The following is a 137,545-nucleotide window of genomic DNA, read 5'->3' on the forward strand; positions in this document are numbered from 1 at the left end:
GTCTGTCATCGAGTGGAAATGCAATTTTATCGTGTAGAAGCAAATATTAACCCAGTGGAAGTAAAAATAAACAATGGCCAGCTCTTCGGTGCAAGGCCTGCACTCTTGATGTATTCCCGGTCGTATAGCTGACCCAGTGCTCACAGTGAAACAGAAAAGACACGTCCTTTCTACAGCGCTCTCCATTTCAGACAACCTCAACCAGGACGAAGCTGGACTACCAGCATCTCACAGAACTGGGGCAAAATGGAATTTTTCTTGATGGCCAAGCGTTAGGGACACAGAGTAGAATCTAGATCACAGAGTATCAGCCAAGGACAGCTGATTTCTCATCACAAGTGTTAAATAAAAGGACAAGAATTATTTTTATTCACATCCAATCTCGTGGCTGAAAGCAAAGCCTTCTTTGGATGTGGAGAGCCTGGTGCTGTGAGGAGTCCAGCTATGAGGCCCGCTGGTCATCAGGCTCCACCAGCGACTGAAGCCCAGTTCTCGGCTTCTGCTTGCTTACCTCCTACGGAGATAAGCAACTGAAAACCTTTTGTTGTTGTTTTTAAAATTAAAAACAGAGTAATGTGTATTAGAAAAGCTAGCACAGAAAAACTGTGGCTTCAGCTCAGTCTGACCAGGTCCGAGTCATGGGTGGCATTAGAATTCATCTGGCTGGCAGGCTTGTGGCCAGGACAGTCTTTCCCTTCCTTACTTCCCCACTCCAGGGCACGGCATGAAGGCAGTGGGCAGAGTCCTGGGGCTGTCCTTTCAGTGGAGTGCGTACAGCAGCAACAGAACGGTACAGACGCCGATGACCGCTCCAAGGATGAGCGAGTCACGTCGTTTCCTAAGGTTGATCCTTTGTATCAGGCTGTTCACGGCAGGAAAACGGTCTTTGAGAAATGTGGTTAAGGTCATACTTGAGAAGTCTCTTTAATGAAAAGTCACAGGAATCCCAAACAGCAAATGATCCCAAACAACAAATGTCGAGAAAGCATGGGAAAGAGAAGAGCAACCTGCATTCCCAAACTGGGGAGAACTCAATCCACCCGGGCTGCAGAGTGCACCAGCAAGATGAACGGGAAGAAGAGAACCAGTGGAGAAATAAGACAGCGCAGAGTCCGCCAGGGCTTCTGGGCCGCCTCTGCAGTTCCCTTTTCTGTCCTGTGCCCTCCCCTCAGAGACAGGGGTTCTGAAGAAAACCCGACCCTTTCTGCCCCAGGAAGGAATCCTTCTTGGACTCAGGCAATTGGGCACTAGTGAATTATTCAAAATTTTAGGTTTACTTTGCAGCACTCTGTAATAGGAAAATGGACTAAATGCTCTAGCTGCTCTATTTGGGGAACATTTTTTAAAAAGAGAGAGAGAAAGAAATTAGGAAATTTTCAATATCGGGCTTAGATAACCATCCCAACCATATTTTAGTTAGTACTTCAAGTCATTATCATACTCCCTGCATGTGTAGACCAAAGCAGCTGCACTGCTCCAGTCTTCTGGCGACACACCCTCTTTGTTGGCAGAGACATTACACCAAGATCAGAAAGAGCAATGACCATCCTCTTCTTGAGAAATGTCAGTGTATTTCCCCCATGACTATTACAGGGACACATTTGCTTGTGTATGTACAGATCCTACATCTTGTATGATCATGACTCTAAAATGTCTTCAATGTCTAGAGTACATACTCCTGGCATTAGTGTATTTCTGAATGGGAAACAAAGTTAACTGATAGAGAAACAAGTTTAAGAATCAGGAACAGGACACACATATCAAAGTGACAAAACCTTTTACAAAGTAAAACCTTTTCACAGGGAAAAATCCTTCGCTTTTTCGTGTTCAATGCAGGGATAAGGGATTATCAGGGGCTGGAGAGATAGTCAGAGGTCAAGAGTGCTTGCTGCCTGGCCAGAAGACTCAAGTTCTGTTTCCACAGCCCACAACAGGCAGTTTACAGCCACCTGTACCTCCAGTTAAACCTTCCTTTGGCCTCTGCGTGAGCACACACACAGAGATTAAAAAAATAAAATAACATCAAATTGTAGTATCAGAAAACCTTGACTGTAGAGGAGACAATTTTCAGTTTAATCTCTGGGAACTATTCCTCTCTTTTCTTTCTTTCTTTCTTTTATCTTTTTTTTTGTTTCAGTTTTTCGAGACAGGGTTTTTTTTTGCAACAGTCCTGGCTGTCCTGGAGCTCCGTTTGTAGCCCAGGCTGTCCTCGAACTCAAGAGATCCACCTGCCTCTGCCTCCCAAGTGCTGGAATAAAAGGCGTGTGCCACCGCTCAGCTCCTCTCTTGTTTCTAATAATGCAGTTCAGGGTAAGGCTGAACTTAAGCTCTGCAGGCAGAAGCATCTGTACTCAGGTGGTAAAAGAGTCCTCCCCTCGGCCAGTGGCTTTGCTAGGAATGGGCACTGGGATAGGCTAGGGGATTTGGTGACAGCTGTTAGAAAGTTTGTTCTTTTCCTATGGCCCTCAAGCTGTGCTGTAACCATCTGTCATCATAAGGGGAGAGGCAGACTAACAGAGAAAAAAGGAGATCTGTGACGGGGAAGGGCGGAGACACTGGGAAATGACAGCCTCCAGCTACTGTCAAACCCAGGTCCTCAGGTTTTGCCTTTTTGTTTTGCTTTTTACCACTTAGCCATCTTCCGAGGCCCTGAGCACACACTCTTTTGGAATGATGAGTGTTTTATCTGTGGTAGGGAATAGGCCGGGCTCGGATACTGCTCCTTTAGTAAGACTTGGGGCTTAGAGGACATATACATTCAGAGAGAAGGCACAAAACACAGTGGTAACAGATTGGAATGGACAACTCAGTTTCAACCAGTATGTAAAATAACCCAACTATCCAGCTGCCACTTTAATTTTTTATTTTATTTTTTGAGAGAGGGTCTCACTGTGTAGCCCTGGCTAGCCTGGAACTTGCTTTGTAGACCAGGCTGGCCTTGAACTCAGAGATCTGCCTGCCTCTTTCTCCCAAATACTGGAATTAAAAAAAAAAAAAAAAAAAAAAAGAATTGTGCTACCACACCTAGTTTCTATTTTATTTTCAGTGGTTACACAAAATACAAATACCTTTACATTTATTAAGTTGGTTCTGCTCTTGCTAGTGACTAAGCTTATAGTTTATAATAAATATAGTATGCCGGACTGGAGAGATGGCTCAGAGGTTAAGAGCACCGATTGCTCTTCCAGAGGTCCTGAGTTCAATTCCCAGCACCCACATGGTGGCTTACAACCATCTGTAATGAGATCTGGCACCCTCTTCTGTATACATAATAAAGAAATAAATCTTAAATAAATAAATAAATAAATAAATAAATAAATAAATAAATAAATAAATAAATAAAGTATGCCAGCTTCTTCTGGGCTGAGGCAGAGCATCACCTGAGCATCTGGGTCTAGGAGATCTTACTAGGCTCTGTGTTGTTTAACAGTTTCCTGTGAGTCTAAAACATTCCATCCAGGGAGACTGAAAGCTTCCATGGAAGATCCTTAAGCCAGGAGGTAAACAACTCAAAAATAGCTTCAGGAAGTCCCTAAAACTGACCGATTCACTAGGCCCCTCCCTGGGAGACTAAGCAGAGCTGACATACAAAGACTCTTAAAACCAGATCAGCTACCTACAACAGATTTAGACCGAAGTCACTTGGAAAGGACACTCTCCAACCTGTTGAGCTGCCTGCAGCTTGTGCTGTGTGCTCCAGGTTCCCAGCTTTTGTGAGCTGTCACCATGCTGGGGTGGGCCTTGGAAATACAGCTGTCTATGAGTCACTTCTGCTCCTATAGTAACCCTGCATCCATATTCCTGTAAGCAGCAACAATAAAACTCAATGGTTCACCAAGCTGGACTTTGGTGGTATCTGTACTCTGGTCTACAGTGGTCCCCATATATGGGATGAGTAAATGAGTGTGTTGCATCACCCCAGAAATGACATGCATTGACCTTTTATATGAGTTCTGGAGACGCAAACTCACACTGGGGACAGAGCGACATCCCCTGAGGGGAGGGGCAGTATGGTAATGATTTGATTTCATGGAAATGCATGAAAACTGCACTGGGGGCTGGGGAGAGGACTCAGTGGACAGACGTGCTTGCTGTACAAACTTGAGGAACTGAGTTTGAATCCCCAGGACTCACATAAAATGTCAATGCATAGTGCAAGCATCTGTAATCCTGGTGCTCCTGTGGAGAGATGGGGAGGTAGAGACAGGAGAATCCCTAGTAGCTTAAGGGCCAGCTAGCCTGAGGCATATAGCTTCATACAAGAAACCTGACTCAAACTAGGTGGAAGATAAGGACAGGCATCTGAGGTCCTCAGATGCCACATGTGTGCTGCAGAAACATGCAATGGATGCATGCATATACACACACAAAGAAAGAAAATTCATGGGAATTTAAAATACAAATCTTCAAATACACACACACACACACACACACACACACACACACACACACACACACACCAGTGGATCTAGGCCAGGCCACTTTTCTGAGCCTAGTTCTTTATCTGCAAAGTAAATAATTTCCTGTTTTTTCCCTTTTATGGAAATGACAAAATGAGATATGAATAGTACTGTATAAACTGTACAGCACTATATGAACTATGAAGGACTTGGCATTGTGGTTTTTATACTAGACTAATAAGAAAATTGACAAGGGATTAGAAAATGCCAAGCAAGGCAAGGTATATCCTTTTTGAAGGAGAGGGGGATAGATTATAAGGATAAAAGTACCCTTATATTACTGTAGACCAGATGATACTCAACTTTGAGTGCCCCCCCCCCCGCCCCCCGCAATCCTGTTTTGACTTGGGAAGCTAAAATGTAAAACTAACAAGCAGAGACTCCTCTGACCTTAGGCGAGTGCGGTCGCCATGCTCTGCCTGAAGTTATGTGCACCACACACAGTGTCCCCTCCCTTCCAGGTACCTGTGACGGACTCCAAGGGGGCAGGTTAGAAACACAGTGTTGGGGAGGTTAAGAGTAACCCAGGCAGGGAGTACTAACTTGATCCAGAGTTCTTAAGGGCAAGAAAAATTTGTGACTAACTTTACAAATCTAAGTCTTTAGTATTAAATCTCTGGAGTGCTGTCCCCTAGAAACGGTGCTAAACCTAAGTTTACCACACACACAGTAGGAAGTCCTCACATGGTATAATTGCTTAGGAGCTCTATAGTTACTAACAGTGCTGGTGACCTGCACCCCTACCCCATAAAACATTAAAAAGAAAGCAAGAAAAAAAACCCTCACCCCACCAACAGATTTCAGAAAGGATACTGGCCAAAGTGTTCATTTTGCTGTGAATTGACTTGAGCATTCCTCTCTGGGAAGTCATGTTTTCTTTTGTTGCCATAGCAATGCTTCAAGAGAGGGCGAGAAGAGACAACTGAGTTGGCACTGGAGAATCACCTTGCTCAATTCATCACATCTCTAAAAGTACAGTGAGCAACCAATCCTGGAATGACCACGCAGGAAATGGGTGCCGAGCACCCAGCTACCTTCCCGCTGTCTTTTTTTGACTTAATGTTACCACTGTTACCCAATGCGGTCTTTGTTATGAGTCACCTCATGTTTTCTTCAGGTAACTAATGGAATCGGACACTAAGACCGAACTCACACCTTACAAAGTGCTTCTAATGGCTTGAAAAGGACCAACTACGCAAACACTCTTCATCAGGAAAAGCTGCTAAGAATCACAGCCATAAAACCAGCCCAAGCACGTCTCCACATTCAACCAGCTCTCCACAGAGACAAACGAGGTTTCAAGAGACTAGGCAGGCAGTAGGCAGATTTGGGGGTTCACTAAATCTAAGGGAAAATGTCCATTTTTCACAGAATGTAGCCTCTTCACGTGACCACTCCGACATCCTGTGGAGAATCTGAGATAGTACTCCTTTTGCTATCACTTCTATGATCATGTGTTTTCAAGTCTTCCTGCCCCAGATATTAGACTCCTAGAGGGCAGGGTCAGTATCCACTGTGACATGTGACCCATAGGGAGTGCTTTAGATGTGAACATTAAGAAAATTGAAAGGGGGAAGTTTTGGGTAGGTATGATCAAGAATCACTGTACATATTTGAATAGTCAAAGAATGAAAGACACTCTAAAATGTATTTTAGAAAGAGTCACAGAAATTGGGGGAAAATGGTAGCTAGAGACACTTTCCTGGTTTACCTTTGACCCATTTTCCTCCACGGAGTGACACCAGAACAAAAGTAGTCATGCTGAGGAAGGACCGTCTGAAGCCGTTCCCTTGTGTAAGGAAGAGAGCCAGCTAGAGGGACTCTATGTACCTTCCCAAGCGAGAGACCCGAAGAAACACAGGGAGCCTGACCGTAGGAACCGTAGGAACCTACGAACCGTGTGTCCTGAGGTTACAGCAATGGACTCAATGCCCCTTGGCACCTGTACCTGCAGAGACTTAGGGGCTACTAGTGAGATGCTCAGCTCCCGAAGGGGACAACCCATGGGGCCATCCTTGCTGGTAAGCTGCCGGTCTTCATGGGCAAAGACTCACAGAACCAACTACCAGGTGTTCTAATGAAGGGGGGTGCTAGAGGGATGACAAATTAATCAACACTTTAATTTTACGATGGAGACGACAAAGAACGTGTAAGGGGATACCTAAAAGGATATTTACTGAAGCATTTTAGAATAGTGGGGGAAAAGGCAACAAAAATAACAGAAACACCCCACAAAGCCAGTGACCTAACAGAACAGAATCGGAACGGCACAGGACGGGCTCAGAGTGGCACAGGCTCTTTGGAAAAACCAAGGAATAGCCGTTAGGAGATGGTTACTGAAACCAGGAAAGAAGTGAGAGCTACTGACAGACAAATAGGCGGTATGTAAAAGGAAGCAGAAGAGTGGGACCACCCTTTGCAGTGTGGCCAGGAAGGCCCGGAAAGCCAGCTGTGGGGCTCTGGCCAAGGAAGGCTCGGAGCAAGCTCTGTCTCTACAGCACACGAACTCTCCACTGCTGGTCTTGTAAATGGCCAGTTCCCTAGAGAGGCAGTGATGAAGGCCAGACAATGTCATGAAGCTCCTCGAATCCAGGCCATCAGCTGGGAGCTGAGGCCTCAGCTTCCTGAATGCTGGGATTACAGGCATGTGCCATTTGGCTCAGAGGATCGATCCTTTGAAAATATCGGGAAGAAAGGGAAGCAGCAAAGAAATGGACCCTGACCGAATTCCGCCTGACATGACAACAGGGCCGTGAACAAAGCACTCCTACTTTAAAGTAGCACTACGGTCTTACAGAAAGGACCAATTCAAACACAGGACCATCTGAGTAGTGAGGACCATCTGAAACATAGAGGCCTCTGTTTCTTAAAGGGGGACTACCATTATCTCATGTGCACTCTGACTCACAAGTGGATAGACATTAAAAAATAATTTCCACAAAGCACTTTGTATTCCTTGGAGAGTAGATATTACATTAAGTTATTACCTTGTTGAATATGCATGATTTCCAGTACCACATAAAGTCTATCTAGACATACTTTCCCATCTTATCCCATCATCTGGAGTTGAGCTGAGTGAAATGTAGGCTATTATTTCAAGTGTCAAATACTTAGAGATAAAATATAAGCTTCATATAATATATAATACTTTAAAAATGATAAATCATTTATATATTTACTGGAACTTCAGATTTCTTACCAGTATTATGAACTAAAAGCATAATTACCTATCTAAAAAAATTAATTTACCTTGTGTGTATATGTGTGTCTGCATGCATGCATGCGTGCATGTGCATGTTTCTGTGTGTGTCACATGTGCATGTCGAGGTCAGAGGATGATTGTCAGGAGTTGGTTCTCTTCTTCCACCAAGGAGGTCCCAAGGGTCCAGTCATCAGACTTGGTGGCAGACACCTGTATCCTTTGAGCATCTCACTGTCTCAGAGCAGTGGTTCAGTAGGAATGCTGAGCATCTCACTGTCTCAGAGCAGTGGAATGCTGAGCATCTCACTGTCTCAGAGCAGTGGGTCAGTAGGAATGCTGAGCATCTCACTGTCTCAGAGCAGTGGGTCAGTAGGAATGCTGAGCCCTCTCACTGTCTCAGAGCAGTGGTTCAGTAGGAATGCTGAGCATCTCACTGTCTCAGTGGTTTAGTAGAGATACTGCAGCTCTAGAGTTATAAGAGATTCTAATTTGGGGAGCTGAGTACTTATTAGTCATGTGACCACAACAAAGTCCTTAATTTCTTTTCATTTCAGAGACAGTATCTACTGATCAATGTTTATTTCATGAACCAGTTACTAAGAAGATTAAATGTCCCTTATAAAGGGAGGCCACAGTAGAAGTAATGCACTACCATCTAGTGAAATTCTCATCTCTTGAGGAGCATGACTGACCTTCCCTTTTGTGAACGGGTTGACTTGATCTGTTCACTGATCTGTGCAAACAAACAGCAATGAAGTAAAACAAAAACTATTCCTACCTTATTGTTTCTTCTATCAGACGGTCAGAGCTGAAAAAAGGAAAGAAAATTCACAGTTTGGAATTATTAAACACATACTTAAAAACATTTCTTATTTTTTCTATGTTTATAAACTTTACAGCCTTTTCTGTACATAGAATAATTAAGATTTTTTTAAGTGCATCTTGAGAAAATCCTGAACTCTGAAATTAATTCAGCCACATGTAAAGTAATTTACATTTTGCTTAACTTAATTTAAACCTTCTGGTTTTTTTGGTGACATTCCTTATTATTAAAGTCTGGCTAGTTTTAACGACAGTATCAAGAAGTAAAAGTTCTTCACTCTACATAACTCAAAGTTGTCACTACTATCCATTCAAAAGGTAAGAATTACAACCAGCTTGTTGAGACAAGGTAACAAACACAGTTCTGGTGCCTCTAAGTAGTAGTGTTCAAACCTCAAAGTTCCTTCCTTTTTGGGGAAATAGTTTTGTTCTGTTTGAAAACAAACAAACAAACACAACTACACCAAATCTCAGCTCCTGAAACTTGAGAATCCAAGAATGCGAACAAAGAACAACCATGCCCCCAACAGCTCACACCAAGTAAGAAACAGCCACTCCAGGAGGAACGTACAGAGATAAGCTTGGGACTTAGTGATGGGCCTTTACCAAGCTTAACATCAGAAAGCGCAGAAAGAAACAGATTTCCAGAATTCGGCATTTATCTGGCAGCTATAAAGCATGGAGTAGCATAGAAATAAATATTTGCATTTCCCCAGCCACTTTCTACCAAAAGAATTACTCTGTTCACTCTGTAAAACAAAACACTGAGGTTTCAATTTATCAGTGATATAAAGTTCAATAAAGATGAGCTCCATAAGAACGCCATAAATACCTTGCTTAAGTTCTACAATTAAAAATTTGAAAAAGTAACAAAGATAGTGTCCTGGAACTCACTACAAAAACCAGGCTGGCCTCAAACTCGAGATCCACCTGCCCTGCCTCCTGAGTGCTGCGATTACAGGCCTGCACCACCATGCCTGGCTTACTTCAAAGTATTTTGATCAAACATTTTAGTAGGTAAAATAAAGAATTTAAGCCAGGAAGCGGTTGTGCACGCCTTTAATCCCAGCACTTGGGAGGCAGAGCCAGGCGGATCTCTGTGAGTTCGAGGCCAGCCTGGTCTACAGAGTGAGATCCAAGGCAGGCTCCAAAGCTACACAGAGAAACCCTTTTAACTATAACAGAAATGAAATGCTTCGGAGTTTCCATTTATTTTCTGTTATATGAATGTTTTAAAAGGACTGGAGGGCTGGGAATGTAGCTAAGTTGGTAGGGTGTATAAACTAGGTGCAGTGGCACATGCCCATAACTCCAACACTTAGAAAGTAAAGGCAGGAGGATCGCAAGCTGAAGGTTATCCTCAGCTACAGAAAGAGCAAGGTCAAGTTGGCATACAAGAGACCTTGTCTCCAACAAACAAACAAATGAACAATCAATCAAACAAATGAATAGGACTGGAACTTTGAAAACCAGATGAATCACAACATTCTATAAAATAGCACTTTGTAATTGGTTTTGAATCCTCTTATATATGGAGTAAGAGCTAACCAGAAATACTTTTCTTTTTTCTTCAGCTCAACCTACATCATGGTCAAGGTTCAAGCGTGTGGCTATCTGAGCCCATCTCAGGGACTTTTCATACCATAAGGTTAAAGGAAATAACCTAAGGGAAAGCGGCTTGCAAAGGGCGTAACCTGTAAGTCCGCTTGCTCTAGATAGGCACTCTGATGTCTCTCAGCTGCTCTCTAGTCTAGGGTCTCCTTTCACAATTCTAAAGACTTAAAAATGTATGTGTAAGTGTGTGTTTGTGTGTACAGGTGCCTGTGGAGACCACCAACGGGCAGGCCATCGGATCTCTGGAGCTGGGAACCGAATGCAGGCCTCTGGAAGAGCAGCGAGAGCTCTATGTCCTGCAGCTGCCCTCCAACCCTCGTAGTTGTTACCGTAAACAACGTCCACATCTCAGTCTAACTCAAAAGCTGCCCTTATGAAGCTTCCCCTTATCTACCAGTGTATACAGGCAAAACCATTCTTCTTTACATTATGACAGTATGTCCTCACATCAGTTCACTCGAGAATATAATATGTAGTGTACTTCGGATATTATGCTACAGAGAAAGAAAAGGGAAGGCTTTGAAAATACACCATCTCAGAGGATATCCCACTTATTTGTTTACTACTTCTCTAAGCAGTGTGAGTTCCCAGGGGTAAAGACTGAGTCTGATGCATCTTTGATTCCCCAGAGTCTAGAACAGTACCTGGCACACAGGAGATACTCATTAAATGCTTAATAAATGAATGGATAAAACGAGTAACAGACACTTCTTGCATTAATAAAATATCAATCAAGATTAGCACTGAAATAATCCTTACAATCCTGTAAGTTTTCCACAGAAGGACACACACACACACACACACACACACACACACACACACATTTTTATAATCATAATTTTATAATTCCTCATTAGATATAGTTCCTCCATTTGAAGTCTTTTGTTTAAGAAAGGCATGTGCCAACTGAAAACAGATTTGATTTCACTACTGAACCAGCAAGTTCAAATTAAAGAAAAATGAGCTGTGTGTAATAGCTCATAACTATGATCCAGCTGTGGGGCAATTCTATAACCCTAGTTCTGAGGACATGGAGGCAGGAGGATCAGAAGTTCAAGGTCATCCTTGGCTAACCAGTCATTCTGCTTTGCCATTTATTTCAATATTTGAGGTAAATGGACCACTTGAGACAAATCTGTAACAGAGAACTTTGAAATAGCCCATGAACAGAATGAAAGACACACAATGGAACAAATGCCACCAGCTCAGATCAGCTGAAATTCCAATTCTCTACTACACAAATGAGCCCGGGTAGAGCTGAGAGATTCCTTAGGACTTCTTCAATGTGCTTCCCAGGTTTTCCCTTCAGAACACTGCTGTCTGAGGACTACTTAACTACCATCATGTCCTTCTTGTCACCTGGGCTGACAACTCTGAACTCAGGAGCCAAACCAAGTCTTTGATTCCCTTTAAGTTTCATCTAGCTGGTTGTGGTCATGGCAATGATAAACATTTTTTTTTTAATCAAATAATGCTTTGTAAACATTTTCTCTCTGCCTATGGTGTTCTCTCCTTGGAGTAACATTTCACACATGCATGCACAAAACCAGACTACGTATGCATGTACATAAATTATTTCCCTGTAGTTACATGTGGATAACAACAAGCAGCAACTAGGAACTTAGCACCAAGGCTGCTGTGTAAACCTGCTGTCCAGATGGGTGAGTGGGACTGTTAACCAGCCAGCCAGGCTTCCCTGCCAGCAACCCCACAGCATATAACATTCAGTAACACTCAATACTCAAGAAAGCCAAGGTCAAATCCTTAAATGCCAGGATTCTGTATTATTTCACTCACTGATGTTATATCTGACCATTATATAACTTAAATTCTATGATATTTATTAAACTACCTACAGTGCAACCATGTAGAAAACTTTTTAGAGACTTATTTTAAATTATGCTAATTATGTGTGCACGTGCATGTGCTGAATGCAGGTGCCTGTAAAGGCCAGATGCATTGGTTCTCTTGTAGTCAGTGTTACTGGTAGTTGTGAACTGCCTAATGTGGGTGATTGGGAAATGAAACTCCAGTCCTCTGCAAGAGCAGCACGTACTCTAAACTGCTAAGCCATCCCTCCAGCCCCATAAACACACACACACACACACACACACACACACACACACACCCAGCATATAAAAAGGGTTGTTGGTGTAGTCCCTTTCTCTTTCAGTATTTACTGTTCTTGTCTTTTTGGCTGTGATCCTAGCCTTCAATGGCTAAGCCATCTGTCAGACCTACTATTTACTTCTGTTGATCTTATATATGTACTATGTTCTTATGTACAGGACGGGCTGACAAAATCTTGGCATGCATTATCTCTGCAACCCTGGGCAGTCTTTGCCATCAGAACCACTTTGAGGAACAGCACAGAAACAAAAAATCGGAGGACCTGGGCTCAAATCTCTGTGAGTTCCAGACCAGCCAGTACTACACAGTGAGACCCTGTTTCAAAACAGAAAGAAAAAAAAAAAGTCCAGTGGTGATTAGCAGAGTGCTTGCCAAGTATGCATGAAGCTCTGAGTTCAAACCCCAGTACTACACAAGCTGGGCATGGAAGCACAAACCTGTAATTTCAGCACTTAGTATAGGCAGGAGGATCACAAATTCAAGATATTTGACTACGTAGTGGGTTCGAGGCTAGTCTGGGAAGACCCTGTCTCAAATAAAAAATTGAGCCTAACTAAAATATTTCTACAAAAAACTTTAGACTATACAAATTACATGGCTGGTAAAATTTAAAATTAAATTAAAAATACCAAAACCCTAAACATAATTGAATAATGTCATATGAAAATTAATTAATAGTTAAAAGGCAATAAAATAATTCTTTCCTCATTTATAGATATGGTTAGACCTAAGGTAACACAAATAGATATGTGTACATTCTCAATGTCTGCTAAGTGGTCAACAGAATGAAAACAAACAAGTTATCAACTACACATTGTATGATGTGCTTTGTACAATGGTTCTGTATCTGAAAGGTTACTGGGAATAAATTCTTTGAAATTTCAGAATGCTGTTAGCTTTATCAAGTGACTTAACTTTAATGGCATTCAACTTTATGTAACACAAGCTTGCATTCCACTTTAAACGTGAAAAAATGAGAGAAGCCAAGTAATGCGCTTTCAGAGTAACTGGTCTTTCAGTTCTCTATAAAATCAGGTCACGACAGTTCCTTGTTACAACAAATATAAAAATTTAAAGAAACAACCCACAGGAAGGCAGCGAGGCCTGGACAAATAGCAAACATTAGGAAAGGTGTGTTTAGTAAAAGCTATAGTATTAAACAGTTATGAGACCTCGACCTACATCCTCTCCGAGTCTTGTTTCTTCATCTGCACACAGAGGGATGCTTCTTAGAGACTTACTAAAGAATTTACATTTGCACACTTTTCTCTCTCTGTGCGTGTGGTATATGCACATATGTGTACAAGTGCATGTGTTAGTGGACATGCAAAGCCAGAGGAGGGTGTCAGGTGTTCACCTTTTTTCACTCTCTGCCCTAGTCCTTGGAGGTATGGTTTCTTTCCAAAACTGGGCTCATGTTTTCCAGCTAGCTGGTGGTCAGCAAGCTGCAGCATCCTGTCTCCATGCTTGGGTGCTGGTCCCAGGCACATGTGAGAGCACTTCGGAGTGCTAGGAGTTGACTCTAGGCCTTCATGGTTGTGCAGCAAGTGCTCTGAACCAGAAGCTATCTCTCCAGCCCCAGAATTTAAAATTTCAAAAGGAATCCACTTTACAAAGCAAAAGATAACTGGTTACATGAATAATTTCCTATAGTCCTTAAAATTAATTTCTTATTTGTGCATGTATATTAAGTATTCAATAAGTATTTGTAGTCTTCTACACTAGGGTATAATGTATACTCATATTTATGAAAACAAAATCGGCAGCTTTGCTTATAATCACTGATACATACAGCTAGGTGTTAAGTGTTATGGGCACAACTGGGGCTGGAGAACCAAACATGCTAACGGTAGACTAAGTTCTCCCCCATGAAATTTACACTCAAGGAGGGCCCGAGAGGGAAAGGACAGAAAGAACAAAGCGCCAGACACTGTCATAAGTGCTTTGCGGGAAACAAGACAGAGGCTTTGTTAGGCCATAGGACGGGTGGGCTGGCTGAGTTAATGTGTAGGGACGGCCTCCTTGAGGAGGGGCAGGTAAGCACAGAACCTGAACTTGTCAGTAGACAAGGTCTCTGGAAGAGCAAGCAAACAGTGGACAAAACAAAGCAAAGACACAAAGAGGATGACAGGGAAGGGCTTGGCCTCTGGGAAATGAAAAGATGTGGCAGGCAGCTAGCTGCAAAGGGATGAAGATGGAGTTAAGAGGGTTAGGTAAGATGACCCACATGGAGGGTGCTGCAGACCCTGGGGAAGCTAATTCAACGGAGGGAATGGGGAAGGAGGGGACTAATCAAAGTAGAACTTCTTTCAGGGAGTGGATGAGGTGAAGAGGCTCTGCTTCAGCACACTACGTCTGCTCAGTCTGTAGGCTAGCAGAAACAGAAAGCCCAAATGGATGCTAACGGCTGGCTAAAAACTTCACCAGAGCCCCGAGCATACCACATTCTCCCAGGCAGTTTTCCAACCCCTCTGGCAACAAGAATGATTTATGCCTCACGCTGAGCTGTTTACAGTGAGCCACCTACTGGCCAGGGATATTCAGACTTCTTGCCCTTTATCTAAGATATCCACACAACTTATAACTAGGAAACCTTCCCACAAAGGAAACCCTGAGCTGGATGGACTCACTGCTAAACCCTACATACGTAAGAAGGACACAACACTAAGCCTGCACAAACTCTTTCAGAAAACAGAAGGGGACACATCCCAAGTCACTTAAAAGGGACAGCATTACTCGTGATAAAAGCCACACAGGGACATTTCCATAATAGAAAACCAGATTATACTTCATAAGAATAATGCAAAATTCCTTAAAATAAGTCCAGCAGTTACAGAAAAGAAGTATTTCATAATCAATTGGGATTCCATAAACGCAATACTAGTTTAATGTTTGAAAATAATGTAATTTATCATATTACAGTAATTAAGGAGAAGCAACTGTTCTCCTCAATAGTTGGAGTTAATTAATTAATTAAAACACTGAACCCCATTCATGATAAAAACTACTAGCAAGGAGGAGCCTGGAAACAATGCCCTCAATGGCAACAAACAACAACAAACCCTCCTTTTGCCTAGATCTAAGTTCCTGAATAACACTTGCTAATAAAAGAAACTGAGGCTGCTTAGTAAAGTGGCTGAGCTGAGGGAGGAAAATGTAGCATGAGCCATGAATGTTTCATGCTACCAGATGTCAAATGACAGATGCTAACCCAAATGAGGCTCAATGATGTAAGGAACAAAGTAACCACAGACCCAGACAAAAGCACCTGAGTCTATGCTGAGGAACAGAATAAATATATGAAGAGACAGCTCTTCCTTACAGATCTAAAGTCAGTGGAAGAAGGACTGACGAAACACAACCACCAGGAGAAAGAACACTGCAGTAAGAGTGAGATCAGACAGGAAGGGTAAACGGAGTGAGAACATTTTGAGGAGAAACAGTATTGTGGAGTCTACAAGAATCTTCTTTTATATCTGTTTTTTTTTTTTTTTTTTTTTTTTTTTTAATTAGGGACTGGGGGTCAGGGGCTAGAGAGATGGCTCAGCGGTTAAAAGCATTGACAGCTCTTGCAGAAGTCCCGAGTTCAATTCCCAGCAACCACATGGTGGCTCACAGCCATCTATAATGGGTCTGATGCCCTCTTCTGGCATACAGATGTACATGCAGATAGAGCATCATACACATAAAATAAATAAATCTTTAAAAATATTTAAAAATAATAATAATTAGGGGATGGAGAGGGCTCAGCAGGTAAGAGCACTTGATGCTCTTACAGAGGACTTAAGTTCAGTTCCCAGTACCCACATGGTGGTTTACAACCTTTTACTACAATTCCACAGGTCTAACACCCTCTTCTGGCCTCTTCAGGCACCAGGAATGCATACAGGACACATATATGTAGGCAAAACACTCATACAAATAAAATTACATTTTAATTTATCCTGTGTGTGTGTGTGTGTGTGTGTGTGTGTGTGTGTGTGTGTGTGTGATGTCACAGCATACAAGCAGAGGTCAGAGGAAAACTTCTATGAGTTGATTCTTTCCTTCCACCATGCAGGTCTTTGGATTGATCGCAGGCTTGGCGGAAGTACCTTTACCCACTGAGCCATTTTTCTAGCCCTGATTCTTTTTTTGGGACAAAGTCTCAATATGTTGTTCAGTCTTGCCTCAAATTTATAATCCACACATTTCAACCTCCCATATAGATCTCATTATACTTATTATAACAGGAAATATATTTAGCACAGTGTATACACACACACAGAGTCATAGGGCTAGGGGTGTATTAAATGATAGCATGCTTGCCCAGCATGCAGAAGGACCTCTGTTCCATTTCTACTGGAAGAGAAAGAACACATTAATCATTTCCAGCTGTGAACTCTGCAAGTTACAGTAATGACTGGCCCAGCAAGACATGCCCACTTGTGCAACAGTGGCATGAACACTGTGGGACTAACCAACTACTTTTTGACTGGATTTAAGGCCCACTCCACCAGATGAAATCTATACCTGACACCATTATGAGGCTAAGCACCTATGACAAGATACGTCATAGGCTAAAGGAGAGAATTTACTACTGTTATTCTGATAAATAGGACTTAATATTAAACCATCACTATACCCATGGACTAAGGCACCTCTCAATCCTCAAAAATGAAGCTTCTGTTTGCAGTAGGTGATGATTAAAACAGATCTGAAACTGGGAAAGATGAAGAGAATAAGAGATGACAGAATTTTCATCCCTAAGGGATTATATACACCACACCCCCTCTTCAAGGCTCAGGATCATTGTGGAGGTCAGGGCAGAAAGTATGTAAGAGCCAGAGTTGGCCGATGACATGGTAACAGTGTTTCTCAAACAGCAGGGCAGGCACACATAGGAACTCACACCAGTTGTGACATATGCACAAGATTTGTGCAAGCCCAGACCAGACCAAATCCCAGCAGAGAGGGGTATTAGTGTGCTGTTAGCTGCTGGGAAAGAAAGGGTCAGTTTCCTCTAAGAGTGTAGCCCATGATAAATGAACCACGCTCCAGCAGAAGGACACACCTCCAAGAATATTTGGGCTGCACAAATTGGTTTCGATGGGGGCAAAAAAATGATACAAAGTTGGGTGGGAAAAGAAGTGGAGGTGTATCTGGAAGAGCTGAGGGAGGGAGAGGGAGGGAGGGAGGGAGGGAAAGACCAGAACTCACTTGGAAACTGTGTTCTGACACCGAGTAATGCCTAAATCCTCTAGCTCATATCAAGACCCTGCTCCACTACACTTCTACTTGCCTCTGTTTCTTTTCTCACAAGAATGTTGAAAGGAATACATATAAAGTACTTCGAAACAAAACCAAGATACATTCTATTTTCTCATCCTTTTTTATAACTTTAAACAAGTAGATTAGATACATGTACTTGAACTGCTTCACTTTTCCCTGTAAATAAACAATATCAAACTCCTACAAGATTTACTGTGAATAATCAAAATAAAAACACAACTTTCTGAAAAACTATTATAAAATATAGTGTAGGAAATATTCTGAAGTCTTGAAATAAAGGTATTAACATGAATTGTTATTTTGGTATACTCTTTTAGACATCAATAATTTACTTATTTTTGTGTGCACACGTGTATGATTGTGGGCATGCACATGTCACAACACACTGTGGAGATCAAAAGACAACTAGTAGGAATCAATTTTCTCCTTCTACTATGTGGGTCCTGGGGATCAAATTCAAGTTGTCATGCTTGGCAGCAAGAGCCTTAACCCTCTGAGCCATCTTGTTGGGTTTCAAATAATTTTTTTGTCTTATGTGTGTATATGTTTGTTATGAATGCATACGGTGTGTATGTGTGTGTGTATGTGTGAGTGAGTGCAGAGAGCAGAGGACACCCTCGGGTACCACTCCTCCTTACTCACCTTGTTTAGAAAGGGTCTCTTGTTGGCTGCTGTCTATGGCAGGCTAGCTGGCCCAGGAACTTCAGATCTCGCCTGTCTCCTCCTCCTCCCACCTCACTGTTGAGCACTGGGATTACAGACCCAGGCTACTGCATCTGGTCTGAACTCAGGTACTCACGCCTATGCAGGAAGCACTTTCCACATACCGAGCCAGCTCTCCAGCCCAAATCACTCCTGCTGAAGGAAACTACTGTATTTCTGATGTCTTCCTTACTTTCTTGAGAGACAGTCCCACTGCATAGGCTAAGCTGGCCTGGAATTCACTACGTAGCTCAGGCCAGCTTTAAACTAGTGAGCCTCAGCCTCCTAAATGCTGGGATATTTAAACAGGTCTTCCCATGCTCAGCTGACTGTCTTTTTTGAGGCAATAAATACAGAAACACTAATACAATCTGATTTTTTCTTTTGTATTACTTGAATATCATACCTTTTGAATTACTCTGTACTCTAGGACTATATTGATATAGTTCTGGATGCAATGCAAAATTCTTTCATGGTGGTCTTACCCAACACATGGACAACTCCCAAGGCTATAAGGCCTATAACTGTATACTCTAGAAGAGACTGCCCCTGTGGCAATCAATATGCAACAACTAAAAGAATTAGGGCCCCGTACAACGGCTCAGCGTGCTGCCAAGGCTAGGGACATGAGTTTGATCCCTACAGCCACATGGTGGAAGGAAAGAAGAGATCCCTAAACCTTGTTCTCTGACCTTCACGTGCACGCTGTGGCACAAACCCTGCAAACACAAAATACATTTTAAAACTGTAATTTAAGAAAAAGGAGCTGGAGAGATGTGCACTGGTTAGAGCGACTGCCATGCAAGCATGATGACCACAGTTCAGACCCCCAGAATCCATGGAAGTACCAGGCAGGTGTAGTGGCCCAGCTGGAACTCAAGCTTCCGCATGAGGAGACAAAGGGTCCTAAGAGCAAGGTGGCCAGAAAGACCAGCTATACTGGTGGGCTGCGAGCTTGGGAGACCCTGCCTTAATGAATAAGGTGGAAGAGTGGGAGAGGATTAGCCCTAGCCTCAGGCCTCTACAATCATATATCCACACATGTGCGCGCGCGCACACACGCACGCACGCACACACACACACACACACACACCCCACAAACACACAAAGATGGATAATAAAACCAAAAAACCAAAAACCAGTTCTAAAAACTAGAAGAATCACAGCTCCTAAAGAGATCTTAATTGGCCAAATGGTTAGTTCACAGGTGGAGCACTTGCCTAGCATGATTCAATCCTCAAAACCACATACAAGACTTGATATTACTCTGTGTGTGTGTACATGTACATGCATTTATACAACTGTGCTGAGATATGCTCTTACTGTTGCCCAGACTGGTCTTGAACTGGTGGGTCAAAGAAACCATTCTGACTCACTTTCCTAAGTAGCTGGGATTGTAGACATGCACCACCACACCCTGCTCTATATTTCATTTTATTTTTATGTGTATGTGTGTTTTGCCTACATGTGTGCCTGATGCCTGTGTAGGCCAGAAGAAGACATTAGATTCCCTGGGACTGAAGTTACAGACAGTTGTGAGCCATCATGTAGATGCTGGAAATTGAGCCCAGGTCCTTTGCAAGAGCAGCTGGTGTTCTTAACTACTGAGCTATTGCTCCAGTCCCTCGTGTCTTGATTTTAACAGCTTACATTTAAAGTGGTGGCCTTTTCAGGGAAATAAATTCAACAGTACCTTAAGCTTACCAGACATAACCAACTAATGACATTCAGTAACAAACAGCAGACGAACTCCTAACACTGACTATTATGAATACTCAAGAGCTGACAAGCTGAGTTCAGAGAAGACCATTTTGATCCTTAAGTTTTACCACAAAATACAAACAAGATAAAAAAAAATGGAGAAAACCAGATGACACAGGAGTAGAATGTGGGGACTTGTTTAAAACACATCTACACTTCATCCAATCGTCTGCTGAAATCTCGGGAAACAAGGTTTTTTTTTTTTTCATTTTTTTCTTTCTTTTTCTTTTTTGATATTTGGCCTTGTTCCCCTTTATAAAGCTTCATTAATAAGTAAGTGGTAAGAGACCATTCCAGCGTGAGTTATCAGTATTCTTATGGTACCATTAATAACTTGCAGAAGGGTAACAGCAGCACAGTAGCAGTCTGGTAAAGAGAAGACAGGCAAAGAGCGGAGTAAAATCCTCAAAGGGTATCTTTCAATTATGGCCGATGAGCTGGCATCCATTTCTACCATAAATTCTCACCAGCAAAACCCTTACTCTAATACAGGCAGCACTTACTTCCGAAGGTGGTCATGTTCTTTCAAAAACAGTTCTGTTCTCCTGTTGTTCACTCCAGACCCACTTTTATACGACCTAGAACAACGTCAAGAAAAGACAAGAACACTTTGAAGATGCTGCACCATCAGGTTAAGGGGCTAACCCTGAGACAGCAGAAGAGACCACAGTTTCCAATAAACAATCAGAACACAATGTGTTTCATTTCCCTTGAAAAACACTATTACAGACGTCAACATAAATGTTCCTCCAGATTAGATTTAGGGGTGTTCTGTTCTTCACCAGCCCAACCCCATCTTAAGAGAGGACCTTACTTTCCTTTGTGTACTACCTTCTGCATCATTTTCTCCAACAGAAGCAAAACTTTACACTAATTAGCACATGGCACACTGCGCAAGAAAGCTACTGAAACGATGTAACCCTTCACAGCAGTGTCAGCCTGAGGAACACTGAAACCCAACTGTTCCATCTTGGTTCACTTCAGGAGTTCCACGTTCATTGCCAGCACAATAAAGTTACCAAAGTGACATTTTACTTCTATCAATATTATTATTTTCCTGCTTTCCACTAGTAGTAAGAATCAAGAACACTTTGTTTCTTTTCTTGTTTGTCTCTTTCTTTCTTTTTTTTTTTCTTTTTTTTGAGGCAGGGTCTCTCTATGTAGCCCTAGCTGTCCTGGAAGTCATTATGTAGAACAGGCTGGCCTTGAACTTACAGAGATCTGTCTGCCTCTGCCTCTTGAATGCTGAGATTAAAGGTGTGTGCCACCACAACTGGCCTTTTAGAACGAATTTTTAAAAATTCTCAAACTGTACCAAGGCCTACAAAAACAGGATCTGGTGACGGTATGGAAGAAAAGAGCAAATCTCATGGACTGAGGTCATTGTAAAATGCTCAAAGTCCTTAGTTTCATATAAGGCTTTGATTTTGCATTAAACCTGGAAACTTCTACCCACATACAAACATATTTCAGAATTTCAGGGACGTTAACAGTTATCTGAATATGTAAGTGGTAGGTCAACAGAGAGAAGCCAAAGACAGGGCAATGGACAGTTACTGGCGATCATGCCATTCTTAGCGGATCCTTCAAGCTGGACTTAAGATGAAGGGCCCCTGGGAAAACTGGGAGATGACAAAGCAGATCCAGCCCATACTGTAACAGGGCACAAAGACAATGGAATGGAAATCAAAAACCCCAAATCTAAATCCTGGTTGTGCTACTCAATTTGCAATTAACCACAGATGTAGCCTAAATCCACATAAACATTCTATGAACATGAAAGGTAACTTACTCAATATCTTTTCGTACTGATCCCATGAGATTCTCCCTTTCCCGTATTGCCATAAAGTTTGCTTTGGTTTTATGGAATTCATGTGTATAATCCTGAAATAAATCAATATCCAGTCTCAACACAAACTATTAAAGTACTTTTATCCCTCTAAAGTAGCTATGCGTGGTGGCCATCAGGTTACACGATTCAAACACTAAGCATTTCACCACCTAGTACCATAGCACACAGAATTATAAAGACAAAAGTCTAAGACAAAATGATTTCAGATAGCATAGGGTAAAAGAGCAGAGAGATTTTTCTACTCAGTGGTGTACTTAATAAGGCTCATGGCTTATTTTTTTTCAAACCTTTGCCCCCATCCCCATCATCCCTTCAGTGTTGGGGATCCAACCCAGGACTTCACAAACGCAAAACAAATGCTCTACCACTGAGCTACACCCTCAATTCATTTTCAAGTAAGTTTATAGTTTTTGTCTATTTTCCTATTTTGTCTTTTGTGTTTATATTAATTCTGTGTATATTAAACAAATGAGTCATTTGTTGTAGTTTCTGACATTAGATCTTCCTTAGCTCTTTATTGCTCAGAAATTATATTATAAATTTCATCCAGGCTCTATTTGGAACTTTGATGGTTTTTCTTTCCTCTCCTCCTTTCTTATGCTTTTTCTACATTTAAATCTTTGGCTTGGGGGGGGGAGTGGGAGGGGTGGGGGAGAGCTGCCAGTGAAGCACTATCTGATTGCAGCTGGGCTATAAAAAGCTGGGTGTTGATAGTGTACCCCTGTAATCCCAGCAGTGAGGAGACAGAGAAGAGAGGAGCCCTTGGGCTCACTGGCTGGTCATCCTAGCCAAACTGGCAAGCCCCAGTTCCTAGTGAGACCCTTCCTCAAAAACCTAAACAACAACTAAGGAGCAACAAACAAAGGTCAACCTTTGGCACGTGCACACACACACACCCCTTTAAAGAATTTTTACAATTTATGCATGCATGTTTGTATGTGGGTGCACGTGTGCATGGGTAGAGGTCAGAGGACAACTTGCAGGGGTTACGTTCTCTCCCTTCATCATGTGGGGCCCAAGGAGTGAATTCAGTTTATCAGGCTTGGCAGCCAGTCCCCTGACCCATGGAGCCACTTGGCTGGCCCCTAGATACAAACTATCAATTTTCCTAGTTTTTAAACAGGCCTTAACATGTGGTAGAATTTAGTACCCCTCCTCTGCACTTTCAGAACTGTATTAAGCTGTATTCTTGGTTACTCTTATATGATTCTAAACGGACTTTGGTGTCATCTTGCTATTCTAAAATAAGTAAAGAAAGTCATGCTTGGCTAGTGCACACCTGTAATCCCAGTACTTGGGAGGTGGAACAAGAGGATCAGGAATTCAAGGCCAGTTTGTGTAAAGGAAACTCTGTCTCAAAATAAAATTAATTCATTAATTAAAAAAAAAAAACAAAGAGTTGGGTATGGGCACACACTTACACACTTGTAATGTTAGCATTTGGAGGCTGAGGCAGGAGGATGAAAGTTAGGGAAAAGTCTGGACTACAAAGCTAGACCATAGATAGAGTCTGCCCCAAACAAAAATCACTTCCCATGTTTTCCTTTATATATGTGTATATAAGTTTTCATTTACCCACAAGAGAGTTTTGAACTCCTGATACTCTTGTCTACCTCCCAAGTACTGGGATTACAGGTATATACCATCACATCTGGCTGTGTGTGTGTGTGTGTGTGTGTGTGTGTGTGAGAGAGAGAGAGAGAGAGAGAGTGAGTGAGTGAGTTTTCATTTTCTGGTGCTCGTGACTGAATAAGGACTTCATTTATACTATCGCTATGCTGCCCCACCCCCCAAGCCCCTTTCATTATATTTTCTAATAAGTCATTGTTTATACAGAGGATAATGGCTTGCTTTAGATATACCATCTTTACTGAATTTGTTTCTAGCTTTTCACTTAACTTCTTGGTTTATGAGACATATATGATCTTATCATGCCATATATTAGGAAGTTTGCTTCTTCCTTTCAAATATTTATCTCTCAGGTTTTGCTGTTGTTTTTATTAACTGTACCAACAAGAAACTCCACAGCAATGTCAGACATTTATGGTGGTTATAAGTACTCTTTTCTTGTTTTTTTTCTTTAAGTCAGGGTCTAATTTAGTCTACTGTACCCTTGAACTTCTGATTCTCCTGCCTCTTCCTTCTGAGCGCTGGAATTATAGGCCTGTACCAGCACATCCAGTTCTATGCAGAACTGGGACTTAAACTCAGGGCTTTGTATACACCAGGCAAACACTCTGCTACCTAAGCTGTATCCCCAACTCCCCTTTTCTTTAGTGAGAACGAACGCTTTCAGTGTTTTCCCATTGGCCATAATCCTAGTTCTCAACCTGACATTCACATTTTGCATTAGGGCAAATTGTTTTTAGTTCTTTGTATGTGCGTTAGTGCATATGTGGTGGTTGGGAAGAAAATGGCCCCTACAGAGAGTGGTACTATTGGGAGGTACGGCCTTGTTGGAACAGGTGGGTCTTGTTGGAGGAAGTGTACTGTGGAGGTGGGCTTTGAGGTCTCACGTATGTTCAAGCCATGCCCACCGAGACAGACCACTTCCTGTTGCCTCTGCAAGATGTAGAACACTCAGCTACCTCTCCAGCACCATGTCTGCCTGCATGCCACCATGTCCAACCATGATGATAATGGACTGAACCTCTGAACTGTAAGTGAGCCACCACAATTAAATGAGTTGCCGTGGTCACGGTGTCTCTTCACAGCAATAGAAATCTTAACTAAGACAGCACAAGTACACACTTGCACTTCTGGAGACTAAACTTGGAGCCTTGTGCATGCTAATCACAAACTATTCCTTTTTGTTGGTTTTTTTTTTTTTTTTTTTTTTTTTTTTGCTCCCCTCAAGATATGGTCTCACTATGTAGCCCTGGCTAGCCTGGAATTCACTACACAGACCAGGTAGACTTCCAACTTGTGGCAACCCACCTGCCTCTGCCTTGCAGGTGCTGGGATTATAGCTACATGCCACCACACTCAGATTCCTAGCTGCGAACCAGCAAGATGGCTTAGCAGGTAAGGGCGCTGCTGCCAGGCCTGACGCTCTGAGTTCAATCCCAAGATAGAAAACTAGAACTGAATCCTGCAAATTGTCCTCTGACCTCCACACATGCACCACGACACATGTACTGTGACACACATGCACAAGCTTGTGCACACGCGCATGCACACACACACACAAATAAATGTAAGAAAAGAAAGTTTTAAAAAAGATTCCTATCTTTGTGTGTGCGTGTGTGTGCACGTGCATGTTTCCTCTACATATGTATGCAGAGGCCAGAAATGAATGTGGCTATCTTCTTCTACTGTTCTCCATCTGCTTTTTGAGACAGGCTCTCTCAATGAAGCGTGCTGTCTTGGCTAGGATAGCTGGCCAGCAAGTTCTTAGGATCATCTGTGTCCATGTCCCACAACACTGGAGGAACAGGGCATGTGCCCTCGCCTGCCTTGTATATGGGTTCTCAGGATGTGAACTCAAATCCTCTTGCTTTCATAGCAAGCGCTCTGACCAACCAGCCATCTCCCCAGGCTCCTATCACCACCACCACTACCACCACCACCTTTAGACATGGTCTCACTCTGCAGTCCTGGCTAACCTGGAACTCATTATGCAGACCAGGTTGGCCTTGAACTCACTGAGACTGGCCTGCCTCTGACTTCTGAGTGCTAGGATTTAAAGGTGTGTATCAATTTTTAAAGAGTTCTTAAATAGGCTGGAGAGATAGCTCAGCAGTTAAGAACCCTGGCTGTTCTTCCAGAGGACCTTGATTCAATTCCCAGCACCCACAGGGAAGCTCATAACTGCCTGTAACTCCAGTTCCAGAGGATCTGGCACCCTCACATACACACATACAGGCAAAATACAAATGTACATGAAATAAAAATAAGTAAGTTATTTAAAAAAGTTCTTAAATTGTAGTGGTTGATTACTTTTCTTGGTAAAAAAAATGTTTGCCTTCCAATTTTCACTTCTGTATTTTAATACCACCTAATAAATCTTTAAACATTATGTTGTTTTGCTATACTTTGATATTCTAAACACAGTTAACTATTCCTCTTCCCTGTTACCTCGACAACATAAATACTCTGCCTAACATATTACCTGTAGAATGTCTCTATGTCGTTGCAACGTATGCATCAGTGCTGCGTTCAAAGAGGGGACCCCTGCACTGTTGGTATATTCTGCCATTTTGTCATTCACCCCCGTAAGCTAGGAAGAAAAGGAGAAAGTATTTTAAAAAGCACTAAAAGCAACTCAAGTAAATTATCTGCCTACATGTCCTCTTGGCCGACAGTAAACAAGGCAAGACTCAGTCAATCAGCATTTCCCACAAATGACATGTTACAATTTGGATGGCTTCCATTAAAATTCAAGCGGTTGAAGGAGGAACACACCTTGAAGGAATGAATGGTTTCAACAAACAATATAATTCAGAACCATATCTAACAAATAGCAAACTAGCTGTTTACCCAAAAGCACTTACCCTTGCCAAAAGCTGTTCAATTTCAATTGCCATTGTCTCAAACATTCTATCTTGACTTGATCCATTTAATAGGGGTGTTGTGTCAGAACTAAAGAAAATTTAATTAAAAAAAAAGTCCATTACTTAGTGTTTTAAAACAGCCTTAAACTAATAAGGTAATTTTTCTTAAAGAGGTCAAATGAACCCCGAAACATTCCTTCTGTTTCTTTAAAGATCATGCTTTTCCGGCCAGCAAGATGACTGAGTGGATAAAGGTGTCTGCAGCCAAGCCTGAGGCCCCCAGTTCAACTCCTGGGATCCACGTGGTAGAAGGAGAGAACTGACTCCTGTAAGTTGTCCCCAGACAGTCCACATTGTAGCCCCTCTACATAAATAAGTGTAATTAAAAAAAAAAAAAAACTTAACTATGATTTCGTTTTTCTTTTTAAAAATATCCCACATGCCCTAATATACTAAACACAGTGCAAAATATAAATGAATATAAAGACATTCCGAATGCTGTGTACTATTCCCCAAATGACAGAAAATAGCTAAAGCAACTCAAACTCTGAATCTGAGAGAACAAATAATGGGAAAGAAGCCAAAAACTCCCTAAAATAGTGAAGAAAAAAATGGATTATAGATTCCATTTGGGGCCTGTGAGAAATAACCTTTAGCTTTTCTCCAAAATTAAGGTTTATGCCTTTAAATTCTCTCTTCCTCTACTGACTCTTAATAAGAAATCACACTGAGATTTAAGCGACCTGATTAGATAAGCAGTTATCAAAGAGTCAGGAGCTAGCATTCAGGCCAACAGAGCCACGATCAGCACACTTTCATACCAAGTTCCCACATTTCCATCGTAATATGCATTCACCTCATACTATTTTACAAAAACATTTTTAATGTCTTTTTATACCACAATAGCCAGTCAGAAATCTGACTTTTTACAGATGAAAGATGTTTGACAGACTCAAAGTTTAAAATCACATACCCTGAGAGTTTCATTTCTCTCTTCTGGAAAAAAACAAAAAACAAAAAACAAAAAACCCAGTACCTTTTATCAGGAACCCAAGTAGTATATATATAATCACATGAGCAGCTTCATAAAGACCAGCTATTCTTCACACAAATAAAATGGATTACACTCTCCAATCTGAGTGAAGACCTTTTCCTGCCCTTTCATAGCATTTGAATGTGGAGACTCAAAGATTAAATCATCGATTCATCGTCAAAAAGAACCTTAGCTACCACTGTTCCCCTATTTACTTTCACAACAAAACCAATCAGTGAAACAGCCAAAAAGTAGCTAATAGGAATTATTTAAAAGATTATTTATTTTACTTTATGTTTTTTTTTGTTTGTTTTTTGCCTATGTGGGTTTACATGCATCATGCATGTAGGAGCCAGAAGGAGGCATCAGATTTCCTGGACCTGGAGTTACAGGCAGTTGTGAGCATGGTCATGTAGCTGCTGAGAATCAAACCTGGGTCCTCTGCAAGAGCAGTAAGAGCTCATGGCCATCTCTCCAGCCCCAGATTCTTTGTCCTTAAAGACAGAGATTTACTTTGTATACACAGGCCAAGCTAGCCTGGAACTTGTGACCTTTCTGCTGCATTCTCTTAAGTGCTGGGATTATAGACATGTACCATGCCTGGCTTTAATAAGGATTCTTATTAGACGTTTAACTAGGTCTTAAGCTTTATTTCTTCTTCAAACATTCCCATATATATGCCTTGCAACATGACATAAAAATACCTAGTTCTTAGCCAGGCATGGTGGTACACGCCTGTAATTCCAGCACTTGGGAGGCTGAGACAAGAGGTAACAGGGTTGAGTCCAGCTTGGGCTACACAGTGATAAAAGAGCGTGGTGTGGAGATTGGGATCAGTTCTTTACTGTGTCACAGCTAAGCTAAGGTTGTGAACGTATCTCCTAGAATGTGCAACCACAAAAAAAGCTGTTTATTGCTAATATAAACTCTCCCCTACAAGGTACATTAAAAGAACAGTGGGCCAATAGAAGTCAAGGAAGGAAACTGCCTCTGTCTGCTTCATAGTTATATGCCTAGCACCTGGCAAATTCTGACAAGTTACTGTTCTTTAAATACTTGTTGAATGAATGAGTAACAGGGCATCTCTACTACTGGATATTTCATATTCATCATTCTTAGGACAGTATAGAAGTCCAGGGAAATGGTCAAAAACTCCATCTCTACAACATTAGGATTCAGTTAAATTAATTCACTTGATAGTATGTGATGATCCACAGACCTTCTGATTTTTTTTTTAACTAATTAATTAATTTACTTATTTATTGAGACAAAGTTTCTCTGTGTAGGTAGCCTTGATTGCTCTGGAACTTGCTTTGTAGACCAGGATGATTTTGAACTCACAGATTCGTTTGCCTCTGCCTCTCAAGTGCCAGAATTAAAGGCGTGCAACACCACCGCCCGGGGACCTTCTGATTTTCGACATACAGAAAAAACAAAAACAAAAACAAAAACAAAACAAGATTCCTAAAAGCTCTGGTGACTGCTAACTTTACTCATGTGACATGTGACATGCTTCCAATCTGGGCATCAAACAGAAGCCTTAGCACTTGAAGTCAGTCTTTATTTTCCAGTGCTGGGGATTACAGGCAAGGCCTCACACCCACCAGCTAAGTGCCCTGCCACAGAGCTCCAGCCTCAGCCTGTGTGCTCACAGTCTTAGGCTCTCTAGCGAAAGCAGAATCAGTCCCAGTTTGTAGCTGAACTCAGAATGTTTTCAACACATTGTTTCTTTTAAAGGGAATCCAAGCAGAGACCACAGAAAAGGCATCCTGCAATAGTATTTCCTGACAGACTTGAGTTTTAAAATTGTATACTAATTGGCAAAACCAAATGTGAGCTTTAAATCTGGTAAAAAGCTTTCTGTATAGAAAATTTACTCATTGGGAAAAAAAAAATCCTCACTCCCTCACTCTCCTTACTTAGTGAATGAAAGTGTGCAAAGCAATGCCTTGCACTGGAGTCCATGGGGCATGCTACTAACATTTTTAGGTCCCAAAGTCAACACACTGGCCTTTCTAACTTTGCAAGCCACATGTCCTTATGAAAAAGGAACAACACTTTTGTTGTAACAGTGAAAAGAGCTTTTGCTGGAATGTGTTTAATACAGTGGCTTTTAGAATGTGGGTTCTGAGGCAGGCGGTGGTGGCACACGCCTTTAATCCCAGCACTTGGGAGGCAGAGTCAGGAGGATCTCTGTGAGTTCAAGGCCAGCCTGGTCTACAGAGTGAGATTCAGGACAGATACCAAAACTACACAGAGAAACTCTGTCTCAAAAAAAAAACCAAAAAAAAAAACCAAAAAAAAAAAAAAAAAAGAATGTGGGTTCTGGAGAGAGGTGTAAGTTCAGATTCAAGCTCAGTTTTGTTGTTTTAATTATTAGCTAAAAAATATCCATCCTCCACTACTCTTTGAAAAATACAGAAATAAGAGCCGATTAACAACTGACAACTCTGCTATCAATGCTATCACCACATTAATGTGTATGTATATGATGGGCGTATACGTAAGTACAATCTGGGTGGAAATATTCACAGCAGCATTTTTACAAGGCTCTAAGAATGGAACTTGCAATACAGTGATTACTCTATGTTAGCTATTAAAATTATTAATTAGCAAAAAATTAGAAATGTCCACCCAATAGCTAAATCCTGCAGTTGTTTAATATGTGAAGCAAATGAAGACAGTAGAGTTAAATGTATCAACAACTGAACCTCAAAGATAATGTTAAATAAAAAAACCACACTGCAAAATAGCTTTTGTCAGATACTATGAACTGCCCAGGAATACTAAGATATGTAACAAAAATAGTAATATTTATATACAAATAGGAAAGACAACATGGTATGCTATTAGGGGCTTCACTGGAATCTGCAATGATTATTTTTTAAAAAGAGACAGAAGCAAAAAAGGGTTCATTATGTTATTCCTTATAACTTTCTAAGCATCTCAAACATTGCCTGATTTTTTTGTGAAACAAGTGGATAACTTAATCACAAGACTTAAAAATATGAATGAATTTTTCTTGGGTTATAATATGCTAGTTTCTCAAAAAAGAAAAATAGATCAAACATTAAAACTAGCTTCCATGATCAACTGTGAGGGTCTTGCATTAGATTCATGCTAAAAGAATAAAACACCAGAAAGTTTGTATGTTTTGCATTTAGGTTAACTCCTCAGTTCCATTCAGAAATTACAAAACAAAAATCAGCCAGGTGGTTGGGGGCACACCCCTTTAATCTCAACACTGGGGAGGCATTGGCAGGAGGATCTGTGAGTTTGAGACCAGCTTGGTCTACAGAGTGAGTTCCAGAACAGCCAGAGCTATACAGAGAAACTATCTTGAAAAAAAAAAAAAAAATCAAACAAACAAATAAATCATTGTGGGCAAATCAGACATTTCCGTGGACTGAGACTGAAACATCTCTGGATTTGCTATGGAGCCCAGATGAGTTTGCAATCATGTGGCTCCTGTCAGCCTCCACGTGTTGGGATAACAGGTTCACAGGCCTGGCATCAAAAACGTTATTGATATAAACTCATTTCTAAACACCCTCCACACATACACCACCCCCAGAAGACAGTGACAAAGAGATGAAAACATCAACAGTTCACCAGCACACCGAGTCATAGAGTTCTACGGCTCGGTTTACTTTCACAAACATCATACAGTTAAGGTACACGAGAAGCTGGCAGTACCTATACCTATCGCGGCCTCCATCTCGAGCGCTGCTGTGACTGTAACTTGTGCACAGTTTACTGAAGGAAACTAGCTTCAGGTCAAGTTCATTCTCCAGCTGTCGAGCTTGTTTCCTGAGATCTTTAAGGAAATCACAAACGCAAATCACTTTCCACCAAGAGACAGTAAAACCACAAGACAATTTTGGAGAAAGCCAACTACTGTATACTGATCTCTGACCTAGTTCCCCAGAAACGGAAGACTTCCCCAAGCAAGTAAATTAGCCATGTGTTTAACTTCAGACAGGAGCGCTAAGAGAAGCAGCGGTAGGAGACACACAACCTGTCTGTCACTCTTCTTTGAGAGACAGCTTGACAACCAATGCCCTAACATTCCTGAGATTACTTTTACAGCAATAACCCAACGTTGTAACTTGAAGGAAAACAAGAGAATATAAATCACAAAGATATGAAAATGGTTTATGACCATCACATCAATTTACCAGCTAACTTTATAAGAAGCCTGCATTCTTTTGGTCTTTTTTTTTTTTTGGTTTTTCGAGACAGGGTTTCTCCGTGTAGTTTTGGTGCCTGTCCTGGAACTCTCTCTGTAGACCAGGCTGGCCTCGAACTCACAGAGATCCACCTGCCTCTGCCTCCCGAGTGCTGGGATTAAAGGTGTGTGCCACCGCCCAGCTTGCCTGCATTCTTTTTGAAAGAAATTTCCTTTTATGTTTCAAAGCTTTGTTAGGATTTATTATACAGGTAAAATACCTTAGCAATTAAACACAAAGAAAAAGCAAGTCAACAAAAATTAAAAATGGTTTTTCAAAAACATTGGGGGAAAATAAAGGTTAAAAACAAACAATGCACTATGAACAAGGCGAAATACAAATCTAACAGGTTTATTTAAAAGCATATGTTTTAAAAGTAGAAGCAAACAGATAAAAAGGTGTAACAGCTTGGCTTCTAAAGGACTGAAAAAGAAGCCATGTATATCTATATGTCTATATCTGTATCTATCTATCTATCTATCTATCTATCTATCTATCTATCTATCTATATCTGCGTATTCTTATTCATGGTAGAGTTCGAATGAAAGGCTAAAATACAGGAAGGAATAATGTAAGAACATCTTAGGAATACGAATGCTGTGAAAGGCAAGAGGCAGAATTATATGACGGAGTAAACCTACCTAGCGACCAAATCCCACTTCCAACGTCAGCTCCGCCACCTACTGTCTTTGAGATTTACTGATGATTCAGTTCATCTAAAAACTTCAGCCTTCAACTTAAAGAATCTAGCACAAGGTATATTGCCAATAATGGCTTGCTATATTTATTACAACATAGTGTTTCATAGCCTAATGACTATCAAAGATACCAGTAGCCACTTCTTCATAACTTAAAAGTAAATTTAACTACTACAAGTATTCCCAATGGGCATTTGAAATACATATTTGAAGCTCTAGGCATGTTTCTCTAACTATAGTTTTGTCCAATTGGAAATATCAAGTAAAAAGCATTTTGAAAATATGACAGATAGAAATTTAAAATTCAGTCCTTTCTGTCAAGAGGTTGATGATAAGAATACCATACTTTCCAGGGGCTTCATCAGTCAGAAAGAGGAAATAGGTTAAAAAAAAAAAAAGGGAAAGAAGCAAACAGTTAAAAGGAAATGTGAGCCATTTCTGATCGTTGTGGCTCATCGTGGTCTAGGAATGTTTTATACGACCTCACTTGATGGGACCAGATTTTCAGGAATTAAAGTTATTTTCGGTATTCTGTCACCCCATCCTCGATGAAGTCTCAATCTTAAATTGCCAATAGGGGGTCCAGGAGGAGACATTCCACGCCAACTTTCCCCAAGGCCGGGACTGACAAGTTCCTCTCACTCTTTAGTTTTCTGACAGTGCCCGCAACTCCAAGGCTCTGACTACTCGTCTTCCGGGCTCAACCCTCGTCTCCTCGCAAGAGTTCGTCCCCAAAGCCCCGTCCGCAGAGTCTCACCACCCCTCAGGGACGTCCACCTGGAGCCCCGGGCGCCTCTTCCTCCCCTTCCCCGCTCCCTGCACTCCGCCCAACCCCTTCCCAGATCCGGCTCACTCCGCCCCAGCCTCTTTCTCAAGTTCCCAGGCCCGGGGCTCCTCTCGGACAACCTCCTCCCGCACTGTGGCCGTTCCTGAGGCCTGTCTCTTCCCTCTGCTGCCTTCCTCAAGACCCAGCCCCATTCAGTCCCCGGTGCACCTGGCAGGACCCACCCGGAGGCCTCGCCCTCACCTTCCCAGTAATTGCTGGTTCCCGCCGCCATCTTTGTTGCCCAACGTCAGTCGGGGCAGGAGAGTAGAGGCGTTGCGGGCCAGAGCGTCACCTCCACGCCTTCTTCCACCCAGAGCGCCAGGGCTGATGGGATGTGCGAGTCTCCGTAGATAGCTCCACCTGGTGGACAGTTCGCTATTTTACAGCCTGAAGTGGCACGTTAGAAAACTTCGGTTTAACTTATGATGCTGCCTGAATCTGTCTTTTTACGGCCTCCATCTTCGATTCGTTCGTCTAGGGCTTGTTCCTCTTTTTAGCAGGTGACTGAGAGGAGAGACACTCACAGTTCCCTCATGTCCCCTTAACTAGATGTTTGGGGACTTGGGGGGTGGGGTGTAGTTTAGTGTGTAAGATGCCTGCCTTAGATGTATGTAAAAGGCTCTGGGCTCGATCCCCAGCACTCCATAAACAGAACATGGGGTGGCACATGCCTTCAATCCTAGTACTCAGAAGGTGGGGATCAGAAATTTAAGGTCATCCTCGGCTACGTAGGAAGTTCGCAGCTAGGGATAAATGGAACCCTGTCTCAAGAGAAAAAAAAAATGCATCTTCAGTCAGCATTTTCCTTTCTCGAAGCTAGAGGCTCTTTGCCTCATCCCACCTCTCCATCCGTACCCATCTTCCACTCCCCAGCATGTGAGGCTTTCACTCCCTGTATTCCTTATGTCTACAGCAGAGCCTCAGTCTTCTGTCTCCTTTCTAATCAGCAAAGGTGTGCTAACTGCTTCTTTTCCTTTCCTAATATGCCCACAACCCGAAGCTCACCGATTGAGTTAGATTGGCCAGCCAGCAAGCTCCACTTCTGCTCCCCGGTGCCGGGATTAGAGACATGGGCAGCTGTGCCTGGCTTTTTATGTTTGTGCAAGGGATCTGAACTCATCCTCGTGCTTGCATGCCAGGCACTTTACTGGTTGAGTATCATATGCATTATATTAATAAATTGTTATGTGTTGTTTAAGTTTATTGAGAAGCTGGCTGTGGACATAGGGTTGCCACTCCCTGCCCCCACACATACATACACTTCATACCCAAGAACGTCTGTCTTAAAGTGTCTCATCAGATCCCCTGTCTGGGGATGGGCTGGCGGGCTGGTCCTTTGAGAAGGGAAAATTAGAACAGCAAAATGGCCCAAAGAGTAAAAATACCATGTCCATGAGAACAGAAGAGAGTAAAATGTTTGAGTCTAAACACTGTGTCCTTGATCACAGCTGGAAGGCCAATCATTCCCATTCCCCTTCCCAATATAAAGATCTGCCTGTGGTGGGGACGGCTCATTGGCAGTGTCACCTAAGAGAAGACTTTCTTCCTGGAGCCCTTTTGTGGATCAGAGGCTCCAACTGACTGTTTCTGTTCTCCAGGCTTCTGCAGTTGCTTTCTGCTGGATGACGTAAGTGTCTGATCTCATGAACTACTTCCTCCTTCCTGTTGGCTGTTTCATTCTTTTGCTTCCGCTTGCTGTATACCTAAAAAGCGCATTCATTTGAAAAGAGCATGGCTATTGCAGATCATTCTTCAGACAGAACACTGAGCCCTCTCCCCCCACGCCTCCCAGGGCTCATTTCTAAAACTCGATTCCCCATTGTTCTGGTTGGAGAATATCCATTCTTCTGTCTACGCGTTGATTGACAAACAAATGGATCCTTCCTCTGCTCCCTCCATGTGGCTGCTGAACCCATTTGGTGAGTTTATTTCAATTATTGAGTTTTTCAGATCTGAAAACTTGCACTCACATCCTCATGTTCTTTTCCTTGTGAAAACAATTTCCTGCTGAGACTTTTTTTTTTAAAGATTTATTTATTTATTAGGTATACAGCATATATGACTGCAGGCCAGAAGAGGGCACCAGATCTCATTACAGATGGTTGTGAGCCACCATGTGGTTGCTGGGAATTGAACTCAAGACCTCTGGAAGAGCAGTCAGTGCTCTTAACCTCCGAGCCATCTCTCCAGCCCCCTGCTGAGACTTTTAAACATCATTTGTTGCAAGTTTTTTTATAGCTGAGTGTGATGGTGCACAGCTTTAGTCCCAGCACTTGGGAGGCATGGGCAAGTGGATCTCTGTGAGTTTGAGGATGGCTTGGCCTACATAGTGAGTTCCAGGACAGTTAGGGCTGAGTAGAAAGAGTCTATCTCAAAGAACAAAACAAGCAAAATCAAAAAAGTTTGTTTATAAGTGCTCTCCAAATTGTTTTCATCATAGGTGTTTTTAATTCTTTGTTGGATAATTCTAACATCTAGATGTTGGAGTCCATTGGTTGTGCTTTTTCATTAGTTTAAATTTCCTGGGGTCTTGGTGTACGAGTGATATATATCTGTCTATGTATGTGTCTTGAGTATTTTAGAGTGGGGAAAAATGCATCAGTTGGTAAAGCAAGCCCAAGGACATGAGTTCAAATCCCCTAGCATCCATACACCTATGTTAAAAATAAATAAGCCAGGAATAGAAGATTGAACTTGTAACTCTAGTGTGGGTGTTGGGGGTAGAGTGGGGAGATGGCCAGATCGCAGGAGCTCATTGGCAGCCCCAACCTTGTGGAACCTGTGAAGCTCCAGGTTCAGTGGGTGACCCTGTCTCAAATATCAAGTGGAGAGTGATTGATGGAGACATCCGGCATCCATGTCAAGCCTCCACACGGAAATAAATGCGTGCATATCTGCATGCATACATGCACACACACACACACACACACACACACACACAAATGTACCTCTCACACAAAATAGAAAATTAAAGATTAAAACTGTATCGTGAATATTTTAGGTATTATAAATTTCATGGTTGGAATGTAAAATGTCCCCCCACAGAGACATGTATTTGAACATCTCCAGTGGGTGATGCTATGTAGGTTGCGGAACCTTTAGGAGGTGGAGTCTTGCTGGAGGAGGCGGAGTCTTGCTGGAGGAGGTGGAGTCTTGCTGGAGGAGGTAGAGTCTTGCTGGAGGAGGTGGAGTCTTGCTGGAGGAGGTGAAGTCTTTCCAAGTAATAACATATTAGAAAAAAATACTTTTCTCTAAATGAGCCCATGTTCCCTAGTTACTAGGCCTCTGAGTTTGGTCTCCCATGGTAGGTGGGAAGAGACCCACAGCAGCTGTGCACGAGCCTAAAGTCCAATATCACTTTGGACCTCAGCTGAAGACCAGCAAAAAACGTCCATATGCACACTAGAGATGGAGACATGAACCAGGAACTAGGGGAGATGGTTAAAGTGTTGCACAAGTGTAAGGACCTGAGTTCAGATTCCCAGCACTGGCGTAAATGCCAGGCAAGTGTGGTTGCTTGCCTGTAATCCCAGCATTAGGGAGGCAGAGGTAGGAGATCCCTGAAGCAAGCTGGCTAGCTAGGCTAGCCAATCAGTGATCTTTGCTCAAGTGAGAGAACCAGGAGAGCAGTGAGGAAGACACTTGACAGGAACCTCTAGGGTACACATGCACATACACATGTATGTATGCCTATACACATGTATATATACATGCACAGATTCCACACAAACAGGCATGCAATAAAGAAGAATGAATCAAAATCCATGGTATTTTTTGGTGAGTTAGAAGATCTGCTCCTACAGACTTAATAATCTGTAATACTTAATAATCTTAATCTGTAATTCTACAGATCTTAGTCTCATATTTACTGCTATTAGTGGGAATGCTGAACTGAAGATTTTTTGAGGTGTTCCTGAAGGGAGCCCTAGTAGACAGCTTTTCTTAACTGCTCAAAAATGTGCCATGACTTCCCAACAGAGTGTCTTCTTGGAAGAGACAACAGGGTATCGACATTGGGTTTCCTACAGTTTCTGTCTACATTGAAAGGTAGGGTTTTCAAACACAGATTGACACATAGAGACCAGGTTGTATGGACACCATGTGTGACAAGAAAGCAATGCTCAGGTCAGTCTCATTTATCTAGTAGAAGACATGGAAGCCTCTAAACCTATCCCTCCTTAGTCTATTTGAGAGTTCCTTTTCATGCTTCAGGGTGAGTATGTAAGCAGGCTTCCCATAGAGAGGTTCACAGGACCCAGTCATCTGAAAACACTTCATTAATTTGAAAATGAGAAGCAAAGAGCTATTCCCCCACCAGTACCTCCTTTATTAGACCCTCCTCCCCATTAACATGTAACATAACCATTTACACTTTTCTAACGTAGAAACACCTCCACTAAATATGTAGCATCATTATGTAGCAGTTGTTTAATACAGAACCAGTTACTCTACGGGTGTGCAAGAGATTTAGAAAAATATCTCTAATCAAAGCTCCCAGCACTAGACCATGCCAAACTCAGAATGTTTGCCCTAGAGAGCTCTTTACATGTTTCTCTGGATGCACCAAATATCCACACCAGGCAGCCCGGCAGCACAGAGGTGTGTGCCAGCCCCAACAGGAGCTTCGTTGTCAGGAAACTCACACCTCGGGGGCAAGGAGAGGAGACACTGTGACTGTGCCGTCTAGGACCCAGGAAAGGCCTTACCTAGCCTGGAGGACCTGAGAGATGAACACTGGGCAGGGGGAATGAATGGGAAATGTCTTAGGGTTTCTCTTGCTGTGAAGAGACAACCATGACCACGGCAACCTCTTATGAAACATTTAATTGGGTGGCTTACAGTTCAGAAGTTTAGTCCATTATCATCATAGTGGGACATGGTGGTGTGCAGGCAGACATGGTAATGGAGAAGGAGCTGAGAGTTCTTCATCTTAATCTGCAAGCAACAGGAAGTGAACTCTGTCACTGGGCTTAGCTTGAGCATAGGAGACCTCAAAGCCCACCTCCACAGTGGCACACTTCCTCCAACAAGGCCATATGTACTCCAACAAAGACACACCTCCTAATAGTCCCATTCCCTTTTGGGGGCCATTTTCTTTCAAACCACCAGAGGAAATGATGTGTTAAAGGTGGGAAGCTGGATTCTCTTTCAGACTAGGAGGCAGGATCTCCAGGTAGTAGCTGAGGACCAAAGGCTAGACCACATGACAAACAAGGTTAATAGTGGGGAAAATCCATTGGCAAGAGCCCATAGGAAAAGAGGGCTCTGACCCAGGGATATAGTTCTCCTATCAGAAGTGACCCTGTCCCATGCCAAGGCTAGTTTCCTAATCTATTGTGTAGGTAAGGTGTAGGAGTCAAAGGCTATACACTCATCATGTAATGGAATCTCTATCACATGAGACAAACAGCAAGGACTCTGCTCCCTGACTGATTATGGTATCCTCTAATGCCTGGCTCGGCCGGTCTTCAACACTGTAACCCATGAAAGAGTCAAGGAAACTGGCACTAGTGCTGGGTATGTTCTACGAAGCTGTCACTAAGATTGTTGGGGTCTCACCAGGGCATTGAGGTTCATGTTGGACAAACCTACAGATGCAGTATGAGTGCCAGGGGATAATCCGCAGTGTTCTATGAGTCTTTCCTGATCGAAGTTTTCAGGAACATAGGACATGATATGATAGGATAGCAAGGTACAATAGTTTGGGGTATTCCTTGGCTTGGCAGAAGAATTACATCCCTAGGAGTAACTTTTGCCTCTTCCATGATGTACTTCTGGTTTTGGAACAGGTAGCCACATGGGTTCAGATCTCAGATAGAGTGGATTTTTTTTCCTATAATGCTGGGCATTGGACCTAGGTCTTCCACATCTAGGCATGTGCTCTACCACTGAACTGTAGCTCTAGCCCTTGTGTGTGTGTGTGTGTGTGTGTGTGTGTGTGTGTGTGTGTGTGTGTGTGTAGGCCAGAGATTGAAGTCAGTGTTTTCTTCAGTTGTCTGCTTTATTTTTGGAGACAGGATCTCTCACTGAACTGATTTGGCTAGACTGGCTAGCCAGCAAACCGAAGGGATCTTCTTGTCTCTGCCCTACTGGCACTGGGAGTATATGCAGCCTCAGCCAGATTCTTATGTGCGCGCTGGGGAATCAAACCAGGTCCTCATGCTTGCACTTTACTGAATGAGCCATCCCCACTTCCCCTTCCCTCACCAGCCCTTTTTAACTTCAAATTTTGAGACAAGAGTCTCACTAAATTGCCTGGTTTGGCCTTGAACTTATTCTGTACCCTAAAAGCCTTGAACTCTTAATCCCCCAGAGTAGCTGGGGCTATAGGCCTGTAGTCTGGCTGGCCCATAGGAGTTCTCAGGGTATCTAGATGCCCCTGTTCTTTGTTTACTGATTGGGTACCACAGCTTGGCTATTCATCCTGCTCACATCCCATGACACTTAGGTTTCCCTGGCTTCAGACATTCAGGTAAGCAAAGTAGCTCTCTCCCCTGGTCCCCAGCACTCCTTACCCCCATCCTCCCCCAACCCCTTTTGAGATGGATGGTTTCAGTTTGCAATTTAGGGGAGGATATTGGCACACAGGCAGACATGGTGCTAAAGAGGAGCTGAGAGTTCTACATCTTGATTCCCAGGCAGAAAGAGAAGACTGTGTGCCACACTAGGTGTAGCTTGAGCATATATGAGACCTCGAAGCCTGTCCCCACAGTGACACACTTCCTCCAACAAGGCCACACCTCCTAATAGTTCCACTCCCTATGGACCAAGCATTCCAACACATGAGTCTATGAGGACCATTCCAATTCAAATCACCACACCCACTGAGCCATTTCTCTGACCCAGAATTTACCACTGTCTCTTGCAGGCAGTTGGAGTAGGGACAGATCAGCTCAATTCACTGTGGGTTAAACTAGTCCCAGGTGTGGTTCTCTGTGGAAGTTGATTGATTTAGGTTAGCACTTACTTTTACTGTGAAGCTCTTCCTTTTCTAACAGAAAGCAGGTTTACCTGTGTCCACTGTGTGACATGCTGGACTATTGTCTGTAGCATGAATTCTAATTGGTCTTAATAATAAAAACCCAGAGTCAGATATTGGAGTAAATGTTGAATGATCAGAAAAGCAATGATTACATTAACAATGTCTAGTCCATTAGCATTTGACAAATTCAGAGAAAATACTCCATTATCTATCATATCTTGGTGAGTCCAAAGTGTTGTACCTAATTTACTTTCAATCCTAACTTGCATTACCAACCCCAAACTGACTTTTTATGTTTCTCAACCTTACACACTTTACATTTCTTTAGTGAATTTCTTTTCTGGATATGTTCACAAGGAAAACTGTAACTATAAAGTCTTCAACTCTATCAGAGACCCAAGAAAGAAATAATACCTAAGTAAGCAGGAAATGCAAGCAAGTGACTTCTAAAAACTGTGAGAAATGAAAGAAGCAGCTGGCTGCCCGGAGTCATCCAAGATTCCTCTGTAACACTAGGGTATCCATCTTCGGCCTACAGGTCTAGCATATCTGACAGACTTTCCTGTGAAGCAGGATATTCTGAAGGGCTGTCCCACCTTGCCTTGGCAAAGTTTGGCAGCCACTTTCTTTGTGTTCTGCTTGTCCAATTTGGAAAGCATATTGTTAGCAGTTGAGGCAAGAGCACTTTATTGCCCAGTGGCTAACTTTTGCCACAAAGAAAGTAAAGTCCACGTGGAGTTTCTTTGATGCCCATCATCTTCTCTGAAGTAGATTGGTGTTTTCATGTCTCATTGTCATAAAAAAAACCCTGTTATTAAATGATATTAAATGCCATATTCTGTAGATCTCTGAAGTGTTTGAAGACCAGTTGCCTATCTAAAAATATATCTCTGTTTGACCTTGAAAACATGCCTAACATGATTTTAATAGGTGGCTAACTACTAACCTGAATTTCTTTATTACCTTAAATAGTTTGTAATAATAACTTTCAAGATTAGAAATTTACATTACATTGTTAAATGAGCTGTATAGGTACAACACCTTGAACAAGAATAGAAACGTATGTATAATATGTTCTAACAAAAATAACCTTAAATTTGTATCAATATACAAAAATCTATATCAATGTAAAATATTTAAGACTATTAGTTGCTTTTTTGTTTAAAAGTAGATTTAATAATCTACCCTTATCCTATCATATCTATATCCCCCATTTTTCTTTTTAAAACAAGAACTTTGAATCTAATCTCCTTTGTTCAACTTTTTTCCTGACCATTACCAATAACAACTTGTAACAAACCACCCTAAACGATGACAGATATCCATAACCCAATGAAAGACCAAAAACCAACCACTCTACCTCTTGGGAATGTGGGTGTCATGGTTTTTGTTTGTTTGTTTGTTTGTTTTTTTCTTTTTTCTTTTTTTTTCCAAGACAGAGTTTCTCTGTGTAGCTTTGCGCCTTTCCTGGATCTCGCTCTGTAGACCAGGCTGGCCTCAAACTCACAAAGATCTGCCTCCCTCTGCCTCCCAAGTGCTGGGATTAAAGTGTGCGCCACCACTGCCAGGCGGGTATCATGTTCTTAAATTTACTTCCTGCTGTCTAGGGGCAACAGCATCTTTAGGGGATCCTGAAAAGAAAAAATTGGGTTAATTATCAAATCCTGGGAGAGGTAGCTATACCATTTTTTTTTATCCATTTTCTGCATATTGGGAAAATGCAAGGCTTGTCTCAAGTCCTGGCTAGAGTAGTCTGTGAGGCTGGATCATCACAGCTAGCCACGTCAAAATGTTCTTGAGCAGTTTGTAGTCCAAAGCTGATCTTGAGGTGGTATTTTTCAACTTAGTGGTGCTATTGTATTCCTGGTGGAATCATCATTGTGGGGCCCCATCATCCTTTTGGAGACTTCAAAGGTCACTGTTAGGCATGGTCGGGGTTCACTGCAGAAAATATAAACATTTTAAAAGTCATATGCATCAGATCTCAAAGAGGTCAATATTTGCAAACCTGAAATCATGTACAGGAAGCTAGATGAAGCCTTTTTCTAAAATTAGTTAGTACTCTATATGACCATTAATATCATGACAAAAAGTTTAAAACATATACATATTAATCTTATAAATATAAATCTTATAAATCTTGATATAATATTTATACTTTAAGATAAGTTTTAAAGAGTCAAAATAAAAACAAAGGATATTGAGATTAGTAGCAATAGAATAGTCCCTTAATTTTGGTTCTTCTGTCCCATATCAGGTGGCTCTTCTTACATGAGACAGAGATTTTGGATTTTCCTTTAACAAGCATGCTTGGGTTTAGAGAAGGAGAGAGCTACACTCCCACTCCAAAGCCAGCTTTAATTTCCAATTGGACTGAGATTACAAAAAGACTTTTTTGCATTATATGTCTGTAGAGAACAGCAGAAACAAACATTTAGGAAGATTTATGGAATTTTATCCTGTTGGAGATGTGATATACCAATAGGCCAATATACTCTTTTTCTTGGGACATTTTTTTCTGGATGATTTGTCCGTTTTCTTCACATGTCTCATTTGTCCAGTGGTCTTCACATTCCTTAGCTGGATGCCTTCATTCTCCTGAAAAGACAAAAACAAAACCCTTCCCCAATTCTAATTTTGAGGAGGTTCCCTTTTGGCAAGTTATATCTGATCAAATGAAAAGTGTTTGTTAGTCGTAAAGTTAGTCTAGATTGAATGGCCACATTGTTTGATGAACTATCATCTCTTCTAATTAAGAGGTCTCTCTTGTTCATATTGAACCTTTATCAATTTTGATGGCATCCATAGCTTTTTTTCTCCTGTGGAAACAAAAGCAAAACCTCATCTTCAACGTAACACATATCCTGGTTTCCATTCTGAGGTCAACACATTTTTAAAGTATACAGCCTGACTTAATTCTGTGTTTTTTTTTCTGTTATCCAGTGGAAAATTCAAAGTTATTAAAGCATTATCTAATCTATTTCTGGGGGTCTTTATTACCCCTTTCTGTTTATTTAGCATATCCTTTAGAGTTCGATTTGATCTTTCTATAACTGCTTGCCCTGTAGGATTGTGTGGTATACCTGTAAATATGCTTTATATTGTAATAAGAAAAATATTTTTTATTTTATTAGTGACATATGTTGGAGCATTGTCAGTCTTAATTTGTACAGGTATTCCCATGATGGCCAAAGGTTCTAGCAAATGCATGATTACAGAATCGGCCTTTTCAGAACTCAAAACAGTTGCCCATTGAAATCCTGAATAGGTATCAATGGTGTGATGTACATATTTTAATTTTCCAAATTCTACAAAACGAAACACATCCATCTGCCATATTTCATTCCTTTGAGTACCCTTTGGGTTATTTCTTGCAGGTAGTGGAGTTTGGTTGTATAAAGAACAAGTAGGACATTTCCTTATTTCCTTGGCTTCTTGCCAAGTAATGAAAAAATCTTTTTCCAAACCTTTGCTAGTGACATGGTGTTTTTATGAAATTCTGAGGCCTCTAGCACATTTCCTATCAATAGTTGATCAATTTCTTCATTACTTTGTGCTAGAGGGCCTGGCAGACCCATATGGGATCAGATATGTGTTGTATATATGGGATGATTCTTATTCCTGATTATTTCTTGTAACTGAATAAATAATGAAGTTAATTCTGACTCATCAGGAATAAATTCAGCAGTTTCAATGTGTAAAACAACTCTTTCTGTACACTGAGAGTCAGTAACTATGTTAAGAGGTTCTGTAAAATCCATTAATACCATCAGAATAGCATATAATTCTGACTTTTGGACAGAAACATAAGGGCTTTGAGCCACTTTACTTAAATTTCCTGATTTATAACCTTCCTTTCCTGACTTGTTTGCATCAATATAAAATGTAGGGGCTCCAGAAATTGGAGTTCCCCATACAATATGAGGAAGAATCCAGTCCGTTCTTTTATAAATTTAATTCTTTTGCTTTTGGGGTATTTGTTGTTAATATCTCCCAAAAAAATTTACTGCAAGCTCTTTGCCAGTGTTCATCTTCTGCCCATAATGAGTCAGTTTTATCATTAGTAAAAGTTACTGCAATTTCTGCTGGGTGTATTCCTGCTAATTGACAAAGTCTCAATTTTTCTTTTAGAATCAACTCAGAGACCTTTCCACATAGGTTTTTAATTTTTTTTTTACTCTGTTTATGTGGTAAAAAGATCCATTCCAAGATAATATCTTTCTTCTGCATTAATATTCCTGTAGGAGAATGTATAAAGGGTAAAATAACTAGAATGCGTTCAAGCTCTGAATCTAAACAATCCACATGTACATCTTGTATTTTCTTTTCCACCAAAGCCACTTCTCTTCCAGCTTCAGCTGATAATTCTCTTGGACTATGTAAGTCCTTGTCACCATTTAAGGTTTTGAACAAATTACTCAGTTCATCATTTTTACCACAGTAGTGGGCTGTAGATTAGAAATGTCTCCTGGCAATCTTTGAAAGTCATTAAGAGTCCACAATCATCTCTCCTAATTTTCACCTATGGAGTCTAATTTTTTGTAGACATATTTTATATCCTAAATAATCAATAGAATCTCCTTTTTGTATTTTTTCAGGAGCAATTTGTAATCCCCAACAAGGCAAAATTTTCTTTACTTCTCCAAACATTCTTTCTAAATTATCTTTCTAAATTATCTACATTTGAATCATCTAGTAAGATGTCATCCATGTAATGGTAACTATAGATTGAGGAAATTGCTTACATATCATTTCCAATGTCTGATGTACAAAATATTGGCACAGGGTGGGGCTATTTAACAGTCCCTGTGGGAGAATCTTCCATTGATATCTCTTAACAGGCTGAGAATTATTGTAAGTAGGCACTGTGAAGGCAAAGTTTTCTCTGTCTTTTTCTTGTAAGGATATTGAGATGAAACAGTGTTTTAAATCAATAACTAAAAGGCCATCCTTTAGGTGACAGAGAAGGCAAAGGAACTCCAGAGTGTAGAAAGCTCATTGGCTAAATCACCTTATGAACAGCTCTTATATCTATTACCATTCTCCATTTCCCATATTTCTTTTTAATAACAAATACAGGAGAATTCTTGAATATGCTGAGCATTTAGCTGCTTCTGTACCAGCTGTTCTAAAGCCTGTAATTTCTCTGATGTTAAAGGCCATTGCTCAACCCATACAGGTTTATCCATTAACCATTTTAAAGGTAGGACTGTTGGTGCCTTTGAAAGATTAGCAGCTGTGTGTCTTGTTCTTGTACAACCTGAGTGATCAGTGACTATTCTTGATAATACCTTCTAATATTTTCCCCAGACACATACACTAATTTATGGTTTATTTCTGAGATTGGAGGAATGTTAATCTGAGTATTCCATTGCTGTAACAAATCATGTCCCCATAAATTCATTGCTATGTTAGCCACATATGACTTTAATTTTCCTCTCTGTCCTTCTAGCCCTATGCATTCAACCCATCTAATGCTCTGTTTTACCTGAGATAACATTCCAATTCCTAAAAGCTGAACATTTACCTCCTGAGGAGGCCAATTTGGATGCCAAGATTCTGGTGCAATTATTGTTACATCTGCATCTGTGTCTATAAGACCTTCAATGACAATGTCATTTATTTGTATTTTAATTTTGGTCTTTGTTCATTTATAGAAGTTTGCCAAAATGTTCACTTTACAGTTTCTCTTGACATTTTTGTTCTCTCTTCTATAGCTGTTCTATCATCCAGAGCTGTATGGTTTTTTACAATAGGCATTAGGTTCTTTAATTGCTTTGGGATGGAGTTTCCTCCATGATGACAGGAAATGACTGAACTGAATTTGACATGGAGGCCTGCGAGAGGCCCCTCAAGGTGTTTCCCAATGGCAAAGGATTAATTTGATTGTCCCTTGTTAATCTATATTCATTAGTCCAGCGTCTGCCTCTGCCACACCTTCTGCATACTCCAGAAGGGAGGGATATTCTTTTGGGATTATTATTAGAAAAAACTTTGGTTTTAGGAATGCCCTGTTTAGAATCCCTTTGTAGGTGACCTTGTTTACTGCAATTGAAACATTTAACATTACTACTTTTGTTCAAACCTATGGAAATCACCTCTCCTACCCAAGCATCATTGTGGTTATGAGATTCAATATTGACTGTATCTTGGATCCATTTCTCTAAGGTGCCAATCTTGCATTTAGTGGCCCAATTAACCTTTTGCATCATGCATTAGCAATTTCAAAAGCCAGAGATTCAATTATTATTTGTCTAGCTTCTGAATTTGGTATCATTCTATTTATTGCTGAAGTCAATCTTTGTAAGACATCAGTAAAAAATCAAATCTTTTGGGCCCTGTATAACTTTAGTAAATGACTCAGTTTTCTTTATACTTCTTCAATTCTGTCCCAGGCATTCAAGGCTGCTATGTGGCATAAAGACAGGGTGTGGTCATCATATAGAGATTGTCTGTGTACATTAGCATAATCTCCCTCTTCAAGAAGTTGGTCTTGGGAGATTTCCATGCCTCTAGCCCTACTTCATTGTTCAATGATATTAGCCTCATTGTTCTACCAGGTCCTCCATTGAAATTGAGGACTAGGCTCCAAGACTGCTGTAACCAAGTCTCTCCTGTCTTGAGGTATAATTCTATTACAAGTTGTCCACGAGTTTAACATCTGCTTCACAAAAGGCAAATGCATGCTATATGAGACTATCACTTCCTCGAATCTCCTAAAATCTAACATTTGCACAAGAGTCCATTCAGCTCTTACACAACCTTGGGAATATCTATCATTTGGCAATTCCTGTTACTGGATAAATTAAGGTTGTTTGTTTGAAAACCTTAGGCTGTTCCTCTCTAACCTTATAATGCTGAGATTGGTTCTCCTTTAAATTTCTCTGTCTGAGTCTGAATATCTCTATGATCTGTTTTAATAAGTTTCCCTAAAACTTTTATCTTGGCACTCATATTAACCAACTTTAATGATAAAACAAAAATGATCAAACAGATAACATTTATAATTGACATCATGTAAATCCCATCTAAATTAATTATCCTCTCATTTAATTGCTCCATTTTCTATCTGTCCAGAGTATTATCATATAGAGACCTAACTCCCTCCATTGTAATAGTGTTTCCCATTTTTTAATGTGGGAAAAGATTCCCTCTTTTAACTAATTCCCCACTTTAAGAATTCCCAGTTGTCCCACCAGATCTGCCAACATGACGATTCAGATGACAGTGAAGTGTGGGACTGACTGCTCTGCATAGAATAGAACCCTGAGCAGTTTTCAAGGCAGCTACCTAGTGTGGCAGTAGCCTGAGGAGGGGGTCCAGGGAAAGCACACAACCCACTGGGAGAGAAGCCAAAGAGCCTGCCATCTGCAAAAGGGAACATGTGAAAGCAGCTAATTCCTGTGGTTTTTGGAGTCCAAAAGCTTATGGTGTTTGCTGCAGAGAGGCCGCAACTGAAAAATTCCAACTCACTCAGAGGTTTGAGGAAAACCTTAGCTGGCAAGGTAGTGACTCTGGCCTTGTGCAGCTCTAGCCTGTCCTGGTGGCTGCAAAGCTACAGGCAAGAGGCTTTTTTGTGAATTCATGCCCAAAAAGTTGGATGCCAGATGTAGCACTAATTGGTCTTAATAATAAAAACCCAGAGTCAAATATCGGGGTAAATGCTGAAAGATCAGAGAAGTAAAGGAGCTAGCCACTAGAGAGCCTCTACCAAATCCTCTGACCGAAAAGGGTGAGCTCCTGCCTCCTCCCACCTTATATTCCTCTCTCTGCCCAGCCATATCACTTCCTGTCTCCAACTCCCTAGTGCTGGGATTAAACACATGTACCTCTAAAGTACTGGGATCAAAGGCATGAGATCCCAAGTGCTGGGATCAAAGGCATGGGGTCCCAAGTGCTGGGATCAAAGGCATGGGATCCCAAGTGCTGGGATCAAAGGTGTGTGTCACCACTGCCTGGCCTATAGATTAACTAGTGGCTAGCTCTTCATTCTGATCTCCAGGCAAGCTTTATTTGTTAGAGCACAAACAAAACTTCACACAACAATTGTCAATCAGTGACAAGGCCCAACCTATCGGGTGCTCTGCTCTTGCTTGGCTTCTCTGCTGTTAGATAGCACTTTTTTTTTGGGGGGGGGGGTTTCGAGACAGGGTTTCTCTGTGTAGCTTTGCGCCTTTCCTGGAACTCACTTGGTAGTCCAGGCTGGCCTTGAACTCACAGAGATCCACCTGGCTCTGCCTCCCGAGTGCTGGGATTAAAGGTAGATAGCACTCTTTCTCCTAACTCCATGTAGGAAACAGCAAATGCCTGTGGCAAACATTTTATTATCCTGTTCACAACTCACTTTGCTTTAGGCTACTAAGCTCTTAGTAGTTCACCAATCCTTTAGTGTGTATTTATTTTTCCTATCCCAACTTTGTTTTTATTTTGACTCAGTGAGTCTCACTAAGTAGCCCTGGCTGTCCTGAAAATCTGTACATAGGTCAAGCTGGCCTGGAACTCACAGAGGTATACCTGCCTGTTTCCCAACTACTAGGATGAAGTGTGTGTGATCATATCCAGCCCAATTTTTGTAATTGCTCTTAATAAAATCTGTTTCAACTCAATCTACCCAGAGTTACAAGTAGAACTAAATTATATATTTATAATTTATAAATTATTTTGTATTTTCATATATAATCATATTATCTGCAATTAAAAGATCTGTATCCATTTTTTTCAAAAAAAGTTATTTTATATTTAAGAGTATTTTGCCTGCATGTATGTGCACTATGTGCATACTTGGTGTCCAAAGATAGGAGGGGGGTGTCAGATCCCCAGGAACTGGAGTTAGGGATGGTCAACCATCATGTGGGTACTACATACTGAACCTGGGTCCTCTCCAGTAACAACAAGTGCTTTTAACCACTGAGCCAACCAATTCCCAGCCCCTGGTATCCATATCTTACTTTCATGCAGAGATTTCTTGTCACAGAGAAAGGTTCAGATACTTCAGTAGTGGTTTGGTTTCGGTGACAGGGCAGAAAGTGCTCCAACTCTGCAGTTTTCATCTGACAGGATTCTAAGGCATGCCTTTTGCTTTTCTTTCATCCCCAATTGTCAAAAGGGTGCTTCTCCTTTTGTGTTCTATGCTTCATTAGAAGCTACATCTTAAAGATGCCCTCAAGTCACACCTAGCCAATTCAGATCAGGCTTACTTTGAAGCCCCGACTCTCCAGTTTGTGGTCTGCTCCACTTTGACGTGTTTTAGACCATATGGTGATTCTACATGGGCCCAGCAACCCAACATATGCTTTATAGAGTTGGCAGTGGTAAGAGGTTTCTGAACATGCCATTACTAAGAATTGATTCAAGGCCTGGAAAGATGGCTCAGTGATTAAGAGCACTGGCTGTTCTTACAGAGTACCTGGGTTCAATTCCCAGCACCCACATGGCAGCTCACAACTGTCTGTAACTCCAGTTCCAGAGAATCTGACACACTCACACAGACATACGTGTAGGCAAAACACAAATGCAAACAATATAAAAATCAATAAAATGATGTGGAATAATCATATAAAAAAAGAAATAATTCAAAATCAAATATATGCCGGGTGGTGGTGGCACATGCCTGTAATCCCAGTACTTGGGAGGCAGAGGCAGGCAGATCTCTGAGTCTGAGGCTAGCCTGGGCTACAGAGTGAGTTCCAGGACAGCAAAGGCTACACAGAAAAAAACTGTCTCAAAACGCACTCCACTAAGAAGTGCAGTGATTCCAAGGTGTCTGGAGCTGTGCTTGCCTTTGTCTTCTCACAGTACTTCATGAGTTTTGGTTCGAGCACACGGCCCAGACTTTGCACCTTGCATGACATCACACCACACAAAGGCAATGAAAGCTGCCTGAAACACCCAGCTCAGATTCGAGACTATGTTATGAAGTTCAGTGATAGCGCACGCCTTGAATCCCAGCATTTGGGAGGCAGAGGCAGGTGGATCTCTGTGAGTTCGAGGCCAGCCTGGGCTACAGAGTGAGTTCCAGGACAGGCTCCAAATCTACAGAGAAACCCCATCTAGAAAAGAAAAAAAAATTGACGATGCTGTGTCAGTATCACAGATTTAGGTAAAAATAGACAAGTGTATTTATCTCATTAGCATGTAAGTGTTTTCATCTTTAATGGTGAAGTTATGTGTACCAAAGAATTAAAATAAATTCTTTATGATTGACTATCACTGGATGCTTGCTTTGTATATCTACTCTTTATTCTTATATGCCAGGATTGTATGACAATTCCTTGGGCTGCAAGTGGACACTGTCAACAGCTCTAGCAGACCCTTCAGACGGCACAGCCTTGGCTGTCTGGCAGTAATTCTAGATCAACACTGGAGTGGCACATCCATTTGCTGGCATTCCTGTCTTCCTCGCAGTTCACTTCCCAGCCTGGTGGCGCCACTGAGGGGGGAAGGGTAGAGGGGTATTAGCAAGGACATGCTGTGATGTTTACTTTTCTCATCTTGTTCAATTTTGATTCTGACATTCTCTACTTTCCTATTATATCAAACGTATGATTTCTATATACATTTTATTTTTCTTGGAGACAGGTTCTTGCTATGAGACAGGCTGGCCTCAAATTAGTGGTCTTCCTGCTTTCTTGTCTCAGATTACTGAGATTTCAGGTGTGTGCCCTCACGCCTGCCCCTTTTCTGTTTTGCATTATTCTGAAATGAAATACTGGGAGACAGCCAGGCTGCTGACAGCATTTCCAGCTATCTGCAAGTTCATCTTCACCCCTGAAGAATGTATTATATATTCTATGTTGGAATCACTAAGGCATCAGCCAGTACTTTGAAAGTAGACTTTCAGTCTATGTTAGTTTGTTATTGGGAATGAGTTTTTCTTCCTTCCTTCCTTCCTTCCTTCCTTCCTTCCTTCCTTCCTTTCCTTCCTTCTTTCCTTTCCTTCCTTTCCTTCTTTCCTTTCTTTCCTTCCTTCCTTTTCTTCTTCTTTATTTTTCTTCCTTCCTTTTTCTCTTTCCTTCTTTTTCTTCTCTCTCTCTCCTCTCTCTCTCTCTCTCTCTCTCTCCCTCTGAGACAGGGTTTCTCTGTGTAGCCCTGACTGTCCTGGAACTCACTCATAGACTACACTGGCCTCGAACTCAAGAGATTTGCCTGTCTCTGCCTCCAGAGTGCTGGGATTCAAGGCATACACCACCACCACCTAGTTCAAATTTCTTAAGACTCCTAAGAATGTCCACAAGTCTATCTTCTGGCCAAAACAACTCTCTAAATTTATTTTTCATATATTTTGTTTCCAGAAGTCTCTTATTTTATAGTTTCTTGTGATAGTCCTTGTTGACTGTCTTTTGTTTCTTGATTTACAGCATTTGATAATGCCAACACCCGAAACAAAGAGAAGCTTTTTTATTTGTTCCTATGGTGGTGAAAAAGTTGTGAGGTCCCCTCTGCCTCTATGATGGAGACACCTTCCACAGAAACTGAGTTCTGTGTAGCTGGCCAGGCTCTAGGCATCCTCCTTCCTATGCCCGGCTCCTCCTCAAATGTACCACCATTCAAGTCCTGTTAAAGAGAAAACAGTACAGAGTCCTTCCCTGTATCCCCCTAACACCCACATCCTCCACATTAAAACTCAGCAGCCAATTCTGCATTCTCTTTGCAACTTCATGTATACGAAACTCTCCTGAAGTTATTTTCCCAAAATCCAGCAATCCTCTAATCCTGTCATTACCATAACCTGCCCACACCTCACTCATTCCATACTGTCTTTAGGATTAATTCTAGGTTCCTTATGTCTTTTCAGATCCTAACCCAAAAGCCTGTTTGACGCTGGGCTCTTCCAGAAACAATATGATCATCACAAGTGACAGTGTGTACAGATGCTGGAGTCATGGGAAATACTTGGAATTCTAACAGGTGGTGATGCTCAGGCTGAACCATGAACCCTGGGCCTTCTACATGGTAGGCCACTGCTTTACCACTGAGCTACACCCCCAGCTCTAGCTCTAGCAGCCTAAACTTCCCTTACACCTCCTTCACTTTGGCTCAACCTCAATAACAATCCTAGAATATGAACAATGTTATCAACAGTGTGTTTATTCGCTTTTGTTTCTAAATGTTCCACCTTAAATTTATACAACTATCAGGGTTTTTTTCCACTACAACTCTGACTTTATCGTGGTCTCTTCATACTCTTCTACTTGAATACATTATTTGTACTAAAATTGAGGTATCCATTCTATGCTTACCCCTGCCTTTGGAGATAAGGGGTCTGACTATATAAACCAGGTTGGCCTTGAACTCATAGAGGTCAGCCTGCCTCTGCATCCTGAGTGCTGGGATTAAAGGCATGCACTATGCCCAGCTATACTGACACTTAATTACTACGATGCCTTCAATCTATTCATGAAACCTGTACCCTTTTGTCTTTAGTCTTCTTCCAGGAGAGACTCGAAACTGCACTAGACTCTTACACACTTCTCCATCACTCTATTCCACTGAGGCCAACCTGTCATTCTTGCTCATCTCATTCCCATTTGTTTACACAGTACCAGGGAACCAAATTCCATTTGACCCTAGCCAAAAGTACTAAAGAAGTAGCATGCTTGCTTTAAACCTATTACTGGGTATTGCTGGTGGAAACTGTAATTTGAAATGTCATGCTTTATCAGATTCCATTGCTTTTTAAGTTTTAGGTCACTAATGGCATAGTTATTTAACATTTATAAGTAATAGAGAATCAGTAGTAGAGTTGGATTTTAAATGCAAGTGAAAATGGGACATGCTGACCTGCATGCTAGCTTTTATTCATAACTGAGAAGCATATGAGCAGTGACTACTGTATTCACAATTCTGGTAACAGCTCCTAGACATCTGAAAACTGAACACAATTGGTAGATCGTGTTTATAAAACCAACCAAGACTTTTCAGACATAAAAAAAATGGTCAAACTCAGGACAGGATTTCAAACAGTTAAACAAGCTTTTACCAAAGAAGTGTAAATACAACCTAATCTCACTTAACGACAGTCTGAAGTGTCTGGAAAATTAAAACCTCTGCCATACTTCAGACTACCTACTGACCCACATGGTAGAAGAAAGTTCTAGCAAACTTTCCTATCTAAATATGTCGTTTAAACTGAAAAGATGACCTCTAAAAGACCTTTGTTCACATTGCTGGAAAAGTCCTTTCAAGTAGATCAGGAAACAGATGAAGGACAATGACACTGGCCACTCCAGGTATCCAGTTTTGAGCCAACTCCACCTCATCAACTCACACTGTCATTCTATTGAAGACTGTTCCTTAACAAACATGAAAACGAGGCTCTGAGCCTGTTCTGAGAGTCCTGAAATTCAAGGTCACATTGCATAGGACATCAATCCCAGGCTGGGCCAGGCTGAAACCTCTCCAAACTTCCTCAGGAGACTTTCTACTGAGAGATGCTAAACCTCCTGAAGCACAGTCTATTGTCATTTCTGTTCCTCTAGTCTGGACTATGAGTTCCCTGTCAGCACAGCCCATGCTTGTTTACATAACTGTTTTCCCAACCCGGTAGAGCAGCAATAGTGAAGAAACCTGTTAAATAATAAGGGGATACTAAATTTATCATCGCCACGCCTGACATCAGGGCAGGTTATTCTAAATGGGCTTCACCTGGAACAGGGACCATAATTTTAACCAACAAGTCTAACATGGGTCTATCAACCTCTCGTGCTTTCCCGATCTGAAGGACAGCACACAGAATAGATGTGAAGTGGGCACAGTGTTAAAACCTGGGTTGTTACTGTGTGTGGTGCTTCTGTGGAGTGGCTGAACACATCATTCTGGGCGAGCTACGCAACTGTGGCTGCTACGTGATACCGTCACTTCTGAAACAAAACCTGTTTGTCAATTCCTACAGAAAGGAACATTTGAGAGGCGACTCCCTGTTTTCTGACTTTGGTACTGTTTTCTACTTCAGTTAGGTAGAAAAACTTAACTTAAAACTTTCAAAATTAGAGCAGTAACTTTCTTTGGTCTATTGTTTTTGAATAAAGATTATGAGACAACACACAAAGAAAGACAAACATCATAAAATAACTTTTATACAGGATTAGTAGATCTGTTTACATATAAAAAAAACAAAGGACCTCATTACAGTTAGATTTCACATAAATTACACAGATTAACTTTAAAACTACTATTCAATTCTTTTAAAGTTCCTTTTAAGTTTTTCATTTTGAAGGCACAGTGCATGAAATCAAACAAAGACCAAAGCACTTAGGATGAATGGGTGTTAGGCATGTCACAGAAATAGCTATGGGCAGTTTGGGAGCTGGGGAGTATCATTCTGAAACAAAGCAGAGAGGTGAAAAGAACATAAAAAATTCCATGTCACACCTCCAAAAAATCTGCAGCACAGAATGTAGCTAGTACATTCATGTTATGCCACTTATAAACATTGTCATTGTCTATATTTACATAATTTTTATCCAATTGCCTCAAAATGGTAACCTACTTTCAAAATCAACCAGGAGAGTATTCTCAGAGTCAGTGGAACCATTAATGATTTTTTTTTTGCCAAATATAAAAGAGAAGTGGGTGTTGGGAAGGTTTTCTTCAAGAACTAGAAATCCAAATTCAATTGACATTAATCAAAGGCCCTACTCACCCTCTCCCCAAAAACCTGCTATAATTAAAATTAACCAGAAACTTAAAGTTATCAACAAGTTGCTATACAGAAAGATCATTGAATATTTAACTATTATGGAATTTTAGTAATAATAAAGGAAAAAACTTGGGGAAAATGCTGGGCTGCTACCATAAAACAATCCCGCCAGAGACCCACACCACAGGACACCATGACAAATTCATAGCCAAGAAGCTTCTAAGAGAGCAGGGATAAAACCTGGCACAAGTGTGAGTGTGACAAGACAATAAACATATTTAATGCTGGGAATAAGTAGAAATCAATGGAGTAGCGAGTCTTGGTTTCTGGTAACCTGGGGCTAGCTCAAAAACACAGCAAGTTCAGACATAGCACTACCCTTTTTATTTTTCCACTCATAATTAGTTTTAAATTTAATATTCACTAATTCAGCAAATCTCATTCAGATGAAATCACCAAAGATTAACCAAGCACACTGAGCCAAAAATACAATGTTTCCTTCCTTGAGGCTGACAGAGTCCCAAAGCCAGTTCCCTTCAGTGAGGACCGAAAGTCCTCTTCGCTGGATCAGATCCCATCACCGCCCAGAGTTCCACCAGATACACTTGGCAATCTTTGTCAGTACAAGTGCATCCTCACAGGCAGACACTTTAAACATCACCTGCCAATCATGTAGCCTTTATTAAGGAGCAGGGAGGGGAGGCTTATAAACTCCTCACCAGGACAAAACAATGCCTGTGAGCAAGGAAAGGCACAGCTCAGACTGGGACAAAGTTCCTAATACTGTGACACTCGGGTCCAGGACTAAAGAGATGGCAAGTCTCCAGGAGAAACACTGAAGGAATGCATTCCCCATCCCATATGGCTTCAGTGCCCTCTGCTGCCAAAGCGGTCCAACATTCCATTAGATCCACAAACAAAAGAAGGCAGGGCTAAGAACACAGTCTTAGTAGTCATGGATCGTGTACATTCATGTTCATAGGTAACAGGGTGGGGAGGGCTGGTTTTCCAGCTCAATGCATTAGACGTTCATCAAAGACTTGAAACTTAGAGCAGAATTTGGGTTTCATTTCAGGAAAAACTATTCTGTATATTCACCTCTAAAAAGTTCACACATACTTTAAAAGGCATGGCCTCCGACCACTGAGATGTACTGTTAAGGACACACTTAATTCCAGAGAACAAGTGGCAAGGTGTTCTTTAGTGAACACCAATGCTAGTAAAGCAAAGGCTGTCACATGAACTTGGTTTCTAGCTGTAATGCCCCAAGCAGGGCCCAGCCACAAGCCCTTTGTTGGTTTTCTGACTTGGCACTTTGAAAAATAAAGCTGAAAAAGAGCAATACACATCATTTAGAAAAACACAAAGTGTTATTAGAAGAAATGAAACCATGTGCCTTTCACTAGTATTAACTTCCACAAACTCTTCTGTTCATATGGTAAAAACAAGGATTCAGATCTGCTGATACCAGCACTAATTCCAGAATGGCTGAACCTAAGCCACCTAACTGACCACACCTAACAAATATCATGATCTCATTACTCCCTTCCATGAACCAAGATCTGGATTTCATACAGCCACTTTGATGCATTCCTCACCAATGTGGCCGAGTGGCCAAGGTGAGTTGAGGCTTTGGGGTAACTGATACATTAATGGTATGAATACAGTTTGGAAAGGTAAGAGTTAGTTTTTTGATCCCCTGATTTAGTATAAATTCAGCAGCAACTTGGCCATTAAAACATTCAAAGATATTAAACTGTTACGTCATTGGTAAGACTCACACTTACAAAAAGCATCATTCTACTGAAGAGACACAATAAAATGCAAATCTTTCAGGTCTTTGCCTGACTGGCAGTGAAGAGGACACCTTCACACCACTGTCCCATCACATGGCAGTCCTTTAGTTGACTTTTTTAAATGGAGGGAGCCATATTTAAAAGCTTTGAACTGAAAATTTTAACATAATCGCCTGATTAAAAAAAAAAGCTGTCAGAGGAATCATTAGGACTTGCAGAGGCCTGTACACACAAGGCCACAGTATTTCTATAACAGTATGCCATCACAGGGTGAAGGCTTGGTGGAGCATCAAGTATAGACATTATGGATCCAAGTGTATTAAGAATGTCCAAGGAGGTCTCTTCCACTCCTAGATATTTTCATCAGTAGAATTCACGACCTTTAGGTGTGGGGTCGTCTGGAAACGGTAGGTGTACAGCATGGAAAGGGGCTGATTTAGGAAACATTAAGGAACAGGCGTTCCTAGAACGAGTGCTTCACAGATAAAGCAGCAGCACCTGTGGGTTTTCCCAAGTTAAGACAGGCAAGTCCTCACTTCTGCTCCATCTCCCTCTGACCTCTACTCACGGGGACACCTGGTGCCTCCACAGCAAAGCCAGTGAGTGTTCCCCTTTAAGATGAGGATATTTAGAGCTTTGATAAACCTTACAAGAGAGGTAGTGAAATCCTGCTTAGAGCACAGCCCACCAGTTCTGATCCAGCTTGGAAACAGGTAGAAAGATAAATACGGAAGCCCATTTATTCCATTTTCTAATGTCATATATGTTTGAGATCATCCAGCCTCCATTACCTGAATAAGAGAAACCCCAGCTATTTGCTAACTGGAGAAGAGAACTCCTCAGTAGATGGAGAAATATCTCGAGTTTTTAAAGCTTTATGTCAGAGTCTGACTGGTGTCCCTGCCTTAATGTTTCTAGATTTTTTTGGCCTTTAAAGTAAAGAGAAACAAAACTAAAGCCACTAGTAAATACCTGATGTACAAAACACAACATCTACTAGATGGCTTTATGCTGTTACTATATAAGCTCTGAACAGCTCATCTTAAATTAAAAAGGAAAACAAAGTGGCTGTCCCATCTTCTGCTGCATAAATAGAAATCAGATTTTTAGAAAAGGTTAAGAGTACTTTAAGGAAGGGAAGTTCAAAACTTCCCGTGATATTCAGAGAATAGGAGTTAGCAGGATAACTTCCCAAAGCTCTTTGAAGAAGGAAGGAATCTTTCTTCTTACTGCAGTCTCCCAAGAGGAGCTGTCACGTTGCTTGGTGCTTATGGAGGGAGATATGCAAAACGTGTTTTTCAATGTTTGCTAGAATACAATGTTTCCTCTTCTGTGTCCGTTTCATCTTGGAACTCATGGCTTAGGAGGGACTTCTTGGAGCCAGTGGACATCATGCGAATTTCATCCTCATACTCATCATGATGCTGCCGTAGCCGATGGAAGCCATCTTTGTGTCTGTTAGACTTGATGGAGCAGATGCACCAAATGATGCAAGCAGTTAGGATCAATGCTGACATGGTGGCACCTGTCCGACAAGACCACACGGAGTGTTATGAGTTAGCAACTACCTCCATAGCACTTTAAATAATATGTCATTTACTGTAATTTCATGCAACTAGGAGCAATTTGCTTGGTCTGGAGATGTTCTTCTGTGGTAGACTGCTTGCCTGGCAGGCAGGAAGCCTGGGCTTCAATCTCTAGGATCTCAACAAAAACCACTCTGCTATCCTAGAAGCAGAACATGCACAGTGTGCAAGTTGGAAAACGATAAGCAAACCATTACATTTCTACTACCTCAGGAGAACTTGTAATTACTTTAGTGTTATTTTCCTACATCTCCTTTCTTTCTTTCCTTCTTTCTTTATTTTCCTGTGCTGGGAATTGATCCTAGGGCAAGTTCTCTACCACGGAGCTGCACTCCCAGCTCCCCAGATTGTTCATTTGTTCTTCCTTTCTTCCTTCCTTCCTTCCTTCCTTCCTTCCTTTCTTCCTTCCTTCCTTTTTTTAAACTTAAAAATAGTTACATTTTGTTTATTTATATTGTGTGTGCGTGTGCGTGCGCATATATATGTGTGCACACATGTGTGCATATAGAGGTCAGAGGACAACTTGTAAACGTTGGTTCTCTCTACTGTGGGCTTCAGGGATTGAGCTCAGGCCATTGGCTTGTGCAGCAAGAGCTTCTACCCACTACACCATCTCACTGGCATTTATTTGTTTGTTTGTTTAGGCTGAGTCTCACTGTATCTCAGGCTGAGACTTGCTATGTAGTCCTGACTGGCCTCTAACTTGCAGTGATCCTTCTGCCTTAAGCTCTCTTTTATTTTAAACTTGTATACAAGGTTACCAAAACACAGTCTTACAACAACAGAAAAATAATAGCCATGAAATACAAATTGAGTTCACAATAGCTAGTGGCTGGCAAAGCTAGATTTCACCCATGGCTGAATCCAATGCCTGTGCCTTTAACCACCAAGATCTTTGTATTTTGCCAGGTTCCTATGAGAATGTTAAGAACACCACAAGAGGTCCTGTGACCACACCATGTTCCCAAGATTCATCGGAGAACCCCAGCCCTGCAACAGAGCTTGGGCTTTTGCTTTAAGTCCAAGTCAAATGAAGAAATGAATGGAAGATCACTGTGTCACACAGATGCAGTGGAGTGGAACACTGCTTTTTTCATGTGTTTCCCCTTTAACCTTTCAGTAATTCAAACAATGGCACATTAACCCAGTGGGGGAAATGTTCTCTCTTTCCTGGACCTTGAAAAACATAAGTTCTAGCAGCCAGTGTGATCTTGATACAGAACAACATTTGCTTGTTTAACAATTCCCAGTAAGATCCACTGTGCCGACTATGATGTGAAGGTCTGGGGATGCAGATCAACTCTCTGTTGCCTAGAGCTTTTGTTTTGGTGGGGGACATTAAATGTAGACAGTACAGTGGACAGATACATATGGTATCAGTGATGACTATTATAATGGAAAAAAACATAGGGTAGAGATAATAACAGGGCTACTGTGTTAGCCAGAGTAATGAGTGAAGGTCTCTTGGTGGAGGTAAATTTGAGTATGGGTCTGCAGAAGTTAGGGGCAAACCAGGAGAACATATAGGACAGGAGCTTGGGGAAAACAGGCTTAGATAGTCTCTAGGGAAAAAGCAATCAGCTAGAGGTGTTTGTCAGGGCTAGCCACTCTCAAAGCGTAACAGCAGAACTGGTTTTAACTTCAAGTATTAAAAACTGAAAATCTTTACCTGACACAGTTACCACGAGTTCCCTTGGCAAACCAAATATCCGGTTATCTGTATCAAAGACTATTAGCACAGAACTGGGTGCATCGTGATGCACAAAGACCTGCAAGGATAAAGTGTAAGAATCATAAAACAGTTACTATGGACTGGAGTGATGGCTCTGCAGTGAAGGGCACTGGCTGCTCCTCCAGAGGACTGGGTTTGGTTCCTAGCATCCACATGGCAGCTCACAACCATTCATAACCCCAGTTCTACAGAATCTAGGACTCCAAACCTTCTTCTGGCCTCTGCTGGCAATGCTTGTGCCTGGTGCATAAACATATATGCAAGCAAACATCCATACACATCAAATATTAAAATTAAAATTTAAAAAGTCACTTATGGTATACTATAGCCCTGCTTCACTAAATGCTTTTTGGGCCTATAAAACAAACCAGGAAGGTAACTGAGTGTCATCTAAACTATACAAAATGCTATGCAAGTTTTTTTTTTTTTTTTTTTTTGTTGTTGTTGTTGTTGTTGTTGTTGTTGTTGCTGAGGAACAGAAAACTTTTAGCAACAAAATGATAACAGATACTGTAATCAAGAGGTGGACATATTTTTCATTTCTTTGTTCCTTTCAAGCTCTCTACAAGAGTTTCAAAATAAGACACAAATGTTATTAACAATACATACTTATATAATCTGACTTGGGTTTCTTACCTGTGAATGTTGCTGCTGGTATCCTTCAGCAATGGCATTGATGTTATGGACACCGGGTGCTAAAAGCACATGGAAATACCCCCCCTCTTTTGTGTGCACTTTTATTCCTTCATTGAGTACAATGACTGCTTTAGAGATCGGTTTACCACTCTTGTCTTTAACCAACCCATGGACTCCTTTGTGGACCTGAAAGAAATGATAACATAATTTATGTTTCACAATGTCAGCAGATATTTTACAGGCAATAGCTTGAGGCTTGATTAAAATCAACCAACACACACACACACACACACACACACACACACACACACACACACTCCCTACATAAAACAACAACAAAACCCTTATAGTTATGAGTGGAGCACATCCTATAATCCTAGCTACTTAGGAGGCAGATGCAGGAAACAGAGTGCAAGGCCACCCTCATCAAATTAGCAAACCTGTCTAAACAAAGTAGGGGTTTGATGGTGTATTATAGCTCAGTGGTAGAGTGCTTAACGAGCATGCCAAGGGTTTTTGGTACTGCAAGGTTCTGCAAAAATCAAACCAAACCAAGCGTGACCCTGTCAGCCTGGCTTACCCTTCACCCCACTGACCCTGACCACATTTGCTCATTAGTCAGTACTTCAGAGCCAGAGGTGAGAGAAAGAACTTTGTCTCTGAAAGCCGAAAGCATTAGAAACCAGCCTTCAAATGCCTTGAATTGTTTCCTTCCGTGGTACAGTGACTGTGACTGTATGAGCCTCAGCTGGAAGAGCATGAAGCTCCCAACTACAGCAGATTCAAGATATATGCATGCACAGCATCTATTTTGGCAACAAAAAGATGAACAAAATTCAGCCTGGGGAGATGGATCAGAGGAGGAGAGTGCTTCCCACCCCAGTGTGAGGAGGGCTGGAGTTCAGATCCCCCATAACCCATGTAAAAGGCCAGGTGACCATGGCAGCCTACCTGTGACCCAGTGCTCAAGAGGCAGGGACAGGGATCCCTGGGTCAAGCTGGCTAGCTGGACTAGCTAGATTACTGAGCTCTGGACACATCAAGACATCCTGTCTCAGTATATACAGTGGAAAGTGAGCTCAACCTCCGGCCTCCATGTGCGCATGCACACGTGTATGATAGCCCATATGTTAACAGCATGCACACACACACACACACACACACACACACACACTTTTTCACACACAGAACAAAATCTTTCTATATACATTTAAAAAATGTTTTAATAAATGTTTTCATTGAATACACTCCTCTGATGAAGCCTAGCATGTATGAGGCTTTGGGTTTGATCCCTAGTATCAGAGGGAAACAAACAACTCAAAACCAGCTCACCTCCACCAACATGCTAAGGAGAGACTTCTTGTTCTCTGCCCACAAGGCAGGGAGTTGGGCTGCACTAGGGAAGTAGCAGCAGCTTGTGTACACGGTGATTTCTGGGCAATGGCCGTAGGTAACACTATAATCCTGAAACATAAAGTTCAGAATCAAATTAATACATGCAAAAATTAACTTTGTAAACCAATGAAATAAAAAGAAATGGGTGATAGAAGCAGCATTGTGATGCATCTTACAACAAATATAAATAAGTCACCATGTATAATAATGGGTCGCAAATAGGACAGTGACGATGTCTCATTCCTTCCGAAGCAGCAGTGCTTCCCACAGTGCCTCTAAGTGTGGATGATGTTTATTGGGGTTTGCTGAACGAAAGAGTCCCCAAGGACAGCCAGCTAACCTCTCATCTCTAGAATCCACTGTTGCTCCCACGGCACGTCTGAACCAGCTGTGACAATGGCCACAGCCACAGTCGAGTACTCAATCAAGTGCAGGAACCACTTGTGCAGACAGATTTCAAACTTTACCTGCCATCTTTCCCCTTCAACTTGTTCTTTTTCTCATTTACCTAATGATACTAACTTTCTCACATTGTCATGAAACTATCTTTTTTTGTTAATAACATTTTTTTCTCTTATTTTTTGAGATTACAATGTAATTACGTCACTTCTCTCTATTCTCCTTCCGAAGCCTTCCATATATCCCCCCTAGCTCTTTCAAACCCATGACCTCTTTTTTCATTGATTGTTGTTACACATATTCTGTATACATATAGATTCCTAAACATAACCTGCTTAGTCTATACAATGTTACTAATACGTGTGTTTCCAGGGCCAACTATTTGGGATTATAACCAATTGGTGTGGTATTTGATAACCAATTGGTATGCTGTTCTTTGGGGAATATTATATCTTCCATTCTAAGCCTTCCTAAATTGCCTGTAGTTTTTTGGTTTTGTTTTGGTTTGGTTTGGTTTTTTTTTTTTTTTTTTTTGGTTTGGTTTTTGAGACAGAATTTCTCTGTCTAACAGTTCTGGCTGTCCTGGAATTCACTCTGTAGACCAGGCTGGTCTCAAACTCACAGAGATCCACCTGCCTCTGCCTCCCAGGTGCTAGGATTAAAGGTGTGCACCACGAGGACCCAGCACAGTGTCTGTAGTTCTTTGTATAGGGTTGAGGCCCTGTGGTTTTCCCCCATCCACTTTAGCATGTGTTGTTCTTGTTCAGCTCATGTTTAGGCAGTCATGTTGGTGAGATTTTTATGGGTGTAGCTTCTGACATTCCTAGGAGACACAGTCTCACAGCAAGCTCCTTGATCGGCTGGCTCTTGAAATCTTGCCCTCTCTTCTGTAACGTTCACTAAGCCTATACGTGCTGGGGTTGTTTTTATAGGTTTATCTATTGGGATTGGGCTCTGCAGCTCTGCATTTTGATTGGCTGTGGTTTTCTGTAGTGGTCTACATCTGTAATAAAGAGAGGTTTCCTTGCAGAGGGTGAGGACTACACGTACCTGTGGGTCTAAGGACAAGTATTTAGAATGTAGTAAAGGACTGTGCTGGTGTAGGAAAGTGGTGGTTGTAGGTTCTCCTCCAAGATCCTTGACTTCACTAGCCCTGAGACGTTGGCTAGGTTTCTGCTGTTGAGTGGGTCTAAAGTCCAACTTGCAAGCTGTTGGGTACTGCCAAGGTATTCAGGCCACTGCTGCACCCTTAGGGTTGCAGGGCCAGAAACTTCATCTTTGACTTGTTTCACTATCACCCATAATTTCCAAACCCTGTCAGCTCTACTTGAGTACAATGAAGGGTTTAAACTTGCCCACTTTTACAGCTGAATTTAGGTTTCAGTTCTCTGAGAGGGGCAGACAGGTGTCTCTCCCAACAAAGGGCCATTTATCAACAAACTACATTCAGGGACGAGGTAGAGAGCATGAAGAAGGCCTGAGTCAGCTGCACAATGTTTCAAGGACCCTTGAAACTTAACCAAGTATGTCCAAAGATAAAACTCAGTCAATGAACAGTGTACTCATGTAACTGCTGCTTGCTTGACCAATTATGTTTGAGATGACCTAACCGCTCCTGAAATTCCCTTAGCTGTGCTTAAAGGGAGCCTGCACGCTCCTCTCAGGGTCGCTGTCATTGTGTACGGGTGTCGACCCCCGCGTGCTGGAATATTAAACACTTGTTCTCGCATACTATTGGAGCCGGGGTCTTCCTTCAGCGTCTCCTCGGACCCTACAACCAAAACTTCAACACTGGATCCCTAGCCTAGTGTCACTACTCCATCAAAGCCTTCCTTGATGACTGCTTGTCTAGACTATTTCAAACCAGTTTCTTCACAGCCTCCCCTTCCAAAGTATCCATCCCACTATTATGAACTTAATTTCCCCTGAGCACAACTGAGATCATGTCACCATAGCCTTGCTCAAAACCTTCAGTGGCTTTCCATTCCTAATGAAAACACACTAATTCAAAGCCCTAAACTCTTCTCTTGTCTCTATCTAGTAATGGCTTCTCAGTAAGCTGCTTACTGGCCCCAGTGTATGCCACTAAACCTTTCTGAACATCTTGCTTCACCCATTGTATTGCAAACATATCTCCATATAAAGAGAAGGCTATGGCTCTGACTAGGTATAATATTTTCTGTCTTTAAATTTTCATATATGTAGAAAGATATTCTCTTCTAGATCAAACCAATTAATTCTCTAACAGCTACTTGTTCAGTAAGTCTTGAAAAATATTTTATTTATCATTAATATGAAAAAATCTTTCCCACATAGTAAATTCTTAAAGAAACTTTTTTAAGGATTTATTTTATGTGTATTAGTGTTTTGCCTGCATGTACCTATATGCACCACATGTATGGAGTGTCCACAGAGGTCAGCAGGCACTGTCCTGGAACTGGATACAGGTGGCTGTAAGCCAGCATGTTCCCAGCATGTGGGTGCTGGGAACTGAACCTGGGTCCTCTGGAAGAACAGTCAGTGTTCTTAACTGATGAACTAGCTCTCCAGGCCCCACATATAGTAAATTCTTAAAAAATAAAGGAATAAAGAAATGGGAATGAAGTCAATTTTCTGTTGCACACATAAACCAAAGACCAGTTAATGTCTCATTGTCTAATTGTAAGAGCACAGTCAAACCAATTAAATGCTGTCAGAAAGAAGATCTATAGGTTCAACACGACCCCTAAGTAAATCCAAACAGCCTTTTATGCAGAGAAAGAAAAGCCAACCTCAGGTTCAGCTGGAATTGCAAGGACCCTTGAACACCCTAAACAACCCTAGAAGAACAAAATCAAAGGGCTTCTGAAGCCACGTTTGGAAAGATATCACAAGCTGGAGCAAACAGGAGGACAGATCAGGGACAGCACGTCTGGGTAACCCGCACATCTGTGTTCAAATGCTTTTAGAAAGGACATCAAGACCATTCAATGAAGAAAGACTTGCGTTTTTAACAAAAGACAACTAGATCCCGACCCTCCAACAGAACTGAGCTCCTGCCTTACCCCATATACAAAAGGAACTTCTACCATATCAAGAACTAAAGCCATAAACTCTGACAAGAAAAACAGAGTCCTAATAACCAACAAATCGTGAGAAAGAAAAAAAATAAGGTAAGATAAATTGAACATCAATTATAAAAAAAAAACCTTTTCCTATCAAAAAGGCATGATCAAGAAAGTAAAAAAGGAGCTGGGCAGTGGTGGCGCACGCCTTTAATCCCAGCACTTGGGAGGCAGAGCCAGGCAGATCTCTGTGAGTTCCAGGCCAGCCTGGGCTACCAAGTGAGTTCCAGGAAAAGGTGCAAAGCTACACAGAGAAACCCTGTCTCAAAAAACCAAAAAAACAAAACAAACAAACAAAAAAAGAAAGTAAAAAAGGGCCGGGTGGTGGCAGTGCACACCTTTAATCCTAGCACTCAGGAAGCTGAGGCAGGCAGATCTCTGAGTTCAAGGCCAGCCTGGTCTTCAGAGTGAGTTCCAGAACAACCAGAGCTACACAGAGAAACCCTGTCTTAAACAAACAAACAAACAAACCAAAAAAGAAAGTAAAACAGGCTCAGAGAAATGAATCAGTAAGTAAACGTAGTTGTCACCAAGACTGACAACCTGAATTCCATCCTAGAATCCACATGGTGGAAAGAGAGAGCCAATACCCAAAAGTTGTTCTCTGCTTCTACAAGTAGCACTTGCTTGCTTCCTTCTCCAAATAAATGTAATTTTTATTAAAGTTTAAAAGGCAGCCTATAGGATGGTAGTTGAAACTATCTTTAAGTCATGTACATGATAAGGATTTAATATGTAGACTATATGGAAAACTAACAACCCAGTGAGTAAAAAAATGTTTTCACTTTATTCTTTTTTTTTTTTTTTAAAAGATTTATTTATTATGAATACAGCATGTATGACTGCAGGCCAGAAGACGGCACCAGATCTCATTACAGGTGGTTGTGAGCCACCATGTGGTTGCTGGGAATTGAACTCAGGACCTCTGGAAGAGCAGCCAGTGCTCTTAACCTCTGAGTATGGGTGTTGTTCTACCTGCATGAATGTCTGTGCATGTGTCTGCAGTACCCAAGAAATCCAGAAGAGGGCATTGGATCCCCTAGGACTGGAGTTACAGATGGTTGATAGCCACCATGTGAGTAACAGGAATCAAACCTGGGTCCTTTGGAAGAGGTGTTCTTAACCACTAAGTCATCTCTCCAGCCCCCAATTGAATTTTTTAAATTAACATTGTGTGTGCGTCCATCTCATGGTACGTGTGTGGAGGTCAGGAGACAAGTTGGTTCTTGCTTTCCACTATGTACATTCTGGGGATTGAACTCAATCAAGCTTGGCAGAAAGCACCTGTACTGTACCCTCCCTGCTAGCCTAAACCTGATTGTAATGTGGACAGAAGATTTGGATAGATACTTCTCCAAGGAAGTCATACAAATGGTCAACAAGCCCATAAAAGGTAGTCCAATATCATTTGCCATCAGAGAGATGATGCTTTGTCTGGTAGGATAGGGAAGTTAAAATAACAAGCGTTGCTCAGGATATAGAGAAGATGAAGATGGAATCCTTGAATACTGCTGATAGGATGTAAGATGGCAGAGATGCTATGGAAAAGGCTGGTGGTTCTTCCCAACATTAAAAAATGGAATCAAAACAATACCTAACAATGCCATTCCTAGCTTTCTACCCAAACAAATGAAAAGTCAGGCTTAAAGATACTATAAGCCCATGTCTATCAACACATAAACTGATAAACTATAATATGCTATGTATAATAGAATATTTTGTTCTAAAGGTTATGTGATATGTGCTATGAAATGGATAAACTTCAAAAAATATGTTAATATAAGAAGTTAGACACAAAGGATTACCATGTAAGTCCTCTTATGAGATATTTAGAATGGGCAAATTCCTAGACATAGAGGTGGAGGTTACCAGGGTCTGTGGAAAGGGAGAACAGGGAGTCACTGTGTATGTAACTGGTACAGACTCAGTTTGAAGTAATGAAAAAAAATGGAAGTAGACTTGGTAGTGGTTGTACAAGACTGTAGGCATAACTAATGTTATGAAATTACACAGTTAAGAATGTTTACAATAGAAGATCACTGTCAGGTTAATTTAAGGCTTAAGCATGTCAAAGAAGTCACGAGGCAGACGCCAATCACTTCCCTGTCTTAGAAAAAGGACCTTCTTTGTCACTCCGTGACCATCATTTGGAACCCACTCTAACTGTGTCCTCTGAAACATACCTTCATGCTGCCCAGATGACTGTGCCATTCTGCTCCACGCATTACTCCTCCTGGAATGTTCTCATCTATAAAACCGTTGGGAGATGTATGATCAACAAGACCGAAAGACTCTCTTCTCCCAAAAGCAATCAACCAAAATGAGTAGCACAGGGTAGGGGGAATGCCTACCTGACTTATTTGGGCAACTGGGCTGACCCATGTGCATCGATGGATGGTTATTTGCATAAAGAGACGCCAAATGCTTTAAAGTTTCCTTGTTTTCCACTACCAAGAAGAAAAATTTGAAAGTCAGTGGAGAAATTGAAAAGATTTTTGTTCAAGTTCAGTACTGTGGATTCAAGTCCTCTTCCTCTCTTTCTAGTAAGTCCTGCACCCCACTGAAGTTTACTGAGGAGTTACCATAAATAACAACATTGTTTTGTTTAGTCCAAGATAATCATACTTAGGAGCAAACATCTTCCTCACATTAAAAAAATACTAACGGTGAATTTATACAACATGCTACTACACTAAGATACGATCTTTTGGCTTATTGTACCTCAGTTACGGACAACTGGGGCCTAATAACAATATCCCTTGTAAATGCATTGAAAATTACTCAAACTGTCTGCATATGCTGTGACCTGGTGGAAATTCAACAAGCAGCTGTTTAGCTTACCACAAGGCACAAACCAGTAGGCAATATGTCAAACATGGGAGGGAGAGCTTAGACTGTTCCCCTGAGCATCTGGCACTGTGCCATATTCTTTTTGGTATTCTAAAGTTCTACAAACACTGTTTCCTCAAAACCTGTGTGTAGACCACACTGAACAGATAGGACTCATAGAGCTTGGCCTTCATCAGGCCTTCCTTCTCCAACCTGCCCCAACACTTCAAGTACAGGATGGACAATTGTATAAGGTTGATTATATGAGCAGACAGCAAATCAAATGCTCACTCAAAAACGTTTAGAAGGGATGTTACTTAGTGACTTGGAATTTCCTATAAGGCTTAAATACTACATGTGTGGACTGATACTCAGCATACCTGTCTGGACTGGCTTGTCATAGGGATATGTGACCAGCACAGAACCACCGTCTAAAGCAATGGAAAGGCTGAAATCCTGTTTTTGAATCAAGTTTTCAATGATGGCTTTGGTCTCAGGTTGGGAAGCATTACCTAAAAAAGAGAAAAGTTAAATATCAAGTTCTAAATTTTAGTGAAAGCATAAAGAAATACTCACTCTATTTGAATTCCATTATAACTCTGTCTTATAAAACTTGTAGGTAATTATCTCTCCATGTGCTGCCTCAAGCAAAAAAGACATGTTCTCACAGGGAGGTTATTCTGAGTTGCGCACAGTTTGAGATAATGTGTGCACATTAGTAATATATAACAACATGCAAATATCCTGTGTACATACACATATTCAGAAGGGTAGAGAGAGGGCCTTTGCTACCTCTATATGCATTGGAACACCCCAATAACCCTAAGTTTCTTTTTTAAAAAATATAAAACACAAAACTTCAATTACTTTTGCAAAGTGCATGGAAAAAAAGTTCAAAGTGTTTTCTGGAAGTCTGTATTGATTTATACTTCACACTCATAACCTAGACAAGTACCACCCCATTCCTCATCTACAAAATGAGGCTGATCAGTCTCCTAGTACAGAAAGAGTTATCCCCAAAGTCCTTCAACGTCCTCAAATACAGTCCTACTTGTGAAGTCTGTGTCCAGGTCTTTGCCACGGGCATTTGCTTGCCCGGTCTTTGAGGTACATTCTTTCTCCTGTGCGCGCTCTCGCCCATCTGGATTTAGAGAAGGCACAATCACAATTCTAGTCCTGTCAACCAACTAAAATGAAAAGAAATCAAGAGTCCATTAGCTCTATGTGGAACTGACATGGACTTCCCCCTCCACACAGTCTTTATTGTTCACTTTAAATAGTGTTTTTAAAAGGCAGAACACTAAAAGAAACTAAAATGTAAAATACAATTCTCATTTGCTTCAAATAAATTAAAAAAATGAGACAACACTGTATAATTAATGTTCCTCTTGGTGACAAATAGGGGTCACAGAAGCACCCCAGGTGCTTTTTACACCATATAAGTTTTTACTGGAATAACCAAGCCCATTCATTTCTGTTTAATTATTTTGTGTGTTATAATGATGGAGCTGAGTAGCCACAGGATGTCTGCTCCTGCAAAGCTTAAATATATACTATCTGGCCCTCATAGAAAACAATTGCTGATCACTGACTTAATAATAAAGGTGGGACTCTTTTCTGGATAAAAAGTGGGAATATAAAATCTGAAAATACCAATGCCTTTTCAGACAAAGAGAGTTGAAAACAGCATGTCCCCAAACCCAAGCTAGGTTATCTGCCTTGCTATAATTTCTCCTCCAGATGTTCCATAGGCAGTAATACACATGTAATACCTATACATGTGACCTGAAATAATTTCTGAGGTGCTTCACCCTGCGTATTTCTAATAGTGCAACACTTAATCTTGACTGTCATTTTGACTAGATTTAGACTCATTCCAAGAACACACCTCTGGACAAGCCTATGGGGGTATTTTTAGAGAAGTTTAGCTGTGGACCCACCCTCAGTGTGGCACCATCCTATGGACCAGGGTCTCAGACAGAATAAAAAGGAGGAAGCAAACAGACCACTTCATGTCTGTGCTTCCTGACTTTGGACCCACTGTGACTGGCCACCTCCTGCTCCTGAACACCATAGGCCTTCACCATCATGATGGGCTCTTATGCCCTCAAAGCAAGAGGCACAATAAACCCTTTCTTCCTGAAAATACACGAGACCCTTTAACTCACTTGCTTTTAAATCTCTGCCTTTGGGATATTCTAAGATAATTTACACTTCATCACAGACCTACTCAATAGAATCTCTGGATCCTGTCACCTTGTTTCTCTTTTGGCAGGTTCTACTGTATCCCAGACTGGCTTCAAAAGCTTTGTGATTCTTGTTAAGGTATTTTACCTATGATATGGTCTCTCTCTCTCTATTTTCTTTCTTTCTTTCTTTCTTTCTTTCTTTCTTTCTTTCTTTCTTTCTTTCTTTCTTTCTTCTCTTTCTTTCTTCTTTCTTTCTTTCTTTCTTTTTCTTTCTTTCTTTCTTTTTTTTTGTTATATGGTCTCTTATTACCCTAAAACCAGTAGGTACAAGTTTAGCTATATATAAAAACAGCCTGGGCTGGGGTATAACTCAGTGGTAGAGCATGTGCCTGACATGTACAAGGTCCTGAGTTTGATCTGTAGTGTGTGAGTGTACATGCCTAAACCCTAGAGCTTCAGAACTAGAGGTGGGAGTGTTATGCATTTGAAGCCAACTTAGGCTATATAGCAAGTTCAAAGCCAACCTTGGCCATATAGTAAAATTGTCTCAAACAAATAAACAAACAGCCGAAAGCTGTGACACGTTTTGTGTGGCAGGGGGGAAGGGAAGCCTAAGGAGTTATAGAAGAAATATTGATGCCTTCTGGGGATGAAGTCCAAGCCCTGGTATTTTTAAAGGCTCTGAGGTATTCTAATATGCAGCCAGAGGTTTCACTATCTTATACTATCTCATTTTAAGAAAGAACAAACAAGTGTCTGGGAGACACTTGGGCAACCTGTAAGAAGCTGTTGATGGAATTTCCTTTGCTGGAGATGCTAAAATAATTTTTTTATTAAGTCTGATCTCACCTAGGCACACAGGTCGCTTCTAATCCTGATCAAGACACCAGTTCTTTCCCAGTCTCTTGTGGGAGAGTGGTACAGTATGGCAGTACTGCATGGGCTTTATAGCAAGATACACTTGGTGTTTGTTTGTTTTTAATTATAAGGAAAAGAACACAAACAAGAGACTTTATATGTTGGTTTAATTACTGCCTTCCAGATATTTTGTAAATTAACAAATACCTCTCCCTCAGTCTCCACTTGTATGGAATAGAGAATCCCATCCTTGAAAGGATGAGGACCGAATGACAATATATCCGGAGTATTGGGCAATAGTGCTTGGCACAGCCAGTGTATATTCAAAGAGTATTAGTTCTTCCCTCTTTCCCTAAATCCAATATAGGCAGTGCTAATTACTGAGTGTTCTTGCCCCTTTTCCTAAGACAACATAAAGCAAGACTTCTTAATCATAGATGCCTAAGCCCCTAGAACAAACTTCTTTTCTTTTCTACAGCCACAGATGGCTAAATTAGATAATGCTGTATTAGTTTGTATACAATTACTTGCAGCCAAGATTCCCAACAATTTTTTATATTATATGAAAAGGTAAAAGGAATTATATCTTTCACTCTATTTTTCAACATAGTGGCTCATTTTGAAGTAACTGAGAATGGCATATCCTCAAGTTAGAACACACAGAATTGTGGGCAAGGCTAAAAGGAGCCTCAGCTTCAAGGAATACAGGACTGAAAACAAACTTTTAGGACTTTTTCTTCTTTGCCTCTCAACATATACAAAGAAATATACTAGAAAGACACTATGAACAGTGAGGATATTCAAAGATTGTTCTTTTTCTTACAGTAACACAATGTACTAACACTGCTTCTGTGTAATCTAGTAAGAAATTAAAAATTTTTAAATGGTGCCCTGATAACAATGATCCCAGAGCCTTTGTCTTTAAAGTATGGCAAAACAGACTATTCTCTTACTTGGGTAACAACTGGGTTCTTTTTGTAATTCAGGCAAAGAAATTCTGCCAGAGCCAAAAGCAGTTCAGTTCCAACTGGAGCATTTCCATGGATACCAGCAACAAAACGAATCTTCGGTTCTTCAGGTTCTGATATGTTGGGTTTATTGGAGATTTCGAGGGACCAAATGTGACGATACTCAGCACTCTGTCCCAAACTTTTAGAGCCAGAAACAAAAAGTCAGCAAGTAGTCAAGTGTTATGTGAAATTTAACTTACAGACTTTAAAAACAGAAACAGATGAAGACAACAAAACACAGAACCCTTTAAGTATTTTAAAGAGTGAGTCACTGTCAGAAAACCTTAGGAGGAACAGTTTTCCTTGAGCAAAGAAAGTGAAACCCAAATCCCGCATTGCCAGATGCGGAGCCCATGACCCTGCTGGGCAGCCCTGCAGACTCAAGTGTTCATGCCTCACCACACTGCTCTAGCTGGCGTCTGTCTTCTATATGGGGCAGACCTGCCTGCCTCTGCCTCCCGAGCGCTGGGATTAAAGGCGTGCGCCACCACCACCCAGCTTGTCACTTCAGTTCTTTTATGTAAATATTTAACTATACTAAATGTAGGTGTCTGTTTTTAAAATCTAAATTAATCTATATGAATAACACAGTTAACACACTTTATAATAAATGCAACACTAGTTTGACAGAAAAAAGCTAAGACCATAAAGTCAAAATAAATGATCAAATTTCCACTTTCACAAGAGTTTTGAGCTCAAGGCTGGCTTTCTTTACTGTGACAGAAGATTTACCAGGTCAGGAGTAATGTATTAGCACGAAATTGAAAACCATTAATAGGATAAAAGTCATTGCTTTTTCATGATGCCATTCAATGACACTTAGTGCCTGGTGATAGACCAACTAAAAAAGTCTGTCCCTAACAATGGCAGGCATGCTGTATTTTAAGGCAATATCTAATTTTCAAAAGCACCTTGAATTAGAAACCTTTGAATTAAAAACCGTTGAATTAAAGGGGTTTTAAAAAATGAGCTAAGTCAGCTAGCAGAAGACCGTTCAGTTTGGGTTTTATTTTCAGTAGGGAGACTAAACTGCAGGTGGTAGTGTGGTAGATGACTTTATGCCCAACAAGGCAGAAATGCTAAAAAATCAGTTCAATAAAGGAAGTTAGTTGGTTCTGCCAAATTAAACATTGCTCTACATCTATAAATACTGTAAATCAGAATTTAAGAAGCAAAAGTTCCTGGCAAAATTCAAAGAACCAATGCAATGAGACAAGTGAAAAAGTAAAAGGCTACATGATACTCATTAGGTATGCAGAAGGTAGCTTATAAGCCTGGGGTAAAAGGTAAACATCTTCCCCACAGCAGGCAAAGCAACTCATCTTGGATGCTCTGGAGTAACTGTAACAAGGCATGAAGACCTAGAATAGTGACACAGGGAACCTGAGCGATTGTGGACCTCTGGAGTAACTGTAACAAGGCATGAAGACCTAGAATAATGACACAGGAACCTGAGTGATTGTGGACCTCTGGAGTAACTGTAACAAGGCATGAAGACCTAGAATAGTGACACAGGGAACCTGAGCGATCGTGGACCTCTGGAGTAACTGTAACAAGGCATGAAGACCTAGGATGGCACAGGGAACCTGAGCAGTGAAGCCCCAGAATGGAAGGAAAAGCTGTCCCAATCACCAGTTTGACATGAGCTAGTACTGTGGCCTTTCCCAGGGTCGCAATCCAACATGTCTTTAAAATGTCAGCTGAGAGACTATGAACACACCAGAGTGCAGCAGCGACAGCAGCTAGGCCTCTTTTCTAGTCGACAAGTCTTAGACATGATCCCTGGCAGATGAGCTCAGAGTTCCAAAATGTGCCCACTGCCATCAGCAAAATAAAATAAGCTAAACAACATTTAGTCAGAATATAAATCTGCAGCTGGAACGTGGCAAGTGTGTGAAATCAGTCAGAGGAAGCCTCAGGAAGAGAAACTTTACTTTCAGAAGGCTCAGTCTATACAACTCTAACCCTAAGTAAGTCTAAGATCCATCTGGATGTGGCAAAACATGAATGAACCCGCTTAAGGAAAGTGAAAGAAAAACAAAGTGATCCTCACGTGGTAAGATTTGTAATGTGTGGGTAGTTCATGACAAGTCCTCTGAGGAACTCGGATAAGTCTTTGTATGAATGGTATCGATAGAGAGCCAGGTCTGAGGACGAGCTTAGCATGAAGCCCTCCAAACCATTCTCAGCAGAAAGGTGTTTAATTAAGGCTTCGAACTCTTTAGTAGTCGGGTCACTGGCATCATCAGTGCTGGCGCTATCCCCCTTTCCTTTCTTCGATTCATTGTTTGCATCTGTCGAAGATCGAACGAGCGTGAAGTTGACCTGAATAGCACCTTCACTCCTGACGGTCACACTCTTGGTAACGGGGTTATACCTGTAATAAAGCAGACAGATCAGACCCATATTTCCTCAGTATCCAAGCACTGGGAAATAGAGATGTGTAGAGAATACATGAGTCCAAGGAATAAATGTGATACAGTTCCCAAAAGAGTAATTTTCAACTTTGAGGCAACTTCTTATTAAAAAAAATTACCAAAGAACAAACCTAGGTAAAAGTATAATATGAGTATTTGCCTTTTTCCCTGTTTCTTCCAACAAGTACATCCCAGAATTACTACTGACTGAGGGAAATCACAGGGAGAGGGCAGGTGATCAGAGCAGAGGCAGGCACATGACTTCAGAGACTATTTGATGGTGCAGGGCCATAGGCAGCAGATACTCAGTAGTGAGACTAGCTCTAAATCTCTCTGCATTAAACTCCACGTTCCAGGCTCTCTGTGACTTTCTGGAAATAACCTTCTAGAAGGGAGCCATGTTTGTCTTATTCCCAAGGCCCGAATCTGAAAGCAGTCACCACTTACCCTCGAGCAGATGCTGTGATTTTGTAAGTCCCTGGGACCAAGAGGCGCCAGTAATCTCCAGCTTTGTAAGTAGTCACTGGGTGATTAATTTCAGCAACACTGAGGGTAGCATTTAATATGCCCCTGCCATCTGTGGCATCAAGGACAAATCCTTTGACACCCTGATGAACCTGGAGAAAGAACAAGAATACCAGATTTTGAATAATCATCTAATTCCTTTGGGAGCACATATCCAAAATAACAGATTGCTAATAATGCAAACAAAGGAGCTACCTGGACCTTGGGGTTCCGAGTAAAGCTAAATGCAAATGTTCATTAAAACATACTTTTGCTTCTGAAAGCAGAGACCATGTGAAGAACATAACAACACTTTACATTTTAGGACACTATGACTACTTCAGAATATAGGATGCTGCAAAAGAAAACACGCCAGGCCTGTTTCAAATAGACTGCTTTAAAAAGGAAGAATGTTCTAAATTAAAAAAGATAAGGAGATACCACAATCAAATATACTACATCCTGCTCGTAAATATATCTATAAGATTACATGTAGGGCACATAGAAATTTGAATATAGACCAGATATTATGTACTATTAGAGAATTGGTATAATTTTCTTAGGTGAGAAAATAGCATTTAGAGATGCTATACAGGAGAATATACTTATTTTTAGGAAATAGATGCCTAGGGGCTACACAGATGGCTCAGCAGAGCAAATATACTAAAACAATTAGAATTAGAAAAGGTATATTCTGGGGCTAGAGAGATGGCTCTGTGGTTAAAGAACACTTGCATCTCTTGCAGAGGACTTGGATTTGCTTGCCAACACCCACATGGCCTCCATGGACACTGTACACATGTGGTACACATACATATATGCAGACACCCATACACATAAGAATGTTTTAAAAACATTCTCTAACTTCACTACAGAAAAGCTACATGTACATAAAGCTCATCTTGGTCTTGGAAGGAATCATGTTTGTTCTGAGTAGTTACCTGTTTCATAAACTGAATTAGAGATCTTCGATTTTGCTCCCAGTACTTTGGCAGTTCATTCTCAAATGGGTATTTTACACAACCTAGTTCGATAGTTACTTCAAAGCAATTTGTCTGTAAATAGTTCCAGTCCTGCATACCACCTAAAGACATGGAATTAAAATACATCACTGGGAATACATTTGAAATAGTTTAGACTCTACAAGGTAAGAATCATTCCTAGTAAAAAGCCAAATTATCTTGTCCCTGCAGTGACTGAAGAACAGTATTAACTCATGGGAGAGCTCTTTGATGCTGTGTTTTCATTAAGAACTCATTGTACTGCACGGCCTTCCCACTAGCACATAAAAGACCTATAATGGTCTTTTATTTGCATGTATAGTCAGGCTATAATGCAGTGTGTCTATGCAGAGCTCAAAGAGCACTAAACGCCAAACAGTTGAAAAGGTTACTGCAGTGTCTTAAATCATTTGAGCATTTTATAAAAAACAGTAGTTCTTTCTCAAAATTGAAAAAGATCATTAGCAAGCAGCACCATCCAGGGGAATAGAAAACCCAAGTTGTAAGGCCTTGATCTTTACCTGGGACGTTATACCAACTAGCTCCATTTGTTATCCCATGAGGAAAATACTCATTAAGGATACTCTTATCCTTGCAAGGTGTTCCTTGAAACATCTGGGAATTTTCCTGAAAAAGAAAAATGTTTACTAGTATTTGTTTGCATCTAAATTAAAAAAAAAAAAATAGCCAGGCGGTGGTGGCGCACGCCTTTAATCCCAGCACTCGGGAGGCAGAGCCAGGCGGATCTCTGTGAGTTCGAGGCCAGCCTCGACTACCAAGTGAGTTCCAGGAAAGGCGCAAAGCTACACAGAGAAACCCTGTCTCAAAAAACTGAAAAAGAAAAAAAATACTGGATGGATACAGTAAAAATTTTAAAAGGGGTATATAGAAGTTTGAGACTTTTCAAATGTATAGTATTCTGTCAGTTGAATTTTGACTGTGTGAGTTTATTTTTTTTTAAATAAAAATCAAAGGGCACTGAAGTGATTCAGTTGGTAAAGATATTTGCTGCACAAGCCTGGAGACCTGAGTTTGACCCCTGGAATCCACATTGATTCCAGAGTTGTCCTCTGACCTTCACACATTGCCATGGCAGGCAACCTCTTTCTCCTGCAGCACAACATACATTCACATACAGTAATAAGGAAAAATAATTAATTAAAACTAAGAGCTTGGTGTGTCAACATCTGTCTACACAAGACCAAGCCAGTCAACATTCCAGTACGGAGTGGGGAGACTGGTTTTTTTTTCTTATTTTTATTTATTTATTGCCATTTCTGCAGCCATTTTTCTTCTTTTAGGACAACACTCCTGGAAACAGTTTGTGTGTTGGTGTCTTGAGTATGCAGCCTGGCATCTGGCATGAAGTATGTGGGCAATCATTGACAGTTCCAGAGGACAGAAGAGGGCTTTGACTGGGGAAGAAGTTTCCTGAAGAAATGCAACTCTACGAGATGGCCAAAGCTGCATCTCTCTCCTTGGCAATAGAAAAGAAGGACAAAAAATGGTGAAATTTTCCTATCACTTTGAGAATTAGCCATTTAAGTTTAAAATATATAAACAAGCTCCAAACAGAAACTTACTATGCCCATTAAAGGCATATGATCCCACCACACTCATATAAAAACCATTATTTTAGATCACTGTAATAACTGTACATATGCTTTTTTTAGTGTGGGTCTTACAGTGTAGAACTGACTGTCCTGGAACTCTCTGTGTAGACCCTGGAGATCCTGCTTCCTCCCAAGTGCTGGGATTAAAGGTGTGCATCCATCACTACACCCAGCCATACTTTGCTTTCTGTTTTCTGCTGAAGGTTGCCACCATGATCCGCTATCCCTCTGACTCCATCAACGTCTATCCATGTCTACCTACTCATCAGATTATAATACAGAGATGTACTGTTCTACTATTGGACCAATATGTATATTACAAACATTCATAAATGTTAAAGGACACTGTAAAGAAATCTAAATAGATTTCTAGCATTCTTCCTGCATCTTCTCAGATCATCTAGTATAAACCACACTCTGGACACCACTGTTCTGGACACCACTGTTCTAGGCAGTAACTGCCACCATATTGATTCACTCTCAGAGCTGTTAGGAGCCAGTGAAGGTGGTAGGTGATACCTGAATGGCTCGAGGAAGTATATTCTGACCATTGATATTTTACAAGGACACCAAAGCACTTCAACAGGCAAGGAATAATCTTTCACAGACGGCATGGAGACATTGAATATCCACATGCAAAAGACTGAATCCATAACCCTTCCTCACACCATACCTCCAACTAATTAAAAGATCATAAATCTCAATATAGGAGCTAAAACTTAAGAGAGAAAACTAGGAATAAATCTTTGTGATCTTTGTTTATTAGGTAGACACTGGAAGTATAAATGACAGAAAGATTAGGAAACTGTATGCTATGAGTCCTATTACTCCCTCTCCCTCACTCGTTTTTCAGTTTTCAATTGAAGATGTTGCTTCGCATGCTCAGCACACATCTGGGTCACACTTAATTTCTCTGGGGTGCCAACTTATGACTTTCTTCTGCTGATTGCCTTTTGGAGTAAGAGGGTTTTCTGGTTTATATACGTGACAATTCAGTTCCTACTTTTTAGGAATTTCTCTGTGAATATCTCTCTGTTCATTTTTATATTATGTGGTTCTTTTACATGATTCCTAGCTTAATTGTAACCTTTTCTGTCAGTCTAGCAAAGCCCAACACTTGAGTGAGGTGGCTTTATTTGTTCACCCTGCTGGGAAGCGTGAAGTTATGAGGCTTTGGGTTTTATTTTATTTTATTTTTTTATCTTTTTTTTTTTTTTTTTTTTTTTTTTTTTGGTTTTTCGAAACAGGGTTTCTCTGTGTAGCTTTATGCCTTTCCTGGAGAGGCTTTGGGTTTTAGAAGTACTTTTCTGTCTCATATAACACTACACTTTCCTCTTTTTCTTGCTCTTAAACGAACTGCCAGAAGGCACCTTTCATTTCTTTCTCCTCCAGAAGCTATGAGTTTCAAGACTCCCCTTTACCCAACCTGCCCTTTTAAAGTGTCTATCCCTTTAGATCATGTTGGAGCCTTCTCTCTGTCTGTCTGTCTGTCTGTCTGTCTGTTTGAAAGAGGGTGTCTCTATAGCCCTGGTTGTCCTGGAACTCACGTTGTAGACCAGGCTGGCCTCAAACTAACAGAGATCCACCTACCCCTGCCTCCCTAGGGCTGGGATTAAAGGTGTGCACTGCCACCACCACCTGGCAGTACTGGAGCCTTCACTGGAGCCTTTTGAAATTTGTTCTCAGAATCTCAGTGCTCTCATTTGCCCCAGTACTTGTTTAGTATCTTGGACTCCATCTGTTAGCCTGCACTTCACTGTTCTGTACCTCCCCACCCCAATCTCTACAACCTCTCTTCTTCTACAGGTTAGCCAGCTCTTCCTCACTGCCTAGCCCTCCTGATGAGGCAAAGTGGGATGGGCGCATGACAAGTCACACTTATAATTGTTTTACAGTTCTTTATTTGCATGTATAGAAGAGGTGAGAGAACACCTTGTGGAAGGTGGTTCTCTCCTTCCACCATGTGGGTCCATCCCAGGAACTGAACTTAGGTCACCAGATTTCACAGCCAGCACCTTTGCCTGCTGAGCATCTTTCCAGCCCTGTTGTTTTTAACTCAGTTACTTGCATTTTCAAGATCTTTCATAGTACTATGGGTAGAATTTTGGTAATTATAAAGTTGGCTTGTACCAAATGAGGAGAAATATTTAGAGGATGACTACTATACAGCCATCACTGTCTTTTGTCACTCAGAAACCTACCAAGACTATTCATACTGGAGAAATTCGGAAGCATGAAGATGAAATTCCAGGGAGATAGCTTTGCGGGTGTTTACTAAGGTTTATGTAAACCCTTACTTTTACCGAAGTTGCTTACTGGCCAAGGAAAAGGAGGCTGTGAACAAAGACAGAGGACTTTAATGACCACCTTCCCCACTGACGGGGGAAGGTAGACATAGACTCCAGAGACAAGGCAGGATGCAGTGGGGTCAAGAAGGAAGAGAGGACAGGTAGGACACAAGTGAATGATGGCTGGGAAGACTGAATCTGGATGACCTCACACCAGTTTATTCAGTTCTACTTTTGTTCAATGCAAAGTCACCTACTGAGAATAAGTGGAGTCAGAAGAAAGGCTTACAATCACCACAGTGGGAAATGAGTTGGGGGGCCAAGGAGCAAAATGTCAAACATTACCACCCAGGACTGAGGGCTCAGCTGTGCTTAGTGAGTGAAGGCTGACTGTAGCAGACTGCCACAGTCACATAGCTGTGTGGCTCTTCTGGGTAATATTTGTAATAATGGGATGGAAGAGAAAGTTGGTGGTTGTGCTGGTTGTTTTTTTGTCAACTCGACAAAAATATAGACATATCTGCGAAGAGGAACTCCAGTTGAGACCATGCCTCAGTCAGATTGCCTGTAGACAAGTTCATAGGGCATTCTGTTGTTGTTGTTAATGACTGAAGTAGGATTGTCCAGACTACTGTGGGTAGTGCCACACTGTAAGCAGGTGGTCCTAGTTGCTCTAAGAAAGCAGACTGAGAAATCCATGAGGAGCAAGCCAGTAAGCACCATTTCCCCATGGCTTCTACTTTAGCTCCAACCTCCAGGTTCCTGCCTGCCTTAAGTCCTGTCTTGGCTTCCTCAATGGACTGTGACCCAGAATATGCAAGCCAAATCAAGCTTTTCCTCCATAAGTTGCTTTTGGTCATGGGCTTTATCACAGCTACAGAAACCAAATGAAGACAGTGCTAACTACTGAGGACTAGATATTGGGAAAGCAGGTATGTCAAAAGGATGATCAAGATCCTTAAGAATATCACTGAAAAATATGGCTATAGGGCTAGGCTAGGGAGAAAGATAAACAAAAAAAGTTTAATAGTCTAAGGAAATAAAACTAAGGTAAAGAATTGTTGGGGCAGGCAGTGGTGGCACACACCTTTAATCCTAACACTAGGAAGGCAGAGGCAGGTGGATCTCTGTGAGTTTGAAGATAGCCTGGTCTACAAAGTGAGTTCCAAGACAGCCAGGGCTGTTACACAGAGAAACCCTGTCTCAAAACAACAAAAAAATATATTAAGTCATGGTGAATGAGTGCAGAGTATGATGGGAATATGTGAAAAAATCTGATCAGTTAATTTTGATTTTTGATAGATGGTAAAAATATTCATTCTTCTTACTGTATGCATGTCCCCCCAGATATGCCACACCCAAATAAAAGGTAACAATTCTTTAAGGTAAAATCAACAGCTGCATTCTTTTATTAGCAACTCTGAATATGAGTCTCACAAGGTCCATTTGTAGAGAGGGAAGGAGTATGTAGGTGGAATGATCAAAGGTTGTAATCAGACAGCAGAGTTGCAGTAATAACCTTTATGATCCATAACCAATAAAATCACAATCAGTAGACCAAAATTGGTAACTGCTGTACCTACTACTCAAATCCCAACATAGTATTTTTTTAGAACCATTTTTAAATTAAATTTCACACATACATACATACATACATACATACATAAATACACACACACACCCCTTGACACTTTTGTGTTTGGTGGAAGTGTATACAGTTAAAAATGTCAGTGAAATTCATCATACCAGTGTGTGTGGAGAAAAGAGATTGAGGAGTGTCCTCTCCAATCATTCTCCACCCTATTTTTTGAGCTTGGAGTTCGTGGATTCATCGAGGCTAGCCAGGGAGTTCCAGGAGTCTTCCTGTCTGCCTTCCCCAAGCTGGGGTTATAGATGTGCCTCTGCGCCCCACTTTCTATGTGGGTGCCGGGGATCTGAACACAGGTCATCATGCTTGTTACTAACTGCAGCTTTCCCAGTCACTATCTTAGTATTTTTAATTGGAAAAGTAATTGTGCTCATTATAGGAAGTTTAGAAAACAGAATCTTCTGTTTACCCATTTTACATTGTGGTAAAACTTTACCTTAAATGAGTCACTGGCGATTTTGTTTTGTCTTTTGAGCCAAGGTCTCATAGCCCAACTGACTTGGAACTTGCTGTCTACCCAGGGTGTCTTCTAATTCAAGATCCTTCTGCCTCATCATCCACCTCCCAAGGGCTGGGATTCAGGGATGTACCACTATGGCCAATTGGCAGTATTTACACAGGGAGCCAGAGAGTCTAACTGTAGACTTTACAGACCTAAAGGTCTCTGTTACAAGTATTCAACTCTTTTCATCTATTGAGATGGTTACAGGTTTTCTCCTTTGTTAGTATGGTAATTAGACTGACCTGTTTTCAAATGTTCAAAGAGAAAGCAACCATAGCCTATTTGTAAAGTATGGTTCTGGCAATATGGCAATAAAATTTAACTTATGAAAACAAGATTTAGTTGTAGAAATGAAATTCATCAATTCTCCTGCTTTAACCTACTTTACTGGGCTTAAAAAATAAATATGTATAAAATGAAATAAGCTAATATCATTTATGTTCCAGGTACTAAGTTAAAAACCATAGATGAATGAACAATTGCAAGATCTATGGATAAAAGGGTTTACTGCATGACTCACTGTGTCACACTACAGCTTCCAGGACAAGACTGAGCTGCTCTCTCTCTCTTTTCCTTTTCTCTTAAATTTTATTTTGGGGGGAGGTTTCAAGGGCAGAAGGTGGATATGAAAGGTCGGGGAAATGAATGGGATGGAGATGTTTGTTGTGAAAGACACAAAGAATAAATAGAAGGAGAAAAAACAAGCAAAAAAAAAAAAAAAAAAAAACCACAGATGAAAATACATGGCATGAGTTTAAAAGCTAATGGAGAAAGAGACATCAATGTTCAAAAATGAGATGAGAAACAGGAACAAGAGGAAAAGAAGAGAAAAAAGCAAAGAACTAAGGGTATCTTTAGCTATGAGAGTACCTGACCTGAATGGTTTATTTTTTTAATTTATTATTATTAATAATTTGGGTTTTCTCTGTGTAGCCCTCTTTGTCCTGGAACTCACTCTGTAGATCAGGCTGTCTTGGAACTCACAGAGATCCACCTGCCTCTGCCTCCCAAATGATGGGATTAAAGGTGTGCGCCACCACCACCTGGCTACAAATGCTTTATTTTAAGGTAGTTTTTACTGAATTAACTTTCCAGCATCGGCTGTTCAAACACAAACCTACCTTGGAATAAGAAAGCGCTATTTGCTGAAACACGGCATCATCTGGTGATTTACTGTATATAGCCACTCCTTGTTCATTATCATCAAAAGGATAGTTAACCACCAAAGAACCTACAAGGGAAACAGGAAAAGGCACCATTAACTGTTCTAAAATAAATCAGTAATACAAACAAGCTTTTCACAGTACAGTCAGAACCGGGTGGTGCTGATTGTGACCTTGACAGGATCTGGAACCAATCATCGGCAAGCTTCTTCCCCACCTGTGAAGCATTATTTAGACTAGGTTAGACTCTAGGAATACTTTAAGAATTGTCTAGATTATGTTCATTGTAGCAGGAAGACCCACCCAAAGCAGCACCATTCTTCTGGCTCTACTGCAGAGGAAGCTAGCTGAGCTCAAGCACTGCTCATTCTCCATTTCCTAAACAAGAAGATGCCTCAAACTTCTGCCGTCAAGACTTTCCTGCCAGGATGGACTGGACCCTGGAACTGTGAGCTGAGATAAACCCCTTCTCCCTTAGGTAGAGTTTGTCAGAGTGTTTTATCACAGCAACAGAAAAAGTAAGACAGAAGGGAGAGCCACGAAATTTGTCAAGGCCATTTATCTTAATATAAAAGAAAAATAAAGACTAGAGATGTAGCTCCATGACAGAGGGCTCGTCTAGCCTTCACAAGGCCTTGGCACCAATCCCCAGGCCTATCAAAAAGAAAAACACAAACAACAGCAACAACAAAAACCCCCACACTTCTCCTAGTGAAAATCAAAGTGAGCAAGTGGGGAAATAATACCCACATACAAAATCAAAAGGCTCTCTTAATTAAATAGGTCTTAAAGAACTTGCAATTAAAAAATATCACACGGTGAAATTAAGCGGGCCCAAAGTCTACCCAGCTCAATGAACTTCTAGAATGGCTAGAACAGCCATTCTGAAGCTGTGGAGCTTCACACTGGATTTTAGTGAATGTGTAAAGTACTTTGATGATATTTGAGATCATAAAAACTGAGTAAATTTTGATACTTTTTCAGTAACACATTTTAAAGGCCATGGAATTTTAAAATAAGGACAGACCCTTAAGGTCCAACTAAGTCATCCCTTATTTTGGACATGGAATCTAAAACAGGTTAAGCAACTTATGGATAGCAGGGCCAGCCTGATCCACACAGAAAAATTCTAAAACTTTCTTATAGTCTACTTATTCCACTGGAGTTGTACCATCTGACTCAAGGTAAAGACAGTGATGCTTCCAAGCACAAAAAGGCTGTTGACGCCCCTCATGCTTTCCACTGGAGGAAAGTAGTAAAGGTGGGTCTCGGGAAAAGCTTTGAGCTACATGTGTCAAAGGATTGATCCTTTAGTTTCCAGCTTGTCATACTGTTCTCATGTGTCCACTCATTATGCTTTCTACTGCACCAGCACGCATGTGTGGAAGTTAGAAAGCAATTAGCTGGAGTAGGTTCTTACCTTCCACTATGTGGCTTCAGGGATGGAATCTGGCATGTGCCCATATCCGCTGGGCCATCTCTCTGGCCTGATACCTCACTCTTATTCACATAACTCTAGCTGGACATTGTGATGTTTTGTTCTGTTTTGAGACAAGTTCTCATGTATCCCAGGATGCCTTGAACTAGCTATGTAGCTGAGAAGGATCTTGAATTCCTCCTCCTGCTTCTTCTTCCTGAGTGCTGGGATTATAGGCATATGCCACCATGCCAGGTTTATGGGGTGCTGTTCATGGACTCCAGGGTTTCATGATGCTAGGCAAGTACTCTACCAGCTCAGATACAGACCTATGGTATTTTTCCTAATACTGACCTTTTCTGTTCAACTGACTCACTCCTGATGAATCATATTGACAATATATAGTCCCAAACCCTCAATGAGAATGAAGTCATTATGCTGCAGTTAAGTAGCTATAGTATATGTGTGTATATACATACAGAGAGGTGGGGGAGAGAGAGAGAGAGAAAGAGAGACAGACAGACAGACAGACAGAGTGCACAGTGGAAGACAGGAGAACATCAAAACCTATACTTACATAAAAGAGTTTATGAGACTTTAGGAGAGAGCAAGACTGAACATTTGGATCTGCTGGTGCTTGGTTTTTATGATGACAACGTGCATGGTACCTAATTAACAGGATAACGAATAACCATGAAGCCCTTGAAGAACTATTAGAGAAAGGGGAGCAGGAGATAGGAGAAAAAGAAGAGCAAGAAAGGGGAAGGTAGGATGGTGGGAAGGGGGAAGAAGAGGGAGAGGGAGAGGGAGATGGCTTAGTGGGAGAAAAGCACTTGTGGGCCAATCCACAACCTGAATTAGATCCTCAAATCCAGTGGAAGGAGAGAACTGACTTCTGAAAGGTGTCCTCTGACCTCCACACACATGCCATAGCATGCACACACACACACACACACACACACACACACACACACACACACACCATACATACACAATAATAAATAGCATGAAAATGAAAAATAAGAGAAAAAAGTGGAAGAAAGATGAGGAGAAGCTGAGCTTGCTGTTTGCCTGTAATCCCAGCACCATGGAGGCAGAGGCAGGAGGAGGTTCGCTGTGCGAGGCCAACACAGTCTGCACAGTGAGCCCCAAGCCTGCCTGGGTACTTGGTGAGGACCTGTCTAAAATAACAACCACCACAAAGGAAAGAAAGAAAGCGTGTGTGGGGAGGGAACAGCCAGCTCACTGACCTAGAGAGCAAGGAGGAAGGTTTTAACTGTTCTCTGTCACAGAAGCAGTATAGGATACTCACTTGAAGCTAGCCTAGGACTCTAAGCAGATAGAATTTCAGCAGAATTTTCAAATGCTTTCAACGAGAGCTACTTAGTTCATACGGAGCTGCCATACCTCCATGCAGATTGGCCGACAGCACAAATGGATAGGCCTTCACCCAGCTCATCACCGCGATGGTCTCTGGCTGAGTAGGATCTGTGATTGGAACAAACTGGTCTGGGAAGTTTCGATTTAGGTCAAAGTTGTTGCTGTTGTTTCTGCCAACTACACTTATTGAGTCTCCTGCAGGACAAAGGATTAAAATTTAAGACATGTTTTATTACATGTTAATGCCAAACACAGAACTTTAGCCATCTTAAAGTGTAAGCACATCAGGCCCATTGCTACCAATCCCACTGTGAGCAAAATGTATCTTTTTTTTTTACATTGTATATTTTTTAAAAAAATCTCTCTTCTAGATCTTTAAAGCAAAGAGGTAAAATCATTACTCTTTAGCATCTGTCTTCTGCTCATCCTTTGAAAGGAAAAAAATCCAAATTACGCAAATGATACTAAAGCTTTGCTCAAGTGTTAATAATAAACACACAACGGCATAAGCAACCCCTTGAGTTGGTAGGACTTCATCACCAAAACCATACCAACAAGAAGAAAACTGGATGCTGACATTAACGTGGTCACAAGAAGGTACCATCAGTAGAGAGCATTGTATCGGGATATTTCACCCGATAAAGGGAAAAGGTTCAACTCAAGCTTAGCTGTGGAGATTCTTACATGAGCAAGAGCCCCATTGCTGTCATTACAATGAGAAGAACTGCAAGTGAGGAAGAGCTAACAGGGCTCCAGTGGTACCCGGCTCTCCCTTTCAGAAGGGAGTGTGTGTGGATCTGTGATGCTGGCAACTGTGAGGAGCAAGAACCTCAGAATGCTAAGATCAACCGGAGCCTGTCTGTGTGAGAGCCATATCAGCGCAGTGGGAGCTAGCCCTCCTGTCTGCACATCCACACTGCGGGGCCTGTTCCATTCACAGGAAACGCTGCTAGGAGCAGCTGTGGAGAGTAAAGGATCACGTCCAAACAGATGGCTGGCCACCCTTCAGGTTGGCTATGGAGAGACTACAGAGAAAGAATAGCTCTGCAAAGCTGTCCTTTTATACAAAAGCTTTCCTCCCTGACACCCCACTTTGTGCCTAGGAAAGCCATTCCCTTACATAGAAGAGATTGGGGTCTGACACCTGGCCAGAGATGATCACAGACAGTTGTCACCTGGCAGACCTTATCTGCCAGACAAAACAACCCTTGCTGGCTGTGAACATTCTCTCCTCAACCTTCCACAGCCCATTACCACCTCCCACCCAACCAGACCCAAGCCCCTAGCTTAGGTATATATAAACGTCAACTGCTTAGTTCTCCCTTGAGACATATGAATCTTATGTTTCTCTATATAAATACATTTAAATTTTCCCTGTTAAGCTACCCTCTATCAATTCATTCTAGATGAAAATTATCAAACTTTTAAGGGAAAAAAATATTTCAAAGTTTCCGATGGAGTCCTGAGTTGGGAAAAGATGGAGTCTTACTCTCTGGGGTTCTGCAGAAGGCGGCCTGAGTAAACCTGTCCTCCCAGTCCTCTCAGCAGTGCCTCAGGAGAGATGGGCTCACCTGGGGAGGCAGGCTAAGGAAAAGCACTGACTTAGCAGGCACGGAACACGGATGAGTATGGGAGCTGCTGGTTTCAAATATTATCTCGTTTCATTTTCCAAGGATAAAGTAAGGTTACAAATATAATAATTTAATAAGAACGGTTAAAAATGAAACAATGTATAAAAGTCTTCCTTTTTTTAAATAAATGATGGTTAATCTTGCTTGTCAACTTGACTGGATTGAGACACCTACAAGAATAGCAAAGCGCACTGTGGGGTGTGCCTTCAAGGGTGTTTTACATACATGGGACAGTATGATGAATAGGACTGGCCCTGAACGTGTGTGGACCGTCCACTAGGCTGGGGGACCCAGAAAGAACAAAACCCATGAAGGAGGAAGCCAGCTAGCAGCTGCCAGCCCCGTTCTTCCTGAGCAAGTGCATTCACTTCCGCTGCAGGCACCCATGGATCTGACTCTGGCTTCAAGACTTTCAACAGCGACTCGCACCAGGGACTCCAGGCAGCTGCCAGGGCTTCAGCCTTGGACTGAATCATTGGTTACTTGGTTTAAGGCTTCCAGCTTCTTGTTCTGAACAGCTACCAAGTTCTCTGGTTCTCCAATGTACACGATTATTGTTGAACTACCCAGCTTCTAATCATATAAGTCAATCTGACTAAGCCCTTTTTGTGGTTTTACACACACACACACACACACACACACACACACACACACACACACATACACACACACATCTCTATCAGTTCTGTTCCTCTAGAGAACCTTGATGAAGACAAATACCCACTACAGAAATGCAAAACCAAACAAGAAACCCACATCTTGATTGAGGGCTGAAATGAATACCTGTTAGGACCCTGGACACCCACATTAAAAAGCTAGTTGCATCTGCAACTCCAACGCTAGGGGGCAGAGTTAGGTAGATCCTTGGAGCTCACTGACTAGCAAGTTGATCTGAATCAGAGTCCAGGTTCTCGAAAATAAGGAGTAGAGCAATTGAATAAGAACCCAACATCAACCTTTGCCTTCCACACATGTACTAGTGTACATATACCACACACACATTCTATACATATGCTTCATCACATAATGAAAAGTCTGCCCTATTTTCTAAGTACATAAAAGCTAAAACCACTCACAAATCATAAAAACAAAAAACTTCAATGTCTTCTCTATTCCAGAATAACCATGCTACACACCAGTCAACAGATGAGGCTTTAATCGTCAGCTCTGCTTTACCTTCCTGGGACTTTTCATACCCATCAGGATTCATGGATGGCATAAGGTGAATTCTAGTGCTGCGAACCAAATCTGTTACTTCAGGGTCTGTTCCAAAGTTCTTGCAAAGGTATTCGATGAGGTTTAATAGCAGTTCTCTTCCAACCACTTCATTTCCATGCATATTTCCAATATACTTAAATTCTGGTTCCCCTGAAAACAAATAATTACATGGAAGCCTTTTTTTCCTCTTCAGTTAACATGAAGTCTGTTTTTTCCATAATATATATAAAAACCATAAGCTAAAATATTAAGTAAATATGTATAGTCAACATCAAGAAAAATCTACATAAACCTATTGTAGCTTCCTTACCAGAATATATGTCTGAGCAGGTACAGGTGCACGCGCGCACGCTCACACACACACACACACACACACACACACACACACACACACATATATATATACATACATATATATATATACATATGTATATATATATATATATAGAGAGAGAGATGTCTTTCTAATATGCATACATGTATATCCACATGCCAAACTGAACTCAGCTGAATGAATCCAATCTATGAACACACTAATATCATGCAAATATAGATTACCCAATGGATTTTCTCTTCTGGGAATAGAATGGCTCTATGCTATTTTTAACCATGTGTTCTTAACTGAAGTTACACACTATACAGATGACATTTCTGGACAAAGCACAGAGGAACTAGCTTTGAGAGGAACTACTGAAATTACGTGTAAGGCCAGCCAATTACCTGGTTCATGGACACCTGGGTTATCAGATATTTCCATCACATACAGTTCTCTTGACTCCACTGATTTTCCCAATGAGTAAAGACGAGTGATATTAGGATATTCGTTAGCAAATCTTCTTAAGAAGATTTCCATATCAGGGAAATGGTGGTGGTGAAAGTCTTTAGGCTGAATTGGCTGATGAGAGGATGATGTTCCAGAAGGAATATTAGGGACAGCCACTGTGCCAGGAGTTGCTACAGCCTCAGTTGAGTCAGGAATTACTGAAGTCACAGTTGGTCGAAGGGAAAAATCCATCTCTGTGGCTGGTCCTTCTTTCACCATTATATTATTAATAGTCAATGGCATATACCTTTAAAAAAATTAGAAATGGAGGTGGCATGGAGTTAAGACACACAATGCTTTAGCATTATAAAAACACAGTGACCTTTTTTCATACTCCTGCACTTAATGATCTATCAAAACTCTAAGACAACTGTATAATTTAGCCATCTTAGAATGTTATTTCACAGAAAATACTGGACTAAGTCTTTAAGAGTTATTTCTCTCACAAAGCTTCCCGGGTATCAAACACTAGAATGTTTGTCAAAAAAAGCTGCTGTGATATTCAAGGACAGACAAGCTAATTCCCCCATGTAACTACTGCCATGATGTTCAAAGTCAGGTGCTATCCATCTCTGCACTACCTTGCCAGACTAGCATTCCCATTGTCCTTCCATTACAAAAGCTCAGCATTAAAGATTAGTAATAAAAATCCCCATGAAGTGAGCGTGCAGTAAGGTTTGCACAGGTGAAAAACCACTGCTTTAATGTATCAGAAAGCTGTGAGGACAGCCCTTCAAATTCCAGCTACAGAGCCCTGAGCTGCTTCTCTCGGATTCAATTAGCGAATCTCTCGGAAAGCTTTTACAGTCGTTCTGGCGCCCACTGTTACAATTATGCTCCACACTGTTGGACTATGTGAAAAACACTCTGTGATAGTACTTTCTCATTATTAAAGGACTAAAAAGTCAGAGAACAAGGAAAAACAGAAGCCACATTTGATGAGTAGCATTTAGATAATCCCTCTTCTTACATCTAAAGAGAGGCTTGGCATTGTAATTAAGAGTCTAGTTTAAAACTTTTACCCAGTTGAAACTGCTGTAAGATTGTAAATTCCAGGAATGAGTAATCTATGGAAATCACCAAATCTTCCAGTTGTGATATTATGATTAATACCAGCCACTGAGATGGTTGCATTCTCTAACCCAGCTCCTGTTACTGAATCTTTAACAAATCCTTTAATTCCAATGTGGACCTAAAAGACAAAAATCAAAATTCAGAGGCAATCAGTTTGGTGCTAGAGTTTCTAAACAGTAAGACTATTATACTAGTTTCTAATTTTTATTTTTCTTTTTGGGACAGTCTTATTATGTAGCTCTGGCTTGCCTGGAACTCTTTATAGAGACAGGCTGGCCTCAAACTCACAGAGATCCACCTTCATCTGCCTCTGGAGTGCTGGGATTAAAGGTGTGTACTACCATGTCCAGAAGCCAAAGTATTTTTTAAACCCTTGAGGTTGAAATGAAATATAGACTAAGTACTCAAGTAAAAATTCTTTTTATTTTAAAGAATTTGTTGTATTTTGTGTGTGTGTGTGTGTATGTGTGTGTGTGTGTGTGTGTGTGTGTGTGTGTGAGACCTGCATGTATGTATGTGCACCATGTGTGTGCCTGGTGCCCCCACAGAGGCCAGAAAAGCATGTTGGATCCTCTGGAACTTGAATTAACTGGAATTACAGTTGGTTGTGAGCTACCATGTGAGTGCTGGGAACTAAACCTAGATCTTCTGCAAGAACAGCCATTGCTCTTAACCACTAAGCCATCTCTCCAGCCCCATCACTAAATTCTTAAATTTAAATTATAAAAATCTCCATAGTCCTGAAGTGCTTTTGAAATTCCCTCTCTTTGACGCCAAGCTTCTAATTTTCTCTCCAAACTATAATTTGGAGAGAAATCTGGCATAGTCAATAGTTACATGAGCTTTTCTGATAATTACATTAAACTGATGTCCACAGTTCATATAGTAGTAAACGATCTCTAGCAAATATGAACAAATGGCATTGTCAAGGTGATAGTACGAATTTGTAGGGTTTTCTTGGTGCCAGGAATTGAACGTAGGGCTTCATTCATGCCAAACACTCCTTCTACTACTGAGCTATACCACAAACCCCCAGTACAAATTTGGCCAATTATTTCCATTTGTAAAAGTGTTCTAAGACTGCCAAAGGAAGCTTCCATGTAGCACAGAGCCAGGGTTGGACATGGGAATAGAAAAGGTAGATCTTGATGTACTGTAATAGATTATAAACTAATAATTTCTAGGGATAATCTATAATCTTAAAACACATAAGATAAAGAACACCCTATTTGGATTGTTATTCATATGCATTCAAATTTCTCTCTTATTTAACCCATTACTTCTAAATCCCAACCTTCCAGGCAGCAATTTTTACCTTCTCAATCAATGTGATCAAAGACTCACGATTATTCTCCCATTCTTGTCGAAGCTGAGAAGCAGGTGGATACTTGCAACAAGACAATTCTAATGTGATCTCAAAACAGTTGGCCCACACATAATTGTAATCTTGCATACCACCTGCAATGTGAAGGGAAAACAAGTTTATTTGCAAAAGGAAAGGAATTCCACCCTCCAAAGACTGAAGAAATTAAATCTAGTTTTTTTCCTTTGTAAACATTTTTGTTTACATTAAATTCTTTGAAATTGAAAGAAGGCTCTTCAATTACATAAACTAAGAAGGAAGGTTTATATACACTGGGAAGGAATTCCTTCCATATATACATACACACACACACACACACATATGAGAAATACATTTAACTGATATGATGAGTAGCTATGAAAAGTATGATTAAATCAGTTAGTAACAACAACTGTTTCAGTTGCTTACAATGTCAGACCAGTTCTGTTTTGTATTCACAGTATTTCTAGCAGGTAGGTATTACTATTTTTCCCATTTTACATATGTGAGAGATCAGACACAAAGATGTTAATATTTAAAATAGAATGACACAGTGAAGAAAGAGGTCACATTACCCTAAAGCTATGAAGGACATTCCTTGCTAACATGTCATTAAGCATCTACTATTCTAGCTGTATTCCCTTTATCAAGAAGGTGGCAAGAGAAAAAGGCTCCATTTAGGGTGGTACAGCTCCATAAATCAGGGGGAAAAAATGAACTCTTTAAAAAGTGTTTAATGGGAAGTAGAACTGGAAGGAGAATAAGCACCCACAGTCAACCGCCTTCCCCACTTCACAACCTACACAAGCCCATACACTCCTTCTGCACAAGCGATTCACCTTATCATGCCTGCCACTTGGTTTTCTCACATCTTGTTTTAGGAGGATGATTAAAGAGTGGCGAAGGAGGGTGGCATGACTTCTTTATAAGCTCACCTTGCTCTAAAATGTGGGTAGGCAAATACACACAGAACCAGAAGCCTCCCACCCTTTTTTGCATGTGAAACAGGCCCTGACTTTAGTCATTTCCATTATCCCTGAGAAAGATACCCCAAAGCTCAAATTTGCTGAGTCAATACCTAGAACTCATCAAAATCGTCCTAGGTACCTGTCCCAGGCAAAGAAGGCATCCCCTCTCAACTGTCCCTAGAGATCTTGGCTCCACCCCCTGACAACACAAAATACAAATGTGCATTTTGAGAGTTATCTTTCTCTAACTCTTGGTACATTTTAGACCTGGGTTGGATACCAGATACCCTGCGTATCAGATATTTATTTACATTATGACTCATAACCATAACAAAATTACAGTCATGAAGTAGCAAAGAAATAATTTTATGGTTGGGGTCACCACAACATGAGGAACTGCATTAAAGGGTCATGGCATTAGGATGGTTGAGAAATACTGTCTTAGATTATAAAACTCATAATAAAAGAAACTGAGCAAAGAACTTTAAACAAAATCAGAGTTTTGTAACTCCAACAAAAGCAATTTAGAAGAAGAAATACAAAGAAGGAAACTGGACATATGCAATCTGCTCTCAGGACACATAAAGGAAGCTATCAATAAACTCATGCCCATCCATGTTAATCAAATGCTTGTAAACAAGGATGAGTTTTTAAAACTAATTTTAAGGGGGCTAGAGAGAGATGGCTCAGAGGTTAAGAGCACTGATTGCTCCTTCAGAGGTCCTGAGTTCAATTCCCAGCAACCACATGGTGGCTCACAACCATCTGTAATGAGATCTGGTGCCCTCTTCTGGCCTGCAGACATACATGCAGGCAGAACACTGTATACATAATAAATAAATAAATCTTGAAAAGAATTAAAAAAAAAACTAATTTTAAGGCTAGCATACAAAGCATAGAGTTTCACATTTATTTTATTTTTAAATTATTTTGAGGTACTGGGAGATGAACCTGGGACCTACATGAATAGACAAGTACACCACTGATCAATTAGATCCCCAGCAGAGGCCAAGTCTTTGTTTATCATCTAGAGGTGACAACTACAGCCATAAAAAAGAAATGTAAGCATGATTATACAGGTCACATGATGGCTACAAAACAATGTGAATATACCTAATGCCAATAAGCTGCACACCTAAAATTATTAAAATGTGCTGTGGAATACTCCCTTAGTACATTGTAAAGATTTGTCACTCGAATTGGCTTAATAAAATGCTGATTGGAGAGTAGCCAGGCAAAAAGTATAGATGGGACAGCCAAACTGAGAATGCTGGGAAAAAGAAGGGCGGAGTCAGAGGAGTTGCCAGCAGATGCAGAGAAGCAAGATGGGCATGCTATACTGAGAAAAGTACCAAGCCACATGACAGCATAAATAAGAAATATGGGTTAATTTAAGTGTAAGAGTTAGGTAGTAACAAGCCTGAGCTATCCATTGAGCATTTATAAATAATCTTAAATCTCCATGTTGATTATTTGGGAGCAGGCAGTCGGGACAGGGAAACATCTGCCTACAAAAGTGGTTATTTTTATATTATATATATTTTGCCATAATTAAAAAAACAGCAATGGAGAGATTATGGACCTATGCTGGTAGTTTCAATTTTAGGATTGAGGAGAGACCTAAAAAGCTTCTTGGGAGGTGTTTTGTTGCTGCAGTTTTTCTAGTTAGGTCTCAGAGAAAGATGGGTAACTGAGTCAGAAAAGGAATCTTGCGGAATCAGAGGAATCAGTGAAAGTGGAATTATAAACTTCGGGGTAGGGTCTGGTGTATGTTGGTTAAGCAGTAACTGGTGACTGTAAGCTACAAGATGAACAGGAACATGGGAATCCTGTGAGAGATCGGGCTGGAGAGAGAGCAGGTCTAAAGGGCCTGGGGAATAGAGGCTGCACTACAAGACTGTTTTGCTTGTTTTGAACAGAAAAGTGGCATCAGAAATGGAAGGTCCGATGGTCCAGAAAAGAGGAATAGGGAGAGAAAAAGAGGAGAAGAAACACTAGAGAAGAGGATGGGGAAGAGGAACAGCCTATTTTGGCACCTTTAACAATGGTTCAAGTCAAACGTGATTTGACCTAAAGGTGGTGGCAACTGGATGGGAAGGCTGTAAGATGAAATACTGACAGGGTCTGCTGAATAGTGGGAGGTGATGGAGAGAAGAGAGTCAGAAAGGACCTCAGGCCTGACAGCTGAACTACAGACAGAGCTTGGCAGAGTGGTTGGAGGGGTGTGACAACAGGTTTAGAGCAGGCTAAACCTGAGTTTGAAGTATCAGCAGAGCGCTTAGATAGAAACATCCAGGAAAGCATTTTAAAATTCAAATTTCAGGCTTTAGTAATGGAGTACAACTTTCTCAAGAAATGGTTTGTGGTGGTCTGAAAGAAAATGGCCCCCGGAGGGGAGTGGCACTATTACGAGGTGTGGCCTTGTTGGAGTGGGCGTGGTCTTGTTGGAGGAAGTGTGTCACTGGGGAGGCAGGCTTTGTGGTCTCCTATATGCTAAAGATACTGCCCAGTTTCTTAGACCACTTCCTGTTGCCTGCAAGATTAGGACTCTCAGCTACTTCTCCAGCACCATGTCTGCCTACATGCCATGATGATAATAGACTGAGCTCTGAACTGTGAGCCCTCTCAATTAAATGTCTTCGTTTATAAGAGTTGCTGTGGTTATGGTATCTCTTCACAGCAACAGAAACCCTAAGTAAGACATAGTCATTGAGGCCAGGCGGTGGTGGCACACGCCTTTGATCCCAGCCCTTGGGAGGCAGAGCCAGGCGGATCTCTGTGAGTTCAAGGCCTGGTCTACAGAGTGAGTTCCAGGCCAGGCATCAAAACTACATGGAGAAACCCTCTCTTGAAAAACCAAAAAAAAAAAAAAAAAAAAGACATAGTCATTGAAGACTAGGAAGTTAACTCATTCATGGCAGGCCTTGTTCTAAGTACAGGGTAATACAGTTATGAAAAGACAAGGTCTACACCAAGATAACTTACATTCTTAGACAAATATGAAAAGTATCAAATGGTGCAAATATGAAAAGTATCAAATGGTGAGGAGTGGTGTACAGAGTTCAAGTATGATGTGACTATAGTGGGTAGCTGTTCTGTCTATGACCTTGAAGTACCACCCCTAGAGATGCAGCAGGTAACTGCTTTACCTGCCTATGACCTTGAAGTACAGCCTCTGAGGTGTGGCCTCATGGCAACCCTTAAGACCTGAGATGCACATGGGCATCCTCTTTTTGCTCCCTCATGGTTTGGATGTGGGACTGAGATAGGCGGCTGGAACAGCGTTATAGAACCTGCGACAATTTTGTTTTGTATAGTGAGTTTTTTTCCCTTAATAAATTCCTTTGCCCTTTAAGCAGACTCAGTGGATTTCTCACTATATGTGACAGCCAGAGGCTGGTGGCAGTGGATGCTGGGTTATCAGGAAAACACTGTTGTGAAGAGGATCTTCGTTTGGAATCACGTGGTAGACACCCTTTGGGCATGTCTGTGAAGGGCTTTCCAGGGAGGATTGATTAACTGAGGTGGGTAAGACCCACCCTGAATACGAGCAGCAGCATTCACCTCTCACTGTTTCCTGACTGCAGACAGTGTGACTAGCCCATGCCTTCTCTGCCATCATGGAGTGCATGACAGAGTCCAAAGAAATCCTTCCTTTAAGTTGCATCTGTCTAGTACTTCATCACATCAACAAGAAAACTAACACACACTACTGAGCCAAAACAGGAAAACAAGATAGAACCAGCTGGGTAAAAGCCACAGAGAAGAGACTTGTCACTTTAGGGAAAGGGAAAAATGGCTGCCGTGGTTCTATACTGACAAAAGAGAAATGGTTCAAAATGAGGCTGAGCAATGTTAGCAATATCGGATCACACAGGGCTTTGATACTGAGGATAATGAGTTTAGAATTGTATCTCAAGTACAACAGAAACTACTGAAAAGTTATCATCTTGGTCTTATTCATAATAACTAGATGTTTCTCAATCCAAGAAGATTATAATTAAGATTATCCATCAGAGTCTCCCAAAACATAAGCTAAATAAGCCACTTTTCCTAGTTAAGCCTTGAATATCTTGTAATAGCAATCAATCAGAGAATAACAATATCTGTGTCGCTGTGTGACAGATCTCTAGAACTTCATCTTACAAAACTGAAACCTTGAGCCCAGTGAACAACTCTCCTTTTTCTTCTCTCCTAGGCTCTTGGCAGCTACCATTCTATTTTCTAAGATTTTTGATTTCAGCTACATCCTTATGACTGGCTTATTTCATTTAGCATTACTGATGACAATACAATGGCAACTGTGTATAAGAGATTAAACTAGATTGTTATAAAAATAAATTTAAAAAATACTACTAGCCAAATGCTGGCCTTGTTGAAGAAGTAAAACAGAGAATACAAAAATAACAATGTGAGGACAATATTAATATGAATTTGTCTTTTGCATAGGTGAAATTTAGTAACTATTATAAATATGGCCAAACCACACTTTTAAAAAAATATTTATGTATGAGTGCTCTATCTGCATAGATCCCTTTAGGCCAGCAGAGGGCATCAGATCCCTCTGAGATGGTTGTGAGCCACCATGTGGGTGCTGGGAACTGAATCTTGGTCCTCTGGAAGAGCAGCTACTGCTCTCAACCGCTGAGCCATCTCCCCAGCCCCAACCCACACTTTAATTACGCCAGAGGGCAGTGAAACAGACTGTAACAGCACTGAACGCGATCAAGCTTGAGTCCTAGCATCCTTTTATCTGGTGTTTATTTTTAGTTCAGTAGCAGTTTTTGAGATACTAACTAAAGAAAGGAGGATCAAGTTTATATATTACAGAGTGTTATGTAATCTAGTTTTCATATTAACTTTTATAGGACTGTAAGCAGCCAGTTCTAAGCACTGGCACATCCAAATACATCCTCAGGGTAGTGAGCAGGAGAGGGCAGAAGTCTTTCAACAATGAGATCTGGGAGCTAGAGAGATGACTTTTGGTTAAGAGGAGCACTCATTGCTCTTTCAGTGGACCTAGGTTCAGTTCCCAGCTCACTGGGCCGTAACTCCAGTTCCAAAGGTCTGACAACCCCTTCTGCCTTCCATAGGCACTGCACACACAGGGGTGCACCTACATCCAGGTAGGTAAAACATTCACATACATAAAATGAAGTTAGCTGGGCGGTGGTGGCGCACACCTTTAATCCCAGCACTCGGGAGGCAGAGCCAGGTGGATCTCTGTGAGTTCGAGGCCAGCCTGGGCTACCGAGTGAGTTCCAGGAGAGGCGCAAAGCTACACAGAGAAACCCTGTCTCGAAAAACCAAAAAAAAAAAAAAAAAAAAAAAAAAAAAAGTTAAATGAAATCCTTAAAAAAATAAAAGTAAGCCGGGCGGTGGTGGCGCACGCCTTTAATCCCAGGACTCGGGAGGCAGAGCCAGGCGGATCTCTGTGAATTCGAGGCCAGCCTGGGCTACCAAGTGAATTCCAGGAAAGGCGCAAAGCTACACAGAGAAACCCTGTCTCGAAAAATAAAAAAAAAAAAAATAAATAAAATAAATAAATAAAATTAAAAGTAACAGCCGGGCGGGGGTGGCGCACACCTTTAATTCCAGCACTTGGGAAGCAGAGGCAGGCAGATTTCTGTGAGTTCAAAGACAGCCTTGTCTACAGAGCGAGTTCCAGGCCAGCCTGGTCTACAGAGCAAGTTCCAGGACAGCCAAGGCTACACAGAGAAATCCTGTCTCAAAATACCAAAAATAAATAAAAGATTAAAAATAAATAAGTAAATAAATAAAAGCTTTAAAAGTACATCTTAGTAGTCTCTAGTCCTAAAGATCACACATTTTTAATATTGATTATTTAACAAATAGTTCTATGAACGACACAAAACTAAAGGTCAGATTCTTGGAGATAAGCTTCTCTCTGTAGGTCCTTTAGACCCAAGAAGAGACTTCAGTAAACAGTATACCTAAGCATAACCTTAATATTAGCTTCACAGTGCAGAACCTAGTGAAATAGAGACAATCAAAATCTTGACATGCATGCCCCAAATTTTCCTTTGCCAAACTATATTTAAGTTAGACATAAAACCATGTAAAGTGATAGTGGAAATAAAAAAGGACAGCAATATTTTCCGGCTGAGTGTGGTGGCACACACCTTTAATCCCAGCACTTAGGAGGCAGAGGCAGGTGGATCTCTGAATTCCAGATCTATGGAGTCAGACCTTATCTTGATAAACACAACAGACAACAACATACTATTGGGGGGTTAGTGAAGGTACTTAGTGTTAGAAGAACGTGAAGCATAGGCACTGGGTTCAAACACCAACATCACACCAAAAATACATAAACAAAAAGCATCTTTACCATAGTCAGAAAAAAGGATAATAGCAAAAGTTGTAGGATTAAATATAATAAAATGTATGACACATATCAGTATCATAAAATTTACTGAGGGACATAGAAGATCTTAAGAATATTAGGAGACTTGTATAAAGATATAAAATTTTTCCAATTTAATTTGCAAATATTAAATATTATATTAAATTACTATCAAATAAATTTATTAATCTATATAGCATTTAATGTAAAAATTAAGTCATAATCAAAAGTAGAAGCCAATATGAATACTTCTATATTCTCAGAAGAAAGCCTTTCTAATTATGATATCAAAATGTGAAATCATTAAAGAACGATAGATTTAGTTACCTAAAACCTATAAAGTATCTCTAAAAATAAAAATTATAATTATGTGGATATAGTGCAATGTGCCTATCCAGTCTCCATGTGATGAATGAATATTCCAACTTTGATTTTTTTTTTTGGTGTATATGATTGTTAAAAAGAAAAAAAGAGAAAAGAAAAGAAAAAAAGTGGGTGCTGGAGAGATAGCTCAGCGGTTAAGAGCACCAGCTACTCTTCTAGAGGTCCTGAGTTCAATGCCCAGCAACCACATGGTGGCTCACAGCCATCTATAATGGGATCTGATGCCCTCTTCTGGTGAGTAGGCGTACATGCAGATAGAGCACTCATATATGTAAAATAAATAAATAAATAAATAAATAAATAAATAAATAAATCTTTTATAAAAAAGTTACAAATAGATCTTATAGTGGAAGGATTCTCATGCCTCTGAGTAAATATCCTCAAATGGCATGAACAAATCATAAAGTAACTTTATGTTTAATGATGTAAAAAGTCTGTTTTCCAAAGTGGCTGTACCATTTTCACAATCTCGCCAGCAATGGGTGAGCTGCTATGTATTACCTAGATAAGTTCTTAAGCAACTGGCCAATTTTAAATGGCTTAGGTATATATATGTATAGTGTGGATGTATAGATGTAAATAGCATTCTAGGAAATGTGTAGATGTATAGTGGTATCTCACTGTGGTTTTAATTTATATTTCTCTGATGATTGATAATATTGCATATCTTTTCCCATGAAGGGACATCTTTCACTTACATTTTTATCATCTATATTGGGATTAAAATGTTGCAAATATGAGGATGTTCACAAAGGGGTCTCCTAAGGTTATCTATCAAGTCCTGGCTCCTGAACTACATTCCGGAAGTGCATGTCTGACCTGAAACAGCACATTTCCAAGACTGGCTTGAGCGATACAGAGGACAGATCTCGACAGCACCACACAGCCTTTGAAAACTGAACTGAGACTGGGGTCACACTCCACCTAAGGCAGGTCAGAACTTACAGTTGAATCTAATTAGGCCATTTCCTGCTAGAACAAGCAAACAACAATTTTACCATAAAAATAAACAAGGACGGGAAGAAGGAAAGAAGGGAGAGAAGGAAGGAAGGAGGGAAGGCATTTTATGGACAATGGTAAGGGGCTTAAGCACTGTTGCTGCTGGAGGATCAGCTGAGAGAAAGCAGAGAAAGGAAATTGAAGGAACAATGGCCAAACACTTCACAAACTTGACAAAGGTCAAAAAATAAAAATCTATTCCTAGCTGGGCGGTGGTGGCGCATGCCTTTAATCCCAGCACTCGGGAGGCAGAGCCAGGCGGATCTCTGTGAGTTCGAGGCCAGCCTGGGCTACCAAGTGAGTTCCAGGAGAGGCGCAAAGCTACACAGAGAAACCCTGTCTCGGAAAAAAAAAAAAATCTATTCCTAAACTTCTAAAAACCAAACACAAATAAAATAATCCCTGAAAGCAGACAGACAGCAACAATGCAGGGAGAATTCTGGAATGTTCAGGAAAGACAGTTTAAATGACTGTGGCTTTCTCAAAAGAAACTACAGAGGCCAGGTGGCATGAGGCAAACATTTTAAAGTGCTAAAAAAAACCAACAAAACCACCAATAACACCTGGCAACCCATAACCTGGGGTTTTATAGCCAATAAAAAAATATCCTCCAGGAAGAAAGATAGAACCGATAACCAATAAGAGAGAAGAAGAGAATCTACTACAACCAAACTGATCTTAACATAAATTAACCAGAAAGTTCCTCAGATAAAAGAGAAATAACGCCCGGATTTAGAGAACAAATGAAAAGCAGTGGCTGTAACTATCTGGGTGACTATATAAACTATTTTTAGCCAGGTGGAGTGGCACACACTGTAATCCCAGCACTCAGAAGGCCAGGGACATTTAGTGAGACCCTGTCTTTAAACACCAAGGGCTAGGCCTAGCAGGCACAAGGCCCTGGGTTCAGTTCCCAGTAGACATACAAACAAAAAACTAGTTTGCTTTCTCAGCAATCAGGAGGCTGAGGCAGGAGGATCATAAATTTAAAGACAGCCTGAGCTACATAAAAACATTCTATCTCAAAATATAGCTTTACCCCAAGCTCCCAAAACCAGAGGCATAACAGGAAAATTAATTAAAATTTAAATCCAAACCTACCAGTCATTATACATTCAATGTAAATGTTACAAACAAAACAGAATAAAAGCAACAGTAACACCTGGCAACCCATAACCTAGGTTCATTCATTTTGACAATTTTTTTTTAGTTGATATAACCCATAACTTTGTCAAAATGAATTAACATTTAGTGTTGGAGATCAGATTACTTCATATATACAGTATAGATAAGTTCAAAGTAAAAACAACAACAACAAAAACCTGGAAAAAAAGATATCATGTAGACACATTTAAAAAGAGATGAAGGGCTTGGAATATTAGGTAACTAGTAGAGTGCTTGATTAGCATGTGCTCGGTCTTAGGATAAATTCCTAGCACCACAGGGATGAGCAGAAGGAGGAGGAGAAAGAAGGGGAGGGGGAGAGAAAAAGGGAGGAAGGAAGGGAGACAGGGGAGAAAGAAAACAAAAGAAATAAGAACAAAAAAATGAAGCCTGATATATTAACTCAGAGAAATAAAAACTGTGAGGAATAAGATTATATAATGATAAAGGGGCCACTTCACTAAGACAATATAGCTCTAACTGTACAAGTATTTAAAATACAGGAAAGAAGACCTGATAAACCTAGGAAGAGAAATGCACAAATATATAGTTACAGTTGCAAACTGGCATTCTCTCAGTCATCAGCACAAGCAAGGGGCAGGGGCAGCAGAGGACAGAGAATCCACAGCACTGGGGACTCACCAGTTCTAAAGGCTCGTTACACTGTCCCCACCCAACAGCAGCAGAGCACACATGCTTTTCCAACACGTATAAGCAGTCATCAGATACACCACATCCTGGTCATGAAACAAACACAGGATTAAGGAAGTGAAATCCTGCCCAGGATGTTCTCTGGCCATGATGGAAGTGTAGAAACCAGTAAGAAGTCTAAAAAAGTTCTTTTTCTTGATAAAAATCTCATAAAAGTAAAGCACATTTCCTTTAAGAATGAATGAACTACCATGGATTGGGTTACGTACTTTAATCTACATTTTTCTTAAACTCATGACTTATCAGTTAAAAGAACCGAAAATAAACTTATTTCACAAGGCAAAACAACACAAAAGCTATCCTACCTTTAGAAAATCAAAAAGTCTTTTGTCACCAGCTTCAATTCATAATTTAGAAATTTCTTCTAAAAATTATCTAGAAACAAATGGAGATACTGTCTGACATGAATAATTTAAGAATTTTTTGTCAGTTACCACAAGTAGGCATCAGTTGACATCTATATTAAATTTAACATTTGTTTTTCTGATACTAAATGTCAAAGATCTCATAAGTAATTGTGAGAAACGTAATTTCTTTCGTCAACACAGTACTGATCCACACAAAGCTAGCCTTCACTGTAACGGGAAGCAAGCACTGATGTGTAAACTCATCTGACATTGCCACAGCAGCCACCGCCAAATTCAGTTGAGACATTTACTTATTTTTTAGGCTAGTATGTAATTTGGCTCAACATAAAGGAGAAATGTCAGACTTCACAATAACATCTTCCACAGGCAAAGAAAAATTTAATTTGGGGAGTAATATTCAGCTATAAGCATACCTCAAGGCAATAAAACACCTTAACAATAGTAGAAGGAATCTGCTATTTGTCTTATTAATAGTTGTAAATAAGCAAGCTTCTGTGATCAATTAACGTCTTGGGGAGCTATCTAAGCCAATGATCTTCAACTTGTTCACACTAAACTGAAAAAAAATAAGCAACAGTTTACAATTTATGGATTTTTGTGGCACTGATGATCAAACCCACAGAGGGAAGAGGGGGTCAGATACCCTGGAACTGGAGTTATAGACAGGTGTGAGCCACCATGTGGCTGCTGGGAATGAAACTCGGATCTTCTGGAAGAGCAGCCAGTGCTCTTAACCTCTGAGCCATCTACCCAGCCCCTTATTGCATTGATTTTCAACTATTTATTTTTGAAACTTAAATTTTTAAAAAATTATGTGATATATGAGAATCTGTTCATCTGTATGTGCATTGCATGCATGCAATTGCCCACAGAGGGCAGAGGAAGGTGTTCAATGCCCTGGAACTGAAGTCATAGGGACTTGTGAGCTGCTATGTGGGTGTTGGGAACCAAACCCAGGTCCTCAGGAAGAGCAGCCAGTCCTCTTAACCACTGAGCCATCTCTCCAGCCTCCAAAGTAACTATTAGAATCTGTCCAGTGCTACAACAAATTGTTATCAATACCGTTATTAATTGCTACAGTAGCTAAAAGTTCTGATCAAATTATCTACTCATAGCCATTACTCTTTGTCTCACAACTCCCCTTCATACGCTTTAAGATACTCAGTTCACCTCTATAACAGAACAAGTCCCTGTTACTGATTTTAGCACAGAGTTCTGGCTTTAAAGAGGAGAGAGACTTCAATCCAGTCAACTTTTTATAAGACCTTACCTATTTACTCTTCTACCTCAAGCAGAAAGCTAACGGAAAGAATACAGTGAAGTGTCCCTGTTAAAAACAGCAACTATCAAACTGGGCATGGTGGCACCCACCTTTAATTGCAGCACTTGGAGAGGCAGGCAGATCGCTGAGTTCAACCTGGTCTACAGAGTGAGTTCCAGGACGGCCAAGACTACACAGAGAAACCCTACCTAGAAAAACCAATCAAACAACAACAACAATAAAAACAAACAACTTTCCCCCTCTTCCAAGGCTTAAGGAACATCCCAGAGGAGTGTACTTGTTTTATTGTACCAGTTGTTGTTACTCCCTTACAGTACCTGTTGAATTTTAAGTTAGGTACTATAAGAGATTAACAACTGATAAAACAAGTATAACAATATACCATACTGAAAGTCATAGGAATGTGCTGTCTCCTCATGTCTTACTGGAATGCACTCATTTCTCTTGTGAGGAGGTGATGTGACGCCAGACAGTGCTGAGCTACTGTGTGAGCATTGCTTGACTGGAGCACTACAGTATTTGAAAGTCATGTGAAAAGCGAGACTAATGGGCAGGTAGCATACACACTGTGGATATTCTCATCAAAGGGATGAGTCATGTCCTAGGCAGGACACAAGCAGAATGATGTAAGATTCATCGTGCTACGCAGAGCAGTGCATAATTTAAAGCTTATGAATTGCTTATGTCTAAAATTTTCCGTTTAAGACTTTCAGATTATGATTGATAGCCAGGAACCGAAGCTTGGGAAAGCATAACTTCAGATAAGGACAGACTTCTTAGCATTTCAAAAGGCAGTAAGAAATTGCCACAATTTTGATTTCTGTTAATTTCTCTATGTACAATAAATGATAATTCTGCAGTCCCCAAGACACTTTTAAAAAGTTCATAAACATGACATTCATTAAAAAGTTTAGGGAGAAACACGGAACCAAAAGAGTGGAAAGTACAAATTGGCCTTTAAAAAAATCCCCCCAATTTTAAATCTTTAAATTCCTATCTGAACTTGTTCTTTGTGCCCTGGTAACTTCCTGTGAACATCCGTTTCCTCACCGCTCCCACTAGATATATATTTGCTAATGATTTGATTCTACAGAACAAAACTAATTACACAGTCCTGCCTGCCTGTTCTCGCTTCCCATTTGGTCAACACTCTCTCACATCCCTGAATTGTATTTATCCTTCTAAAACTATTCCCAATCATCTGAATTACACAGAAAAGAGATCATGGACTGAAAACATCTAATTCGTAAACATGAGCTCTGAAAACCTGGGACACGAACCCTACCAGCATATCTGACTCTCTCCTGAGCCCATCATCATGTTACAAAGTACACAAGTGTGCTGAGCCTAAAGGTCAGACTGTAGATAGACTAGGGTGAACTACAGCTCACAAAAGCAAACTCATGACTCAAGTAGAAGCAATTGTTCTGTTTGAATGTGGTTTCACCTTTTTCTTTCCTTTTACATTAGGTAGCACTCAGACTACAGAGGAGAAAGAAAAAGGAGATAAATTCAACCAGGTCTTTAAGGTACACGATGAGGTAAGACTAAAAGCACTTTATAAGACACATCTCACTATCAGTCGTACTTGTGAAACATGAAGAGGCTCAGAATTAATGTTTGAATTGTCAGCATTCCTTCAAGAAAACTTCCAGGTATAAAATGCTACAAACATTTTCACTCGGGAGGTGAAAAATCACCCATCTGTTCAACTATGTTCTAGTTGGATTTTGACTCTAAGCAATTAAATTATGCCAGGAAACAGTATCAATTCAATTTTCAAAATCGTGGACTGACATATGCCTTTCACATGTCTCACAGGCCTGAGCCTCTTCATTTTGCTCCCACCCATGCTCTAGAAGCTGTTTCTTAACAGTTCCATCGGCACGTGGGACTGGATCACTAAGTACTACCTCTGCTGCCCCTCTTCTCCCACAGCAAGGTTGGGGTGGGGGCATCTTTTCTGTGGGTTCTCCTTGACACTTAACCAGTGGCTAGTCTTTTGATTCTTCTCGTACAATTTCTTTCTTTCTTTCTTTTTCTTTTCTTTTTTTTTCTCGAGACAGGGTTTCTCTGTGTAGCTTTGCACCTTTCTTGGATCTCGCTCTGTAGACCAGGCTGGCCTCAAACTCACAGAGATCCACCTGCCTCTGCCTCCCGAGTGCTGGGATTAAAGGCATGTGCCACTGCCACCCGGCTCATTCTCGTACCATTTCTTATACCTCTCACATTCCCTTTACCTTTCCTTGTATTCTTGTAGATAAAGCCCTTATTGTCAAGAGATCACATTCCAAATAAGAATAAAAACTCTCCCTAGGCTCCCTTGCTCTAGACTCTGTCCCTTTCTGCATGTTAATCAAAGGTAACTCTGAAATGGGCAGTACCACCCTGCCCAACACGAGTGGGCAAGATTTATATTCATGATTTAGAAAGAAGAGGGTGCTCTGGGAAGGCAGGAGAGTTGAGTTACTGTATGGGAGGCTTTCTAGAGGCACAATGACCTGGAAAGGTCCTTATTATGCCCAGGAAGGACAAGGAGTCTGGTGCACAGGAAAGGCTGGAGACGAGATAGATAAGTAGGCTGACTAAGTAGGTTCAGACCTCATCTACTGAAATGTGAAACCAGCAGAGCCAGAAGAACCCTTTAAGATTTCCTTCATGTGTTGTTTGATTACTAAATAATTTTAGAAAACAAAGTCACACTTCCTAGACCCAGACACAGCTTTCCCAAGCCCTACAACTGTACCTCATTAGTAAACAGAGGTCAGGAAACAAGCTGTGAAGCAGCTCTCTGCACACGTCTGCTCTTCAGGTTGGACTGGTTTGTCTATGCTGTTTAGATCCACTAGTCTTCATGATCTAACAGTTACTGGAACACAGTTTAAACCCCTACCATCCTTAAGGACTCATCTTTTTTTGTTGGTGGTGGTGGTGATGGTTTTTTGTGACAGGGTTTCTCTTTGTAACAGCTTTGGCTGTTCTGGAACTGGCTTTCTAGACTAGGCTGGCCCCAAACCCACAGAGATCTGCCTGCCTCTGCCTCTGCCTCTGCCTCCTGAGCACTGGGATTACAGGTGCTAAGGATTCATCTTTTATTGGTACCAAAACTGTGGTGTTTTTTTTTTTCAATTATACATTGCTTATTTAATTCCTTGTTTTCGATCCCAGTTTTCTGGTATATGCCCTATTTAACGAAATACAAAACTCTGTTCGTCTCTTCACAGCAGCAAGCTATTTCAAGTACGTGCACTTCAGTATTTAGAGCACATTAGTGCTGCTCAACGTAATGGGCATTTTAGAAGAACGATGTCCACATGATCAAAGGAGCTCACACTTACACAGGGCTGCTCCGGTTATGTGATGTGCTATCTGCTCACATTGCATAACTCTGCCAAAGGTATAAAAAGAGGGAAGAGGGTTGGATAAATCAACAGAATGTTTCCTTCTTCCAAAGGAAGAAAAAAATCATAATTGCCAGTTTGAAAAGGCTCAGCTCCATGTTAGCAACGGCTTAAGAAACAAAACAAAACCCCATAAATATGAAGCATTACAGCAGCTGTCCTAACTAGTAACAGTACTCATAGACATGTGGACACATGAGGCTGGTGGCTATATTTCTGACTAATTTCCTGTCTCCATACTCATTCAAATTATAGGGAAAGCAACCCACAGTAAGTTGTAGCTCAGTCTTCACTATAAATGACTATAAGTGAAGTAAATAAACATGCCAGGACAAAAAGGAAAAAGAAGTTAGCACATAAAAATTACAAGGTGTTTTGTTCCTGTCAGAAAAAATGGAAAGTAATTCCGTCCTATGGCAGCAGAGATCAAGAGCAGAGCTGTTTCAAACTGCAGGCCATTGCCCATTACTGGATTGTAAGATATGTTACTACACTTTTAAAAGAAAATGAAATAGAACAGGCTAGAGGAAATAACACCATATAGATTACAATGGTAGATCAGTTATCAGTTCTCTGCAGTGATAGTTACATCGTTTTGCAGCAGAACCAAGGTCCTGCTGTGTGCTACATAAATGCTCTACCATTGAGCTATATCTCTAGCCCCACATTTAGGTATTGTTTCATAAAGGGTTTTTGTTTGTTTGTTGTTGTTGTTTTTCAAGACAGGGTTTCTTTGTATAGCCTTGGCTGTCCTGGAACCCGCTCTCTAGTCCAGGCTGGAACTCACAGAGATCCACCTGCCTCTGCCTCCCAAGTGCTTGGATTAAAGGTGTGCACCACCACCACTTGTCTCATTAAGTTAAAATAAAGTTTTTAACATGTATACCCACAGATGAAATGCATATAAGCAACCAGAAAGGGGACTGGAAAGATACTCAGTGGCTAACAGGAGATTGCTCTTTGTAAGGACCCCAGTTTGGTTCCCAGCACCCATGCCAGGCAGCTCACAACCACCAGGAACACCAGCTCAGGGGACTAGACACTCTCTGGCCTCCATTGGCAACAGCACTCTTGTACATACACATATAGGCATACACATAATTTTTAAAAACTTAAAGGCATTTCATACTACAAGATATTAGTGAAAATTTAAAAACCACAGTGACCTACCATAAAGCAAACCTATTTTCTCAGGAAAGGAATAATATTTTTATGAATTTTGAGTAGAAAGTTCATGTATCTAATATTTTAAACAACCATGTATCCATTTTTTGTGATAACAAGAATTTGTTTATTCAACAATTCACAAAAGATGTACTGTTTGTCTTCTATATACCAGGCATGATTTTAAGTCATGGGAATAGAAAGCCAAATAAAACAGAAGCCTTGCCTTGGTGAAGTGGAAACTCTGGCAGAGATAAGTAGTTTCAGTGACTGATGCAAAGCTAAGTGCTTAAAAATAGTTCTCGGTCAAACCTCATATTCCTATGAAGTAGATTCTAGAGTTTTATCTTTATTTTATACATAGGAATTGAGGGTTAAGGAATCCCTTAACATGTTCGAGTTCAACTAATCTCTCATACACATGCACACACAGAGCTCATCAGCTGAGCTAGAACGGCTGCCCCACCAGCACATAGAACTCAGCACGATGCTGTCTAACAGTGACTTCCTGGCTAGACATAATCACCAGGCTTTGGCAGGTGAGTGTGACTATTCACAGGCTATTAGGACAGCCATTCCCTAACTGGATCCTGTGGGCTTGAAAGACATGAGAGAAGCAAGGACTGCACATGGGCAGCTAGACATTCGAGTCAGCCTTAGCAAGGAAGGTAAAGGTGGCAGTGGAAAAATCACTCCCTCCCACACTACTTGTCTGCTATCTGAGCCTTCCAAGTAGCAACTGTTTCTGCCCTGTTCTTACTGTATCCCTATCACATAATGCAGGACATGAAACGTGGCAGGTAGTCAGAACCATTTGCTAAGTGAATAGTTAGACTGTAAGTTATTTCATCTCTTACTTCCTGAATTTTTATAAAGCAAAAAGAACTGAACTAGATCATTATATTCATTTTCAGCTCTAGACATCTACACTTCTTTGAGCAGGAATTCATATATATATATATATATCTCACATGGAATATTAGCAAAATCATTCCAGGTCATCGGCTTTGAAAATGCGCCCAGTCGCAGGTTTCCAACATCTCACTGCAGTCTTCCATGAGATAAACACGGTGATTTTGCCCTGTTCAAGCTACTGGAGCCAGCACAGCCTTCCCTTTAAGAAGCGGCTGCTCTGGCAGGAAGAGAAGCTAGCTACTGTAGAAACAACATAGCACATCTGACCGTTCAGCTCAAATAAGAGTGAAGTTAGTGCTCCCAAAACAATGAACAATGGCAGCAGCAAAGCTCAGCTTCATCAGATGTGGGAAGAAACAGAAAAAATTAATAACTGGTTTAATCAAATAAACTGTGACTATGTAGCAGAGTACACTTCTTTTCTCTGAACTCAGGATGGCTATTTATCAAACAGTATGTTTTAGTATATTTTTCAATCAATGGTCAATTAGGAATTATTTTTTAACCTTTTAGGGTATTTTTTCCCAGAAAGATAAGGTAAATTATCTTTTATCCCATTGTCTTAAATAGTATCTCTCATTCATAAAGTAACTTAACCAACTCACAAAACTACTAGTTCACAAAGTTAGATTTTAATATATATATGTATATATATATATATATTTACTAAAGATTGAAATATAAGAATTGCACATTAAAATATCAAAAGTTTCAGTGGTTTTCAAATCACGTCTAACTTTAATGAGAGCAAAGTTTACCTTCTAAATATTTCAAGCCTTTTTCTGGATGTTTGTGACACATAAAATATGGATAGAAACTATGGTGGGGGACAGGAAATTCAGCCCTCAAACTTATGACTCATTTTCAGGATATGCAGATGGATATACAAAGTAAAAAAGTAATTAGCCAGGCATGATAGCAGCACACAACTTTGATCCCAGCCCTTGGGAGGCAGAGGCAGGTAGATCTCTGAGAGTTTGAGGCCAGCCTGGTCTACATGGTGAGTTCCAGGACAGGCTTACATAAAGGTGTGTTAACAGACATGTCACGGACACTTTATGAGAGTGTCGGTAGGAAGGTAAGAACACCAAAGCATCTCACTATGGGTTCTAATGACATCCCTATGGGTTCAGCTGTCCCTTCTGCTTACTATTTGAAGATTTTTTAAACGGTCTGACTGTGTGGCTCATGCTAGCCTCAGACTTGTAATCCTGCTGCCTTGGGCTTCTGAGTGCTGGGATTCATGTGTGCCACCATGCCCAGCTTCTTCTGCATATTGCTTATGTTCGGGTGTGATGTATGGCCCTGTATGTATGAAGAGAGGGTGTACACACCCATGGACATGAATGAGGATGACAGAGGAGGATGTCAAATACCTTCCTCTCTAGCTCTCCACAGTGGGTCTCTCCCTGAACCTGAAGATCACCTTTTCAGTTATGTTTCCAGGATCTTCCTGCCTCTGTCTGTCAAGGCTAGGTCACAGGCACACATGGCCATGCAGGACTTTTATGTGGGCGCTGAGGATTTGAACTCGGGTCCCCTTGCTGAGCCATCTTCCTAGACCCACTTCTGCATATTCTTAATCAAACATTCTACATCTATGCTTTACTATTCAAAGTATACTGAAGATTTTAAGATAATAGCTACTTTCATGAGTTTTAATTTTTTTAATTTACCTTTCATGAATATAGGTATTTTGCCTGCATGTATGTCTGCACACCATGAGTATCAGGTGCACATGGAGGTCAGAAGAGGACTATACATCTCCCAGAACAGGAGTTAGACAGGTGTGGAAAGTTGTGAGCTGCCACATGGGGACTAGAAATCGAACCTCTGGAGGAGCACGCAGCAAGTGCTCTTACCTGGTGAGCCATCTCTCTAGCCCCACTTTCATGACTTTTACAAGAAAGGCAAACAATTCAAGCTTGCTTTAATAACTTTTTCAGAGACAGAGAAGGGGGTGTACATCCATGTGGGTAAATGCATTTGCAGATGGACATGCATACTGGTACACATGACTGTGGGTGTACATGCTTGTGTGTGGAGACCAGAGGTTGACATCGGGTGTCCTCTTTCATCACTGTCCAGTTTATTTACTGAGGCAGGGTCCCTTGTTGAACCCAATTCAACTAGCCTTGCTAGCCCGAGGGATCCCCTTCTATGTCTCTGGAGCTCTGGGATTACAGATGGGCCACGGTGCCCTTACCGGTTTTTGTGGGTTCTGGAGGTCTGAACTCCAGTCCTCACATTTGTTCCACAAGCATTTTATCCACTGAGCCATCTACCCAGACCTTTATAACTCTTTTAAAATAGTATTCTATGAAAAATAGGAGCCCTCATATATTTCTGCTAGGAAAATAAATGGTATAGCTACTATGGAAAATAGTCTGATGTCCCCTTAAAAACTAAATAAAGAACTAATACATGACCCAGCAATTCTACTCCTAGTCATATACACCAAGAATTGAAAACTAGGATGTATACAATAGTGTTCACTACAGCGTTACTCACAATGCGAAGTAGAAATGAGTCAGTGCCATTAAGAGAATGACTAGACAAAACCTATTACATATCTGTGCATACATGCATATATTCTATAGAGAGAATATTCTTTAACTATAGAAAGTAATGATGTTCTGGTACATGCTGCAGGATGGATGGACCCTGAGAACATTAAGTGAAGCACACTAGATGCCAAGTACGAATAGTTTATGACTTCAGTCATGTGAAATATCTACAACAGGCAAATTCACAGAGATAGAAAATAGATTAGCAGTTTCCTGCAACTAAGGAAAGGGGAATATAATGGGAATTATTACCGAGTCATTACAGAGTGTCTGAAGTGATGGAGTATTTTGAAAATAGACAGTAATGGTTGTATATAACACTGTGAATATTGTTACTAACACTGGAGTCTTATACCTAGAAAACTGGCCAGACATCATGGTATATAACCTTGTAACTCAGTACTTAGAAGGTGGGAGGCAAGATGATAAAGAGTTCCAGGCCAGTCTGAGCCACATGAGACCGCCTCAAACCCAACAACAACAGAAGCTGGATGGCTGGGCTGATGAGCAGTTCGGTGCTGAAGTACTTGTCTAGGTTGCATGGGCTCCTGGAGTTTGATTCCCAGCACCACAAAAAATAACAAAAAAGCACACCCACATGCATGGAAAACAACCCAAAATGGCAAATTTTCTGAGATTTATATAAAATATTAAAAAGTAAGCTGGAATTCCATGATCACCCCACAACAGCAAATGTACCTTTATGTAAAAGATAAGACTGGTGGTCACTGTAAACAATTTAGACACATAACTTGACTTTCTATGTCTCCTGACATGTGATATGGTCTATATAATGATTTTACTGGGAAACTGGAGTTGAATTATAATATGGAAAGTGACAAACCTAAAAACTGGAATGTTCTAGAGGACAGCAACTTGGGACTTTTTTTTTCTTTTCATTACAATTACATTTATTCCTGTGTGTGTGTGGGGGGTGTGTGTGTGTGTGTGTGTGTGTGTGTGTGTGTGTGTGTGTGTAGATACATGCACACAACAGTGCATTTGGTGGAGGTCAGGGGACAACCTTCAGGAGTTGGTTTTCTCCTTCTACTATGTGGGTCCTAAGGACCTAACCCAAGGTGTTAGGCTTGGTGGCAGAAGCCTTTATCCACTGGGCACTGGGCCATCTTGCTAATCCCAGCCTGGACTCTTTACAAGATCAAATGCAATGGCTGAACCTTAAGCAGATCTTGGAGAAAAAGGAGCTACAGAGGATGGTTGGGGACAAGAAGGGGAACGAGCTGCAGGCAGCCTGTAGATGATAGTCCTGGGTTACTAGTGATTTCTCCGTCATGGTAATGGTGCATGACAAAGTCTGTGCTGGTAAAACAGTGCTGAGGAACTGAGATACTTCATCAGCAGCCTATTTTTGGGTGGTCTGGCAAAAGATTGTATATGTGGGTATATGTAGGTGGGGAGGTAAAGCATATGGCAAAAGAGAACAATGGATGAATTTAAATGAAGGATGAACACATGTTTCTGTGGTCATCTTTTAATTTTACTGTAGTTTTGGAAATTTCAAAAATGCAAAGAAATAACCTTTTTAAAATTGAAATACCACACTTTTGACTTGTATTCAGAATAATACAAAAGAAAGCTAAGTCAACAGAGGGCAAATAGAGCACTTTCAGTGCTTTGCATACCTTCCACATCATACCAGTGTGCACCATTTGTGATGCCATCTTTGAAAGTCTCGTCTTCTTCTCCTGGACAGTGGGGTTCACCAGTTTTCATTATAGGGTGGTTAGAAGCATAAGCTTTTGCCAAGTATCTGAAGACTTCATCATCGGAGGTTTTGCTATAGATTCCAGTGGTCGTATGCTTGGGAGAATCATCAAAAGGATAGCTTGCTACCACTGAGCCACCATGCAGATTTCCAGAAAGCACAAACCTTTGAAAACACAATCAAATTACATATCACCTTCAAACGATACAGAAAATTACAAGCATTTAAAAATTTCACAGGATCTTTCATAAATAAACTCATTTTTTCTTTCTTCATTCTTCTTTTAATTTATTCATTCATTCACTCAGTCCTGAAGATGAACCCAGGGCCTTGGCACATGCTAGGCATGTAGTTAACACGGACTCCATCCTCCACAAATGAATACTTATCTTGGGGCTGGCAAGATACCTCAGTGGGTGGCTGCCACCAAGCCTTGAGCCCTTCTTTTAATCCCCTGGGCCCACAATAGTAGAAGGAGAGAACTGAGTCCCACAAGTTGTCTTCTGACCTCCACATGCACATTTGGCATGTGCATCCCCCCCATAAATAAATACAAAAAGTTACTTAAAATTTCAGAACTAAAGATATAGCTTAGTGGCTGAGTACTTGCCTAGCATGCATAAGCAAGCCCTGGGTTTGATCTCCAGCAACCAATAAATAAATAAAGCTGCTTTGACATTTCAAGTACATTCCACTTTTGTAGTAGAATATTATTTTAAGGGGTGCTACTTTTGTTTATGTTGCATTTATTTAACACTGTGAGGCTGTGTTACTGTGTCTGTGTAAAACACTTGATAGTTTAATAAAGAACTAAAATAATAGAAAACTAAAATTAATAGAAAACTAAAAATAAAGGCATACATTCTATTATAAAGAAAATTAATAGAAAACTAAAAATAAAGGCATACATTCTATTATAAAGAAAATTAATAGAAAACTAAAAATAAAGGCATACATTCTATTTGTACATCTTTCCTTTATGTAACAGTTTAAACCATTACTACAAATAGAGATTAAATTCTTTCTCTTTGCATTTTAACTAGAATTTTCCTGCACCTGCTTACTTGTAGTTGAAATAAACAGACCTGTAGAGGGTCTAAACATTTCTCTCTATATGCATGAAAGAAAACTAAAATTATCATATTGTAATCTGAAAGGCTACTTTAGGCTTGGTCGGTACCATCTCTGAGGTACTGGCCTCAGAACTGGCCAATAGCAGTGCAGGAGAAAGGATGGGCAGGGCTGGCAGGCAGAGAGTATATATAGAAGGAGAAAACCGGGAGGAGGAATCTAAGATCAAGGAGGAGCCCGAGAAGGAGGAGGACTCCAGTGCCCAGCTACCCAGCTACACACACAGCAAGCCACGGAGAAAGAGTAAGATTTACAGAAGTTAGAGAACTGGAAAATCCCAGAGGCAAAAGGTAGTCAGAATAAGTTAAGTAAAGCTAGCCAGAAACTAAGCCAAGCTAAGGCTGGGCATTGATAAGTAAGAATAAGCCTTTGTGTGCAATTTATTTGGGAGCTGGGTGGCAGGCCCCCCAAAAGACCAAAAGAGCAAAAACCTCCAACAACACACTTTGCACAGTACTTTACAGGGTTTTCCATCATTAAACATGCTCCTGAATAATACAGCATTAACTAATGTTTTAGGAAGTGTCTCACGTAAGGAATTTCAAGTTCATTAATTAGATTGACCTTCAGGAACTTGCCAGAATTCAACCTTTCTCCTTCTACCTACGAAAGTGACAGTTTCATATAGTGTAATCTCGAACTTACGTTTCACAATGTGTCAGTTTCGTAGGAAAAGTGACTAATATAATAAATTCTCACTGAATACAGGAGATAAGTTAATAACATTATATTTGTATACTTACTGCCCAAAGAAAAATTTTAGAATAAGGTATCTAATTTAAAACACAATGTATCTTATATGACTCCAGTTTCACAAAATCCTAATACCAAATTATATTTTCAAAGCTGAAAAAAGAAAGAAAGAAAGAACAGCATGATACAGTGAGCCTCCTTCAGAGAAAACTAATCCAGCACAGCAGAGCCACCCTCTGCTACAACAAGGCTTCTGACTGAATAAAAAACTGACACAGACAAGGCTGCTTCTATTTAAAAAAAAATGTTTCTACTTGGGGTGGGAGTGGGTTCTGGGGATCAGACTCCACGTTCACGTTAGCCACACATCCTAACACTGAGCTACAGCCCCAGCCTCATTTCTATGTCTAAGGGAACCACTTATGCGCTCAAATTTATGGATACAGAAAAATCACAAGAGCTCCTTTAGTGGAGAAAACTAAAAATAAAGGCATACATTCTATTTGTACATCTTTCCCTTATGTAACAGTTTAAACCATTACTACAAATAGAGATTAAATTCTTTCTCTTTGCAGCCGGGCGGTGGTGGCGCACGCCTTTAATCCCAGCACTCGGGAGGCAGAGCCAGGAGGATCTCTGTGAGTTCGAGGCCAGCCTGGGCTACCAAGTGAGTTCCAGGAAAAGGCACAAAGCTACACAGAGAAACCCTGTCTCAAAAAACCAAAAAAAAAAAAAAAAAAAAAATTCTTTCTCTTTGCATTTTAACTAGAATTTTCCTGCACCTGCTAACTTGTAGTTGAAATAAACAGACCTGTAGAGGGTCTAAACATTTCTCTCTATAAGCATGAAAGAAAACTAAAATTATCATATTGTAATCTGAAAGGCTACTTTAGGCATGATCGGTACCATCTATGAGGTGAACAAACAATGAAAATTATAACAGAGGAAAGAACTTAGCCAGTAATGATTACGACAACAATTGAAAATAAAGGCAATTAGTTTAAAATGAATACAGTTCTTACTAGCTCCCTTCCAGACCCCAGAGTACACTGTTTGCTGTAGCGGCATCAGTACGAACTTGGGAGCTGAGCAAATGTCTCCCGGAGCTGTTGTTCAACAGCAATATGATCAGAGTCATTGCCTCAAAATCCCAATTTCTCTCTCATCTATAAAATGGGAATATTCTACCTACCTCTCAGAATTGTTGTAACTACTAGAGACAACACACTGAAACACTGAGGATAACTACTGCATGCTAACTTCTCAACGAACATGTGTTTCTCGGGAGCTATCTAGCATCCCGGTGAGAGAATAACTGACATACAGATTTTCATTCTGCTCGACTTCCACTGCCATTTCTTGAGTGATAGAATAACAGAGAAACAACAATGAAGGTCACACTCCAGCTTTCAACCTTCTCTTAGCTTCCCCGCCCCCTGGCTAATGTATTAACTATTTACTGTCTGGTTGTATTTCTAAAACAACTCAAGTATTTTTTTCCCCGCCCCCTGGCTAATGTATTAACTATTTACTGTCTGGTTGTATTTCTAAAACAACTCAAGTATTTTTTTCCCCCTCTACTTACTTTGGGAAGACTATCAAAAGGTTCAGGCACTTCATTTAGCAACAAGCTTTTTCTTTTTTTTAAAGTATTAACTATGAGCTGAATACTATCGTAGGCACTAAGAATACATGATGAACAACAAAAAGGCTCTGAATATTCTGTGTAAGTGGGGTGTGTTACTTTGTATATTTTAAGTTAAAACTCTACTAAATGAGAGATCATTTTGTTCAACATTTCTTGGAACACTTCTCAGAAAGATCATAAAGAGGACCTGACAATTCAACTACTTTTAGTAGCAGGGAAACATTAGTAATCTCTGATAGTGATTAAATTTGATTTTCTGAATTCTAATTACATAGCTTTAAGATACAATGTCACTCTTCTGGGGCCAATTTCAAAACAAAGCAATACCTCTCACAGTAGCTGTAAAACTACTCTTTAGTATCTTTGTCAAAGCAGCTTTGTGTATCAATTCCAATCCGATTTGAAAGACAGTTTAAGACTTCTATTCACATCCTAAGTGTTTCTCATGCCTGGCTTCAGTATCATAAGATTTTTTAAAGTTACTAAATATACGATATTAAAAATAAGAATCTTGCCAGGCAGTGGTGGCACAGGCCTTTAATCCCAGCACTCGGGAAGCAGAGGCAGGAGGATCTCTGTGAATTTGAAGACAGTATGGTCTACAGTGACTTTCAGGACACCCAGGACTACACAGTGAAACCCTGTCTCAAAAACAAAACAAAAACAAAGTAGTTTTCTCACATAGACTAATGTGTGTTTTTCCTTTTAATATTCCTCCCATCCATCAATCTCAAATTGTGTTTTTAATTTTATTTAATCAACATCCTTTGTTATTGATCAATCATTAATGAATATGTATTTTGAGTTAATTTTTAAGACTGAGACTATGAATGGATTTTCTTTTTTGGTTAGAATTACATCTGAAAACAACAAAATTTGGGAGTGACTAGAGTATCCAAACCACTGCCACAGGCAAAGTGACTGTGTAATACCAATTGACTCCATGAACTTTAAAAACCTCACACGCGCCTTTCAATGACCTAACAAGACCATGACATAACTCATGATCATTAAATACTACTACTCATCTGGAAGAGTTAATCAAGAGTGAATTTTTGGCTTGAGACTTTCAGTATAGCCTTAAGGTAACGTACACCAAAGGAAATTCTGCATGTTGGCCACAGCAGAACAACGGAAAACAAAAATCCCTGCAAGAGTTCTGATGGGACACATTAAACCCAAGCAATGGAAACAGCGCAGTAGACACAGTTTCTCAAAAAAGCCCTAGCTGGCAATGACAAGCACCCTTAATTCCAGCAGAGGCAAGAGTATCTCTGTGAGTCTGAGGTCAGCCTGGTCTATGTTGTGAATTTCAGGCCAGCCAAAACTCCATAGTGAGACCCTGTCTCAAAACAACAACAACACATAAAATACAAAGCCCTGCTCACTATAGCTTCTGACAGCAAGTATTATATCAAAATCAAATTTATATAGATGTTCAGAGATCTGACACGGTCAGGGAAAGGAAATCGTCCTAGAACATGTAAACAAGTTAAGTATCTGCAAGGGACCTTCTAACCACTAGTAAAGTGGAAGGTGGATGATTAAACCATTTAGAACCACTATAATGTCCATAGATTTTCTAGACCTCATAGCATACGACTGCATTCTTACAAAAAAGATCTCCGGAGGGTATACATGGCTCAGTTGGTGCAATGCTTGCTGGTATGCACGTAGCCTTGAGTTCAACCACAGACATGGTGTAAACCAAGAGTGACCGGCCACACATGCCTAGAATCCCAGCCACAGGAGAAGCAGGAGGCTCGGGAGCTCAAGTCATACCTGGGTACACAGCCAGTCCATGGCCATCCTGGGCTACATAAGAAAGGAGTCCCAAGTCTCACAGAGAAATTTCTTTGTTCATTTTTACCTTTGCCTCATCCACCAGTCCCAAAAAACCCTTCATCTCAAGACACAAAGGTCGTAACTACTGCCTTCAAAAGCCTTCTGGAGACAGGACGTGGGAACACGCTGGCAACGCTGATGCTTGAGAAAGAGGCACGATCTTCACTTCAGATTCCATCTGGAGTAAGTACCACCTTCCTTCACTCCTCCTTCCTCTTCCTCTTCCTCTCTAAAGACTCAGACCATATGCTACCTCTCCCACAAGAGATGGTCCTTACCATTGCAGCTCATGCACATTTTGTCAGGGGGAAGAGTTTCTGTAAAGTTGTAACTGAGTAAACGCCTCATATATATATAATATATATATTATATATATGTATTACATATCTAATATGATCTTGTTACATACTAATTTCTGAAGGTCCTTCTAGTTCTTAAGTTTTAAAACCCCACACAATGCTTAAATGTTGTCGATGTAAATGATTAGTTGTGCTGCCCCCAATAAGAAGGTGCACAGCCGGCATCAGAAATGAAGCAGTTCTGACCTGTGCGAGTCTCCCCTTATTCCATTCTCCCCTAAGCAGAATCAGAAAGAAAGGCAGGGAAATCGGTTTCTGTCCAATGTCAGAGGAAGTGCTGGGGGTGTCATTTGCTATTTCTGAGCGACATTCTGTCTCCCTGGCTTCGGAGCACTGAGTAACCAGGCTTAGATTGCCCGAGTCTAGACAACCAGTTTGCCCCTCAATTTCCCCCCGTATGCAAAACAAGAGTATGAGCGGTGTCTAGAGGATGTGAGTGGTGTCTAGGTCGCCCGGTTGTGGTCAACATCAAGTGATATAATGCTGTCACAGAAAGTGCTTGCCACAGTGTTTCTAGTGATGACATCGACAGCTTAGCCTCATAATGAAGGTGCTAACTTAAGAATCCTTAAAATCTTACCCAGCGCTCCTTATAGGATGGTCCTTCAAAAATAGGGGCGGAATGACAGAAAGTCTCCCCTCAGGCTATGCCCTGCACAAATGACAGCCCCCGGCAGGCTTCTTGACAATGAGCAAGATTAGGATGCACTGCAGCCCGGCCTTCGTTCCAGTTACAGAGTGTCACCCTCCACCCTGACTGCCCCCCACCCCTTAGGCTGGCAAGCATTGTTTGAGCGCCTAGTGGGTGTCGGGATCAGCCTCCTGCCCTTGAAGACTTCACGTGGGTGCGAGAGCAGGGTCAGGCAAACACTCACTTGTTCTTGCGGATCCAGTCGATAAGGGCGCGCACCTCTGGCACCTCATCTAGGGAAGGGGGCTTGCCGGTGCTGAACTGGTCCGGGAAGCTGCGGTTGAGGTCGCGGCCTCGGCTGTTGTAGCGGCCACTGGTCCCGGGCGGGCCGCTGTCGCCGAGGCCGCAGTCACCCTCGCGGGAGCGCTCGAAGCCATCAGGGTTCAGGCTGGGCAGCAAATACACGTCGGTGGTGTTGAGCAGGCGGACCAGGCGCGGGTCCCCACGGCGGTAGCCCGACGCCAGCTCCCGGGCCAGGTAGACCAGCACCTGGCGCGACACCGTCTCGTCGCCGTGCATGTTGCCTACCAGCTTCACCTGCGGCCGGCCGGGCAGCAGCGGTCCTGCGGCGTCCAGCCCCGAGGCGGCGGCGGCGGTGGGCGGCGGCCCCAGGCCGGCCGTGAGGCGCAGCACCCACAGCGGCCGGCCTTCCACCGAGCTGCCGATGCTGAAGAGCCGCGCCAGGCCGGGCGGCCCCGCGGCCGCCGCCGCCTCCAGCGCCTCGCCCAGCGCCGCTTCGTGGTAGTAGTGGTCGAACTGGCCCTCGGCCGCCTCGGAGCCGGCGACGGTCGTCGTGGTCGCCTCAGCCTTCTTGATGTGCGCGGCCTGGGCCGAACTCCTCAGGAGCAGCGGCAGCGGCAGCAGCAGCAGCAGCAGCAGCGGTGGCGACGGCAGCAGCTGCAGGCGACCCAGCCGCCAGGGCGGCCGCTCATCCCGGCCGCTCGCCATCTTCCAGCAGCGCCGCTAACACCGCTCCGCTCCAGCGGCTCCGCACTCCGGGCGGCGGCAGCCCGCCGGATCCCCTCCGCGCCTAGCAACCCCATCCCGCCCTCCGGCCTCAGCCAATCGTGGCCCGGAATGTCTGGACGTCACGCTAGGGGGCGGGGCCTTCCTTAAAGCGGTCGATTTCCCTCTGGGCGTGCCTTCTTCACTCCAGTCCCCAGGGACTTTAGTCACTTTCCCTTCTTTCACTAAGGTTCTCTTCTCTGTCTTCCCCGCCTCCTTATTTCCTCTTCCACATCAGCTCTACGGCTTCTCTTTTCGCTCAGTCTCTTCTTTATAGCTTCTCCCCTGAAATTCTTACCCCCTTTTCTCTGAGAGCTTTTACTATACCCCCTTCTTTGTTGCTGCGTTTCTCAGCTACCCTTTAACGCGTTACAGTCGATAATCGAAAGAAATAAACGGTTCCAAAATTTCAGAGGACTCCTGAGAAAATCAGTAAGTTAGGAAGAATCTGCGTTGAAGAATCAAAGGCCTCCTTAGTCCCATCTCCTTTGCACGTTTTTCCCCCTCCTGCCTAGGCTTGAGCCCACCTGCCGGCATGCAGTGGAAGAGAATGAGACACCTGACGCACCTCATAAAGCAATCCATTCTGTTTCTGATTTGCTACGTGGCTAGATGTCTCCTTTCTGAAGTGGAAAACCTTAGTAGGCTCCCTCTGTGTTAATGCGGTCTGTTTCATTGGACACCCAAAAGTGTTGGACTGCGACTGGTCGGTCTTCTGTGTGTGCTGGTCTCGGCCCACGTTGGGGAGATACCATTTTATAGTAACCCTTCCCTCCTCTCACACTTCTTTTGAGTAAAAGCATCTAGATCACCTCTGTACAGCTATAACTGCAGTTTTGGAATGCTGTTTTTAAGAGATAGATTTAGCATTTCTAGAAATAACTGCTCAGCAAGCATAATTCTCCCAATCCAGTGTTTGGGTAAGTCCAGAAAACCTAACCTTCCAAGTAGGCTTTCATCACTTTAGCTTGAAGAAATATGAAGTTTGGCGATCCTGTTACTAAGTGTGAAATTCTAACCCATCTAACCACATAACTGTGATAACCATTGTTTATTATTACTATTCCCCGCTTTCAGTGCTGGCTATTTCAATATCTCTTTTCTGAACTATAACTGACTCTTCATAGGACCTGTGGAATTCACTGATTACAAAATATTTATTGAGTAACTAGTGTGTGTCAAAACTGGATGCTAGGAAGCAATGCATAGCTCTGCCTAGTTAGAGATTCAGTGCAGTTTGTAATGAACGCGGCAATACATCTGCGGAGGCATTCCTGAGGAAAAACTCATTCAGCCTGAGGAGGAGGAAAACAGGAAGACAGGGAAGAAGCCCAGAGAGAAGTGAAGAATTCTGGGTGGGAGGAGGAGCAAGCACAGCAGGTTGCCAAGTTTGAGAGCAGAGACTATGTGTTCTAGAATTGTGTGTAGGTCCAGGTTACTAGTAAAGGGGATCACAGAAGTGGAGGTAATAAGAAACAAGATATGTTGGGCCAAAATGGAAGGACCCTGCGAACCAGGACCTGGGAACTACATTTGATCCAGAAATCCATAGAGTGCAAAGGATGGGTTTGAAGCTAACTTAGAAGAATCCCCCTCTGACAGTAACTTGGAGAATGGACTAGGCAGTCTTAAAGATGAGGCACATAATCCAAGAAGATGATGAGGCTTGAACAAGGACCGAGCTGGTGGAAGTGGGAAAGAGGGAATGGATGCAAATGGCTTTAGGAGTGAAATGGAACAGTTCCTGCCGACCCAGGGAGAGGATGGTAGGCTGGCTCCAGATTGAACTAGTACTTTGCCATGGTAACGAGCAGTGTTGTGTGACATTATTCCTACAGAGACATGAACAGGCGTCTGCTCACCCCAGCTAAGGAACCGGTGACAGACCAAAGCAAGGGCACCACCAGAGTCTGACTTGGTGAACTAATGAAGTTTATTGAGGTTATAGGAATATGGGTGAGGGGTCACTGACAGGGGCAGAAGTGACTCAAAGACAGCAGCTGCATCGCCAGAAGTCCACGCAGTATGGTGATGGTTCGTAAACCGGAAGACTGGAAGGCACTCTACAACCTGCAGACGGTGCAGCAGGTTTTGACAGTGTTTGTCTTTCAGTCAGTTCGGTTGGTTTGTGGCTCCTCCAGGCAGCTCAGCTGGTCGCCCTGTCTTCTAAGCAGCTCAGCAGGTCTGACGAGTGTCTTTCAGCAGTCTTTATGGCTTATGTGCTGAGGGAGGGAGAGAGGGGTCTAGTGAATCTGGTCGGTTTCAGGGACTTCCTGAAGCCACTGAAGTGTTTCCTTCTAAAACTTCGCAGCAGGATGGAAAGTTTCTCCTCTCCTTTTGACATTCTGCATCTTAATGAGATTTCCTCCAAGATGGAAGGTTTCGATCTTGGAGGAAATTGCTACAAAACACACTGTCATTCTGGTGCTGTGAACACTTCTTCTCCATGTCCCACTCACACTGCATCATGCACAACAGCTGTAACTTACCCCAACAGCATGCAGAGACCCTCTTCCCCTCTGGGAATGCTTAATCACTACACCGTGCGTTTTTGCAATCACCCAAATCCAAGGAGCCCAGGGACACATTAACCTCTAATCATGTTTCCTTCTTTATCGTGATCATTCTTCTTTGAGTGCCCCTCACTCTGGCAGAGCAGCTTCCCCAAAGAGGGGTGGCTGAAACACAAGTGTCAGCGAAATAATGGTATGTAACTTGAGCCAGTGCTCAGCCTGGCATCCTTAGGCCTCCCACAGTGCACTCCTGGGCCCTGAAAGGGCTGGAGCTTTCTTCTTTTCAAGTACAACTTGGCCTGTCATGAAACCCAAAGCTACAGACCAGGTCACTGACTGCTCAGTGAAGGGGAATAGAAGGGTGGAGGGCTGGCTTTGTAGTTACCCACAGCTGAATACCGCCTCTGTTCCAGAACTCTAGGAGCTTGTGATAGGTGTCCCTTTCCTAGTCCACCTCCCACAAAAGCATTGGCTCACAAATAAGCAAACTTGGGGAAAGCTCAAAAGGTTAAAAAAAAAATTACTGGCTTCCTGTTTACAGTAGCTGAGTAGTAATAATCTGGATTTAAAAAAAAAAAACAGGACAGAAGATAGTGGATAGCCTGCCTTATTCAATAACCATTTTCTTCAAAAGATTTGTAGATAGGGGGCTGGGGAGATGGCTCATAGGTTAAGAGCACTGGCTGCTCTTCCAGAGGACCTGAGCTCAATTCCCAGCAACCACATGGTGGCTCAAAACCATCTATAATGAGATCCAATGCCCTCTTCTGGTGTGCAGGCATATATGCAGATAGAATGCTGTATACATAATAAATAAAATAAATCTTTAAAAAAATGTAGATAATTACAACAGCATGATCATGCACTTATAAATGTCTTATTGTCTGGCGTAACACCTACATATTTATAAACTTAATGTGACAGTCATTTATGGAACATACAAGCTAAGGGAAGTTCTGCTTTGTGGGCACAAGAGGATTGGAAGATGAAGGGGGAAGGTCTCTTCTCTCGCAGAGGCAGAATCTACTGAGGGACCAGCACAGACATAACAAATGACAAGAACATGTCATCAGGGCCAGGCTATAACATGTACTTGTATAACCCTGGTAACTCCCAGTCCAAGGAGGTAGGTACTATTTCCATTTCAAAGATGAAGATATTGAGGTGCAAGATCACTCCAGGGACAAGCTCTAGAAATCTGGCTTTGAAAATCTGGGTGTTTGACCTCTGTTACAAACATTATCTCAATGTCATGAACTTAAAAACAAACACTTGCTTTTAGAGCACTAAAGAAAAAGCATTTATGGAGAGTCAGAGAAAACCTCCATCATGTTGTTAGCCCATTGGCTTTGATGTCAGTACTGAGTTCCTATCCTCCATTAATCATTTTCTAGATTCTTTATCTTGAGCAAGTTACTTTATTTTTATGAAAATCAAATGAGATGATTTACATGTACAATATATAACAAGTCATCACTGCCTCTGTGTGTGTGTGTGTGTGTGTGTGTGTGTGTGTGTGTATGTATGTATGCACAAGTGCTCTGGGGATTGAACCCACAGCTTTGTGCATACTAGGCAAATGCTGTATCACTAAACTATACCTTCAGCCTTAGTTTTGTTTTAATAGTAATAAAAAAAATTCTCAAACAGAAAAAAAAAGATAGAGAAAAGCACTCCAGGGAGAAGGGACAACCAAGGTATGCAGGGAACAGTGGCTAGAACAGAAGACACAGTGGGAGAAGCAGTAAGAGGCGAAGCTATAAAGGTAGGATGGTCAAATAATGAACGATTGAGAATGTCATGCCTAGAGGGGTTTGTGCTATTCCACATCCAATAGGAAAGCTGCAGAGCTATGTCTGAGGGTGGCACAGACAACACCTGTGCTTTAGCAAGAACGTGCCAAGTGTGTGGAGTAGATTAACAAGCTCCGTTTAGACAAGAGCTGAATCTGCTAAATTCAGAAAGACAAAAGGATTTGGGGCTGGAGAGATGGCTGCTCTTCCAGAGGACCCAGATGCAATTCCCAGCACCAACACAGTGGCTCACAACTGTCCGTAATTCCAGTTCCAGGGGATTAGACTCCCTCTTCTGGACTCCAATGGCACTGCATGCATATGGTGCACATAAATATATGCAGGTGAAACACCTAGGCACATAAATTATTTTTAAAAAGAGTGGGCTGGAGAGGGCTTGGCAATTAAGAGCACTTGCTGTTCTTGTAGAAGACCCAGTTTTGTTCCCAGTACCAACATGGTGATTCACAACCACCCATAACTTCAGTTCCAGAGAATTCAATGCCCTCTTCTGACCTCGCCAGACACACATGTGTCCTTATACATACATGTAGGCAAAACGCTCATACACATAAAATGAACAAAACTTAAGGGGAGGAGGATTTGAAGTATGTTTAGGTTGTCGGGTTTACAGGGTTTAACAATTACCTGGATAAGAACAAAGGAAGGAGGGAAAAAGAAAAACCAGTGAGGGTGACCAGGTAGGTGGCTTTGCCATTATCAAAAAGAAAAACTTCAGAAGAAAGGAAGCTAAGTGGGAGGAGCTTGGGGAGAGGAAAAGGAACTGGGTATTGGGCTGTAGACCTTTCAGATCTGAGGTGCCTGTATGAAATCCAGAGTGGCCGTGCCTGTTCACCTGTTCATTTGTATGCTTTTCCCTTTGAGACAGAGTCTCCTGCAGTCTAGGCTGGCCTCTAACTTACTATGTGGCTGAGGATGGCCTTGAACTCCTATTCTTCTCGTCTCTAACTTCTGAGTTCCGGAGTCATTGTGTGTGTGTGTGTATGTGTGTGTGTGTGTGTGTGTGTGTGTGTGTGTGTGTGTGTGTCTGTGTGTGTGTCTGTGTCTGTGGTGTGTGAGACCAGGTCTCAGAGGGGTGGGCATGTCTAGGAGGTTTGGGAACAATTTCAGAAGCAGTGTCCCAGAAGTATGTCTTCCAATGAGTTGAACAGGCTGGATGATGTCTGAGCTGGTGTAGCTAAGGTACTGAAGAGAGGCACTGAGGCCCATCTGAAGGCAAACAGCTCTCTTCACAGACCAAAGCTGCAACTCTAACAATTCTCAATTTAAATGTGAGATACTATATTCATTTATTCAATAAATATTTATTATATGTATATAATATGCATAATATATACTATATACCAGACATAATTGGACAGCAATATACAAAATGGAAGAAAATATTTGGACTAGGGTTGTAGCTGATTGGCAGAGTGCTTACCTAGCATGTGTGCATGAGGCCCTGAATTTAATCACCATCACCACAAGAAGAGATCCCTTCCTTTGGGAGAGCTTATGTAACACAAGAGACATGAATACGAACAGATGGAAAGGGAATATTCAAAATAAACAGGTTTCAGACAGTGTATTAGTTATTCTCCTCCCTGCTGTGACATATTTGACAGAAGCAGCTGAAGAAAAATAGATGAATTATTTGGGTTGATGTCAGAGGAATACGGTCCGTCATGGTGGGATGGCCTGGTGACAAGCGTGTGAGCCAAGTGGTCTTCACTGCAGTCATGAAGCACAAATAAGTGCCAGGGCTTAGCTCACTTTCTCCTTTTTTTTTTTTTCCCCAATTCAGTGCAGGGTCCCTGCCATTGGATGGCTTGGAACAGGTCATGGTAGAGGTCAAAGTGTTGAGATGTAGCCGTACTCTACATATATATCTTGAAAGTAGGGTGATAAAATTCACTGATGGATTAGTGTGACAGAACTAGAAGAATTGATAACTCCAGGATCTAATCAACTAACAATAAAGAGAGAATTACTATTTACTGGAGGAGGAAGGTTTGGGGGAAGGGCAGGCCTGTGGGGAAATAGCTGAAGCCGAATTTGTAGAGCTGCCTATTAGACATCCCAGGGGTGAACAGGCAGCTGCTTCTATAGATCTGAGGTCCTAGGAGAGGTCTGGGCTGAGGGTCTCCGTTTGAGTCCAGGGCAGCGAGACATTTCAACTGTAAGGCAGGACCACCACAGGAGTGAGAGAGAAGGAAGAGAGCCAGAAACAGAGATGTGAACACCCGATCCTATCCCCTTGGGGTCCTTTGATGTGTGCAGGTGGGAAACAGAGGAATGAAAGAAGAAAAGTCTCTGGGTGGTCAGTAAGCAGGAGAAAAGTCAAGAGAGCAGGAGTTCTTGGGAGCCGGGTGAGGGATGCGCTTCACGGTCAGGTGTGGTCGAGGATGTCTGGGAGGGAGGTACGGCAGGAGAATAGAGAGATCCAGGCCAGTCGGGGCTATATGAAGAGTTCAAGGTCAGCTTGCCAGTCTCAGAAAAGGAAAAACAAAACAAAGCAAAACAAAAAACAAGGAAGGAAGGAAGAGAAAAGTTGGAGAGGGAGAGGGATAGGGAAAACAACATATTTAAAGGAGAAAGAATGGATTGTGTTAAATGTTACTCAGGGCCAAGTATGACTTGACTAAACTAAACCATTGTGTTTAGTAATGCAGAGATTACTAGTGAATTTTCTTTTGTTTTTGTTTTGTTTTGTGAGATACAGTTTCATGCAGCCCAGGTTGGCCTCAAACTCTATAAGTAACTCAATAAGTAACATCAAACTCCTGATCCTCCTGTCTGAGGGCAAACTTTAAATAGGCAAGAATAATATCATTATTTGGTTGGGAGCTCCACCTCAACCCTTGGCACCCTGGTATCCCTATACCTAAAGAGTCTGGAATGTTCTGATGGAAGATCCACCTCAACTCCCCTCCCCTATCTCTTACCCTAAACCACCCCTTCAAAGCCCACCAAACACAGCTTCTCCCCCAGAGAGGCTCAAGACCATTCCCACAGGGTATTTAAGCTGCATCCTAGAAAACAGACACGTGGTTCTTCCTGCCTCTGTTCTGGTCTCCTCTCTGAGGGGCCGGGAAATCACCTGTAACACTTTACCCATTAAACCTGGGCTTTTCTAATTCGCTCTAATTTGGTTTAATTTGGATTGCTGCGTCAGCGGAGAGGCCTTCAGGGTGCAAGATTTATCAATCATGTCCATCATTGTCTGTGTAATAACATCCCCTTGTGTTTACGTGTGCTTTTGTGTACGTTATCTCAGGCAATGCTCACAGCAACCCTGCAGGCTGGCAGGGCACCCTGAAAGGGTCCTAGTTTTAAGTTGCCACTAGCTAGCTCAGGTAGGAATCCAGCAAGACACACAGCAGAGCCACAGACATCTGCCGCATCTGGGGAACCTCTCCAGAGCGCCTGTTAACTGCACCGTGGACTTTATTTGTTCCGCATGAAGTATATGCACATTATATACTTACATAACTCACAGTGAGAAAAAGTGAAGGGCAGTCACAAGCAAGCCTAGAACAGAGACACGTGTCTGTGAGAACTGCCGAAAGAATGGGTGAATAATTTTAAGGTTCACTGAACACTAACAAAGAAATACAATGCAATAATGCAGGTGAGCTTGCACGTGGTTAGTGCCTGTGGAGGAAGAAATCTGAAGAATTAACTCAGGACTCCAGAGACCCATTAGCTTAAAGAATACTAGAGGAGCCGACAGAAAAGATGAAGAAACCATGCAGCACAGCTAGAATTTTCACATACTTGCTGGGACGTTGCGTGGGAAAATAAAGTGAGTTTCACTCTTAAAGGGGAGTGTTAATGAAGGGAAAACTCACGATGGACTCTGGCCCATCTGTTCTTGTGGCTGTTGTCATTACCAACCTCCTGGTTCCGCCCAACCCTTCTGTGGGAAGGCTTCTCTTATCTGACAGGCGTGGCCTTTGCCTTCAACCCACCATTGGCCAGGTCACAGTTCACCTCCTGGCCTCTGAACGGGACACTACTTTCTATGGAATCAGACTGCAGTTCAAGCTCGTTTATCCTTCTTAGCTTCTTCCTTTAGCTTGTCTCCTTTAAACCTTCATAGGTTTCTCCTCAAGACACTCCCCCAGTAAATCCCTCCTACAAGCTTCCTGTCTCAGGAAATGCTTCCAAGGAACCTGCATTAGACAGCTCTGTGTGGAGCTGGAGAGATGGCTCAGAGGTTTAGAGCCCTGGCTATTCTTGCAGAAAACGTGGCTTTGGTTCTTAGTACCCACATGTCTGCTCACAACAGCCTGTAACTCCAGTTCCAGAGGATCCAACACCCTCTCTGGCCTTCACCGGCCCCAGGCAGGCATGTGCATGGACACATACATACGTACATGCAGACAATACACTTATACATATAAAAACTTAAAAACTGGAATGTGTTTTTGCTTTCTTTTGTATTTTGTTGATGTTATTATTTGCTTCTGTAGCTTTTTTGTTTTACAGAATTCTTAATTCCCTTGAGTCTCTTCCTTCTAAGCCAAAGGGAAATGAAATATGTTTATTGAAGTTTCAGATTTGGTTTTGGTTAAGTAGGCCTATTCTATTTTTTCATTTGTTTTGCTCTGTTTTGAGATGAGGTCTCACACTGTAGCCCAGGCTGGCCTTGAACCCACTAAAATAGAACCATAGGTAGGACTATTCTGTTTTAAAGGAATTTTTTCTTTTCAGTGGTGGAGATGGAAGCCAAGGCCTTGAGTAGGCTAGGCAGATAGATGCTCTGCCTAAGCTTCATCGCCATCCCTGTTTTAAATGGCAGTTAGAGCCAGTTTCTAGGGCATAGGTCACTGCTACTGAATCATGAAACCAGGTTAGTAATTCCGATCTATATTTCCATAAGACTCTGAGCCAACACCAGAGGGACAGTTTGTTCCTGTGAGACAGGCAGGGAAGGAAGCAGGTTTCAGACACTTTCAGTTGTATACATTGGAAAACCTGACTCAGTCTTGCTTAAATAATAAATGGAATTTATTGGCTCGTATAACTGAGAAGTCCAAAGAGAAATCTCGTTTCAGGCATTGCTTTATCCAAGTGCCTCATTTATTTCTGCCTCTTGGCCCTGCCTTCTGCAATGTTTACTTTATTCTAAGTCTGGCTCCCCATGTGATTCCAGGAAGGTTGCTGGTTGCCACGTGTTTTCTCACTCATACCTGGCAAGAAAAACAGATCACGCCCTTGGGGTAGCCAAATATCTGGTTTCACTCAGATTGGAGAAACTTGGGTCTCATGCCTACCCATGAACCGATCACTGTGGCCAGGGAGAAGACACCTGTAGCCTTTGCTGGGGTCAGGGATGGTATCTTATGCCCACAAGTCACCTGGCTCCACAATGGAAATCAAAGTTCTGGCCAGGAGACGTCAGGGAACAGAATCTGAGGAGACCACCTGGAAACACCGACCTGCAGGACATCTTCCTCATGCAACATCTCCCAGGGTGCCTTGCCTGGATTGGAGGGGGTGTGGGTGAGCGCAGGACAGAAGAGGAGCGGTGCCCTGAACTAAGCACCAGTAAGAACAAAGCACTAATAGCCTGGGCCTGCACGGCAATTTAGTTTGCAATATACGTCTCATCCAGTTTATCTTGATAATCGCCAGTTTGAAAGGAAATGTGTCCCGTTCTTGGTTGTTTGGTATCTGAGCCCCTCCCCCGCTGGAGCAACCCCCCCCCTCCCCCTTTGGAGTCTTAGGCAGCACCTTCTGGTGCTCCTCCTGTGCAGGGCCGAGCAGATGAACCCGTGACAGAGTTTACATTGGGAGCTGGTGACACAATGAAGCATAGGCTGTGGCTAATTCTAGCTGGGGTGGAATAGAAAAGGCAGAAATATGGTTTCTGGGGCAACACAGAAAACAGGACACTTGGCTTCCAGAGCCAGAGGTGATGGCAGGACAAGCCGCAGCAGATGGCACTTGGTGACTGTAGTTACTTTAGTCCGGCCACTTACATTGTTCTTATCTGTGTATAATCTGTTGATTGTCCAACATTCTGGCAAATCTATGAATGAGTCAGTGTCTTTTTACTCTGCTTTGTGTTTATTTTAAGCTGAATATATTCATGTGCTGTCACGGTTCGGGTCATAAATAGCATCCCATGTGTTAAGGCTTGGTCACCAGACTGAAGCGCTGCTGGGAACTGACAGAACCTTTAGGAGGGATTCGGTAGAAGAAAGTCAGTTACTGAGGCCTTGTCCTTGAAGGGGATAGGGGACTGGTCTCTTCTTCTCTTGTTCCCTCGTAGCCAAGAGCTGAACAGATGGCCTCTGCCATGTGCTCCCATTATTATGGACTGCACCACCACTGGTCCAGGGCCAGCGGCCAGTCAACCAGGGACTGAAATCATGAGTCCAAATAAAACATTCCTCCGTTTAGATGGATTTAATCTCAGCTGTTCGTCACAGCAATGGGACACTAACTAACACAAGCCTTGCCATAAGGATTTGGTTCTTCTGGGATATCTTTTTTTTTTTCCTGTACAGCCTTCTCTTCAGGGATAATTTGGACCTCTAGATATGTGTGGCTTTGTGGGGTTTTCCAAGTCAAGCAAATAGTGAAGCAGTCTTTGCAGATCATCTCAGGCCACTTACACAGAAACAAATCTTGCTTACTTATTGTTTTTCTTTCGGGGAGTGCCAAACCTCGTGCCAACCAGGCAAGTGCTCTGTCAGAGGCACGCCTCAGCTCGCCATTATCCTCAGACTGAATGCATTTTCCCCCAGAACTAGTTTCTTAGGGCTGCACCTTATTGAAACACAACCCTTGGAGGGCTGGATTAGTCTCATTTTCCAGGAGAGAGTACAGGTGGGGGCACTTAGGATCACGTTTGTCAGCTTCTCTGGGGACTTCAAGCACCACCCCTTTTGTAAAGCATATGCATTACTTCCTCAAGGTAAGGAGTAGAAACAGGATCCTTTGTTTCCCCAAAGCACCCTTTCCTCGCCGCATCTGTCTAGTGCCTAAAATGCACCATTAGGAAAGGACTCCAGCATTCCAAAGCTTTTCTTCCATTAAAAAAAAAAAAAAAACGCAAATGAGAAGGCATTGAAGAGAACGCTTTAAAAGTGTGATGAGGGTGCTGAGGTATAGCTCTCCACAACTAATGGCTTCCGGTGGCAGGCCACTGAGAGTTTGACTATGCTGCAGTAAGTATATGGATGATACAAATTGTACTCGTTAGCGGGGCGTGGTGGCACACGCCTCTAATCCCAGCACTCGGGAGGCAGAGCCAGGCGGATCTCTGTGAGTTTGAAGTCAGCCTGGACTACAGAGCGAGATCTAGGACAGGCACCAAAACTACATAGAGAAACCCTGTCTCAAAAAACCATAAAACAAATTGGACTTGTTTTCTTATTATTATTTTCCTATTTTGCGGGGGGGTGGGGGGTGGGGTGGGGTGGCCACAAAGGAGGGGAGATGGATGTGGAAAGACTGGGAAATGAGTGTGACCGGGGTGCATGATATGAAATTCCCAAAGAATCAACAGGAATATTACTTTGGGGGGAAAAAAGGAAATGAGCTGGAGAGATGGCTCAGCAGTCAGAACACCTGCTACTCTTGAAGTTCAATTCCCAGTACCCACATGCAGCTCACAACTGTCTATAATTGCTGCTCCAAGGGGTTTGACATCCTCTTCTGACCTCCAAGGGCAACAAGCAAGCACATGATGCACATGCATGCATGCAGGCAAAGCATGCACACAATACAATAAAATAAATAATTATAAAAATATTGAAAAAAAAAAGCAAATACTCCAAGGGGCTTGAGAATGTGACTGCTGATATGTAGGGATGGGGTGTTGTGTGTGACCTTTCCATGGGGCAGTTTGAACAAACGGCTGCTGACCCCATATCGGGCACCAACAATAGATGGGAATAAAGAGTCCACCTAAGTCTAGCTTGGTGAAACAGTTAGTTTGTTGGGCTTAATTACAGAGCATGGGTGAGTAGTTACTGACAGAATCCGTGGTGAGCTTAAAATAGTTATACCACCAAGTCTCAGCCCGCGTGGATAATGACTTCCCCAGAGCTGTGTAGATGGAGTCCCTCTTTCAGGTAACCTTCCATGCTTAGAATACATGAGCACCTCTGAGACCATGAGGCCACGTGCAGCAGGGGCAGAATTACCTGCACCTGAGCAGGAGAAGCCGCAGGGAGTCCTGAATCTCAGGTGAAGATCTCAGGACCCTTCCCGTCCTCCTTCCATGCCTCCACGCCTGCGCATCAACAGGCTAGATCTTTGTCGGGTGCTTGCAAGTAGTTGCGGCTGCTTCTGATGAAGAAATCTGGCTGTTAACGCTTTGAAGACAGCATTCCTCAAAGTCCTCTGGCCCCAGAGAAGATGTAACAGACTGCATAGGAGCTAGAGCCCTGAAAGTAGACTGCATGCAGAGAGCACAGAACAAGGTAAGATACTAAAATGAAAAGACTTTAGTTGTCAGGGGCTACTTACGTGGCTGGGGCAAGCAGAAATTGTCTGACATTTCTAAAGTAGATCATTGGCTTGGCTGCCTATGGTCTAGGAAAAGAGTGGCGCTCTATGTAGAAAAGCCCCAGGGAAGACTAGATTACTGGGGGGGGGGGGCAAAAATTTGTGGTTAGAGGATTTAGCTCAGTGGTAGTGGCCTAGCAAGCGCCAAGTCCCTGAGTTTGGTCCTCAGCTCCGGGAGTGGGCGGGGAGAGGGGGGCGAGAGAGATTACTGTCAAGTGATGGGTGCTCATCCTAATTATCCGTTAGAATTTAACCAATGTAATTACAAACAAAACCAGGTTCAGTGGCGAGACTGACAGCTCAACGCTTCAGTAGTCCTCCTTGTTCTTGAGAGAGAGATCCTGAGACTCCCGGTAGGTGCCTAAAACCATAGGAGCTCCAGGGTCCCGGTCTCAGCTTCTTCCAACACTAGAGTTATCGATGTATGCCGCTGTACTCAGCTCTTACGAGGGTGCTGGGGATCTGAACTCAGGTTCTCTCAGCTTCTTTCAACACTAGAGTTATCGATGTATGCCGCTGTACTCAGCTCTTACGAGGGTGCTGGGCATCTGAACTCAGGTTCTCTTGTTTACATGACAAGCACTTTATCACTGAGCCATCTCCCCAGACTAGCATTTGGATGGTTTTTTTTTTTTTTTTTGTTTTCTCCTTCCCTCACTAAAGTATTTTGCCAGTGTCCCTACTTTCATGCTCTGAGACCACTCCTAAACAAAATAAAAGTTAATTGGCCCCAAACACTGTAACAGTGGAGCTGATAACCCAGGTGACCATCAACTGACTCATAAGAGGGTAGCATATACAATGTAGAAACTGGACAAAGGATAATTCATGTTCCACACTGGTCAGAGCAGGACAGTGTAGGATTCTATTATATTTCTCAGGATGGTATGCGATTTAAAACATTTGAATGGCTTATTTCTAGAATTTTCCATCTCATATTTTTGTATCTTGCTTCACTATGGTAACTGAAACTATTGAAAATGAAGCCAGAGATAAAGGGACACTGCTAAGTAAGTTTTCCTTTTCGGATTATAAAACTTTACAGAACTCAACAGAGCCAGTCATGAGCATACCAAATGCCGTTGGAACATGCTCTTTAAAATGGCTGACATAGCTGGCGTGGTGGCTTTATCCACTGAACCATCTCATGGGCCCTAGAGCTTCCTTCTTGATATCCCCGAGGTAGCTACAGTGAATATTCACCAGTTAGTTTTTACAGTTTTTATAGGAGTGGATCTGGATTTCTTTTATATGTGACTTTGCTGTTAGGACTCAATGCAACTGTGTTATAACTTCAGTTGTATCTTATACTCATTTTATAGGTTTGCCAGAGACTGGCCCTAGATTCTGGCAACAAATTCAAATGCTCCCAAGTGTTTGTTCTCTTGCCTAGATATTAAAAAAAAAAAAAATCATACCCAGAGTCAAAGACCTTTTCCAATTAATGAAAAATGACAAGAAATCAGAACTGTTCTCTTGCAGATAGAGCCCAGAGTACAACTCACAACCCTTTAACCACACACACCAAAAAATAAAAATAAGTAAATAAAAAGTTCAGTTACTAAATGATATCCAGGCAGGCAACAATACCCACCTCCAACTTTAATGAAAATGCTTGCTGAGACTCAGTCGGCATAAAGCCCATTCACACCCAGCCAGCTGGATTGTGTCCCAAGAGGACAAGCTGAAGCACCAGAAGGTGAAGAAATTGATGCTATTTCTGGGGACAATCTGCAGCCACCTCTCTGTCACAGGTCGGGAAGAAAAGTGATGCTTAGAGCCCTGGAGAAAGCAGCTACCCACATACCACAAGCCTGCACCAGAGAGCCAGAGCACCCGAGGAGACCCCGCTCACAGAGCAGAGCAGAAAGCTTGCGAAAGTACCTCGTAGGAAAGAATTACTACCTCATTGCTCATTATGCATTGGAAATCCTCAGAGAGAGGAAAGAACAGATAAAATCCAGATAAAAATTAGGGAAACTGGTGCAACCAAAGATAAGACAAGATTGGCGGAAATTGTAGCAAATTTCCAAGGGCAGCTGATGTTCCGGCTAAGCCTCCAATGTTGCTTCCTACCCTGGTCCCCAGATCTTGTCTTTATTATTTTCTTGCTCCTTAGTTATGGTCTATAAGCTCTCCCAGCCACAGAGTAGCTCACCCAACAGATCTGGATTAAGCACAGTCTCTATGTGGGCATATGGAAGTAAAGAAAACACAGGTCAGATGAATTAGAGCCTTGGAGGCTTTCAGCACTGTAAAATGAGGGTGTCCCTTCCAGCAAAAGCATTCTAGATAAAGTGCTGTGTTCAGGATGACATGGACACTTACCTGTATGCTAAAATTACATAACTTCTTTCTATGCTGTGAAATTGAGATTTTTTATTAATTAAAGACGAACATTTCTGTCATTCTTGTTTTCTCCCTTAAAGGATGACCAATAATAGACATTCAAAGCTACTAAGGGAAACTATATAAATCTGAAGAACTCACCATTCAACGGTTTAGGTGGAATTCTCCTCTTTCAGAGAGGTTGAATAGCAAGTACCTAACATCCCTTTGCTGGCGTCTTCCAAAAACCCCAGAGTCCTTCTCTCAGCCCCCACATAAAAACCCTTGCTACACGTAGTTGCTCCTTACCACTTCCTGTCAGCTACTTGCTGACTCAGCCTCCTGCTCGCAGGTTAATTTTATTTAATCAAACACATGTGTGAATTGTTAACAATAGCAGTAGGAAAAAATGCAGCACACTTTAAAATAATATTCCCCAACAGAATTCTTTCCAGCAAATCCACTAGATTTTTTTTTTGTAATTGATTGGGGGAACCAATAAAAATTTGCACAGAAGTAACACCACACACACACACACACACACACACACACACACACACACACACCCTAGAATGGTTAAAATTCTAAAAACTGATAATACCAAATTGTGAACTCTGGAAAAAAAATGAGACTCTCATGCATAGTTGGGAGAGAAGGGAATAAAGGAAAAAAGCAAAAACCTTTTGGAGTGCTTGAGGATGTAGCTCAGTTGATGGGGTGCTTGGG

At 41.5% G+C, this 137,545-nt stretch overlaps 2 protein-coding genes and 1 long non-coding RNA gene across 6 annotated transcripts; 1 reads left to right on the plus strand and 2 right to left on the minus strand.

The window, feature by feature from the left end:
- Positions 1-341: 341 nt before the first annotated feature.
- Gosr1 (golgi SNAP receptor complex member 1) lies at positions 342-34,859 on the minus strand. 4 transcript variants are annotated; one of them, XM_059271241.1, is made up of 10 exons: positions 34,621-34,859; positions 33,295-33,453; positions 31,037-31,157; positions 26,308-26,395; positions 25,926-26,033; positions 21,755-21,846; positions 20,466-20,540; positions 8,441-8,470; positions 5,274-5,356; positions 342-884 (listed from the first exon to the last, which is right to left on the minus strand). In XM_059271241.1, the coding sequence occupies exons 2-10, from the start codon at positions 33,323-33,325 to the stop codon at positions 760-762; spliced, it is 753 nt and encodes a 250-aa protein (XP_059127224.1). In that variant the 5' UTR covers positions 33,326-33,453; positions 34,621-34,859; the 3' UTR covers positions 342-759. The 4 variants fall into 4 exon arrangements, with proteins under 4 accessions (XP_059127224.1, XP_059127226.1, XP_059127225.1 ...); XM_059271243.1 differs by lacking the exon at positions 31,037-31,157 and having other exon boundaries at positions 34,621-34,709; XM_059271242.1 differs by lacking the exon at positions 34,621-34,859 and having other exon boundaries at positions 31,043-31,157; positions 33,295-33,710.
- Positions 32,938-52,144, plus strand: LOC131917432 (uncharacterized). The gene is made up of 3 exons (XR_009380673.1): positions 32,938-33,593; positions 34,542-34,720; positions 51,870-52,144. It is a non-coding gene; the product is annotated as an uncharacterized LOC131917432 (long non-coding RNA).
- Positions 52,145-54,134: 1,990 nt separating this feature from the next.
- Positions 54,135-121,639, minus strand: Cpd (carboxypeptidase D). The gene is made up of 21 exons (XM_059271239.1): positions 120,836-121,639; positions 114,202-114,449; positions 92,242-92,384; positions 90,875-91,044; positions 89,750-90,099; positions 88,988-89,179; positions 86,208-86,375; positions 83,342-83,451; positions 76,691-76,796; positions 76,110-76,252; positions 75,112-75,281; positions 74,301-74,624; positions 72,191-72,386; positions 69,242-69,377; positions 68,571-68,702; positions 67,713-67,808; positions 67,545-67,609; positions 61,796-61,927; positions 60,464-60,649; positions 59,765-59,864; positions 54,135-58,034 (listed from the first exon to the last, which is right to left on the minus strand). The coding sequence occupies exons 1-21, from the start codon at positions 121,597-121,599 to the stop codon at positions 57,808-57,810; spliced, it is 4,158 nt and encodes a 1,385-aa protein (XP_059127222.1). The 5' UTR covers positions 121,600-121,639; the 3' UTR covers positions 54,135-57,807.
- Between the last annotated feature and the right edge of the window lie 15,906 nt (positions 121,640-137,545).

This window comes from Peromyscus eremicus, chromosome 8a (genome assembly GCF_949786415.1).
Source record: "Peromyscus eremicus chromosome 8a, PerEre_H2_v1, whole genome shotgun sequence".
Taxonomy (NCBI): Eukaryota; Metazoa; Chordata; class Mammalia; order Rodentia; family Cricetidae; genus Peromyscus; species Peromyscus eremicus.

Bases quoted from the DNA above. Each gene is read 5' to 3' on its own strand.
- Cpd (XM_059271239.1), bottom strand. From the start codon at position 121,599: ATGGCGAGCGGCCGGGATGAGCGGCCGCCCTGGCGGCTGGGTCGCCTG. The intron at 114,450-120,835 runs GTGAGTGTTTGC...GTGTTTTCAAAG, and splicing joins GACTGGATCCGCAAGAACAA to GTTTGTGCTTTCTGGAAATC. The intron at 68,703-69,241 runs GTAGGACTGTAT...TCTCTTTTTTAG, and splicing joins CCTGGACACAGACTTCACAA to GTAATGCTTCCCAACCTGAG.
- Gosr1 (XM_059271241.1), bottom strand. From the start codon at position 33,325: ATGGCGGCGGGAACCAGCAATTACTGGGAAG. The intron at 26,034-26,307 runs GTAAGTGCTTTT...TTTTCTTCCTAG, and splicing joins TTGAACAGCTTTTGGCAAGG to CTTACGGGGGTGAATGACAA. The intron at 5,357-8,440 runs GTAGGAATAGTT...CCTCTCTTGAAG, and splicing joins CTGATAGAAGAAACAATAAG to CATTGCTATGGCAACAAAAG.